Below are 144179 nucleotides of genomic sequence, written 5' to 3' on the forward strand. Positions count from 1 at the left end.
ACCTGGTAAAATAGGGGTAAAAAAATGATGTTCATAACAAATGACTAAAAGTGTTATTAAGAATGTTATATTATTTAGACTGTTAATGCAAGTACAGAGTACATTCATGCATATGCAAATAACGTGCGATAACGCCTACTATGTTTTTATTTTCTCCTTTAAATCGAAAACCTCAGCCCTTTATGCAAATCACTCATCCCGTCAGCGGAAGCTGGCTGTAAGCTTATTTCCGACAGATATTCCTTTAAAGCTGTGGCTTGACTGCAAGACGTCCCAGAGGATCCAGTCGATGCACCAATACAAAAATACCTTTCGAGTGGACGTAAACATTATATCACAACAGTAACGAACGAAGGAAAGAGATACAGATAACTGGGTAAGCATAGTGCATGTTTTAACAGATGACATTATTATAATTTACCAGATCAAGTTACTAAGCATCTCAGTTTGCTTGCTGCATCAGAAGGTTTCGCTCGACTAACCGTCAGCTATGTTATGCACTTGTGTAAAAAGCAACATCGAAATGCCTGCAAGTTCCGTGGTAGGCTATAATAAACGCGTTTCCATTTGTAGTAGTATTATTACTACACTGTACTAGAATGAACTGACGACCTCAAGTTTGTTGATAATATTGAATAGACAGCGGGTTTAACACAGTGATCCCACATTTGAGTGCTCGTGCAACTGTTGACGATGGATGCTCTTGACAGTAGCACTGGAGGGTAGGTTGCATAATTGGGCAGTTTCAATTACAAATTGTCATGTTAACCTTTTCATGTAATTATTTCAAAAGAACTTGTTCATTATTCCACGAGACCTGTTACTATTTTCTACCGTGGCATCTATTTCAACTGTACAGGTCCGGTGCGCCTGTGAAACGTAAAGGCAATGTTTTTCATTTGCAAAAGTTTTTTTTCATACATTAAGAATATAATTTGAAATGGAGAGTAATGTTTTGGCATGGAATTAATACAAAGATGCACCAGAAAAAATGGTTTGCTGGCCATTATTTTGGTTGAAATTATGTTATGCAATCAATCAATTAATTTAGCATGATGCATGTGTCAGGAGGTTTGAAGCAATCTATTAGCAAAGAACATAGCCATTTTCATAGTTAATAATACAGTAATAGCAACCAAGTGTGTTTGTCGAAATACAGTGGTATCGCTAGCTTTTACTCTTCAGCGTAACTGAATGTGAGTCGATATCATGTGTCTCTGTATTTACTGCAGAGACCAGGTTCATGTCAGGGAAGTGGTTGATATTCAAATCTGATGTAAATCGCTCTTTGCTGCGTGAGATGCAAACCAGAAGGGTAGAGAGGGCCTGTGGTATGTTTATCTCTTATGAGGATTACCCAAGTGCCCCAAGGGTGGTGGTGCACCAGGTGCTCTTTGCTTTTCACTTTGCTTTCCTGAAATGTGTGTTAGCTAACCTTGCCACTGTGGATAATTTGTCTTTTGCAGGTGCCAAGAAGACAGCTGCTCCTCTTTTCCAAAAGGACGAGGCGCACAACGTCTTTGGAACAACTGCTGTTGCATGCAGTCATCTGCAGAGGTTACTGTATGAAGCTTTTAAGGCCTTTTTGGTGAGTCTGTCTGGATGTTTTTATAACTCATTCATTTTTAGATGATTTAGGGTAGATACAAGATGTAGACCATGTAGATACACACACACCTACACACCTACACACACACACACACAAGAGACACACCTACACACCTACAAACACCCTTTCAGACCCTCTCCTGAGCGCTAATCTGGTCCGACCTGGTTTCAGCTCGTGACTGTGTGTGGACGCTAGTCATGAAGAGAACACCTTTACTTCCCATTAATGGTATTGATCACTAAACACTCCCACTGGCTCAGCAGTCTGTCTCAAAACGCAGCAGAGAGACAGGGAACCACAGACCCTTGTTCTTATTAGTTGCAGACTGTCTATGTTGCGTCAACACCCCTGAATAAAGCAAACTACGACACAAAACAGAAAGGTTACATTGGAACATAGGCTACTAAAGTTGAAATGTTCTTCCTTTCATAACCCCAAAGATCACTGGACTGCACTCACACACACAACTTGTTCCTCCGGCTCTGTGTTTCTTATTGCAGCTTACAACTGCTGATTAAAACTTTCTGGCTGACTGCTCCATGCTGAGGCTTGTGAAATCACCTTAAATGGGTGAAACACAGCTCTTAAAAACAATTCTACATTTCAGTTTTGGCTATCTTATGTTGTCTTTGGTAGTTTGCTTCAGACAAGGCCTAATTCCTTTGATTTAAGGGTGTGACTATATCATTTGATCAGATTCATACATTGACAGTGAGTTTTGGAAAAGTAGCCCTAGGCCTATATTTGGAATATTTGAATACTTGTTTGATGTGGAACGACATCAGATATTACAGGCATGTCGTGATTACAATATTCTAATTATTATAAGAATCATAATTATGACAGTATCAGGTCAGTGTTGTTGTGCGTATCATCCTGACATCATAACACACACCTCAGTGTGAATCCCAGCTTTGTCATTAACAAAGATATGGTGGTGCACCACAGATAACCCCACCCTCCTCACTGAGATCCCGACAGAGCTTCCAAGTACAGGACACTGTGTGTCTTGAATTACACAGTCTATTTGTGCAGTGTGGTCTGAGTTCTTCTCAACAGTCTTCTTTTATCCTTGTCGGCTTTCTCTTGTGAAGTTGTGTGACGTCATTCTAGTCCACTCTAGGCTCAGTAGGCCTTATATGGGATGTTGTTCAACCACAATAGAATATTGGATTAAAGTCAGACAACAGCAAAAAAATGATTTTGTTTACTGTTCATGTCACGGTGACGGCTGAGCGAGAGCAGATCTGACTCCGGCCAGGCAGCCACGTTGTTGGAGCTCGAGCACATTCAATATCTAAATCGATATCAGATAACATGCATGCAGTATGATGCCACTGAGGTTTAATAATAGCCCTGGTTCTAATGCAGAGGGCAGCTACACTATGCTCCTGCTCTGTCCTGTCTGCCATGGCAACTGCTTCATTGAGTGTCATGCTTTGTACTGTTTGCAAGTGGTATTGTCACACAGTAGTTATAGACCTTGGTCTGTAATAGTTATTATAAAACTAGGTATATAGTTATTATAGACCATGTTATAGGCCAGGGGTATTCAAATCTTACCCTACGATGTCCAGACTACTGCTGGTTTTCTGTTCTACCTGATGAAAATGCATAATTGCACCCACCTGGTCTCCCAGGTCTAAATCACTCCCTGATTAGAGGGAGATAATGATAAAAAGCAGTGGAACTGGCTTCGAGGTCCAGATAAACATTTGAGGTTTATACACCATAGTCAGTTTTGATGAGTTTGACAGATGAACAAGTATTCAAATTCAACATGAGTTGAGGCATTGCCACAGAGATCAAATCACATTTTATTGGTCACAGGCACCAAAACATTTTTTTAAATTGAGCATTTATTTAACTAGGCAAGTCAGTTAAGAACAAATTCTTATTTACAATGACGGCCTACACCGGCCAAACCCGGACGACGCTGGGCCAATTGTGCGCCGCCCTATGGGACTCCCAATCACGGCCGGTTGTGATACAGCCTGGAATCAAACCAGGTAAGAAAATAGTTACATACCAAAATAACAATAACGAGGCTATATATAGGCTATATACAAGGAGTACCAGTTAGTTGGGGTGAGGTAGTTGGGGTGATTGATTGAGGTAATATGTACATGTAGGTTTGGTTAGGTGATTGAAGTGCTATGTACATGTAGCTAGGGGATGAAAAGCAGAAGATACAGGTAGCCATTTGATGAACTGTTTAGCAGTCTTATGGTTTTGGGGTAGAAGCTGTTCGGGAGCCTCTTGGTCCCAGACTTGGTTCTCCGCCACCACTTGCCCTTTTGGTAGCAGAGAGAACAGTCTATGACTGGGGTGGCTGGATTCTTTGACAATTTTTAGGGCCTTCCTCTGACACCGCGTGGTGTTGAAGTCCTGGATGACAGGGAGCTTAGCCCCAGTGATGTACTGGGCCGTACGCACTACCCAGATGCCGAGCAGTTGCCATACCAAGCCTTGATTCAGTCAGTCTACATGCTCTCTATGGTGCAGCTGTAGAACTTTTTGAGGATCTGAGGGCCCATGCCAAATATTTTTTTTGGGGGGGGCGTTGCTGTGCCCTCTTCACAATTGTGTTGGTGTGTTTTATTTATTCCACATTGTGTGCACGTGATAAATGACATTGCTTTCTCCTTTCCTCTGCATATGACAAGTTAGCAGGCGTCTCTACAGGGCAGAGGCTCTGCCTGATCCCTGGGCTGCCTTCCTGGCTGGGTGCTCCTCTAATGATATTTAAAGGACCTCTCAATAATGCACAACGAATGCTAATAATAGACTAGGTCACAGTGAAGGAGCCCTTTCAGGACGAGCCTCAGTTTCACCATCTTTTCTCCTTTCTCTCTCTCTCTCTCGATGTGCTCGCTTTTCCCTCTCTCCACCCCTTCACACTGCTGCTGCCTGCTCATAAGATGGCCAAAGCTGTAGTTATGTTACTGCATCACAACACAAACTCAGCCAGTCCAGCTCCTTCTATGGAGCCTGTCCTGCAGCAGGAGGATTCTGCCTCAACTGAGTGTGAAAGTCTGAGAGGAGAGAGTGCATTTTGCATTGTTCCTATCTGAGCTCAACCTTGATTCATGTTCTCTGGTACTCAGGGCTGTGATGTTTTTCAGCTATTTCACTCATGTTTGAGCCGTCCGTCTACCTGTACCACAGGAGGCTGCTGAGGGGAAGGAGGCTCATAATACTGTTTGGAATGGACTGGTGTCAAACACATGGGAAACAATGTGTTTGAAACCATTTAATTCCATCCATTACTGTGAGGCTGGCCTCCCCAAGTATGATGCCACCTGTGCTGTGTACTACAGAACTGTACAATAGGTATAGGTCCTCTCTTCACACTGAGTAGCTAGGGAGGCCCCTCCAAACAAGAAACTATTGACAGGGCCCAGTTGGTTTTCTTTGTTGTGTCTGGTGATACCTGAGTATTGTTGACGATAAACCATTCAGATACTGGCAGCTTTTCTTCTCTCATGCCCCTTTTGTAATGAGAGAAGTGGGAGGTTTTGCCCCCTCCTCTCCTGTATCCCCTCCTTTCCATTCCCTCCCTCCCATAAACAGTTTCCCCAACCCAGGTAGCTCTCTCAGAAGCTTGGGTGACAGGACTTGGCAGTAATAGGACAACATTAAGGCAGCAGCCAGCTAGGGACTGAGGACGGACTTCTCCTCTCAGACAACACACATGCACTGTGGCTGGTTTGGTTGGCAGAAAGGCTCCCTTGTAGTGTTTGGAAATGACTGAGCCAGATCTGTTTGGATGCGGTTGAGATGAGACGTGCCGTCACCATCTTTCCACACAGGTGGGTCACTGTTCATTTAGTGATGAATGGATGATTTTCGAGATATTGGTTTTGCTTTGTAATTCAGTTGAATGTACAATTGTTAGTGAGATGGGATAACCATAATTATTGTTGTGTTGAGCATTGTCAACTGTCCATGGTTTAGAGGAATATATAGGATGTGAAGATGACAGTTTTCACACAGACATCTGAGCATGGAGATATAATCTTCATGCACCGGAGTGTGATGTCTGCCAGGTTTGACATGGATCTGTCACGGAACATTGTCACGGGGAGCACCAGGGCAGCATACTCTGAGGACTGATTTTAAGAAATTAAATATGGATTTTACTAATCTCTTTCCTGCCTTACTACTCACAGCTTCGCCAGCTGTCTCCTGCTATGTCAACTGAGGATGGAAGTCAACATTTGTGTTTATTTAGTGATCCGTGGGCTTGGTTTTCTAATAACCTGACCTCGGTTGCATTTCTCTTCTGGTATTAAGATTTACTCTAACTCAGTTGGTAGAGCATTAGATTTACTGTAACTCAGTTGGTAGAGCATTAGATTTACTGTAACTCAGTTGGAAGAGCATTAGATTTACTGTAACTCAGTTGGAAGAGCATTAGATTTACTGTAACTCAGTTGGAAGAGCATTAGATTTACTGTAACTCAGTTGGAAGAGCATTAGATTTACTGTCACTCAGTTGGTAGAGCATTAGATTTACTGTAACTCAGTTAGGAGAGCATGTATTGTATACAGTTTCTTGTGGTGTGGTTATCCTATAAGCACATGGGCTTCCAACCACACCTGCACACCGTTTTTGGTTTTTATTTGTTTTTATCTCTATTGTTGCCGATCACTTGTTCTTAAATAATAAAATAAATGCCAGGATAGTGGGTTCAATTCCCAGGACCACCCATACGACTTTAGGTTGCTTTATATAGGGGTGTCTAATTGCCATATATACATGTATTTTATATAAGGGAAAGAGGATACCTAGTCAGTTGTCCAACTGAATGTATTCAACTGAAATGTGTCTTCCGCATTTAACCCAACCCCTCTGAATCAGAGAGGTGCGGGGGGCGGCCTTAATCGACATCCACGTCTTCGGCGCCCGGGGAACAGTGGGTTAACTGCCTTATTCAGGGGCAGAATGACAGATTTTTACCTTGTCAGCTCGGGGATTCAATCCAGCAACCTTCCGGTTACTGACCCAAAGCTCTAACCACTAACCACCTGTCGCCATATATATTAGCTGCATGATATTTTTTTAAACATATTCTTGTTCAGAGGGAGTTTATAAAAAAATATGATATTGGTTTAAATATGCTGTTATTTCAACCTCCTCAGACAAATAGTCACAATCTATGAATCTAACTTCTAGAGCTCTATCTATCTTGTTTCCTGGTTGCACCTACTGTACTTATTACAGTGTACCTAGTCTGTTTGTCAGCCATTATGTAACACTCTGGACTTCAACAGGCTAGAATTGGATAGGTGTTGTCCTGTGTAGAGCATGTCTGGACAACTGGGATTAAGTAGCGCAGAGGGTATTAGCATAGGGGAAAAGGGTTATCTGTAGCTGAAGTTCCTGAAGTTGTTGTCAGCACCAGGCTCTGGGAAAACCAGTTAAGGTACCTTTCACCATACCAAATAGCCAGCATGAGGAAGTTGCATGCAGTAACACCACTTTAGTGTTAATCTTTATAGTCTTACTCTACGCTGAGAATATAAAACTTTAGGAACACCTGCTCTTTCCATGACATAGACTAACCAGGTGACTCCAGGTGAAAGCTATGATCCCTTATTGATGTAACCTGGCAAATACACTTCACATCAGTGTAGATGAGTGGGAGGAGACAGTTTAAAGAAGCATATTTAAGCCTTGAGACATGGATTGTGTATGTGTGCCATACAGATGGTGAATGGGCAAGACAAAATATTTAAGTGCCTTTCAACGGGATATGGTAGTAGGTGCCAGGCGCACTGGTTTGTGCCAAGAACTGCAACGATGCTGGTTTTTTCACACTCAACAGTTTCCCATGTGTATCAGGAATGGTCTATCACTCAAAGGACATCCAGCCAACTTGACACAACTGTGTGAAGTATTGGAGTCAAAATGGGCCAGAATACCTATGGAACGCTTTCCACACCTTGTAGTGTCCACGGCACGACAAATTGAGGTTGTTCTGAGGGCAAAAGGTGGGGTGCAACTAAATATTAGGAAGGTGTTCCTGATGTTTGGTAGACTTTTATATACTGTGGATATAAAATATTTTGATTTGAAGAATCTATAGTCCCACTATGTCAATGACATGTTGATTTTGAAGGCATGCTATGTGAGACTCCTGCCGGGCCGTTGTATTTGTTGTAAGTAGCTAGTAGCTGTTTCAATACACAGGCTGCAGTTGATTCCCACGTCTGTGTATTTAGCTAGGATGGGGAAACGGGGCTTGTTACTTCTCCGGTATCGAAGTGCATCTTCATTCCTGGTAGGTTCTGTCAGGTATCCTAGGATCTGCAAATAAGGGCTGGGGGGATACAACATTTTGCGTTATTCTTGCATTCCAAATGATCATTAGGCATAGATCAACATTGGCAAATGTTGGCCGATGTAGTAACAGAAAATTAAAAATACAACTCTTCTCTCTCTCTCACACACACACACACACAGACCAAAAATGTATTTTGTTGGCATTTATGTATGGCCCCATTACCAGTAAAACATAATCAAAACCTATTTATTTCACTTACTTACTTGCTGTGCTGTTTCGTTGTTCAGTTGTTTCATTCTCAACCAGGATTTCATCATACATGTCAAGTGTTTCAGCCCTGTCTGTCTGTGGCCTCTCTTCCCCGGTGCGCACTGTCACTGTGTCCGTTTCCATCTTGTCCAGCTGTGTCTAACATTTAACGTAAATCCTGTTTCTTGTCTACATCGAAGAAGCGGTCCTTCTACCTAGCGTCTGCAGCAGACATGATACCCTCTCTCATGGCATTGAAACGCCTGCTCAACAAGACTGCCGACACAGACCATGGGGTTAACTTGCAAAGTACTTTACGAGACACTGTGAACAAGCGATTCGGTGGAATTCTCTCTAGTGTACTTTTGTAAGTTTTAACCCCACGGCCTGTGTGGGCAGTTTTGTTGAGCAGGCATTTCAATACCATGACAGAGGGTATCACGTCTGCTGCAGACGCAGTTGAAGAGCTTATTTCTCCAGTTGTTCAATAGTGTGCTCATGTTTTCAATGAGAATCCACTGGTTTGTACTGGTTGTTGCAGGTAACTCCTAGTCGGCTGCATACACGCCAAGCACTCGTTTTTGTTCCAGCAGGATCTCCATCATTTAAAGTACTGTTCCATCTGGTGGAAACGTCTTTCTTAAGCCTTTTCCTTTTCACTCCAAGCTGTTCCTGTATTGCTTGCAGGTGGCTGTATGTTAGCCTGCAAGCAATACAAATAATTTATTCGTTCGACATGGTGGCATCTTTTTGGTCGGTAAAATGAGTTATGTGGGAAATGGCGGTGGAAACGCCTTTATGCGCAAATATTTATATAATAAACAACATTTCAGAGTAAATTTGGAGTCATGCGATATAGTATGTGGTCCTCCCACTACGACTCGGGGGAAACAATGAAGTTTATTAGGCTACAGATGAAATAAGTTATGATGAACTTTGCAGGGTGGTGAAAGTGCACGGTGATGAGCTTCATGCTCCTTTCCAATAAATATTGAGGGTCTTATTCTGGTGATGATGATGATAGATGCTTGACAAATTAAAAAAATATTCTCACTCTTATCCATAATAATCTCATCATGTAGATTAGACCAGGGGATCCCAAACTTTTTCACTCAGGGCCCCCCTTCCACTTTGTACGAGTGCACACACACCACGTCTATTTCTATGGGCACAAGCACTGTTCTTGACACAAACTGTTCCCACCCCTCTTGTCTAATTCTACAGGTTTTAAAGCTCATTTCCTGCAATTCTACACATTTTGTCATGGTGTGCAAAGAACATTTAGCAGTTTTAAAGCTCATTTTATACATTTTGCCATGTCTAATTTGTATTCATGTGATATTTGAGTGACAAAAAAATCTATGGGCTAAAAAAACTTATGCTGTGTTTGAATACCCATATTGACTACTACATACTTATGAGTGTATATACTACATACTATTAGCTCATTTTAGTATACTGTAAACGAATGGTAACCTTTCAGTTGAGCATACTAGAGCTTCTCCTGTCTACTGGATGTTGATGCTGTTGCTATGCAACCTCTTGCTAGTTTGTTAGCATAACAAATTACTAGCTAAACATTTTCTAATTTCAGGTGTTTGTAAATTCAATCTGGAGTGCCAGAGTGCAATATGGGCGTTTGTAAATCCAGAGCGTTGTCAGATTGTCCATTCGTAAATCCAGAGCGTTGTCAGATTGTCCATTCGTAAATCCAGAGCGTTGTCAGATTGTCCATTCGTAAATCCAGAGCGTTGTCAGATTGTCCATTCGTAAATCCAGAGCGTTGTCAGATTGTCCATTCGTAAATCCAGAGCATTTCGCTCTCGGAGCATTCAGAGCGCACACTGGACGCTCTGGCAGAGGAGTAGGGTTGAGCCGAGCGTTCAACGGCAGTCGAGCACCCAAGCTAACTGACTAACGTTGGCTAGCTACTTCCGGACACAAATTATAGAACACTTAACTCTGACCATTTTACTCATGCTGTTTTCATGTTATCCAGAGTGTTGGTATCTGTCCTGCTGGCAACTATTTATATCACACTTTAAAAAAAGAATTCGCTAACGTTTACTGACACTGGCCATATTCAACGGGTGCTTTGAAATCTGAGTAGATACATAATTAACCATGTCCATTTGAAACGCACAACAACTATACCACTTAGCTAAGAAGGATGTGAATAATCAAGTCAATAAATGTTGGGTAGTTAGCAGATAGTTAATATCTTGCCTGGCAAGTTCGATGCATAGGTAACTAGCTAACGTATCAGTAAAGTACATACTGCTGTAAAGCTATGTGGTTTGTAAGGATAGCGTAGCTAACAAATTGTCAGCCAACATAACGTGGAACGTAACTTATTTGAAAAGGTATTACTTTAATACTTTGCTCAGCATTTTCTTAACATTTATCATAGTTAAAGCAATGAATTTGTATCTGCTCTCGTCGGACTTCGGCTGCATATTTTCTTCAAATCTGAAAAGTCACGAAGCCACGCCCATTTTCTGAAGAATTGCATTATGGGCCATAAAAGCAGGGAAATAGTGTCCACTGCATGTGTACTTTGTATTTTGGCGAATTTAGTATGACATCTGGGAACTTTTGGCATACTAACTATATCCATACTATGACCAATAAGCATACTACATACTCAATTCACATCACAAATAGTACGGTTATGAGTATTCGAACACAGGTCTGCAATGACTAACATGACAAGAGGAACTGATGCACCACCCAATGTCGAAGTTGCACCTTGTGCATTCTACTATTACAACTTTCAAGAGTAAGTTCAAAGCTGGGCTACCGCCCCACAGTTTGGGAACCACTGGACTAGACAACCCGCACAGCCTACCCGCACTGTATCTTTGAGCGGTTAGCTTGAGCGCAGGTGCCAAGGCCACAGGAGGCACATTTAGCTATTTAACGCAACAGTTTTTATGACAAAACTATCGGTAGAGTTGAAAATGTGATGGAAACACATTAAACTTAAATCTTTATTTGGTTCTTGAAAGCTTAAGTGGAAAGTTGTATTTTGTGTGCACAACTTCATTACGCAATGATTTTTATCTGGAACAAGTCCATTTGGTGGAAACATACCACGGGTGGGAAAATGCGCATATTTCTAGAATATTCACATATATTCTGTCACCAATTGGATGGAAACCTAGCTACAGGCTCTTTCCATTTCCCCTCAACCAAAACATCTGGTCAATGGGGACTCGGCAGATGCTAGTGTGTGTTCATGCATGTGTGTCCGTTAGGTCAAGCCAATGCTGAGCTGGAGGTTTTGGTTTGACCTTTATCAGAAGTGCAGGTGTGTGTACCAATAGCTATCAGAGCAGACCATGGGGTGCTGTTCATGCACGCTGTCCGGAATATTCTGTCCTCGTTAGGCTTAGGCCTCGCCCAGCCTAACTCGTGGTGTTTTTTTGGGGACGTGGTTGTTACGTTGTCATGGAAAGACTGCTGCATCTCCTTGAATGAGCCTGGCACGCCTGCTTGTTTTTACGTTTCAGTGCAATTGATCACTGCATGTATGTGTAACGTGAAGGTCAGGGCTGGTTCCTTTCTGAACCAAAAGACTGCCGGTTTGCCGTTGGATTGTTTTGAGTTAATTGTTGCGGTGGTGTGAGAATCTACTGTGGTCTTAATCAAGATAACTGACATTGCACCAATGAGAGGGATCTATGAAAAGTATTTTCTTGGATGTTTTCCCACTTGTTATTTCTGTGGTCTTTGAATATCCCTCTCATTTTGCTTCAGGGCCTTTCTTTCAGCTGTGGTTGATCACACTTAGGTACACACCCCTAAGGGTATCAAATACCCTGACCAGGCCTCAATTCCTCTTTTCCTTCAATTGATTTGTGCATTACAAGATGTAGGCTGACATTGCAAGACTAATGTTTATTACATTTACATTTAAGTCATTTAGCAGACGCTCTTATCCAGAGCGACTTACAAATACATATGAACTAGTGCAGGTCAGCTTTTGTTCACCCGCAATTACTAATAAACCCTCCTTCGAGGGGAAACTGAGAATAAGGCTAGAGGATGATTTGTGAACCATTTTGATGAGGGACTTAACGAGCTGCCCTGACCAACACCCCAGGGAGGCATTCAGCAATGCTGTATCATCCACTGAAAGAATGTAGTCTTCCCTCTTAAAGTAAGACTCGGAAATACATGGTAACACCACCTATTTTCCAAAGACGAAAGGCCTTCTAGGAAAGGCCACTATATGACCCTCATGATTTTATAGGCCTAGCTAGCTGTGCTTAGTGAGGTGCTGACAAGCTAGAAGAAGGACGGGCAGGCAGAGGAGGCCCACATGGAATTAGGGTGGCCAGCGTCCGTCTGCTAAATATAAAGCTAGGGATGATAGCCTTATAATAGTTGTCCTGTAAGCTGCCTCGTACCTTGCCACAACAAGAGAATAGGTAATTGACTTGGCAGTCAGGCTCCATGCCGTCTCAGCCATGTTGTTGGCTACATAGGCCTACAACACAGAGTGGAACAGTATGGTTAGTATCCAAGATAGGTCATAGGTCCACTCTAATCCTTACAGCTGATGACTTTGCATATCATGACCTCACACATTTGACATTGAACAGCCAAAATGCCCTAGAGCATGTGTTGTTTACCTGCTGTAACCATAGTTTTGTAAGTTTTGACATTTCATCCTGTCACCACCTCCCTATCTAGAAAACCATGCTCTGTTACGCAAGTTACTCAAAATATGCCACTCAAAGCAGCGAATGTTGTGTTTACCAAAAACATTTGGAGAAGGACAACAAGTCCCAAGAATGGACCTCTGACAAATATCATAGTTGCAGTCCATTATTGGGTGTTGCTGACTTCTGCCCTATTTTTCAAGACTTCAGTAGCCTGTCCATTTACTCAGACAAGCACTCCATTCCCACAGCGCTCTTTGGTAGCACCGGCATACCTGCATAAATTACACTTGACATGGAAATGTGCTTCATTTTTTTTTGTTGTCTTACAAATGAACTGGCCTCCCTTGTTTACAACTAAAAATGTCTGGATTGTTGACGCAGCAGTTTCTTCCACTGCTTTCTGTAAGGTAATGCCACCGTTATACATCACAAGGCAGGGTTGTTGCTGTGGTCAGACCTCAAGCTGGTAAACCTGCTGATGTGGTGATCTACATAGCACATTGTGGCTGTGTGCGTGCAGAGTCTCCGCACATGGGTGTGTGTATGGCCATATATGTGGGATTGAGAGAAAGTGTGTTCAGGTGAGTGTGTGTGTGTGGGGATTTGTCATACACCCTGTTCACATATGCCTTCTGTCCCGGTCTTACACACTCTCCCTCTGCTGCAGAAGTGTTATGCGCACACACACACACAATATGACTTCCGGCGCCGACAGAGATGGCCGCCTCGCTTCGCGTTCCTAGGAAACTATGCAGTTTTTTGTTTTTTTCCGTGTTATTTCTTACATTAGTACCCCAGGTCATCTTAGGTTTCATTACATACAGTCGAGAAGAACTACTGAATATAAGATCAGCGTCAACTCACCATCAGTACGACCAATAATATGATTTTGGCGACATGGATCCTGTGTTCTGCCTTTCAACCAGGACAACGGAAAACAACAACTCCGTAAAAGAGGGAAACGTAGCGGTCTTCTGGTCAGACTCCGGAGACGGGCACATCGTGCACCACTCCCTAGCATTCTTCTCGCCAATGTCCAGTCTCTTGACAACAAGGTTGATGAAATCCGAGCAAGGGTAGCATTCCAGAGGGACATCAGACTGTAATGTTCCTTGCTTCACGGAAACATGGCTCACTGGAGAGACGCTATCGGAGGCGGTGCAGCCTGCAGGTTTCTCCACGCATCGCGCCGACAGAAACAAACATCTTTCTGGTAAGAAAAGTGGCGGGGGCGTATGCCTTATGGCTAACGAGACGTGGTGTGATCAAAGAAACATACAGGAACTCAAATCCTTCTGTTCACCTGATTTAGAATTCCTCACAATCAAATGTCGACCGCATTATCTACCAAGAGAATTCTCTTCGATTATAATCACAGCCGTATATATTCCCCCCCAAGCAGACACATCGATGGCTCTGAACGAACTTTATTTGACTCTTTGCAAACTGGAATCCATACATCCTGAGGCTGCATTCATTGTAGCTGGGGATTTTAACAAGGCTAATCTGAAAACAAGACTCCCTAAATTTATCAGCATATCGATTGCGCAACCAGGGCTGGAAAAACCTTGGATCATTGTTACTCTAACTTCCGCGACGCATATAAGGCCCTGCCCCGCCCTCCTTTCGGAAAAGCTGACCACGACGCCATTTTGTTGATCCCTGCCTACAGACAGAAACTAAAACAAGAAGCTCCCACGCTGAGGTCTGTCCAACGCTGGTCCGAACAAGCTGATTCCACACTCCAAGACTGCTTCCATCACGTGGACTGGGATATGTTTCGTATTGCGTCAGATAACAACAATGACGAATACGCTGATTCGGTGTGCGAGTTCATTAGAACGTGCGTTGAAGATGTCGTTCCCATAGCAACGATTAAAACATTCCCTAACCAGAAACCGTGTATTGATGGCAGCATTCGAGTGAAACTGAAAGCGCGAACCACTGCTTTTAATCAGGGCAAGGTGACTGGTAACATGACCGAATACAAACAGTGCAGCTATTCCCTCCGCAAGGCTATCAAACAAGCTAAGCGTCAGTATAGAGACAAAGTAGAATCTCAATTCAACGGCTCAGACACAAGAGGTATGTGGCAGGGTCTACAGTCAATCACGGACTACAAGAAAACCAGCCCAGTCACGGACCAGGATGTCTTGCTCCCAGGCAGACTAAATAACTTTTTTGCCCGCTTTGAGGACAATACAGTACCACTGACACTGCCTGCAAGGAAAACATGCAGACTCTCCTTCACTGCAGCCGAGGTGTGTAAAACATTTAAACATGTTAACCCTCGCAAGGCTGCAGGCCCAGACTGCATCCCCAGCCGCGCCCTCAGAGCATGCGCAGACCAGCTGGCCGGTGTGTTTACGGACATATTCAATCAATCCCTATACCAGTCTGCTGTTCCCACATGCTTCAAGAGGGCCACCATTGTTCCTGTTCCCAAGAAAGCTAAGGTAACTGAGCTAAACGACTACCGCCCCGTAGCACTCACTTCCGTCATCATGAAGTGCTTTGAGAGACTAGTCAAGGACCATATCACCTCCACCCTACCTGACACCCTAGACCCACTCCAATTTGCTTAACACCCAAATAGGTCCACAGACGATGCAATCTCAACCACACTGCACACTGCCCTAACCCATCTGGACAAGAGGAATATCTATGTGAGAATGCTGTTCATCGACTACAGCTCGGCATTCAACACCATAGTACCCTCCAAGCTCGTCCCTGGGTCTCGACCCCGCCCTGTGCAACTGGGTACTGGACTTCCTGACGGGCCGCCCCCAGGTGGTGAGGGTAGGCAACAACATCTCCACCCCGCTGATCCTCAACACTGGGGCCCCACAAGGGTGCGTTCTGAGCCCTCTCCAGTACTCCCTGTTCACCCACGACTGCGTGGCCACGCACGCCTCCAACTCAATCATCAAGTTTGCGGACCACACAACAGTGGTAGGCTTGATTACCAACAACGACGAGACGGCCTACAGGGAGGAGGTGAGGGCCCTCGGAGTGTGGTGTCAGGAAAATAACCTCACACTCAACGTCAACAAAACTAAGGAGATGATTGTGGACTTCAGGAAACAGCAGAGGGAACACCCCCTATCCACATCGATGGAACAGTAGTGGAGAGGGTAGTAAGTTTTAAGTTCCTCGACATACACATCACAGACAAACTGAATTGGTCCACTCACACAGACAGCATCGTGAAGAAGGCGCAGCAGCGCCTCTTCAACCTCAGGAGGCTGAAGAAATTCGGCTTGTCACCAAAAGCACTCACAAACTTCTACAGATGCACTATCGAGAGCATCCTGGCGGGCTGTATCACCGCCTGGTACGGCAACTGCTCTGCCCACAAACGTAAGGTTCTCCAGAGGGTAGTGAGGTCTGCACAACGCATCACCGGGGGCAAACTACCTGCCCTCCAGGATACCTACACCAACAGATGTTACAGGAAGGCCATAAAGATCATCAAGGACAACAACCACCCGAGCCACTGCCTGTTCACCCCGCTATCATCCAGAAGGCGAGGTCAGTACAGGTGCATCAAAGCTGGGGCCGAGAGACTGAAAAACAGCTTCTATCTCAAGGCCATCAGACTGTTAAACAGCCACCACTAACATTGAGTGGCTGCTGCCAACACACTGTCATTGACACTGACCCAACTCCAGCCACTTTAATAATGGGAATTGATGGGAAATGATGTAAAATATATCACTAGCCACTTTAAACAATGCTACCTAATATAATGTTACATACCCTACATTATTCATCTCATATGCATACGTATATACTGTACTCTATATCATCGACTGCATCCTTATGTAATACATGTATCACTAGCCACTTTAACTATGCCACTTTGTTTACATACTCATCTCATATGTATATAATGTACTCGATACCATCTACTGTATCTTGCCTATGCTGCTCTGTACCATCACTCATTCATATATCTTTATGTACATATTCTTTATCCCCTTACACTGTGTATAAGACAGTAGTTTTGGAATTGTTAGTTAGATTACTTGTTGGTTATTACTGCATTGTTGGAACTAGAAGCACAAGCATTTCGCTACACTCGCATTAACATCTGCTAACCATGTGTATGTGACAAATAAAATTTGATTTGAATCCTCATCCCTGCCACTTTGTCCTATTGTATTATCAGGCTGCAGTGGGGCAATGAGTCTCAACAAATCCATACATTTTTCTTCTGATCTGCCACTTCTCTTAGCAGGGCGGGATCTGATCTGTCTGTCTGAGCTCGAAATGAAATGGATACTGTTATGAATGATGGAATACTGTACACACACACAGCTACACACTGCCCTGGGATTCTCCCTTCTCAGGGCTTTGAGATACCTAGCAGTCGAGGGAATAGGACGAGGAAATCATTTAATGATTTAAAAAATAATATACAGTGTATTCGGAAAGTATTCAGACCCCTTGACTTGTTCCACATTTTGTTACATTACAGCCTTATTCTAAAATGGATTAAATACAATTTTTTACCTCATCAATCTACACACAATACACCAAAATGACAAAGCAAAAACGGGTAGATTTTTGCTAATTTATTCAGACCCTTTATACAGTACTTTGTTGCAGCACCTTTGCTAGCGATTACAGCCTGAAGTTGATATTCAACTGTGATATTTCACAACTTTTTAAAAACCATGACTAGAGAGACTACAGAAAATAGCTGGGTTTTTTTACGAGTTCATGTTTAGGATTTTATTCAGCACTGTCAACACTTTATTCAACTGTTTTATAATCCTTAACTCCCTCTCGCTAATCACTTGCGCTACAAAGTGTATTGATATGCTTGCATTGTTGTTATGGCTTGTCTTTCTAATATCGAGGAGTATTTAACGTTCTGGTCATAGGAGTAACAACATGAATTGGTGCATGAGTCAGAAACAATGAAGTGCGGCTTGTGTTTTGCCATCAGCTGGAAGACAGTGTTCCCTTTTTGGTCAGTCTGCAGAGGGAGGAAGAGCTGAGGGATAGTGAGAGGCAACCTCTCTCTCGCTCGCCCTCTCCCTCCCTCCATCTGCAGACTGACCATCAGATGCAGTCACCATCAGCCCAGTAAACAAAAGCTAATGATTTAAATCTGTGACCCACCAGCAATACTATGTATTACCAATGTTATCATATAACTCTAATTTTTAAATATAATTTTAAAATGCTCTGAGAAGAACAACCATTGGTGGGGCAATTTAAGAATACCCAATATGCAGTGATAATGTATTGAGATTAATGTGTTTTTTTTTTCCTGTAGTAATATTTTTTTAAAGAAAAAAAGTGATCTCGGCTCAGAAAAGGTTGGTGACCACTGGCTTAAGGCGTCACCGTGCACACAGCCCAGCTCTCCCAGGGTGTTGTCGGTAGCGGTTGTTTATGTGCCTGCATGGTTGGCACAAATTTAAACCTGATAGCCTGTCGCCCTCACTCAGTCAGCTGGCCTCCCAACACCACCAATGTAATCCATATCTGGGCCTCTATTTCGGTTAGCCAAGCAGTACACAGTGTATACACATTGACATATACACACACTCACATATAGCCTACATACTCACAAAAAACCTCCAGAGAGGGTGGAGTTGCGGTTAGGTCAGTTAGGCCAACAGTTGGAAGTTTACATACACTTAGGTCGGGATCATTAAAACTCATTATTCAACCACTCCACAAATTTCTTGTTAACAAACTAAGTCGTTAGGACATCTACTTTGTGCATGACACAAGTCATTTTTCCAACAATTGTTTACAAACAGATTATTTCACTTATAATTCACTGTATCACAATTCCAGTGGGTCAGAAGTTTACATACACTAAGTTGAATGTGCCTTTTAAACAGCTTGGAAAATTCCAGAAAATGGTGTGATGGCTTTAGAAGCTTCTGATAGGCTAATTTACATAATTTGATTCAATTGGAGGTGTACCTGTGGATGTATTTCAAGGCCTACCTTCAAACTCTGCTTGACATAATGTGAAAATCAAAAGAAATCACCCAAGACCTCAGAAAAGAAATTGTAGACCTCCAGAAGTCTGGTTCATCCTTGGGAGCAATTTCCAAATGCCTGAAGGTACCACGTTCATCTGTACAAACAATAGTACGCAAGTATAAACACCATGGGACCACGCAGCCGTCATAACGCTCAGGAAGGAGACTCGTTCTGTTTCCTAGAGATGAACGTACTTTGGTGCGAAAAATGCAAATAAATCCCAGAACAACAGCAAATGACCTTGTGAAGATGCTGGAAGAAACAGCTACAAAAGTATCTATATCCACCGTTAAATGAGTTCTATATCGACATGACCTGAAAGGCCGCTCAGCAAGGAAGAAGCCACTGCTCCAAAACTGCCATAAAAAAAGTCAGACTACGGTTTGCAACTGCACATGGGGACAAAGATCATACTTTTTGGAGAAATGTCCTCTGGTCTGATGAAACAAAAATATAACATTTAGGCCATAATTAACATTGTTATGTTTGGCGGGAAAAGGGGGATGCTTGCAAGATGAAGAACACCATCCCAACTGTGAAGCACAGCTTCATGTTGTGGGGGTGCTTTGCTGCAGGAGGGACTGGTGCACTTCACAAAATAGATGGCATCACGAGTAAGGAAAATGATGTGGATATATTGAAGCAACATCTCAAGACATCAGTCAGGAAGTTAAAGCTTGGTCGCAAATGGGTCTTCCAAATGGACAATGACCCCAAGCATACTTCCAAAGTTGTGGCAAAATGGCTTAAGGACAACAAAGTCAAGGTATTAGAGTGGCCATCACAAAGCCCTGACCTCAATCTTATAGAAAAATTGTGGGCAGAACTGAAAATGTGTTTGCGAGCAAGGAGGCCTACAAACCTGACTCAGTTACACCAGCTCTGTCAGGAGGAATGGAACAGAATTCACCCAACTTATTGTGGGAAACTTGAGGAAGGCTACCCGAAACGTTTGACCAAAGTTAAACAATTTAAAGGTAATGCCACCAAATGCTAATTGAGTGTATGTAAACTTCTGACCCGCTGAGAATGTGATGAAAGAAATTAAAGCTGAAATAAATCATTCTCTCTACTATTATTCTGACATTTCACATCCTTAAAATGGGGATCCTAGCTGACCTAAGACAGGGATTTTTACTATAATTAAATGTCAGGAATTGTGGAAAAACTGAGTTTAAATGTACAAGACTAAGGTGTCTAAACTTCTGACTTCAACTGTATATAGTGTTTGTTCTAAAGACATTATCATCACACTGATCTTATTTCCCTTCCTGAGAGAACATGTAACAACTTCTGTTTTTTACAGTTTATCCTTAGACTTGTTGTTATGAGTTGGGTAACATAGACGGTTACATGGTTATAATATTAGAACTCTGTCGTTCTGCCCCTGAACAGGCAGTTAACCCACTGTTCCTAGGCCGTCATTGAAAATAAGAATTTCTTAACTGACTTGCCTAGTAAAATAGAGGGTAACATTTAAAAAATAAAAATAACATAAGCACATTTAGCATCTCCTGGCTTCCACACGCCACTAATGCAGACCTTTTGGAACATCTACACTACTGTTCAAAAGTTGGGGGTCACTTAGAAATGTCTTTGTTTTTGAAAGAAAAGCATTTTGTTTTGTGGCCATTAAAATAACATCAAATTGATCAGAAATACAGTGTAGACTTTGTTAATGTTGTAAATGACTATTGTAGCTGGAAACGACAGATTTTTTAAATGGAATATCTACATAGTGTCACGAACCGTCTCGAAGCCCGCAACAGAAGGGAGACAACGTTGAGATAAGGAATAACAAAATTATATTCATTAAGGTAACCTAAATGCAATTAACAATGGTGTGTGTAAATGAGTGTTTTGCATGCATAAATGTGATAATGCAGGGTGTTGAAAGGTGCCAAAGCAAACAACCAAAAGGCCACAAAATACCACAACAAAATCTATGAAGGTGTCTGCATGGAGAGAGTCTCCCCAATGAATCTGGAAGAGGTCTATTTATCCTGGGACAAACCCGGGCCCAGGTGTTTCCCCATGTAGCTGACGACCCTTCCAACTCCGCCCACCAGCATCCTAATAAGGAAACAAGAGAATATGGGAGGGTCGTCACAATGGTCGTACAGAGGCCCACTATCAGCAACCATCACTCCTGTGTTCCAATGACATGGTGTGTTAGCTAATCCAAATTTATAATTTTAAAAGGCTAATTGATCATTAGAAAACCCTTTTGCAGTTATGTTAGCACAGCTGAAATCTCTTTTCCTGATTAAATAAGCAATATTAGCCTTCTTTAGACTAGTTTAGTATCTGGAGCATCAGCATTTGTGGGTCAGAAGGCTCAAAATGGTCAGAAGACCTTTCTTCTGAAACTCGTCAGTCTATTCTTGTTCTGAGAAATTAAGGCCATTCCATTCGAGAAATTGCCAAGAAACTGTCACCACCTCCTCCGAAGTCGGCTCCTCTCCTTGTTCGGGCGGCGTTCGTCGGTCGACGTCACCGGTCTTCTAGCCATGGCCGCACCACTTGTCATTGTTCCATTTAATTTGTCTTGTTTCCCCGCACACCTGGTTTACATTCCCTAATCACACTACATATATATTCCCTCTGTTTCCCCCATGTCTTTGTGTGGAATTGTTTTGTTACATGTTTCGTGTTACGCGCCAGGCTGGTTTTTTCCCTGGGTGCCGTGTTGAACCTGAGTGTGTTTAATTGTTTATCTTATGCATTATTGTGACTGTTGTCGCGCTTTGCACTTTTGCCATTTGGCTGGAGGTTTTTGATGCAGTTGCGTCCGTCTGTTACTTCTGCCAATTAAAGTGTGCGCCTGATCACAACTCTCCGCTCTCCAGCACCTGACGTCTTACCAGTAGCGCCCAACCTGACAGAAACTGAAGATCTCGTACAATGCTGTTTGCTACTCCCTTCACAGAACAGTGCAAACTGGCACTGACCAGAATACAAAGAGTAGTGGTGCACAACTGAGCAAGAGGACAAGTACATTAGTGTCTAGTTTGAGAAACAGACGCCTCACAAGTCCTCAACTGGCAGATTCATTAATATGGTCAATGTAAAAGCCCTAGTCACAATGTAGTTTTGTCTTGGCCCTTTGTCACTAGACCTAGGCTATATAACCAAAAGATTTCTCATGAGCTTTTGTCTTACACAACCAAACGCTTCAGTTTTGACCTAGATGACTCTGACCTTTCACAACTGTGAACATTGATTTGATTGGAAGCATAGTCACATTGAGTCATAATGAATAGATTTTTTTGAGTATCATAATTGATATTGATGTACAGACAATGAATCTCTTTTCAGAACGGTACAGATTATACAGATTTTCTATCCATGTTTGGGATGAGTGGAGTTGCATAGGTAATCCAATTTCAGCCATGTACTGTAAATAAACAACCATCAAAATGGTCCCCCTAGCTGCCCTATACGTTGAGCATGTGTGGAGGGCTAAAGCGAGTCACAGGAGGCGACAGACTGCAACATCATCATTTGTTCCCAACCTTGAACTTTACAGGCATCTACATATCTCTTTCCTTCCCTTTGTACCACTCATTTTCTCATACTCTCACTCACTTGTTCTCTCAATCCCTTTTTTGACAGACTCTCACGTGAGTATACAAAAATAATGGTCTATTTTCTTTGCGAGTGTCACCTGGGTAGATAAATATGTAATTTGGTAAGGAGCAGAGGCATTCGGTGGTCAGGTTACCACAGAACGGGGCGGTTGTGGGCTAATGCTAAATGTTTCTATTGACACTCATCTGATACACTCTTAGAAGAAAAGGCTTCAAAAGGGTTCTTTGACTGTCCCCATAGGAGAACCCTTTTTGTGTCCATGTAGAACCCTCTGTGGAAAAGGTTCTTCAAAGGGTTCTCCCTTTTAGGGTTAACCCTTTTAGGTTCTAGATATAATTAAAAGGTTCTAAGAGTGTGTATTTTTATTCTAATTTTTTTTTTCCATTCCAAATAAAATTTCTATTTGTATATTATATTTGTCACATGCGCCGAATACAACAGGTGTAGGTAGACCTTACCGTGAACAAGCCCTTTAACCAACAAAAAAATGTATAAGAATAACAAATAAAAGTAACATATAATTAAAGAGCAGCAGTAAAATAACAATAGCAGGGCTATATACAGGGGTACCAGTAGAGTCAAAGTGGGGGGGGCACTGGTTAGTCGAAGTAATTGAGGTAATATGTATATGTATGTAGGGTTATTAAAGTGACTATGCATAGATTAGAACAGAGTAGCAGAAGTATAAAGGGGGAGGGGGCAATGCAAATAGTCTGGGTAGCCATTTGATTAGATGTTCAAGATTCTTATGGCTTGGTGGTAGAAGCTGTTTAGAAGCCTCTTGGACCTAGACTTGGTGCTCTGGTACCGCTTGCCATGCGGTAGCAGAGAGAACAGTCTATGAGGTGGCTAGAGTCTTTGACAATTTTTAGGGCCTTCCTCTGACACCGCCTACTATATAGGTCCTGGGTGGCAGGAAGCTTGGCCCCAGTGACGCCCTAGGCCGTACGCACTATCCTCTGTAGTGCCTTGTGGTCAGAGGCCGAGCAGTTGCCATATGAGGCAGTGATGCAACCAGTCAGGATGCTCTCGATGGTGCAGCTGTAAAACCTTTTGAGGATCTGAGGACCCATGCCAAATGGAAGGGGAATAGGTTTTGTTGTGCCCTCTTCACGGCTGTGTTGGTGTGTTTGGACCATGTTAGTTTGTTGTTGATGTGGACACTAAAGAACTTGAAGCTCTCAACCTGCTCCACTACAGCCCCATCGACGGTGCTTTAGAGAGAGAGAGAGAGAGAGAGAGAGAGAGGACTCATTCCTACCCTGAATGATTAATCGGAGAGCCGTAGCCTGCCTGTGTGGTTCACCGAAACCAGCCCTCCCCTGACCACACGGGTCAAATTCACAACACACTTCTGCTCACTGCCGATTGGACAGGACACAAGGAGGGGGGAGTAACAGCCCTGATCCTGCTTAGTGCAGCAAAGAAACTAAACTGTTAAACTGAACTAACCCACCCCTTCATCTCAACCACCTCCCCCAACCACACACAGACAGTCCCCTAGCCTCTCCTTCCCCAGCTCCCCTCCTGGTGTGGATGCAGGCAGGGTGGAGGGTGTAGTACGATGGGACTTTGTTATGTAACCGTCCTGTGTCAGGCAGTAGGCACACAGCAGGCAGGCTGGGAGGGCAGGTAGTAACAGGGTCTTTTTAACCTCACTGATAACACACCGACTGATCCCCTCTGTCCTGCTCTGTCCAGCAGAATGTTTATGCTGAGGCCTTTTTCTCTCATACATATACTGTTAAGCCGAGAAGAGACTAGGTTGTTATACTGCCTGGCAACAGCTGTATTGAAAAGGACTAAAAGCCTATTTCTCACATCTGCTGTTCTTCTTTGCCATTGCAGCATAGGCACTAGTGGAAATGCTACAGTGGTTGGAATGTTACAGTGGGAAACTATTGGATTGCCTTACCTTTTCATGTGACTAGGTTAGCTAAATGGATACGGTATAAGTTCCTTTTTATATGTGTTATACATCTGCGTTGAAGTACTGTTAGTGGTTAACCCACTCACAAAGCAGACCACTCACATAGCAGACCACTCACATAGCAGACCACTCACATAGCAGACCACTCACAAGCAGACCACTCACATAGCAGACCACTCACAAAGCAGACCACTCACAAAGCAGACCACTCACAAAGCAGACCACTCACAAAGCAGACCACTCACAAAAGCAGACCACTCACAAGCAGACCAGAGACCACTCACATAGCAGACCACTCACATAGCAGACCACTCACATAGCAGACCACTCACAAAGCAGACCACTCACAAAGCAGACCACTCACAAAGCAGACCACTCACAAAGCAGACCACTCACATAGCAGACCACTCACATAGCAGACCACTCACATAGCAGACCACTCACATAGCAGACCACTCACATAGCAGACCACTCACATAGCAGACCACTCACATAGCAGACCACTCACATAGCAGACCACTCACATAGCAGACCACTCACATAGCAGACCACTCACAAAGCAGACCACTCACAAAGCAGACCACTCACAAAGCAGACCACTCACAAAGCAGACCACTCACAAAGCAGACCACTCACATAGCAGACATCATTCAGAGAATAAAGGCAACACCAATTGCGCAAAGCTAAATACCCTTCTAACAAACTCTCTTCCTCCCAGCTTGTGTTTTCTTATTGCATCAAGTGAGGAAACTCCTCCAAAGACTCATAATATGAAAGCCTATAATGCACTACAATCTCTCACCGGGCTCCTTCTCAGGTCTCCTCTGTATATAAATGAAAAGCACCAGAGAGAGAGACTGTTTAATGTTAGTGTGGGAATTGACTAGTGGATTCTCAGATGGCGCATGCATTAAACGAGCAGTTCCAAGACTCAATCATTCATATGTAGCCTATAGATGTGTCCTTATGAAACCATGACCCCTCCTGTAGTCACGCCTCTCAGCCTCTCGTCAGCATGTCCTCTCTCCTCTCTCTCTCTCTCAAAACTACTGACTGACAGGCAGTATGAGCGCTAGGCCTAACCCAGAGAGAGCCTCTCCTCTCAACAGACCAACTCCTGTCCTCCAGTACCCCCAACAGACCATCTCCAGTCCTCCATTACCCCCAACAGACCAACTCCAGTATCCCCAACAGATCAACTCCTGTCCTCCAGTATCCCCAACAGATCAACTCCAGTCCTCCAGTACCCCCAACAGACCAACTCCTGTCCTCCAGTATCCCCAACAGACCAACTCCAGTCCTCCAGTACCCCCAACAGACCAACTCCTGTCCTCCAGTATCCCCAACAGACCAACTCCTGTCCTCCAGTATCCCCAACAGACCAACTCCTGTCCTCCAGTATCCCCAACAGACCAACTCCTGTCCTCCAGTATCCCCAACAGACCAACTCCTGTCCTCCAGTATCCCCAACAGACCAACTCCAGTCCTCCAGTACCCCCAACAGACCAACTCCTGTCCTCCAGTACCCCCAACAGACCAACTCCTGTCCTCCAGTACCCCCAACAGACCAACTCCTGTCCTCCAGTACCCCCAACAGACCAACTCCTGTCCTCCAGTATCCCCAACAGACCAACTCCTGTCCTCCAGTACCCCCAACAGACCAACTCCTGTCCTCCAGTATCCCCAACAGCACACATTTATGTAGCCCTGGACAAAAACACCTGATTCAACTTGTCAAGAGCTTGATGATTAGTTGACAAGTAGAATGAGGTGAGTTTGTCTGGGGCCACAACAAAAATATGTATTGTTGGCGGTACTGGAGGACAGGAGTTTGAAAATCACTGCAGTAGAGGATGCCAGAGAGGGTATAAGGAGACGAGGAAAACAGCCAGGGTAGCATGAGGTGTCCGAGGGAATCACTGTAGGGTTGAATAGCAAGGCTCACTTGTATAGCAGTGGTACTGTAACCCCCAAGGCAGCTGTAACCCTATAACAGTAAAAATGTCCTGAAGCATGTAATCAATGTTCTGAATGGTTCTGAGGAATGGATGACAATGTGATAAATTAGCTGATTGATTTATCGTCTGGGGGAGCTTGTTTGAGGAGCATGGGAATGTTGGTGTCAGAGTCAGTGCCTTACTGGATCGATTAGGCCTAGCTCCTGGCTACTTCAGTGAGCTGAGTGAGACGGACTAATGTTGATAATTGCATTTTGAAGGGATTCCTTCTCATCATTCAGCAGAAAAAAAGGAAAGCTAAAGCATAACACATAAAGACTAACACATCTCTCATTACCATACAGCATCGCGTTAATTGAAAGTTAATCAGAGTTCTTTCTTTCTCTTTTGCCTCAGGAATCTCAATATCGGCTCTCATCAGCCCCCTGCCACCCCAACCCATGTGGTCTGTTTTCTGTCTGTCAATTACTTCTAAGAGTCTCACAAAAGAGCTTTACCTGTAATAGTAGGCCTATTGTTTGTGTGGTATTATAAAGTTTCACGTGTCCAGTCTTTACAGGGTGTTGTAGACCTGCCTCTGTAGCCTGCTGTTTCCCCGTCTTAATCTCTCCAGGGGTCCCAGCCCCAATCCTCTGAGTCATGCTAATGCCTAGCTGTTTGTTCATAGCAGAAGAGCACATGTGGACACACATACACACACGAGGGGTTGTTTTTTCCTGTTCTGTTTCAGTTGTCACATGTCACAAGTACAGTGAAATGCTAAACTTGCAAGCCCTACCCAACTGTGCAGTAATGGCCCCTCAGGTGCTTTATTCATGCCTTGACTTAGAGGATAAAGGAGAGGAATGGAATGCCTCCGGGAGGTGTGTGAGTGAAACGTGGGCCCTCTCCCTTTACATAGGCCTAATTTACCCTGTATGCACACGTCTCTGGCCTGGGGTTGAAGCATTCCTAAGAGCCAGATTGGCCTATACATGGTCCATTTTCAAATATTTTATTCACCTCAGAGTTGTAAAAATATTGAGAATCTGTTTGCACCTTTTCCACAATCAGCCCAAGCTGACCCATATTCAACCTGTATTAGGCTAGTGTGGTTCAGTTTTCCGCTGCCTAGTGGAAGTTTTAAAAGTATTACTGTCCACACACTCTGCCGGCCGCCATTTTAATAACTGTCTCTCTGTCCCCATCTCTCTCTGTATCTTTCACTCTCTCGTTCTCTCTCTCTCTCTCTCTCTCTCTCTCTCTCTCTCTCTCTCTCTCTCTCTCTCTCTCTCTCTCTCTCTCTCTCTCTCTCTCTCTCTCATTGTCTCTCTCTCTCTCTCTCTCTCATTGTCTCTCTCTCTCTCTCTCTCTCTTGCTGGATGGCCCTGGCTTCCCTGGGTACTGCAGAATGATCAGCCACTCGATGGGGATTTACCGAGGAGCTCTCACCTGTGTCGCCTCCTGCCCTCCGCCCCGCCGCCTGCCCTCCCTCTTCTGCACCTCCTCCACACACATCATGAAACTGGTATTAACTGAATGGCAATTGATATGGATTTTTACTGATTCCAGTAGACTGTGAAGCAACAAAAACACAAAAAGGGAGGAAAAGCCATATCTCATTTTCACACGTCCTTCTTTACACCAAATAAACCTGCATGTGGGGTGCTGTTCTAGGCTGCCTGCACAGGCCCTCCCTGAAAACAACACCTCTCTGCAAAACACGAGGAATGTATGGTACGCTTTGAGAGATTCTTCTTCCTACCTGATTACCTCGTTTGAGGACATCCACGGCAGACGGAGCTATACTTTGAGGACCAGCTCTGACACCAGGCGCCACCAAGCCACCAGTGTGAACATACAGATTATTTTTTACATTTAAATAAATATATATATATATTGTTTTTCTCTGGAGCCTGAAGTGCTGTGCGTTTGGCTGTGTGCATGCCGAAGAAGAAGAAAATGGCTCCCCAGAACTCTGAGGCGGATGCTATGCAAGTGCAGGGGGTGATGGTGGTCCCTACTGCTAAGAAAACCACCACAGACTCTGCTGCCACAGGGGATAGAGGAGGAGGAGGAGGAGGTGTGGTGCTGGAGTCATGCCAGGAGGAGTCGGTGAGCGAGGGGTCTATAGACCGGATCCCCCTACAGCAGTGGGTGATGCACGGAGCCGTCATGTTCGGACGAGAGTTCTGCTACGCCATGGAAACGGCCTTGGTTACGCCTGTACTGCTGCAAATAGGTGAGAGAGATATGAGACGGCACTGTGCAGAAGCATGAACATTGTAAACACATGGAAAAACATGCACACACACACACACAGAATCATAAATTATAGGGACGACCCGCGTGACAGGTAGGTGAATTCCCATACTGTACACATGTTGTTGAAGCTGTAAAGACAGCACATCCCAACCATCGTAAACACTGGATAACAATTCAAGGCATGTCGTCATCATTCCTGCTCCCTTCCTGTGTCCTGTCACATCCACAGCCCTAATAACAGGCCTGCCTAGGACCTAGAAGGCTGAGGTTAGGGCTGTGGAGAACATGACATTTTGTCAGCCGGTTATTGTCATGCAAAAGACTGCCGGTCTTGCAGTAATTGACCGTTAATTAACATAAACACATTTAGCATCTGATGCTCCCCTTTGGAACATCTACATTTTAAAAAAGTCTAATAAATCAATTGAATATAAACCATCACAATACATCCATGATTTATTTTAGTCAGATCTAAAGAAACATTATGATATGAAGAAAATGTATTTCAGATGAACAGAATATGAGTTGGTCTACTGTATGTTACCTGGCTAGGCTCCATGCATAGGCTGTAGGCTTTTTCATTTTAGCAGACAGGATAAGTCCCATGACATTATTTAACATTATGATTTTATAGTAACAATAATATAATTGTACTTAGCTGAATAAAATAGAATGGATAGTTTTCCCATTGAGGTACGGGTACAAATATGAAGTGGTTATATTGAGCATAAGTGTTCATTTGAAACATGTCCTATATGCTAGATTGAGTTGTTTGGCAACATTAGTTGTGAATGATACAAACCTTAGAATGTCTTAGAAATCAACACATATTTGGGCTGCATGATGCGACTATAGGCTGTAATGATTTGAGAAAGTTGCAAAGCTCGCACTCTGTTCCTTGCCTCAGGCTGCACAGCTGCTCTCTCATCAAGTCGTCATATTTTCAGCCATCGTAGTATTCTCAATTTTATCTTGTCTTTAGTAATATGTCAAATTTGTTTCGATTTAGAATGGCCTATTATCAAATGGGCAGTGGGAAAAGGACATCTGTTTTCACTCGAATAGCGAATGGAGGCTGCGCGCTTTCCCGCCGGTCCGTTTTTCAACGATGCCTGGTAGGATACTTCGGTTTTACAGCGGAGCTGTGCTTAATATGAGCTGCTGAGAAATAAATATAAGAACACTCATTTCGGTCTATGTATTGTGTAACGGCACAATACATTTTAATTCAGGGTATTTTTGGGTTTGGGCTCATAAATCTATACATATTCATTAGCTCTAATATGAGTATGGGTGTTTTTGATTAATCATCCCCTTAGAATCCTCTGTCCGTTTCATTGTTAGGCTTTGAAATAACATCCACAACGACCATGTTTAACAACCTGCTGTCTTCAAATTGATCACCAGAGTGAGGTGTTAAAAGAAAAAAAGCACTATACTGTTTTGATGTGATTTTTGATTGTACATTTACATTTACATTTAAGTCATTTAGCAGACGCTCTTATCCAGAGCGATTTACAAATTGTATTTGCATTGCTGTCAGTGGTTAGAGGGACAATAGATGCCTGAGTACCAGGCCATCAGGACCTGATGGTCGTTAGCAGTTAGGTACTACCAAAGCATGTCCAGAGTGCATAAAAGGACATTACAGTGACTCACCGGTCACGTGGCATTTTACTGCGGCCATGACTCATGACTGCTGGTGTGGAGGTAAGATGGTCACTGCAACAGCCCTAGCTGAGGTCCTTTTACAGCTGAGTAGACTTTCAGATTAGATGCTATCAGTGCTGTAAACAGTAAATCATACTGTTTGACTGGCCAAGGGGCATCTGTTTGGGCAGCAGTGTATAGACAATGGATGTGTGATTTAGCAGAGGATTAGAATAACCACGCGGGGGGATGCAGTGATACACCAGCAATGTTCTTGAGTAATGACAGTGAGCTACAGCTGTAGATAAACGAGATCTCCAAATGATAAATACTTTTTCTGATCTAGTGAGGGGGAGGGGCTGTGTTTCCATTCCTCTAGCTTCCATTCTCTGTTATTAATGCCATTGAGTCTATACAGATCAAATAAATAATCTGTGATTGATGCCACTCAGTTGACGAAACAAGCCTACTTCTTGGGGCCTAACCGTGTCAGTGTGTTAGTTGTTGTGGTGTTTTTAAGTATTGTGCATTCTACTTAATTCAATATTTTCAATTGCAAGCATGAAGTAAAGGAAATCATACCGTGCTATTATCAAGTGTTAGAAGATCAGGTAAGTGGGGAGAAGGCAGAGGACCCCTCTGAGCCCCCTCTTACAGTAGGCCGAGCTGTATTCCATCATGGCTGACGTCAGTGTTGATGCCATTGATGCCAGTGTTTTGAAGGTGTAACTAGCTGGCTGTTCTGTCCTCTCCTCTGAGCTCGCTGTTACGTCTGCTTGGGGATTACAGCTCTCTGCAACACCACAATCCTTCCTGTCCGTAGCCTCAGAAAGACGCCCTACCTACCTCGCGGGAGGGGTGTGAAGGAAGAGATGAAGAGAGATATATATATATATATATAAGGGTGAGGTGGAAAGAGGGAGAGCGAGAGGGCTCAGCATTCTCTGGCCAAAGCTCTGACTGGGCGCTAACCTTGTTTACAACTCTAACAAAGTCACATCTTCAGCAATCCTGGAGCCGTATGTGTTCCCTGGCAGCCGCTCTCACGCTACGTCTCAAATGGCACCCTATTTCCTATATAAGGCACTACCTTTTACCAGACATCCTCACTCAGACATACTGCGTTTCAATGATTGTGTGGAGAAGTGACATATTATTCTGGGTTACGTAAGTCGGCCATGGTACTGGAGCTGAGTCCAGTCCAGGGAAACACCCCTGTCTAAGTGAATTAGTGTTTGACTTGAGTAATGTCTGGTAGTGTTCATCATAGGGTGAGACGATGCCTTGTCATCCGTCATTACGATTTGTTAAAATGTCCCTTCATTCTCTCTTGTAGAATATGCAGTCAGACAATATCACACTGATTTATGTGTTTTGTTTTTGTTTGGTTGGCCACATGACAACCCAATATCCTACCCTTGTTTAAATTCAATAAATACCATTGTACATTATCAGGTGCATCTCAAATGGCACCCTATTCCCTATATAGTACACTACTTTTGATCAGACCCCTATGGGTGCCGTTTAAGATGCAGACTCAGTTACTCTTCTCCATAGCAATATGCAGACATAGGCACTTGTCCAACTAGATGGGGCCCCCCCAGGGAATAACCTAGGTGCCCGACTACCCTGTCCCCTTCATTCTGACTATCAGTTTCCTCACATTGTTTTGAGAAACACAGAGGAGTTGTATTGTTGTTGATGTGGAGGTCAGGATGGCCTCCTGATGTAACTCCTGTGTAACTGCACCTCGGCTGTTCAGCCATCAACAGGCAGGTCTCATAGGTGATGTTGACACAACCCACTGTAGTGAAGGGAAATGGGATGTTCCACTACTCCTGTGTAACTGCGCCTCGGCTGTTCAGCCATCAACAGGCAGGTCTTATAGGTGATGTTGACACAACCCACTGTAGTGAAGGGAAATGGGATGTTCCACTACTCCTGTGTAACTGCACCTCGTCTGTTCAGCCATCAACAGGCAGGTCTCATAGGTGATGTTGACACAACCCACTGTAGTGAAGGGAAATGGGATGTTCCACTACTCCTGTGTAACTGCACCTCGGCTGTTCAGCCATCAACAGGCAGGTCTTATAGGTGATGTTGACATAACCCACTGTAGTGAAGGGAAATGGGATGTTCCACTATGACGGTTCAAATACACTTATTCATTTGTCAACAAACATCACTGTAGGATGGTGAGTTAGATTCAATTGAACTGATACAATTTAAGACACCGCAACCTGTTGAAGTATGGGTCGCAGACCTGTTGAAGTATGGGTCGCAGACCTGTTGAAGTATGGGTCGCAGACCTGTTGAAGTATGGGTCGCAGACCTGTTGAAGTATGGGTCGCAGACCTGTTGAAGTATGGGTCGCAGACCTGTTGAAGTATGGGTCGCAGACCTGTTGAAGTATGGGTCGCAGACCTGTTGAAGTATGGGTCGCAGACCTGTTGAAGTATGGGTCGCAGACCTGTTGAAGTATGGGTCGCAGACCTGTTGAAGTATGGGTCGCAGACCTGTTGAAGTATGGGTCGCAGACCTGTTGAAGTATGGGTCGCAGACCTGTTGAAGTATGGGTCGCAGACCTGTTGAAGTATGGGTCGCAGACCTGTTAATGGTGGTTCGCAACGTGTCAGAGTAAATGTATACTTATTTAATTGATTACTGTAATAGATTTGGCTAAGTGCAACTGCTCTCACTGTTCAGTTGGCTCTCTTCGCAGTGTGCTTCGCAGTTTACCGGATCTTTTTCCCTCCGTCAGTTTTCTTGAAGTTCATTCCGCGACCCACACGATGCAGCGCTGTCGTTCAGCAGCAGATGATGCGCTGTCAGCCACTGACTTGTCATTCCCACTCGCCATCACTCCCCACTGTCATCAAATGGACTCAAGCTAGCCACAGTTCTGACTGAGCTCAATCGTCATGAAACGCAAATACAGCGATGCGTTTCTCTGACTTGGTTTCATACAAACTTTGAGAAATAACAAGGAGCGCCCACAATGTGTTTTGTGCGGGGAAGTGCTTAGTAATGAGTCTCTCAAAACGAACAAATTAATATAACGACAGGTCCTGACCAAAAATTCCCAGCATGACGGTAAACCCAGGGAGTTCTTTCAGAACATGGCAGAATGCTTCAGGAAACAGTGTTTCGACAGTGGAAAAGTCAGCTAGCAAGGCATTGTCATTTTATAACAAGCAGAAATAAGGGAGTACTATCTCTCATAGTAGTAGTAGTTTCTCTTTCAAACAATCCCCTGGCCTTGTACACAGCTAATAGCCAATGTTAGCCAAAGCTAGCTAGCTACTGATAGTGTAACAGTAAATACAGATGAAGATTAAAAATGATCAGACCTACTGTGCATCTTACTGTATAAATTATTGTTGATTGGAACTGTTGCTGTTAAAATACAAGTAATCATTGTTTATTCTCAACTGGAATAAGCTGATTGAAGCAAGATGCTTTTTGAGGCAAACACACTCACACAATTCTGGGTTGTTCATCTACAGCAGGAAGTGGTCTCCTGACTGACTGAGAAAGCAGTAGATGTTCTGGTCCAGTTTGGCAACCACATATCTATGCAAGTCAGGGTTCTCAACTCTGACATACTTAAAAAACAAGTACAGAAACAGTTGCAATGCTGAGTATGACCTCAGTGTTGCAGTGTTAAAAACAGAGTCCAGAATAGACATGCTTGTTGAAAAATTCAACCTGTGTGATTTGATCAATCAGTTTATTTCAGGTCAGAATAAACCAATTAATTATGCACATATGTATTTTAACAGCAACAGTTCCAACCTAGACTTGTTTTTAACAATACTTTATACAGTAAGATGTACAGTAGGCCTGAATTTATCATCAGGGGACTTTCCCTGTCAGGACCTTCATGCCATTTCAGAGACATTATAGCACTCAGAGTAAGGGAAGGAGGAATGCAAGGGAGAGAGGGAGGGGGAAAGAAGAGAATGGGAATAGTGATAACAAGAGGTAGGAAGAAGGGGAGAGGGAGGGTAGGACACACGCAAGGTTTATGGAACAAATCAACATTTTTTAAATGTATGCCCAGGCTGTTGATTCCCTCAGTACACAAAGGTGTGTGTTTGTGTGTGTGCCCCTTTCCCACAGTCCCCCACCCTTTGTAGCCTCTTAACACAGGGAACTACCTCAGCAAAGATGTGTCACGTTCTGACCTTTATTTCTTTTGTTTTGTCTTTATTTAGTGTGGTCAGGGCGTGAGTTGGGGTGGGCAGTCTGTTTGTTTTTCTATGTTTAGTTTCTGTTTTGGTGAAACCCAGGCTACCTAAGTATGGTTCTCAATCAGAGGCAGGTGTCATTAGTTGTCTCTGATTGAGAATCATACTTAGGTAGCCTGGGTTTCACTGTTGGTTTGTGGGTGTTTGTTTTCCGAGTCAGTGTTTGTCACCACACGGAACTGTTTAGTTGATTCACGTTATTTTTGTTTTGTTCGAGTGTTAAGTTGTTTTCGTAATAAATCATTATGGACACTTACCACGCTGCATCTTGGTCCGATCCTTACTCCTCTTCAGACAAAGATGTTGGGATGTTGGAATAATACTCTAACATTGTTGGGAATTTAGTTTTTTTAGCTTCTAAAAGGTACAGAATTCAAAAGGAAAATGGCAGTTCCACTGCTTCGTAATGTTGGTAATACCGTTGATAAGTGTTTGTGGTCTGAGTCTCCTGTGAATGTTTGGCTGGCAACTCAACAGAGCTGCGGCTTTTCCCAACAGGAACCTACTCATGGCTCCTAAACGTGGGAACAGGACATTCACAGGAGAATAATAACCCTGTTTCAGGGCTTTTCACTAGTTGTCATTTTTATTTTTGACCACATTCATTGTTATTTTCTTCACAGAAGGTTAATGACCACAATGTGACATTTGTTTATATGAATAAGCCTAGCTCACAACTGAACCAGACAATATATGAGAACTACACAGTACATGAGAATATAGCTAGTATTACAGTCTACCTAAATAAGCCCTTGAGCTAATAACATGTTCCAGCACCAGACAATGTTTGGAAATAGAAGTATTAACATTAGTCTATAAATGTAATCTTCATAATCTACATACATACATACACCAAGTGTACCAAACATTAAGAACACTGCTGTTTCCATGACAATAGACTGACCAGGTGAAGCTCTGATTCCTTATTGACGTTACTTGTTAAATCCACTTCAATCAGTGTAGATGAAAGGGGGGAGACAGGTTCAAAAATGATTAAGTCTTGACAATTGAGACATGGATTGTCTGTGTGCCATTCAGAGGGTGAATGGGCAAGACAAAATATTTAGGTGCCTTTGAACAGGGTATGGTAGTAGGTCTCAGGCACACTGGTTTGGGTCATAAACTGCAACGCTGCTGGGGTTTTCATGCTCAACAGTTTCCCTTGTGTATCAAGAAATGTCCACCACCAAAAGACATCCAGCCAACTTGACACAACTATGAGAATCATTGGAGTCAATATGGAGCCCATCATCCCTGTGGAAGGCTTTTGACTCCTTGCAGAGTCCATGCCCTGACAAATAGAGGCTGTTCTGAGGATTATATGGGGTGCAACACAATATTAGAAAGGTGTTCCTAATGTTTTGTCCACTCAATGTGTATTAATAATACCAGTATACATGACATCCGTCCTCAATTTAATCTTGTTCTGTTATATAAAAGAATGGCTTAAGGTTGTGGATTTGTGCTCTAATCTGCATGAAGCCAGGCTTGCTTGACAGTATGTTGGGATGCTGAGTGTTAGTTTAGATGGATCAAGATTATGTAACTTAAAGATGCACTATGCCAAAATGACTCTGCAATTTCCTGGTTGCTAAAATATTAATTTCCTAATTTCAGTTTGTGACAAAACAAGCAAGTATAGTGTAGTTAATCATTGTACCATCTAAACCACTGTGACATATATATTATCCATAAGCAAAAATATTGTGTTTTCAGCTCTTTGAAACTGGTGTACAAAAACGGAAGTAAAAGACACAACTAAACTTAAGAACAGGAAGCTTAGAAATTGTGCACATAGAACAGATCTACCTACCACTTAGATGTGCCTTCAATGAGAATGACAGATCTACAGTATAACACACATTTCTATGTGAATTTGGTTGGGTTGCCTAAAAAGTTACGCCTAGTTTCCTGAATCGGGTCACATATGTATGTTGCAAGTCATGACTTCACAGGAGAGCCATTTGAAGGTAAAAAAAAATGTTGGGATCAAAATGCGATTTTTGGCAGAAATGCCTTCTCAAACATGTGAACTTTCATGTGCCTTAATGGCAAACTTGTATGCCATCTGTAAATACGAATAAAAAAAATGTTAAGTTACGAACCTTGTTGGTTAAGCCACAGGAAAAAGTCAGCAACCTTCCCACTAGCCATGATTGGCTGAGATAATGACTGGGCTGGACATGCCGAGAGATGAGTTCAGGTCTGCTATATAGAAGGTGTCTGTCTATTTGAGCTCATCAATCTGTGTTGGTTATCCTGTCGAGCGCGGCTTTAAAAAATATGTATTGTGTAGTGGAGCTGCAAAATGGTTGCTCTCCACTTTCTGGAGGATCAGTGGAATTAGAGTATGATAGCTAAAGAGATGGAGAAAACACCTGTCTCCGGATTATATCGTCAAAGGGCAAACGTGGTATGGCATTCCTGACAGGGCGCGTTCATGATGATAGTTTAGCGTTGACTAGCTACATTTTCAGATATTTCACGTTCCTAATTTTGACAAAGTGGTTTAATTTCAAGCTAAAGTGTACTGTTAGCTAGCTAGCTAACGTTAGCTGCCTGGCTCCCTCGCTGATGTTGTTATTCGTATCCCAGAGCCGTTTGCTTTCCTAGTTAGATCCTAATGTTAGCTAGATAACATTGAACCTGATTGGTTAGCTCCCAGTGCTGTGGCACTGTTCATTGTTGTTTGACTAGCTAACGTTAGTTGACTGGCTCGTTAGCTAACGTGATGTGTGTACAGCACCCATTGAATATAGCTGGTGTCAGTAAACGTCTGTAAAAGAGCGTAATGAAATTGTTGCAGCAGAGCAGGTTAGGCTGTTTTCTTGTTATCTATAGGTAAACAAATCATCGCTCAGAGAGCGAAACGAGATGGGTGGGGCTAAAGTTTAAGAGGGTGTGAACGATGTTGAATGGGTGTAGACAAAGAAGAGCTCTTCACTAGATACCAAAACTTTCAAAGAACATTTTATCGAAAGTGAGTTTACAAGTTGATCAACTTTCAAAGAATAATTACTTTCCCATTATTCCTCAAATGTACTGAATGATATACCATTTTGTAGCTCTGAGTCTCTATTTTTATCCAATGTAAAAAACACAATTTCAAATGTTGCTACATAAGACCGAATCCAGGTGGTGAGGCACAAATTGCAGCTTTCAGTGTTAACACAGGGAGGAAGCGTCTCTTAGTTCAAAACAGATGACGAGGACTGTGTCCTAAATGTCACTCTATTCCCTTTATAGTGCAATACATTTGACAAGGGCAAAACAAATAAAATATTGTGCATTACAGGGAATAGGGTGACATTTGGGATGCATCCTGGGTTGTCCAGACGAAATCCAATACAACTTTCTTCCTTTTCCAATCCCAGTTTTTCCTGCAGGCAAAGTCGGATTGAGATGATGACATTACAACCAATTTTGCCTTGTGCCTCGGGTTAAGACTGTTGTATGTTTTCGTTTCAATCATTCAAACGTACATTTTCAGCACATGGAGTGTTTCAAACGTATCCGGAAAAACGGTCCATTGTTTTTTGTCTAGACCTAATATGAAGTATACAGTCCATATCAATGAATTATTCAGGATCTCTGTTATCTGATAGAATGTGTTTTAATTCATCAGTGTTCTCTGTCTCAGTTTGTACTATGTCATAACGAGTGGTGGGCCATCTGTCGTGTTGCTACGTTGTTGGACAGGTGTTTGTTGCCTAAGAGGCATCCAGACTAGCTATTTATAATGGGTGCTTCAATATCTGCTATATGTCCATGCACCTCTCTATGGAACCCAGCACTAGAAAATTGCTCTGTTTACGTCTGAACTCTCCCTCCGCAGTGCAGTGCCATGGAATGGTGTCGGTGTGAGTGTGTGAGCAGTCCATAAAACAGCAGGCATTTTAGATTGCCAGCATGAACTCTGTGGACAGTCAAACGTGCCTATTTATAGGTTTTTATTATTGCGTAATAGCTGCAGCAGAACTTGTGATTTATTAATACATCCATCATGCTGCATAGTATGCAAAAAGTCACCTAGTGTATACTTCAATTGAGGCAGAATATTTGATATACCAACAACAACAAAAACTAGCACATTTGTGTGTCTGTGATATTGTCCACATCCAGTGTGAAATGAGTGCCTCGTCTGCCCCTTGAATGAACAGTAGGCATATCGTATGATCGGTTATAACACCACGCCATTGGCTCATCTCTGGTATCCCTGCCCTATGGCATGTTGTCCAGAAATGCCAACTATTTGCAATGGCAGCAAGGAGGCTTCTATGTTTCCATCCGTGTTTACCTCCCTATGCTGAATAAGAAGAATCACAACAAAGAGATGGAGACAGGGAGGTTTGCTAGGTATGGTGGGAATGTGTGAGCTGGCACATTTTTTTTTTCACCCCCTCCCCTGTTTTTCTCTGCAGAAGAATTTTTGGGGGTGAGGTTACTGACAAACCCCAAACTCTCAGCTGATGATGGGAGGGGGGGTGGGGGGACAGGTGCTGTTTCTAATGAGGCTGGAATTTGTGGAATTGCAAGGCTATGTTGTGGTTCTATGTCAATATAGTTTCCACCAGTTTTCTTTCCACAATCCCCATCCAACATTCCTGCATACCATGCAGATCGTATTCTGGGAAAGTATTAGGCAGTGGTGTAAAGTACTTTTAAAGTATTTTTACTTAAGTCATTTTTTGGGGTATCTGTACTTTACTATTTATATTTTTTACTAATTTTGCTTCACTACAATGCCAATGAAAAGTATGTACTTTGTACTCCATACATTTTCCCTGACACCCAAAGTACTTCGTTACATTCCCTGGTCATCCCTACTACCTCTGATTTGGCAGACTCACTGAACACATATGCTTAATTTGTAATGGTATTTGAGTGTTGGCGTTTGCCCCTGGCTATCCGTAAATAAAAAAAACAAGAAAATGGTGCCAGTCAGGTTTGCTTAATATAAGGATGTAATGAATTTCCTCCTCTTCTTCCGAAGAGGAGAGGCGAAACGGATCAGAGGACCAATATGCGGCGTGGTAAGTGTCCATGGTTCTTTTTAATACGTTAAGGTACACATGAAAAACTGACTACAAAAAACAAGAACTGTGAAAACTCAAAACAGTCCTATCTGGTGCAATCACAGAGACAGGAACAATCACCCACAAACACACAGTGAAACCCAGGCTACCTAAGTATGATTCTCAATCAGAGACAACTAATGACACCTGCCTCTGATTGAGAACCATACTAGGCCGAAACATAGAAATACCCAAATCATAGAAAAACAAACATAGACTGCCCACCCAACTCACGCCCTGACCATACTAAATACAAAACACAGGAAATAAAGGTCAGAACGTGACAAAGGAATTTGAAATGATTCATCTTTTGATACTTAAGTATATTTTAGCAATTACATTTACTTTTGATACTTAAGTATATTTAACACCCAATACTTTTAGACTTTTACTCAAGTAGAATTTTACTGGGTGACTTCTATTTGAGTCATTTTCTATGAAGGTATCTTCACTTTTACTCAAGTATGACAATTGGGTACTTTTTCCACCACTGGAATTAGGTTCGTAGGACATAGTTAGTTGGACATTGAATTCTAGGAAAAATAATTTGTTGGACACAGTGTTGGGGAGTAGTGAACTACGTGTAGTGCAACTAGTAATTAAACTACATTTTGGAGTAGCTTGGTCATAGTTGAACTCAATTCAAATCTAGGTAGTGTTTCCACTAGTTAATTACTTTTTTGCCATGTGGTGGTGTATCTAACTACTGGAACTACACTCTATGGCAGGTAGCCTAGTGGTTAGACCATTGGGCCAGTAACCGAAGGGTTGCTGGATTGAATCCCCGAGCTGACAAGGTACAAATCTGTCTTTCTGCCCCTGAGCAAGGCAGTTAACCCACTGTTCCCCGGGCACCGAAGACGTGGATGTCGATTAAGGCAGCCCCCCCGCACCTCTCTGATTCAGAGGGGTTGGGTTAAATGCCGAGACACATTTCAGTTGAATACATTCAGTTGGACAACTGACTAGGTCTCCCATTTACTACTTTTTTAGAAAAAATATTTTTAAAATATAGGTGAAATAGACTAATTTCCTTTCTTTTTCAGGATCAGATGAGCCTTGTCTTTATTAATAGGCTAAAACACACATTTTAATAACATTTTATTGGTCACATACACATGGTTAGCAGATGTTAATGCGAGTGTAGCGGAATGCTTGTGCTTCTAGTAATGCCTGACCCCAGAGTGATCTTGCAATGTGTAGTCTATGATATTTCACATTTTTGATTTGACAAGAAACATAACTTCTTCTCGTGTGAAGTGTTTGGTAAACTATGATTTCAGAGTAGCTTCCACGACACTGGTTGGACATTGTACCAGTGAGTGTAGTATAGCCTAGATAGCCAATGTGTTTTTAGATGATCTCGCTGAACAATACATACATACCTTATGTACAATCTCAGCAAAGTCATGGTAGCCACAGACCAAAGAAACCGCATGTAATGGCAATACATTTCAGGAATCTATACTGCTATGCTTCACTCACTCACTCACTCACTCACTCACTCACTCACTCACTCACTCACTCACTCACAACACATACAGCCCCCTGAGGGCATCCATTACTGCCAGCTCTCTGCCCCCCTCTGTCAATACATGCAGTGTCTAGAAGGTTAAGATCCTTTTCCATTAGGGTACTCTGTGGATAAATGAAATGAGGTAATGGTATCTATGGCATCTATCTATGGGTAGACTAGATAGTGGGCCTTTTGTCTGCTTGCCTTTCCCTCTCCCAGTTAGTTAGACAGCAAGGAGAGATTGTGTCATTTCTCTAACTGGTGTTTTCTCTCTGTGCAGCTCAGGTAAAGTGAGGGAGGGTGTGCGCTAGACTCATCTCATCACCTTCAGATCAGTTCTGTCACTTGCTTTAGTTCATATTAAGCTGGGTGGTTCTCCTTTCTTTAACGTGTGTGTGTGTGTGTGTGTGTGTGTGTGTGTGTGTGCACTAACTAATAGAGGCTTTGAGAGACTGCTCCAACGCAGCTCACAGCCTGCTGCCAGCCCCCAGCCATCAATCACTGTGTCTTGGGTACGTCAGATCTCACACATTAGATGACGCTGAGACATACACACACACTGTCTTTCATAATAGCTTTAATGATTGGCATTGTGAGTAGCAACAGTTATTCAAATTGTTAAATGGTTTTAAAAACATTTCTAATGAATGCAATAGTCTACCTGTACAATGGATAAAGATACTCCAAACTTGTTTTCTTTTAAAAAATCCATCAGATATTGATTGAATTATAGTGCACAACATTTTACGGGCACAAACAAATAATTAATGGAGTTCAGGGATGTTGGTGGGAATTCAGGTATTAAATGTATCGTCAAATGTTTACAAATAATAATGAAAAAAATCTTAGAATGCACTCATACACTTTCTAATGGTAACAGGTACAGTTTTAAAAGTTTGTGTTAAAATAAAGAATTGTAAGTGTAATATTTGCATAAATACACTGGGTTAGTTTGCATATATGAATAAATTAACATGAATGGTTGGAACATGGCTGCAACCACAAAAAACTTGCTCTGTCTAGGTCTACCTGTACTCACCTGCTCTGTCTAGGTCTACCTGTACTCACCTGCTCTGTCTAGGTCTACCTGTACTCACCTGCTCTGTCTAGGTCTACCTGTACTCACCTGCTCTCACCTGCTCTGTCTGTCTAGGTCTACCTGTACTCACCTGCTCTGTCTAGGTCTACCTGTACTCACCTGCTCTGTCTAGGTCTACCTGTACTCACCTGCTCTGTCTAGGTCTACCTGTACTCACCTGCTCTGTCTAGGTCTACCTGTACTCACCTGCTCTGTCTAGGTCTACCTGTACTCACCTGCTCTGTCTAGGTCTACCTGTACTCACCTGCTCTGTCTAGGTCTACCTGTACTCACCTGCTCTGTCTAGGCCTACCTGTACTCACCTGCTCTGTCTACTACCTGCACTCACCTGCTCTGTCTAGGTCTACCTGTACTCACCTGCTCTGTCTAGGTCTACCTGTACTCACCTGCTCTGTCTAGGTCTACCTGTACTCACCTGCTCTGTCTAGGTCTACCTGTACTCACCTGCTCTGTCTAGGTCTACCTGTACTCACCTGCTCTGTCTAGGTCTACCTGTACTCACCTGCTCTGTCTAGGTCTACCTGTACTCACCTGCTCTGTCTAGGTCTACCTGTACTCACCTGCTCTGTCTAGGTCTACCTGTACTCACCTGCTTTGTCTAGGTCTACCTGTACTCACTCACTCTGTCTAGGTCTACCTGTACTCACTCGCTCTGTCTAGGTCTACCTGTACTCACCTGCTCTGTCTAGGTCTACCTGTACTCACTCGCTCTGTCTAGGTCTACCTGTACTCACTCGCTCTGTCTAGGTCTACCTGTACTCACCTGCTCTGTCTAGGTCTACCTGTACTCACCTGCTCTGTCTAGGTCTACCTGTACTCACCTGCTCTGTCTAGGTCTACCTGTGCTCTGTCTAGGTCTACCTGTACTCACCTGCTCTGTCTAGGTCTACCTGTACTCACCTGCTCTGTCTAGGTCTACCTGTACTCACCTGCTCTGTCTAGGTCTACCTGTACTCACCTGCTCTGTCTAGGTCTACCTGTACTCACCTGCTCTGTCTAGGTCTACCTGTACTCACCTGCTCTGTCTAGGTCTACCTGTACTCACCTGCTCTGTCTAGGTCTACCTGTACTCACCTGCTCTGTCTAGGTCTACCTGTACTCACCTGCTCTGTCTAGACTGCCTCATTAATTAATTACTGTTGTTGTCACGTTCTGTTGCATAATTCAACAAGTGTGCCAATAGCAGGATCCTCTCAGATTAAAAATCAACAGGCTTTACAGTGTTTGTGAGATCCGACATAATATCACTATAATCTGAGTGTTCATTTTTGAAAGTTGCTTTCATATCAGAGCATCTCATTTGTAAACATTTCAACTTTATTGAATTATAATTTTTTTAAAGTCCACAAAAGTGAACACCCATCAAAGTAAAGTTATCTTACTTCTCTTTCTTGTGATGTAAGTGTCTAGATGATGCATTAAATCCCAGATGGAGTGTTCTTATAGATGCAACAGAAAGACAATGTATTCCATTGAGCCTATTTCAGCCATTACCAGGGTGTGTTTGACAGATTACAAACATTTCCACGGTCGTAACGTTAATGTCAAGAAACGACAGGCACAAGCAAGAGTACGAAGGAGTTGCAGGAGTAAAATTACAGCAATTAATCCAGCGAGATTTAAGTGACGTGGATTTTTCACCCTTCAAACACAGGAAACAGATGGCTGGAAAGACACAGCCTCAGGTGAGCGGGGCATGTGTGTTGTTAATGTGAGCTTCACTCTATACTTACGTCTTGTTCCTAGAAGTTAAATAGATGAACTATAACTGTCCAAGTAGAAATGAAACAAGGGATGGGAACTGTTATGTGGTACATGGTCCATGTTGGCCTCTTTTTGTTTTTAATATCATAAACATTACCATGCTCTTTACAATCAACCTTTTTTCTCCCTCTGCTTATCCCCCAGTGCGTTTAGCATTGTTTCATGGTCTGTGAGGCTTTTCTTCAGTTTCCCCAAAACAATCGGTGCCGGGTGAACCCAGACCCTTTGGCTAGAGAGAGACCTATTCATTTTGTGTTTGTATTATTTCAGTATAGCCATCGTCATCTCTCTCCAAACCTTGAACCATCTGTGTCTACAAAAGCAGGAAACCCCCACACTGTGACCCATTTCGTTCCAGGAGCCCGTTGAGAACAGCTCGTTGGGTTCAGCCCGTTGGGATCCTAAATTGTCTGAATGGGATTTAATAGACAATGGGTAATGAGGTGTAGTGTCTCGACGATCACGGCTCTGTGCAGGGTTGTTGTGTTGGCGCAGAACATTGCTACTGTTGTGGTTTACTGCCATTTGTATAAAAAAAAATGACACTACTATAGGAAATGTATCATTTTTATTTAAATCTTCAGATTTGATTTTTAACTATGTTAATAAGCTGACTTTGTGTTAAAGTCACCCATGTCTTTGTGCTGTGTGGTTGGAGGTAGAATCCTGCACTGTCCCAGGACTAGGTGGCTGGTTACTGACTACTGCAGTGTTATGTAACACTGCCGACTAGCAGGTGGGTGTGTGTGAGATTCATGCAGTTTTAATTGTCCCCTTCAGGAGGTGGAAAATTAGCCGGGTGGATGCCACGTAAAAAAATGATCCTGTTATATTAGACGTCAGCTCAGAATCCAACAATCAGAGCTGAGGACTGCCCCCTCTCTCCTCGGCGCACACACTGCTAACACACCGTACTGCATCTTAGCTGGCACAGAGCAAATGACCTGGACAGCACTACTGTTCTACGTGTGTTCTGAGAAAGGGAACCGACGGCTGTGTGTGTATTTGTTTTCTGCACGCACTGCGGTACTGCGGAGCTAACTCTTGTTCTGGCTGTATTCTATCCTGGGCAGTACCCACCTGTCCTGAATCCTGAACACCTCCTCTACCACGCAAATCATAAACCCAACCCCCATATTACTTTTTCTCTCTCTATTTCTCTCTCTCTCCCACACACACACACACACACACACACACACACACACACACACACACACACACACACACACACACACACACACACACACACACACACACACACACAGAGAGAGACATGCACATACACTTAGCGTGGCAAACAAACGAGCTGCCGTGTGGGTGCTCTGTCCGTCTGACTCTGGTCCTCTTCATTGAGAGTCAGATCCTCCGCTCAGTCGGCGGAGCCTGACAAAGCTCTTAATCACGGGGTGCACTTTAAAACGTCCTAAGTAATGAAATCATGTAATGCTGAGTCCAGGCAGGCAGATGTGCCACTGATGGCTTTATTGGCAGGAGCAGTCTTCTCCGCCTGTCGTCATATTTCACCGTTTCACTCCTTAACCAAATCAAATTTAGTTGATACAGTTTGTTTATATTCTTCCATTTTCATTTTCTGTAGAGTTATTTGGGAGGACAGGATATGTGTCTGTTGCTGATAGTGATCTAGCTAAGCTACAGCATAAGTTACGTTTTCTCTCCTCGGGGAAGCTGAGGTTGGTAACGTTCTAATTGTTTGTCAGAAGAGGTGGCTCTAACCACTGCTGCATACCGCTCTGCAGTCTGAGAAACGAGTGCTCTGTTGCCACCATCCATCAAATGTTGTGTTGTAGTGGGAACCCATCTCTTTTCGGCTGAGAAGGCATTTTCATAAAATAGTTTCCTCACTCACACCTCCCCTCACACTGCTGGGAAGCAGCAAACACTATGACTCACATCCCACGACCCTGTAGGCCACTCTCCTCCCCCTCCGCCACTCCTCTCTTCCACTGCTCTCACCTCTCAGGGACTCTGCTAGAGAATTGTCATCTCTCGCTTTTAGTAGTTCTCTCTCTCTCTCTCTCTCTCTCTCTCTCTCTCTCTCTCTCTCTCTCTCTCTCTCTCTCTCTCTCTCTCTCTCTCTCTCTCTCTCTCTCTCTCTCTCTCTCTGCCTCTCTCTCTCTCTCTGCTTCTCTCTCTCTGCCTCTCTCTCTCTCTCTGCTTCTCTCTCTCTGCTCTCTCTCTGCTCTCTCTCTCTGCTTCTCTCTCTCTCTCTCTCTCTCTGCTCTCTCTCTCTCTCTGCTTCTCTCTCTCTGCTTCTCTCTCTCTCTCTCTCTCTGCTTCTCTCTCTCTCTCTCTCTCTCTCTCCTCTCTCTCTGCTTCTCTCTCTCTCTCTCTGCTTCTCTCTCTCTCTCTCTCTCTCTCTCTCTCTCTCTCTCTCTCTCTCTCTCTCTGCTTCTCTCTCTCTCTCTCTCTCTCTCTCTTCTCTCTCTCTCTCTCTCTCTCTTCTCTCTCTCTGCTCTCTCTCTCTCTCTCTCTTCTCTCTCTCTCTCTCTCTCTCTCTCTCTCTCTCTCTCTCTCTCTCTCTGCTTCTCTCTCTCTCTCTCTCTCTCTCTCTGCTTCTCTCTCTCTCTCTCTCTCTCTCTCTCTCTCTCTCTCTCTCTCTCTCTCTGCTTCTCTCTCTCTCTCTCTCTCTCTCTCTCTCTCTCTCTCTCTGCTTCTCTCTCTCTCTCTCTCTCTGCTTCTCTCTCTCTCTCTCTCTCTCTGCTTCTCTCTCTGCTTCTCTCTCTCTGCTCTCTCTCTCTCTCTCTCTCTCTCTGCTCTCTCTCTCTCTCTCTCTCTCTCTCTCTCTCTCTCTCTCTCTGCTTCTCTCTCTCTCTCTCTCTCTCTCTCTCTCTGCTTCTCTCTCTCTCTCTCTCTCTCTCTCTCTGCTTCTCTCTCTCTCTCTCTCTCTCTCTCTCTGCTTCTCTCTTTCTCTCTCTCTCTCTCTCTGCTTCTCTCTCTCTCTCTCTCTCTCTCTCTGCTTCTCTCTTTCTCTCTCTCTCTCTGCTTCTCTCTTTCTCTCTCTCTCTCTCTGCTTCTCTCTTTCTCTCTCTCTCTCTCTCTCTCTCTGCTTCTCTCCCTCTCTGCTCTCTCTCTCTCTCTCCCTCTCTGCTTCTCTCTCTCCCTCTCTGCTCTCTCTCTCTCTCTCTTCTCTCTCTCTCTCTCTCTCCCTCTCTGCTTCTCTCTCTCTTTCTCTCTCTCCCTCTCTGCTTCTCTCTCTCTCCCTCTCTGCTTCTCTGCTCTCTCTCTCTCTCTCCCTCTCTGCTTCTCTCTCTCTCTCTCTCTCCCCTCTCTGCTTCTCTCTCTCTCCCTCTCTGCTTCTCTCTCTCTCCCTCTCTGCTTCTCTCTCTCTCCCTCTCTCCTTCTCTCTCTCTCCCTCTCTGCTTCTCTCTCTCTCCCTCTCTGCTTCTCTCTCTCTCTCTCTCTCTCTGCTTCTACATCTTCACTCAATATTTTTCTTTGTTGAGCATCACTGAATTATTCATTGGCTCAGACCACTGCTTGCAGAGCAGCTGTCCCTATTGTTGGAGACACAGTGAATGTTGTGAAATGATCATGAACATTTTTCATCCAGAACATTCATCTGCTAGCCAAGATCGACCCTTCTCTCTGTCCCTGTTGCAAAGGATTTTAAACTGCCATCCCAACTAGGCTATACATTGCTTGTTGTCAAGGTGTTTTTCTTGAGGGCTTTGTTAGCAGTTGTTAATGGTTCATCCCAAATGACAACCTATACCCTATACAGTGCCCTACTATATAGGGAATAGGGTGCCATTTGGGTTGTGGCCAATGATTTGTATTGTAAACCTAGTCTGAGGCCAGTCTCGCCGTGTTGAGGCCAGGCACACTGTTATGCACCTGACCAAGTCTGTCTGGCAGCAGCACAGCCCCAGAAAGCACCTGTTTCCTGTGGTTCCTCTATCATCCAGCCTGCAGCCTGTGGCTACTTCACTTAACCCCAAAGCCCTTCCCCTCCCCTCTCCCTCTTTCCTACACTCCCTGACCTGCTTTCACTTTTCACACCAACCATCAGGACCGGAACACAGTTTCTTGGCAGTTTAATTTTCACATGAAAGCCCTGAAGTTAAATTGGTTGGATGGGAGCGGTGAGGAGCGGATGACATTGTTTTATGCGAAATGGAAGGAGGGAGAAATGAGTCAGGCAGAAAGCTGAGTCATGGGATCCTAAAGTTATGTATAGGTAGTTCGATTGGCCTGCGTGAGTCATTTTGTGTGTGCATGCATGCGTGCGTGTGTCTGTTTTTGTTTTGTGTGTTTTATTTTTTGAATTTTTTAATGTGTGTTCATGCTTAGGCCTTGACACTCGTTTTGATTGCCAGGTGCATTCAATGTGCATTTCAGTACATACCTGAACAGCTAACGCAGCCCATTGCATTTTTATATAAAGTGTTATGACACCAGACGTGCTAGCCTCTAGACACTTAAGCACTCCATTCCTCAGAACATCTTCGAAGAAGTTATAAAAACCTTTGTTTCTTCTTCATGTCCCATCAACTTCCAGACATGAACCATAGTTAAATCACCTCCAAGTGTCTCAGCCAGGTGTAAATGTCATTATTATTGACTGGAGCCTAATGGTTACTTTACTGGGTTGAGGAGGGTAAACTGACCAGGCACATTGCTTACCCAAGATGCAATGAAAGCACTTATGTCTAATGACTCCATTGTGGAACAGTGCCTTCAGAAAATATTCACACTCCTTGACTTTTTCCAATGTTTTTCCATGTTGTTGTATTAAAAGGTGGGAATAAACTTCTTGTCGACGATTGACACCAAATACTAAAATGTTACAGTGGAAGAAAAAGATTGAACATTTGTAAAAAAAAAATATATATATATATAATAATTAAATAACACCTTGATTACGTAAGTATTTAATCCCCTGAGTCAATACATGCTAGAATCACATTTGGCAGCGGTTTACAGTTATTAGTCTTTCTCTAAGAGCTTTCCACACCTGGATTGTACAATATTTGCACATTATTGTTTTACAAATTCTTCCATCTTTGTCAAATTGGTTGTTGATCATTGCAAGACAGCCATTTTCAAGACTTACTATAGATGTTCAAGCTGATTTAAGTCAAAACTGTAGCTAGGCCACTCAGGGACATTTCAATGTCGTCTTGGTTTGCAACTCCAGTGTAGATTTGACCTTGTGTTTTAGGTTATTGACCTGCTGAAAGGGGAATTTGTCTCCCAGTGTCTGGTATGGACCCAGTGGGTCCTGTGTGGCTCAGTTGGTAGAGCATGGCGCTTGCCATGCCAGAGTTGTGGGTTCAATTCTCACGGGGTGACCAGTTTGAAAAAATATTAAAAATATGTCTGCACTCACTACTGTAAGTCGCTCTGGATAAGAGCATCTGCTAAATGACCTAAATGTAAATGTTGGAAAGCAGACTGAACCAGGTTTTCCTCCACATTTTTTGCAGTTTTACTTTAGTTCCTTAATGCAAACAGGATGCATGTTTTGGAATATTTTATTCTGTACAGGCTTCCTTCTTGTCACTGTCATTTAGATTAGTATTGTGGAGTTATTACAATGGTGTTTTCTCCCATCACAGCCATTAAACTCTTAACTGTTTTAAAGTCGCCATTGGCCTCATGGTGAAATCCCTGAGCTGTTTCCTTCCTCTCCGGCAACTGAGTTAGAATGGACACCTGTATGTTTGTAGTAACTGGGCGTATTGATACACTATCTAAAGTCTAGTTAACTTCAATAACTTTTTTATTTGTACCTTTTTGGAAGATTCCCGGAATCAGGAGGGAATAGACAGGAAATTGACCAACTGGGATTTTAGGAATGTTGCAACCATAACCTAGACTGACTAAACGCACAGTAAGGCCTGGACTGGTTAGTGCTGTCCGGGATCCGCTATATATGGTTTGTGCTATCCGGAACCTCACAACGGTCCCTAACCTTAACCCTTACCGTAACCCGTACCTTGACCATTTTAAATGTCAACTTCAATGGATGGATGTCCCAAATATTCCAGATAGCAAGGACTACGGCTGTCCCCATTTAGTTGACTGGTCGATTGTTTGGTCGATAGGCTGCTTGTCGACCAATATTTTTTGTTGTTGTCAAGCAGTGGCATATATATGAAGATTTATGGCACACGAGACACCTGTCTTGATTCACGCCTGTCTCAGTGGACTCATCCATTACAGAGGCTGCAGGGATGGCACACCAGTATCACCAGTGGTACATTTACTGTTCATTCCCATCATTTCTAATCTAGAATGTTTGGTCATTTCTGTTGATGCATTCAATATATTATTATTATTATTATTATTATTATTATTATTATTATTATTAGAGTTGTCATTGTAGGAGTGGACACTTTGTTTGCAGAGCTACCTATGCTACACTCACCTACCTACTTGGGAAAAGGTTTTGGTTTATTTCATTCCATTTACACATTGTCAATGTATTCATTGACAGGAGCGCTCCAAACAAAAGACAATCTTAAGTAAGGACATGCACCTGATTATGCATAGAGGTAGGCCTCTAGTCTACCTGGTCTGTGTGCAAATGTAGGCTTATAAATGTGCACATTTGGGGATCGGATAGTATTTCTGATTGCCTTTAACACACCATCACTGTGTAGCTCCTCAAAGTCATTTTTTTCTAAGCATCAAACAGCAAGTTAACTAAGTCTGTTTTTACATCCATTGAGAATGACAATAGTTCCTCAATGTAGCCTATTTGAAAAGTCTTTCCAGCGCGCTCCCTTGTGATAACCACGAGGGTTGCGCATTTTAGAGAATATTCAGAGGTGGAAACTTGCCTTGGGAATATATGGGAATGAATGGAAATATATGCAAATTAATATTAATACTGTTTAAATGTAGATGTTTTTTAAATATTTACCATATCATATGGAGACAAACATAAACCTCTTACCGTATCGTAAGTAGACATAATTGCAAATGATTAAATCCTTCCAATAGAAATAAATCAAATTTGCCCGGATGGCCACCAATTTTTCAACCCTTACCTTGGCCAGCCTGTTGCTTTGGTGTGTGTGTTCCCAAACAAGGACCAGTTGTGTGCTGAGGCGGCTGATGTTGGTGGGATTTGGAGGATGATGGAGGCAACAGGGGACAGTACCTTGGATCTACATCGTCCCTTCCACCAGGTGGCTGATGCGATATGTTGGCACAACTGTCATATTGCATCACCAACCCAAAGCCCTTGATTGGAAGTGTACTTCGCCAGACTGCCAAGAACCTTGCCCTCATCCAGGCCGAGGTGACGAGACACAGTAGTGATGACACCATAGGCCTTGTTGATCTCTGCACCAGACAGGATGCTCTTGCCAGCAGACTTGGGGTCCAACATGTACGCTGCGGTGTGTATGGGCTTCAGGCAGAAGTCTTCATGCTTTTTGATGTATTTTGAACTGCAGTTTCCTCTGCTTGGAGCAACAGTGAAGCGGATAGGGTGGTACGGATTTCTTCTCTTACATCTACAAGCAGAGTCTGAACATCAGACAGGATGGCATTGTCTCCCTCAATCCGTGCAATGGCGACTGCTATAGGTTTCAGGAGTTTCAGGCTGCTTACCACTCTCTCCCAAAATATATCATCCAGGAGGATCCTCTTGATGGGGCTGTCCATATCGGTAGACTGTGATATGCCCATTTCTTGGAGAGACTCCTTCCCCTCCAGGAGACTGTCAAACATGATTGACAACACCACCCCAACGGGTGTTGCTGGGCAGCTTCAATGTGGTGCTCTTATTCTTCTCACTTTCCTTGGTGAGATTGCTGCTATAACTTTATGACCCTTCACATACTTAACCATTTCCTTGGCTATCTTGTAGAGTGTATCCATTGTTTTCAGTGCCATGTTGTCCTTGAGGAGCCGATTCAATGCATGAGCAGCACAGCCAATGGGTGTGATGTGAGGGTAGGACTCCTCCACTTTAGACCAAGCAGCCTTCATGTTCACAGCATTGTCTGTCACCAGTGCAAATACCTTCTGTGGTCCAAGGTCATTGATGACTGCCTTCAGCTCATCTGCAATGTAGAGACTGGTGTGTCTGGTGTACCTTGTTTCTGTGCTCTTGTAGAATACTGCTTGCTTTCTCTAAGATTTTCTTGAACTCTGTTGAACTCTGCATCCAGCAAATGAGTAGATAAAGCATGTCTGGTTGGAGGGGTGTATGCTGGGCGAAGAACATTCAGAAATCTCTTCTAATACACATTGCCTGTGAGCATCAAAGGTGAACCAGTTGCATACACAGCTTGAGCAAGAAATTCATCAGCATTTCTCTGACTATGTTTCTCCTGTAACGGCGTTCTTCGTTTGTAGAAAGAGAGTCGGACCGAAATGCAGCGTGGTGGTTACTCATGTCTTTAATGAAGAAAAACAGAACGATACATGAAATAACTAATAAATACAAAAACAACAAACGGAACGTGAAACCTATTACAGCCTATCTGGTAAACACTACACAGAGACAGGAACAATCACCCACGAAATACACAGTGAAACCCCGGCTACCTAAATACGGTTCCCAATCAGAGACAACGAGAATCACCTGACTCTGATTGTAATCCGCCTCAGGCAGCCAACCTATTCTACACCCCTACTCAGCCGCAATCCCAATACCTACAAAAAACCCAATACGAAACACAACATTAAACCCATGTCACACCCTGGCCTGACCAAATATATAACGAAAACACAAAACACTATGACCAAGGCGTGACAGAACCCCCCCCCCCCCCCAAGGTGCGGACTCCCAGACGCACCTCAAAACCATAGAGAGGGTCCGGGTGGGCGTCTGTCCATGGTGGCGGTTCCGGCTCAGGATGTGGCCCCATTCCATTAGTCATATTTCCTCCCCTTCGCGTCCTGGGATAATCCACCCTCGCCGCCGACCATGGCCTAATAGTCCTCACCCAGAACCCCACTGAACTGAGGGGCAGCCCGGGACTGAGGGGCAGCCCGGGACTGAGGGGCAGCCCGGGACTGAGGGGCAGCCCGGGACTGAGGGGCAGCCCGGGACTGAGGGGCAGCCCGGGACTGAGGGGCAGCCCGGGACTGAGGGGCAGCCCGGGACTGAGGGGCAGCCCGGGACTGAGAGGAAGCCCAGTACTGAGATGAAGCTCAGGCAGGTAGTAGGCTCCGGTAGATCCTGGCTGGCTGGCGGATCTGGAAGATTCTGGTTGACTGGCAGATCTGGAAGAGACTGGTTGACTGGCAGATTTGGAAGAGACTGGTTGACTGGCAGATTTGGAAGAGACTGGTTGACTGGCAGATTTGGAAGAGACTGGTTGACTGGCAGATTTGGAAGAGACTGGTTGACTGGCAGATTTGGAAGATCATGGCTGACTGGTTGACTGGATCTAAGAGACTGGCTGCTCTATGCAGACTGACAGCTCCTTGCAGACTGACAGCTCTGGCTGCTTCATGCAGATTGACAGCTCTGGCTGCTTCATGCAGATTGACAGCTCTGGCTGCTTCATGCAGACTGACAGCTCTGGCTGCTTCATGCAGACTGACAGCTCTGGCTGCTTCATGCAGACTGACAGCTCTGGCTGCTTCATGCAGACTGACAGCTCTGGCTGCTTCATGCAGACTGACAGCTCTGGCTGCTCCATCATGCAGACCCTGACAGCTCTGCAGACTGACAGCTTCAGACTGACAGCTCCTTGCAGACTGACAGCTCTGGACTGGCAGCTTCAGACTGCAGACTGACATCTCTGGCTGCTTCATGCAGACTGGCTGCTTCATGCAGACATGACAGCTCTGGCTGCTTCATGCAGACTGACAGATGCAGATTGACAGCTCTGGCTGCTTCATGCAGACTGACAGCTCTGGCTGCTTCATGCAGACTGACAGCTCTGGCTGCATCATGCAGACTGACAGCTCAGGCAGGAGGCTCTGATAGCGCTGAACAGGCGGGAGACTCCAGCAGCGCTGTAGAGGAGGAAGGCTCTGATAGCGCTGAACAGGCGAGACTCCGACAGCACAGCAGAGGCGAGGCGCACTGTAGGCCTGATGCGTGGTGCTGGCACTGGTGATACTGGAGCGAGAACACGCACAGGAAGCCTGGTGCGGGGAGCTGCTACCGGAGGACTGGTGTGTGGAGGTGGCTCTGGATAGACCGGACCGTGCAGGTGCACTGGAGCTCTTGAGCACCGAGCCTGCCCAACCTTACCTGGCTCGATGCCCACTCTAGCCCGGCCAATACGAAGGGCTGGTATGAACCGCACCGGGCTATGCACCCGCACTGGAAACTCCGTGCGCTCCATAGCATAACACGGTGCCTGCCCGGTCTCTCTAGCCCCCCGGTAAGCACAGGGAGTTTGCGCAGGTCTCCTACCTGGCATAGCCATACTCCCTGTAAGCCCCCCCCCCCCAATAATTTTTTGGGGCTGCTTTTTGGGCTTCCTTGCCAACCGTGTTCCCTCGTATCGTCAGCTCCTATCTCCGGCTGCCTCTGCTCTCCTAAGTGCCTCCACCTGTTCCCATGGGAGGCGATCTCTTCCGGCCAGTATCTCCTCCCAAGTGTAACAACCTTTACCATCCAACACGACTTCCCATGTCCATTCTCCGAATAATTCATCCTCCTTTCGCTGCTCATGCTGTCGTTGCAGTCTCTTTCTCTTCGACTCCATTCTCCTATAGCCCTCTTCGCACTGCACCCGCGAACCCCAGGCGGGCGCCGGCACTCTCTCTGGGTCGACCGCCCACCTGTCTATTTCTTCCCACGTAGTATACTCCATACTTCTGCTGTCCATAACGTCCTCCCTTCGCTGCTCATGCTGTCGCTGCCTGTTAACACGCTGCTCGGTCCGTGTGTGGTGGGTGATTCTGTAACGGCGTTCTTCGTTTGTAGAAAGAGAGTCGGACCGAAATGCAGCGTGGTGGTTACTCATGTCTTTAATGAAGAAAAACAGAACGATACATGAAATAACTAATAAATACAAAAACAACAAACGGAACGTGAAACCTATTACAGCCTATCTGGTGAACACTACACAGAGACAGGAACAATCACCCACGAAATACACAGTGAAACCCCGGCTACCTAAATACGGTTCCCAATCAGAGACAACGAGAATCACCTGACTCTGATTGAGAACCGCCTCAGGCAGCCAACCTATTCTACACCCCTACTCAGCCGCAATCCCAATACCTACAAAAAAAACTATACGAAACACAACATTAAACCCATGTCACACCCTGGCCTGACCAAATAATATATAACGAAAACACAAAACACTATGACCAAGGCGTGACACCTCCATTGAGTCAAAAAAACTACTGATTCCAGGAGGACCATGAGTTGTTGCAATCGATAAGGTGTCTGATTCATAATTTTCACCTTAAATAGAAGTAGAGGGACTCTTGTCAGGTTGCTTGTTGTGAGCGCTGAGGGAACTTTATGCACTTGGCCAGATGATTCTGCATCTTTGTTGCATTCTTCACATATGATTTGGCATAGTATTTGCAAATGTACACAGCTTTTCCTTCTACATTCTGCAGTGGCATTTTCCTGTAAAGATCAGAAAAAAATGAGTAAACATACATACAATTCCATGGAAAGATAAATAGTTAAGCAGTTAGATTAAACAACTCCTTTGTAAGATACATGTTTTAAAATGAAACATATATGGAAACAGGTGAATTAATACTCCTCCATTAGCAGGCTCAAGCAAGCTAAAACCCAAATGTTAGCAAAAACTAACTAGCAGAAATTGTTAACAAGTCAGAGATGATTTAAACACACTTTGCTGTATACTATTTACTAGTTAACAAAAAAATAATGTATGTCATATACAATATATTCACCCCACTCAGTATTGTCATCAAAACTTACCAGAAAGCATGTAGTCCTTGGCTCAGACAGTATAGTAGTGTGGCTCAATAACATCTCATTAGTGTGTAAGATCTTGAGAATCAGCTGTGCATGTGATGGAAGAATGCACTGTGCATGCAATTCCATTGAATTGGGGATAGTGTAACCAAAATATGCCACAATATCTAGAATTACCTTGTGTATCACACAAAAAAAGTTCACTGTTATAAACTAACTTTGTTAATCAATTAAAGTTAAAGATCCCAAATTCCCAGGCTTAACTTCCCATGGAAAATATCTGGGAAGGTTTCTGACCCTTTGCAACCCTAATAACCACTCGGCATGAAAGGGGGAAAAAATGTCATGCTCTGATCCAGTGGAAACGTCATAAAATAGACCTACCTGATTTACCTCTTATCCCTTATCTACAGCTGTGTCTGTCTGTCTGGAGCTCACTGGTGTGGGAAACTCTGAGGGCCCAGAATATTTTATACAATGTTACAAGTTTCTTGCAGACAGGCCATGCGATGCCAATGTGATTCATAGGATATTTATTATTATCAGGATATTTTCTACATGCAGGCTACAATGTTTTTATTCGTTGGTTTATGTAGGCTATGTTTACATATTGGCAATGGCAATAGAAGTTACTTTTAGATTTGCATAATTTTTCATTTAGATAAAGTTTTGATTAACCCGATGACATTGATTTTGAGATGATGACTTTATATAAATGAAATGAAGCTGTTCCACGACAATGTGCATCTGAAAATCATAACTGGCACACAAATCTTGGCACTCCAAATGGAAAAGGTTGCCGACCACTGGTGTAGCCTATTACCAGCAACCTCAGGAGCATAATGTCAGAATCTGTGAAGACCAGCGGGAGGAGCGGTGTTGGGAACATGGTTTTTCTTCTGGTTAGGCTATGTTGATATCTGGTTCCCTCTTTGGTCATTTGAGTGTCTTCATTTTTAATCACAGTGCTTAATGCATCAGACAAGCTCAGTAGCCTACTTATGTTTGATTTTATTCAAACATAGGATGTGTCTATATATGGAAAATACATGTTAACATTTCAACCAATCGGTTGGTCAAAAGAACAGACGACTCGGCTGACTAAGATGTTTTTGTTGTTGGTTACAGCCCTAGCAAGGACTATATGTATACAGAATAGACTAATGAGACATCTGCACTCTTACACATGGGAAGCCATTGTGTGTCAAACAGTAATGGTGTGTATAAATCAACCTCGTTGATTGTGAGTTGCCCCCTTGCCACATCGTTATTACCCACTGTGGGTTGTCTTCAGTCTCTCTCTAGCTCTCTCTCCCGCTTGCTCTCTCTCCCTCTTTCTTTCTTGCTCTCTCTCTGTCTGTGTCTCTCTATTCCTCTTCCCTCTGTTTAGTTTTGCAACTCACTCGTTTTGTGAGTGCTCTTTCTGACCTGGTGTAAACCCCTCTTCTCAATCTCGCTATACCACGGTAACTATTTCCTGAAGTGGCACGAGTCACTTTGCTCTCAGTGGGCCTATTGTTTGCCATTTTTCAACCGGTGAAGAAAAAAACGGGTCTTTATTTACTATAATCTGACGTCCTGTTTGGATGATTACCCCGACCACTTTCCCAAAGAAACAAACTGCTTACCGACAGATTTAAATCTGTTTGCGACATTTTGTGTTTGTGTCTGACAGAATGCAGGTCGCGAACAGAACAACCAGTGATAGATAAATGAACAAAAACACTTTTTGGGGGCCCTGTGAGTAACCTCAACAAAAACGTGCAGGAAGAAGTTGACTCATTGATTGGTCATTGAGTGGTCATTTGGACATGTCTACAGGAAGACAGTCTACAGGCAACAGGAAGTAGTTGGGTTTGGGTCAATGTGGAGCTCTGGGTTCCCAAGCCACCCGGGTGTTGGCCATCAGCAATGATCAGGTTCATGTGAACCAGAATGTGACCAGGGCTTCAGTCACTGTGTGATCCTGTCTAGTGTACACTCTAGGACTGATAAGACCATGGAACCACTGGGGTCTTCTCACACCTCCCACACACACCTCCCACGCTGGTTGGACTGAGCAGTTACATCTCCATACCGGAGAGATGTTTTTCTAAACAAGGTTATACCATTTATGTTCTTAGCTGGTATAAGTGTACTATTTTATTGATTTAACCTGGTTCCAGAGTTTTTAGAATAGAATGTGAGACGGGTCACTCGTTCCCACTGGCAAAGCAACATTTTATACAGTGCCTTGCAAAAGTACTCAGACCCCATGGATTTCTTCGCGTTTTATTGTGTTACAAAGTGGGATTCAAATGGATTTAATTGTAATTTTTTGTCAACAAAATACTCTTTCAATGTGGAAGAAAAATAACATTCTCTAAAGGTGAATAAAAATGTGATAACTAGGGTTTGAAATAATAGGGTTTGACATGATCTTTGTAGGACTGACCCTTCCTCTGTCCCCCATACATTCAACATATGGAAGGTCCCTCAGTAAATAATAGGGTTTGACATGATCTTTGTAGGACTGACCCTTCCTCTGTCCCCCATACATTCAACATATGGAAGGTCCCTCAGTAGATAATAGGGTTTGACATGATCTTTGTAGGACTGACCCTTCCTCTGTCCCCCATACATTCAACATATGGAAGGTCCCTCAGTAAATAATAGGGTTTGACATGATCTTTGTAGGACTGACCCTTCCTCTGTCCCCCATACATTCAACATATGGAAGGTCCCTCAGTAAATAATAGGGTTTGACATGATCTTTGTAGGACTGACCCTTCCTCTGTCCCCCATACATTCAACATATGGAAGGTCCCTCAGTAAATAATAGGGTTTGACATGATCTTTGTAGGACTGACCCTTCCTCTGTCCCCCATACATTCAACATATGGAAGGTCCCTCAGTAAATAATAGGGTTTGACATGATCTTTGTAGGACTGACCCTTCCTCTGTCCCCCATACATTCAACATATGGAAGGTCCCTCAGTCAAGTATTGTATTTCAAGCACAGATTCAAAGACCAATGAGCTTTTCAAAAGCCTCATGAAGAAGGACAGTTTGTTAGATGGGTAACAATAACAAATCAGACATTGAATATGTTAAGCATGGCCAAGTTAATAATTATGCTGTGGATTATGTATTAAACCACCAGACACATCAAATATAGTTGTCCTGAGCTGCAGGACAGGAAGGAAACAGGTCAGGGATGTTACTATGAGGCCATTGGGGATTTTAAAACAGCTACAGAGTTCAATGGCTGTGAGAACTGAGGCTGGATCAAAACATTGTAGTGACTCTACAATAATGACCTAAATGACAGAGTGAAAATAATACAAATATACAGAATATTCCAAAACATGCATCTTGTATGCAACAAGTCATTAAAGTAATACTGCAACAACAACAAAACAAGGCAAAGGAATATAACGTTTGGCCTAAATGCAAAGCATTATATTTCGGGCAAATCCAACAAAATGTATCACTGAGTAACTTCCTCCTTATTTTCAAGCATGGTGGTGGCTGCATCATGGTATTGGTATGCTTGACATCTGCAAATATTGGGTAGTTTTTCAGGATTAAAAAAAACGGGATGAGTTAAGCACAGGCAAAATCCCAGAGGAGATCCTGTTTCAGTCTGCTTTACAAACGACACTGGAAGAGGAATTTACCTTTCAGCAGGACAATAACCTACAATACAAGGCCAAATCTACACTGGAGTTTCATACCAAGAAGACAGTGAATGTTCCTGAGAGGCCAAGTTACAGTTTTGACTTAAATCTGCTTTAAAATCTATGACAAGACTTGAAAATTGCTGTTTAGCCATGACCCCAACATTTAGACAGAGCTTGAAGATGTTTTTTAAAGACTAATGGGCAAATATTGCACTTTGCCAGGTGTGCCAGGTGTGCAAAGTGAGCTTTTCGAGACTTACCCAAGAAGACTCTGCCAAAGTTGTTTCTAACATGTATTCACCAGGGAGCTGAAAACTTATGCAACAACTATATTTTAGTTATTTAATTTGTATTTATATTTTTTTTGTGTATTTTGTGTAGATTGTTGACAAACCATGACAATTAAATTAATTTGAATCCCACTTTGTAACACAAAATGTGAAGAAATCCAAGGGGTCTGAATACTTTTGCAAGTATTATAAATGCTCCCTTTGTCAATTCGTTGGTAATTTTCTATTAAACATTGCCAGTGTTATTTTTTTTTACACTTGAAGCGTTTCACTCCGTTCACTCCATAGAGTGACTGTCGGTTTGTAAGTGCACCCTGCAGCCGGACTCTCTAACCCACATAGCAAAGCAGGGCAGATGAATGGAAAAGTACTGCCTAGCCTTGAGCCTTGCACAGACTTGGCTAGCTGGTTCTCCCTCTGTGGGCCTGTGGCGCAGGGCAGGCCTGCACCATGGTGAGGTTAAAGCCTTTACGAGCCTGTCCCTGAGGTTTTGGGACAGGGTTGCCTGCGACTTAGCCTCACGACCTTGTCGTGAGAGAACATGAGCACTTTGCATAACTGGCGTTGTTGCAGGTCTGGTTCATGTTAATACTGCACATTCAGAGCCAAGGTGCGAATCTGGAATCTCTCTTTTCTCTATCAATCTCTCTTTTTCTCTCTCTTTCTGCGTAGTCTTTCAGGAGGGCCAATCTCAGTCCTCTTTAAAGTGAACTCTGGGGTAAAAAAAAAAGAGCTAAATACCTTCTCTTTTTATTCACACTGCCCTTGCCTTTGAGTGAAGACTCAACTCTTTTGTCAGTTCACCTCACCCATTCACATTGCTATATTTAGAAAGGAACCAAGATCTTTTTCTAACATTCAATGCATTCTGGGACTAGCCATTTCATCATAACTTGTTATTGGACAGCTAGATATACCTACTTGCATTTTGTTAAAATATTAGACATAATAATTGTAATCAGAAGATTCTATTAACATGAAAATATTATTAGTAGCAGAAGAATAACTGAAGATTAAATAATACTCTAATTGAAAATTGTACACCCAATGTAGGCTACTGCCTAGAATAGCTAGAATAGATTTCTCAACTAATAGGTTGTCCTCTCACACTATTCAAACCCTTCAATCGAATATACAGTTCATTAAGCTATCTTAGCCTATAGACCAGATGTTGCAAACAAATAATCTGAAGTAAAATCACAAATTTTGTCATTTCTGTGTGTCCTTGACAATCGCTAATCAACATCCAAAAAGTTATTTTTATGCAAACCTGCACATCATCTCTCTTGTGGCACAAATGTGAGAGGTTATGTCAGGGGGAACGGTGTTGCAGTAGAGTATGGTGCGGGAATAATGTCAAGCGAACCTAGGTAGCTTGGTTTTCACATTGCCCTAAAAAAGGGAACCGGATCCTGGAATTCAAGCGAACCGAACTCCGACCACATCTAGAGATGGTCTCAGTTCGGTTCACTTTGGGGGCTCTTTTAAGGGGTCCAAGTTCCTGTGGAGTGTTCACCAAACATTAAGCGCACCGCACTGAGTTTCCAAACATTAAGCGCACCGCACTGAGTTTCCAAACATTAAGCGCACAGCACTGAGTACCGCACTGAGTTTCCAAACATTAAGCGCACAGCACTGAGTACCGCACTGAGTTTCCAAACATTAAGCGCACCGCACTGAGTTTCCAAACATTAAGCGCACCGCACTGAGTTTCCAAACATTAAGCGCACCGCACTGAGTTTCCAAACATTAAGCGCACCGCACTGAGTTTCCAAACATTAAGCGCACAGCACTGAGTTTCCAAACATTAAGCGCACAGCACTGAGTTTCCAAACATTAAGCACACCGCACTGCAGCACTGAGTAAACCGCACTGAGTTTCCAAACATTGAGTTTCCAAACGCACAGCAAACATGAAGCGCACCGCACTGAGTTTCCAAACATTAAGCGCACCGCACTGAGTTTCCAAACATGAAGCGCACCGCACTGAGTTTCCAAACATGAAGCGCACCGCACTGAGTTTCCAAACATGAAGCGCACCGCACTGAGTTTCCAAACATTAAGCGCACAGCACTGAGTACCGCACTGAGTTTCCAAACATTAAGCGCACCACACTGAGTTTCCAAACATTAAGCGCACCGCACTGAGTTTCCAAACATTAAGCGCACCGCACTGCGCTGAGTTTCCAAACATTAAGCGCACCGCACTGCGCTGAGTTTCCAAACATTAAGCGCACAGCACTGCGCTGAGTTTCCAAACATTAAGCGCACAGCACTGCGCTGAGTTTCCAAACATTAAGCACACCGCACTGCGCTGAGTTTCCAAACATGAAGCGCACCGCGCTGAGTTTCCAAACATGAAGCGCACCGCGCTGAGTTTCCAAACATGAAGCGCACCGCGCTGAGTTTCCAAACATGAAGCGCACCGCGCTGAGTTTCCAAACATGAAGCGCACCGCGCTGAGTTTCCAAACATGAAGCGCACCGCACTGAGTTTCCAAACATGAAGCGCACCGCACTGAGTTTCCAAACATGAAGCGCACCGCACTGAGTTTCCAAACATGAAGCGCACCGCACTGAGTTTCCAAACATGAAGCGCACCGCACTGAGTTTCCAAACATGAAGCGCACCGCACTGAGTTTCCAAACATGAAGCGCACCGCACTGAGTTTCCAAACATGAAGCGCACCGCACTGAGTTTCCAAACATGAAGCGCACCGCACTGCGCTGAGTTTCCAAACATGAAGCGCACCGCACTGCGCTGAGTTTCCAAACATGAAGCGCACCGCACTGCGCTGAGTTTCCAAACATGAAGCGCACCGCGCTGAGTTTCCAAACATGAAGCGCACCGCACTGAGTTTCCAAACATGAAGCGCACCGCACTGAGTTTCCAAACCGCACTGAGTTTCCAAACATTAAGCGCACCGCACTGAGTTTCCAAACATGAAGCGCACCGCACTGAGTTTCCAAACATTAAGCGCACCGCACTGAGTTTCCAAACATGAAGCGCACCGCACTGAGTTTCCAAACATTAAGCGCACAGCACTGAGTACCGCACTGAGTTTCCAAACATTAAGCGCACCGCACTGAGTTTCCAAACATTAAGCGCACCGCACTGAGTTTCCAAACATTAAGCGCACCGCACTGCGCTGAGTTTCCAAACATTAAGCGCACCGCACTGCGCTGAGTTTCCAAACATTAAGCGCACAGCACTGCGCTGAGTTTCCAAACATTAAGCGCACAGCACTGCGCTGAGTTTCCAAACATTAAGCGCACCGCACTGCGCTGAGTTTCCAAACATGAAGCGCACCGCGCTGAGTTTCCAAACATGAAGCGCACCGCGCTGAGTTTCCAAACATGAAGCGCACCGCGCTGAGTTTCCAAACATGAAGCGCACCGCGCTGAGTTTCCAAACATGAAGCGCACCGCGCTGAGTTTCCAAACATGCACTGCATGAAGCGCACCGCACTGAGTTTCCAAACATGAAGCGCACCGCACTGAGTTTCCAAACATGAAGCGCACCGCACTGAGTTTCCAAACATGAAGCGCACCGCACTGAGTTTCCAAACATGAAGCGCACCGCACTGAGTTTCCAAACATTACTGCGTTTCCAAACATGCACTGAGTTTCCAAACATGAAGCGCACCGCACTGAGTTTCCAAACATGAAGCGCACCGCACTGAGTTTCCAAACATGAAGCGCACCGCACTGAGTTTCCAAACATGAAGCGCACCGCACTGAGTTTCCAAACATGAAGCACCGCACTGAGTTTCCAAACATGAAGCGCACTGAGTTTCCAAACATGAAGCGCACCGCACTGAGTTTCCAAACATGAAGCGCACTGAGTTTCCAAACATGAAGCGCACCGCACTGAGTTTCCAAACATGAAGCGCACCGCACTGAGTTTCCAAACATGAAGCGCACCGCACTGAGTTTCCAAACATTAAGCGCACCGCACTTTCCAAACATTAAGCGCACCGCACTGCGCTGAGTTTCCAAACATGAAGCGCACTGCACTGCGCTGAGTTTCCAAACATTAAGCGCACCGCACTGCGCTGAGTTTCCAAACATGAAGCGCACCGCACTGCGCTGAGTTTCCAAACATGAAGCGCACCGCACTGAGTTTCCAAACATGAAGCGCACCGCACTGAGTTTCTGAGTTTCCAAACATGAAGCGCACCGCACTGAGTTTCCAAACATGAAGCGCAAAAACATGAAGCGCACCGCACTGAGTTTCCAAACATGAAGCGCACCGCACTGAGTTTCCAAACATGAAGCGCACACTGAGTTTCCAAACATGAGTTCCAAACATGAAGCGCACCGCACTGAGTTTCCAAACATGAAGCGCACCGCGCTGAGTTTCCAAACATGAAGCGCACCGCGCTGAGTTTCCAAACATGAAGCGCACCGCACTGAGTTTCCAAACATGAAGCGCACCGCACTGAGTTTCCAAACATGAAGCGCACCGCACTGAGTTTCCAAACATGAAGCGCACCGCACTGAGTTTCCAAACATGAAGCGCACCGCACTGAGTTTCCAAACATGAAGCGCACCGCACTGAGTTTCCAAACATGAAGCGCACCGCACTGAGTTTCCAAACATGAAGCGCACCGCACTGAGTTTCCAAACATGAAGCACCGCACTGAGTTTCCAAACATGAAGCGCACCGCACTGAGTTTCCAAACATGAAGCGCACCGCACTGAGTTTCCAAACATGAAGCGCACCGCACTGAGTTTCCAAACATGAAGCGCACCGCACTGAGTTTCCAAACATGAAGCGCACCGCACTGAGTTTCCAAACATGAAGCGCACCGCACTGAGTTTCCAAACATGAAGCACTGAGTTTCCAAACATGAAGCGCACCGCACTGAGTTTCCAAACATGAAGCGCACCGCACTGAGTTTCAAACATGAAGCACTGAGTTTCCAAACATGAAGCGCACCGCACTGAGTTTCCAAACATGAAGCGCACCGCACTGAGTTTCCAAACATGAAGCGCACCGCACTGAGTTTCCAAACAAACATGAAGTTTCGCAAACATTAACTGCACCGCACTGCGCTGAGTTTCCAAACATGAAGCGCACCGCACTGCGCTGAGTTTCCAAACATGAAGCGCACCGCACTGAGTTTCCAAACATGAAGCGCACCGCACTGAGTTTCCAAACATGAAGCGCACCGCACTGAGTTTCCAAACATGAAGCGCACCGCACTGAGTTTCCAAACATGAAGCGCACCGCACTGAGTTTCCAAACATGAAGCGCACCGCACTGAGTTTCCAAACATGAAGCGCACCGCACTGAGTTTCCAAACATGAAGCATGACTGAGTTTCCAAACATGAAGCGACCGCACTGAGTTTCCAAACATGAAGCGCACCGCACTTTTCCAAACATGAAGCGCACCGCACTGAGTTTCCAAACATGAAGCGCACCGCACTGAGTTTCCAAACATGAGTTTCCAAACATGCGCACCGCACTGCGCTGAGTTTCCAAACATGAAGCGCACCGCACTGAGTTTCCAAACATGAAGCGCACCGCACTGAGTTTCCAAACATGAAGCGCACCGCGCTGAGTTTCCAAACATGAAGCGCACCGCGCTGAGTTTCCAAACATGAAGCGCACCGCGCTGAGTTTCCAAACATGAAGCGCACCGCGCTGAGTTTCCAAACATGAAGCGCACCGCGCAAACATGAAGCGCACCGCTGAGTTTCCAAACATGAAGCGCACCGCGCTGAGTTTCCAAACATGAAGCGCACCGCGCTGAGTTTCCAAACATGAAGCGCACCGCACTGAGTTTCCAAACATGAAGCGCACCGCACTGCGCTGAGTATCCAAACAATTGCTGAATGGGTCTGTCATCTGTCATTAGAATGATCAGAACATTGAACACTTTAGACAATAGGGTAGTTAATCTGCTATTGTAGCATTCCAGTGCCCAAAACATGGGTCACTGCACAGGAATACACACTTGCAAAACAACCTATCTGTGGAGAGGGCATGATGAGGGCTTGTGGCCTCGTCTAACTTTGTTTACGTTGTTTTGCGGAACCTAAACTAAGAATGGATAGCTGGTATAATTCAGTGTGACAAAATGTTTCCAAATATATACATTTGTTGGATAAGATGATGGATGAATGAAAATCATGCCGTGGCCATCAACATATGTTATTGCATGCATATTACTAGCATATTACTAGCATATTACTAGCATATTACTAGCATATTACTAGCATACTACGATTTGTATACACCAGGACTCCATTCTGTGCCTGGCCAGTAACTAATGATTTGGCCCACATCACCAAAGCTGCCTTGTCATTCAGCAATCACACTACGTAACAGGGATACTTTGGCCAATGTCAGTCAGTGAGATGACAGTTAGCCTTTAATAGCCCAGAGAAGATGAGAGAGAGAGAGAGTGTGTGTGTGTGCGTGTGCGTGTGCATGCGTTCGTGCCATCCCTGTCCTGTCCCGATGGGAGGATTAAAGAGCAACGTGGCTCTGTGTCATCCAGCCTGTGGACTGATTCTCTGGCCAGGCTCCCTGTCCCTGTCCTTCCTCTCAACAACCTCCACCCTGGTCCCTCCCCCCTGAGCCTAATCAGCATCTATATATAGAGGGTGTTGATCTCATGTCTTACACCCTCAACAGTCAGTGCACTACACACCTCTGGATGGCCCCTCCATTCAGTTCATTGGTTTCCTATGGAAATATGGCCTGAGGCTAGGCTTTTTTCTGTCTTCATTGATTTACATGTTGTTTTATTGGATAATTACAATGGTGCGACCAATGAAAAAAGTATGTGAAGCAAATTGACGATGAGTATGGCATGCATAGCCTGACTAGGGGTGTGTGAATTGTGCAAAAAGATGCCTACAAGACTGAAGGTGAAAGGTGTCTGAAAGGTGTCTATACATATGACAGTGTTTAATGGGTATAATTGGCTTTGCTGAGGTTTAGTCCGTTCAGATTCAGTGTTAGTGACAGTGTGTTTGAATGTGGATCTCAGCTTCTTGGGTTGTGTCCATCAGTCTGACTTTACCTCCTTTAAGACGCCCCCAATCTCTTCCCCTTTTACATAACCTTAATCACCAGCTACGTGCTGTTTAAGGGTTACGTAATATGTGTTTGTGTGTCTGGACTGAGGTGACAGGACTTGAGGAATTTCGAAGTGTGGAATCATTTGGAGCTATAACCTGCAATCCCCTGTATTTGTATTTGATTTGTTTATTTGTAAGGGACCATTTACACAATGCCATTGCACCAGCTTTTTATCTGTAGTCCCTGGGCTAGTTGTGAAAAGAGAGGGTAATATTGGGTATCTTAAAGTGATACATCAGGATTTTGTCAATGAAGCCCTTTATCTACTTCCCCAGAGTCGGATGAACTCATGGATACCATTTGTATGTCTCTACGTGCAGTTTGAAAGGAAGTTTTTAACCTTTTGCGACGAGCAAACCCATATCCGGGAGCGTAATCATAGCCTCAAATGCATTAGCATAACGCAACGGACATAAATACCCCTATAAACTTTTCCTATTCATGAAAATCGCAAATGAAGTGAAATAAATATATTCAAACACAAGCTTAGCCTTTTGTTAACAACACTGTCATCTCAGATTTTCAAAATATGCGTTACAGCCAACGCTAGACAAGCATTTGTGTAAGTTTATCATGGCATAATGCTATGCTAGGCTCTGCTGGCAGCAGGCAACATTTTCACGAAAATAAGAAAAGCAACCAAATTAAATTATTTACCTTTGAAGAACTTCAGATGCTTTCACTCAGGAGACTCCCAGTTAGATAGCAAATGTTCCTTTTTTCCAAAAAGATTATTTTTTGTAGGCGAAATAGCTCCCGTTTGTTCATCATGCTTGGCTGAGAAATCGACCCTAAAATGCTACAACTATAACGCCAAACTTTTCTCAAAATTTGCTCCATAATATCGACAGAAACACGGCAAATGTTGTTTAGGCTCCATCCTCAAGGTGTTTTTAACAAATATATTCGATAATATATCCATCGAGGCAGTTTGTTTCTCATAAGAAGCGATTGGAAAAATGGCTACCTCAGTATTTTACGCAAGGTTTTCTCCGGGAGACACCATGTGACCACATGCCATATATGGTCCCTTACAGCCATTCTTCAAGGGAAATGCCTAAAAAGACGTCACAATGCTGTAGACACCTTGGGGAAAACGTAGAAAATGTAAGCTCATTCGTAGCTCATTCACAGCCATATAAGGAGTCATTGGCATGAGGCGGTTTCAAAAAATGTGGCACTTCCTGGTTGGATTTTTATCTGGGTTTCGCCTGTAACATCAGTTCTGTGGCACTCAGACTATCTTTGCAGTTTTGGAAACGTCAGAGTGTCTTCTTTCCAAAGCTGTCAATTATATGCATAGTCGAGCATCTTTTCGTGACAAAATATCTTGTTTAAAACGGGAACGTTTTTCATCCAAAAATTAAAATAGTGCCCCCTAAATCCAACTGGTTAACCAGCGTTAGTACAATGACTGGAAGTCTATTATAACTGCTAGCATGCTAGTTCTGCAAACGCAAGTTAGCATTGGCTTGTGGAACTACCTCTAACTTCCTTAATACTGGATGCAGAGACATACAGATGGTATCCATGAGTTCATCTGATTCATTTCCTAAATCCTGAAGTATTCCTTTTAGGTATCTTGAGGATAATGTTAAAAAGCCTATTTCCTTATTTGATCATTTGCCTGTGGTTGTATTAATTTATTATTATGTTATTGTCTTTTACAATCGTGATATTATCATTAGGCCTATACTGTGTGTGCGTGCCTGTGTGTATGTGTATTTAACATGCGTGTATAATCGAGGGATGAGAGCTTCACAGCCCTGATGATCCTTATTATCATATGACCTCTACCTCATTTCACCTAGAGATAGCCTCTCACCAGTATCTATGTTTGTGTGGATTTATTCTCATGACCTGAGCTCCATATAAGGCTAATGACTGGGTTCATAAGTATACACACTGCTGTGATCGAAGACACACACACAACACTTATTTCACACACACATTCATGTAAAACTGCTGATCTCATTCCGCCATGTTTCTCTCACAACCCTGCTCAGCTGATTCTATCAGTTTACTGTATAGTACTGTACTGTGTATTGGCTGCTTCCCAGAGCCAGACGTGGGCACATGTCAGAGGCCTGCCCTCTCTCCTATATAGGTCACCTCTCTCAGAGCAGCAGGAAACAAACACACACTGTTCCCTCCCTAACAATGAAAGGTGTATTGTGGCTGGGTTGGTCAGAGCCAGCCGGAGGGAAGTCTGCCAGCATAGCCAGCCACACAGAGAGGATCAGGATTACTACAAGTACAACTGGGCTGCACTGGTCTGTGTACCAAATAGCTTTATTTACTGTTAGCTTCTTATTGGAGCCTATTGGAATTCAGAAAAGGGAATAAAATCAGTCTGGGTATAAAGGCCAATCTTGCTTCAATCCTTCCTGGTCTGAGGTAAGGCTATACCAGCCTGATGTTGTCCCCACTCATGTGTGTCCACACAGTGCCAAATATTACACCTGTTTGGGTTTCTCCTTCTCTCTTCTGGCTAGACCATAGCCTAGATCACCTAGTCTAGGTCAATATGGTCACAAAAAGTTAATCTAGGGCCTGTTTCCCAACACCGACTGAGCCTAGTCCTGGACTAAAAAATACACTACATGACCAAATGTGGACACCTACTCATTGAACATCTCATTAATATGGAGTTGGTCCCCCATTTGCTGCTAGAACCGCCTCCACTTTTCTGGGAATGCTTTCCACTAGATCACTGGTTCTCAATCCTGGTCCTGGCAACCCAAAGGGGTGCACGTTTTTTGTTTTTGCCCTAATACTACACAGTTGATTAAAATGATCAACTCATCAAAAGGCTTTGATGATTTGAATCAGGTGTGTAGTACTAGGGCAAAAACAAAAATGTGCACCCCTTTGGGTCCCCAGGACCAGGATTGAGAACCACTGCACTAGATGATGGAACATTGCCGTGGCGACTTGCTTCCATTCAGCAACAAGAGCATTAGTGAGGTTGGGTACTGATGTTGGGCGATTAGGCCTGGCTCGCAGTCTGAGTTCCAATTCATCCCAAAGGTGTTAGATGGGGTTGAGGTCAGGGCTCAGTGCAGGCCAGTCAAGTTCTTTCACAACCATCTTGAAAAAACATTTCTTTATGGACCTTGCTTTGTGCATGGGGGCATTGTCATGCTGAAACATGAAAGGGCCTTCCCCAAACTGTTGCCACAAAATTGGAAGCACAGAATCGAATTGTATGCTGTAGCATTAAGATTTCCCTTAATTGGTCGGACTGCTAGATTGTGAAGCGTGATTCATCACTCCAGAGAACGCATTTCCACTGCTCCAGATTCCAATGGCGGCAAGCTTTACACCACTCCAGCCTATGCTTGGCATTGTGCATGGTGATCTTAAGCTTGTGTGCAGCTGCTTGGCCATGGAAACCCATTTCATGAAGCTCCCGAAGAAACCATTTTTGTACTGACTTTGCTTCCAGAAGCAGTTTGGAATTTGGTTGCAACCAAGACCAGATAATTTTTACGTGCTACGTGCTTTAAGCACTCGGCGGTCCCGTTCTGTGAGATTGTGTGGCCTACCACTTCGGGGCTGAGCCGTTGTTGCTCCTAGACATTTCCACTTCACAATAACAGCACTTACAGTTGACCGGGGCTGCTCTACTAGGGCAGAAATTTGACGAAGTGACTTATTGGAAAGGTGGCATCTTATGACGGTGCCACGTTGAAAGTCACTGAGTTCTTCAGTAAGGCCATTTTTTGCCAATTTTTGTCTATGGAGATTGCATGGCTGTGTGCTCGATTTTATACACCTGTCAGCAACGGGTGTGGGTGCAATAGCCAAATCCACTATTTTGAAGGGGTGTCCACATACTTTCATGTGTATATAGTGTACGTGCAGTCCAATCTCCATCGGGTGTGGTTTTAGTCTGGGATACTAGCCCGTAAAGTACATGTTCTATTTTTTTAATCCTGTATACTACACGTCTCCAGAACAGTGATCCTATATGTGTCTATGCTCCACACAGTTCCAAAGTGCTGCCTGTTTGGATGATGATGATTATGATAAACCATAACCTTATACCCCTTGTTTCCTTCCTGTCTATCTCCAGGTCTTCCAGAACAGTATTACAGTTTGACGTGGTTCCTGAGCCCCATTCTGGGTCTGATCTTCACACCTCTGATTGGCTCAGCCAGCGATCGCTGCACCCTGAAATGGGGCCGGCGACGCCCTTTCATCCTGGCCCTGTGTGTGGGGGTGTTGTTTGGAGTAGCACTCTTCCTCAACGGGTCACTCATAGGTGAGACTGGGAGTTGGGGGGCGGCAGGAGAAAGGTGAGACGAGGCCTGTAGAAAGAGCTGCTGTGTACTCCACCAGGAATTCAATAACCGACATTGTTACTACATTGTTACATTGTCACTATAGGTTAAGGTCAAAAGTTTAACAAATTGATCGTTAAAACATAAATGATTGATCAAATCTATTCAGTTGGGCAGCTTGCCAGTTTAGAGAAGTTAGGTTATTAGATTCAACCATCCTCAGCTGCATTTGCTGTTTTTACCCAATTGTGTTGAGAGGAAAGGCCTCACTTTACAGGAGCCCTGGCAGTCACCTGCTGGAGCAGAGGACGCGACGTCATCTGAGACCCCGCTACAGAGCCACATCCTCTATTCGGGACAGGAATTCACACTAACCCTATAGACTTCGGGAGTTGAAAAACATGACAGGCACACACCCACCCACACATACACACCAACTGAGATACAATACCTTCTAAACCCATCACAAATTAACCGTCAAGTCCTATCTGTCAGTTTAAACCCTTGTTGCCTGTGTGTGTGACAGGAAAGTGATTGAGTTCACAGAATAGGCTAATGACATCCTCTGTTGTTATCCATGATGTCATCTAGTCAGCCGGCCAGACGGCCAGCCAGCCAGCCAGCCGGTCAATCAGTCAATCAATCTTTTAGCCTCACCTAATAAGCAGTCTTCTGAAGTGCGAGTTGTGATATGAAGCATATTGAATTGAAAATGATCTCTGGCTGTGTCTCACTAATGTGGTTCTCCTGAGTAGAAACCAGAGTAAAAAGAGAGCCTGCTTCTATAACGTCAAGTGTTCTAATGCAACACACACACATCAAGTTCCACTTCCATCAGGAGTTTCATGTCCTACATTAACCTACTGGCTCCTCATTGTCATTATCAGTGGAAGTGATCCTAAGTGCCACTATCTGTGCAGGCGGAAGAGGGAGAGAGAAGGGTTCCAGTTTGCTCCGTGCTTGAAAGGCACAGCAGAGGGGAAGATCAATAGATATCCCGTAGAGTTGATTTGCTGCCGGCTTCAGGATAGTCAACCAATTAGTCCTGAAGAGTCTGGTAGTCGTGGAAGGGAGCAGTGCCCTCACTATAGCCCTACCAGAGCGGCTATTTATGCATCATCACCCCCAGCTCAGGTCTCAGTGCTGTGGGTCATAGGCTACAGACTCCGGTGTACGCTGACCTGCTGGGCCGAACGGTGTGTGTGAACCCTGTCAGTCTCTGTGACATGGGAAAGGACTAGGAACCAGTTCACAGGGAAACGTTTCCTGTTGTGCCCCCTTTCTTACCTTTCATTGCCTATCTGGAGCCGCTTCCTGTCTCCAGCACTAGCACGCTGCTCGTCGGTCCGTCAGCCACTCCATTGTCAGGAAGAAAGTCTTTGCTTACTACATACACACGGACTGACTACACACAGACTCCGACAGTACAGACTTCAGTACTACACCTCTTTTTTCCCTTCAACTTTTACACTTCTCTTCCTCTGTGGTCGTTGTTAATTGGCTAAATATTTTCCAAAGAGCGTTGTCCCTTTAATGAGAAAGTTGGAATAATGACTTGTTTGTTGTTGTGTCCTGGCAATGGGGAGTTCCTCTGGGCTCAATGTTATGATGGAAGTAGTAAATGGGAGTTTACAACTAAGGGTTTAGATTCCCAGTGAAATAATGACACTCACTAATGACACTTACATTACAGGGACGATGTTTTACACCAGTGAAGCAAAACGTTTCTGGCTAGTGTTCATTTTTAGAGGATATTTTGATAAATTAGATTCACGCGTGCCGCTTGTACTGATAACTCTGCATTAGAGTGAACCAGGGTAGGAGTCTCTTTTAAATAGTATACACTGACGAGGTATCCTATTGTCGCTGTTGGATGAAAACCTCTTATTTACAAAACAGAAACTTTTCAGGGAAATTAAGAAAAAACACTTGCCATATTTGACCATTAACGAACATACCATTTTCAAAAGTTCAGAAGCTATTTTGAAAAAGAAATATTGGTTCTAGTCATGACATTTTGAGGGGGTTACTGCTTTCAATACAGCTGTGTTCTCATAGTTGTAGAGCTGCAAAGTAACTAGGATGGATATAGCTTATCAATATGTATACTGGATTGGCAGGATGTGGTGGTCTCTGTGGCGAACTTTCTGTCTGTGAATTAGGCCTATGGTTTTGTTTTGTACCAGCTAGGATACTAACTCTGTCTCTGGTTGTGTTCCAGGACTTGCCGTTGGCGACGTGCCAAATAACCAGCCCATAGGGATTGTTCTGACGGTGCTCGGTGTAGTAGTGCTGGACTTCAGTGCAGACGCAACAGAGGGTCCCATAAGGGCCTACCTACTAGATGTGGCAGACACTGAAGAACAAGACATGGCCCTCAACATCCACGCCTTCTCCTCTGGTACAGCACACGTCTTAGTAGCACTCACCTTGTATTTTAGGATGTTTCCATGCCCATACCTTTGTCTGCGATGTCTGTGAAAGTTTTAAGAAATTGAATATTCTCAAACAGGAAATTCAGCTGAAATGGAGATCCATGCTATGTTGTGTTATTAGAGATGCTAATTGTGTGTTTGTGTATTTTGCATGTGTGTGCCTGGGCCAGGTTGTGGGGGAGCGGTGGGCTACGCGCTAGGCGGTCTGGACTGGACCCACACATTCCTGGGCTCAATCTTCAAGTCCCAGGAGCAGATCCTCTTCTTCTTTGCCGCCATCTTGTTCACCATCTCTGTGGCGCTGCATCTGTTCAGCATCGAGGAGCAGCGGTACAGCCCCCAGCAGGACCGGCTGGATGGGGAGGCCGACGCCGCTTCTTCCACGGCCCACAAGGACAACTGCTCCCCAGGGAAGCTTCATGGCCACAACACCCCCCACATGGAGCTCATCGGAGAGGACGACATCTACGACCCTTGTGATCGTTACGACCGTTATGAGTTCTACAGGGATGGTGATGGGGAAGAGGATGGGCGCTCATTGCACGACATGGACATGGACTTCCTGGATGTGGAGATGGTGAGGTCCAAGTCGGACTCAGTGCTGCAAATGGCCGACGCCACACTGGATCACCTGGACCACGACGCTCTGTCCCTGCTTCACATCGAGCCCTCCATCTTTGCTGACCGCCTGTCGTCCTACCAAGGCTCTCCACCACGCCGCAGGAGCAGCACAGGCAGCCAGGACCTCCTCAAAACCTCCAAAAAGATCTGCCGGCTGTCCCAGTTCCTGCAGGAGCAGGACCGCGACGGGGAAGAGGCGCTTCTCAACAACCAGCTCAACGAGCAGAAGACGCCAAACGGCCGGGCGCATGCCAACGGCTTGGGCCAGGGCGCCAACGGGCATGCCCACATGGTCATGAAGAACTCGGCCAGCACAAACGCTTCCATGCGGCACCGCCGACACATCTTCTACCGCCAGCCGTCCTGCACCTTCTCCTACTACGGCCGCGTGGGCTCCCACCGCTACCGCTACCGGCGAGCCAACGCCGCGCTGCTCATCAAGCCCTCGCGCAGCTTGAACGACATCTACGAGGTGCAGCGGAGACAGAAGAGGAGACAGCAGAACCCCAGAGCGCGACACCAGTCAGGCAACACCAACTCCAGCGGGGACACAGAGAGTGAGGAGGGGGAGACTGAGACCACGGTCAGGCTGCTGTGGCTGTCCATGCTGAAGATGCCTCCAGAGCTGATGAGGCTCTGTGTCTGTCATCTCCTCACCTGGTTCTCCATCATCGCTGAGGCCGTCTTCTACACTGACTTCATGGGCCAGGTCATCTATCACGGCGACCCCACGGTAAGGCTACTGGGACGCCAAGGACCAATATGCCACGTTATTATATAGCCTGTTGTATTTATGTGGGCAAAGTATTTATTTGGACATAAATGTACATGTATTTTTTTGATGTCTTCTGCAAATAAAAAACTATTAATCACACAAACTCAATCTCCGGTTGCCAGTTCACTCCCCACCAGATTTTTGTTGCCGACCTGGGATTTGAACCGGATACCCTCTGGTTGCTGGCCAGGCCTCTCTCTAACCTCTGGGATACCGGCCTCCCATTCTCTATCCCTAACTAAAGCTGTTGTTTTCCCTCCTCTCTCCAGGCTCTCGCTAACTCCACGGAACTGCAGAACTACCACAAAGGAGTTCAGATGGGCTGCTGGGGGCTGGTCATCTATGCCTTGACCGCTGCCTCCTGCTCAGGTCACTGACCAGTCATTGAGTAGAATAAATGGATGGATGAATGGAAGGATGGACGAATGAACTAACTAACTAATAAACTAACAAATTAATTAAGTGACCAATGACTGAGTGCACCAACCTGGTCTCAGAACATTTCGTTTTTATTCTGTATGTAAATCTGAGACACTCCATTTACTATGATATGTTACATTTCGTATGGTAAGCGTTACAAATTTGCAAAATGTACAATATGTTACAAATTTGCAAAAACGACAGTATGTTAGGAATTTGAGCTAGGTGGGTAACATTAGCTAGCTGGTTAACGTTAGCTAGGCTAGGGTTAAGGTTAGGGTTAAGTTTAGGAGTTAGGTTGAAGGGTTAAGGTTAGGGGAAGGGTTAGCTAAAACACGGTAAGTAGTTGCAAAGTAGCTAAAAAGTAGCTAATTAGCGCAAATGCTAAAGTTGTCCGTGATGAGATTCGAACTTGCTACCTTTGGGTTGCTAGACGTTTGCGTTATACGCCCACCCACGCTACTGTTTTTTGCCTTTAAGTAACCATCTGTCTTATGTAACCATACCAAACGTAACATATCATACTATGTTGAGTGTCCTGGATTAACTTTTACTATGTTGCGTCTAGTCTGTGAGACCAGGCTGAGCGCACAGGGCCCAGACACAGGCTTGCGCAGGTCTGTGTGCTCTGAGGCAGCCATAAGGTCCTTTCTCAACAATGTGCTCAGTCTGCAGTCGATGTGCTATCTGTCGCTCTGTTCGTATGCTGGACTGTTAGACTATGACAAGCCAGTGAGCTGAGATGTTCTGTGCAAGTGATACAGTCACTCAATTAGTCAAAAGAAATTGTAGTGCTTTTTATAATTGGAATATTCACAAAGAACTGTACTGCAACCCAGCACCTAAAAACCCAGCGTAAGTCACGAGGAAATCTTGACCAATTACTGGTCACTTAATCATGGTGAATGTCGTCTAGTTGAACCACAGTGTGGATAAGACTTACAGGAGTCGCCTCTCTTGTAACTAAAGCAACTTTTATACGAGGCCATATGAAATCTAGGTGTCTTTGTAGGTTCAGGCCTTGGCCACTGTGCTTCTGATCTGCATTGCTTGCTCTTTGTGGGTTTAGGCTAAGTATCTTTAAAGCACTTTGTGACACCTGCTGATGTAAAAAGGGCTTTATAAAATGATTTGGCCTCCCCTTGTTTATAAAGTATTATGTTGTATTATTTCAGCCTTACTGCAGAAGTACCTGGACAACTTTGACCTGAGCATCAAGGTTATCTACGTCCTGGGTACGCTGGGCTTCTCCATCGGTACGGCCGTCATGGCCATCTTCCCCAATGTCTATGTCTCCATGGTGATGATCAGCAGCATGGGCATCATCTCCATGAGCATCTCCTACTGCCCTTATGCCCTACTGGGACAATACCATGAGATGAAAGAGGTAAGGATCTATACTAGTTAGTACTCCTGGGACAATACCATGAGATGAAAGTGACACACTGATATAACAGGTTAGTTAGTTGCACACTGATATAACTAGTTAGTTAGTTACACACTGATATAACAGGTTAGTTAGTTAGTAACACACTGAGATAACAGGTTAGCTAGTTACACACTGGTATAACAGGTTAATTACACACTGATATAACAATGTAGTTAGTTAGTTAGTTAGTTACACACTGATAACAGGTTAGTTAGTTGCACACTGATATAACTAGTTAGTTACACACTGATATAACAGGTTAGTTAGTTAGTAACACACTGCGATAACAGGTTAGTTAGTTAGTGACACACTGATATAACAGTTTAGTTACTTGCACACTGATATAACAGGTTAGTTACTTGCACACTGATATAACAGGTTAGTTAGTTAGTGACACACTGATATAACAGTTTAGTTACTTGCACACTGATATAACAGGTTAGTTAGTTGCACACTGATATAACAGGTTAGTTAGTTGCACACTGATATAACAGGTTAGTTAGTTAGTAACACACTGATATAACAGGTTAGTTAGTTGCACACTGATATAACTAGTTAGTTACACACTGATATAACAGGTTAGTTACTTGCACACTGATATAACAGGTTAGTTAGTTGCACACTGATATAACAGGTTAGTTCATTAGTAACACATTGAGATAACAGGTTAGTTAATTAGTTAGTAACACACTGATATAACAGGTTAATTACACACTGATATAACAGGTTAGTTAGTTAGTTACACACTGATATAACAGGTTAGTTAGTTAGTTACACACTGATGTAACAGGTTTGTTAATTAGTTAGTTACACACTGATATAACAGGTTAGTTAGTTAGTTGCACACTGATATAACAGGTTAGTTAGTTAGTTACACACTGATGTAACAGATTAGTTAGTTATAACTAGTTAGTTAGTTAGTTAGTTAGTTAGTTAGTTAGTTACACACTGAAATATCAGGTTAGTTAGTTACACACTGAGATATCAGGTTAGTTAGTTACACACTAAGATATCAGGTTAGTTAGTTACACACTAAGATAACAACATGTTAGTTATTTGCACGCTGATATAACAGGTTAGCTAGTTACACACTGATATAACAGGTTAGTTAATTAGTTAGTTAGTTAGTAACACACTGATATAACAGGTTAGCTAGTTACACACTGATATAACAGGTTAGTTAATTAGTTAGTTAGTTAGTAACAAACTGATATAACAGGTTAGTTAGTTAGTAACACACTGATATAACAGGTTAGTTAGTTAGTAACACACTGATATAACAGGTTAGTTAGTTAGTTACACACTGATATAACAGGTTAGTTAGTAACACGCTGATAACAGGTTAGTTAGGAACACACTGCTATAACAGGTTAGTTAGTTAGGAACACACTGATATAACAGGTTACTTAGTTATTTACACACTATAACAGGTTAGTTAGTAACATGCTGATAACAGGTTAGTTAGTAGACTGGATCAATTATATAACAGATGATGTTCAGAAGAAATGCTATTCACTTTGCACACAGTGTGAATTAAAATCAGGTTAATCAAATCATTGGCAGCAATCCATACAACATTTGGCGTCAATTTTTTTTTAAACCACATGTTCCAAGATGTTGTTTAGTATACATAGGGTACGTAGTTGGTGTCTCATTAGATACACTTTAAATCACATACACTAGACATTGGAGGTAACATCTGCTGAAGGACGTTATTGCAGGCCCATATCCAAGAGGACAGATTTGAAGATGCCAACAGACAGTGGTAATGTTTCATCTGCTGACTGTTATGATAACCTCCAGGCTGTATGCTGTGGTGTCAAGCCATAAAAAGATCCAGAAACATAAACCTTTTATGTCACTATGCCAAGACTAATAGAGCATTTAAAGGCCAGATTCCATCAGAACATGCCGGAACAGGTTATACAGGTTAATATCATAGCTCCATTATATACAAATCTCTGAAGAAAGTTTTATAATTTATTTAACCAGGTACAAGTCAGTCAGTTAAAAAAAAACTTGTATTTTACAATGACAACTTGGCAATTATTTGATACCATGTCTTCTCTACTGCTCTCTTCCCCCTTTCCCCTCTCTCTTCCCTCCTTTGCCCTCTCTCTTCCCCCTTTTCCCCTCTCTCTTCCCCCTTTTCCCCTCTCTCTTCCCTCCTTTCCCCTCTCTCTTCCCTCCTTTCCCCTCTCTCTTCCCCCTTTTCCCTTCTCTCTTCCCCCTTTCCCCTCTCTCTTCCCCCTTTCCCCTCTCTCTTCCCCCTTCCCCTCTCTCTTCCCCCCCTTTCCCCTCTCTCCCCCTTTCCCCCTCTCTCTTCCCCCTTTCCCCCTCTCTCTTCCCCCCCCTCCCCCTCTCTCTTCCCCCCTTTCCCCCTCTCTCTTCCCCCTTTCCAACCTCTCTCTTCCCCCTTTCCAACCTCTCTCTTCCCTCCTTTCCCCTCTCTCTTCCCTCCTTTCCCCTCTCTCTTCCCCCTTTTCCCTTCTCTCTTCCCCCCTTTCCCCTCTCTCTTCCCCCTTTCCCCTCTCTCTTCCCCCTCTCTCTTCCCCCTTTCCCCCTCTCTCTTCCCCCTTTCCCCCTCTCTCTTCCCCCTTTCCCCCTCTCTCTTCCCCCTTTCCCCCTCTCTCTTCCCCCTTTCCCCCTCTCTCTTCCCCCTTTCTCCCCTCTCTCTTCCCCCTTTCCCCCTCTCTCTTCCCCCTTTCCCCCTCTCTCTTCCCCCCCCTTTCCCCCTCTCTCTTCCCCCTTTCCCCCTCTCTCTTCCCCCTTTCCCCCTCTCTCTTCCCCCTTTCTCCCCTCTCTTCCCCCTTTCTCCCTCTCTCTTCCCCCTTTCTCCCCTCTCTTCCCCCTTTCTCCCCTCTCTTCCCCCTTTCCCCTCTCTCTTCCCCCTTTCCCCTCTCTCTTCCCCCTTTCCCCTCTCTCTTCCCTCCTTTCTCCCTCTCTCTTCCCTCCTTTCCCCTCTCTCTTCCCTCCTTTCTCCCCTCTCTCTTCCCTCCTTTCTCCCCTCTCTTTCCCCCCTTTCTTCCCTCCTTTCCCCTCTCTCTTCCCCCCTTTCCTCCTCTCCCAGTACATCCACCACAGCCCAGGGAACTCCAAGCGGGGCTTCGGCATCGACTGTGCCATCCTGTCATGCCAGGTGTACATCTCCCAGATCCTAGTGGCATCGGCACTGGGCGCGGCGGTGGACGCCACAGGTAGCGTGCGGGTCATCCCTATGGTGGCGTCCGGCGGCTCCTTCCTGGGTTTCCTCACCGCCTGGTTCTTAGTCATCTACCCGAGCCACGGCGATGCGGAGGCCAAGGGTGAGCAGAAAGCTTTAACAGGGCCCTCCTCTGATAACAGCGGCACAGAGAAACCCAGTGTTCTAAAACTGACCAAGAAAGGCGCCGCCAGCACTACGTGTAAAGTGGAGTGCGAATCCACTCTGTGATGGAGGGGGATACTGTTACCATAGCAATGCAAACGACATCAACAAAAAATATAAATAAAAACTAACATTCCCTTTTTCCGCCACCGAAGACTGTGCTGCATGGCATGGGCTTGACCGACCTGTTCTTTCTCTGAGACACATGGGCCAGGATGTTTTACAGTTTCATTTAATGTGTCGCGGTCTCAGGACTGTGGTGTGGCGAGGAGAGGACAATCATCTCTCCCTCTCAGGGCCACCAGGAGCCGCCATCAAGGCGGTCCGACTGGATAGGACAGATCAGGGGACAATGGATACACGCGACCGACCGTCGTTCACACGCTGAACTGGGATCTCTCGAAAAGACATGCACTTCACTCTTGCACTTCCATTCATGGGTCAAGACAAAAATAGTTTAAGAGATATTTTATTCTTCTAATAAGTGAATCATTTGAAAATACTGAAAATTGCTCTTCCTTTTGATTGAAAATTTTATTTAGTTTATTTTACTCTATATATTTTTGACATGATATTGCAGAAGGACATTGTAATCACCAAATGTGGCCAGGCCCGGTATAATTTACAGGGTTGATGTTTTACTTTTTGGACTTTAAAGGTTTTTTGTGGCTTTAAGAGAACTGCACAGGAATAAGGAGGAGATTTCTCCTTTAGGAGAGCATCTCCAAAGTGAGGAGCGAAAGAAGGCATTGTTTGATGAATAGTTCTCTTATTTATTTTATTTTAGCACATACTAAGACCAGTTACACTATATCTACACATAGATATCTTTATCCTCTTTAGTAATTTATACTAAGGATCCTATTTTCCACCTTTCAGTATAAATCCTTCGGAGATCACGTCCTCAAGGGCATTACCATTGACGGAGAACAGAAACACTTTAAGAAAATGCTCAAGAGAAAGAATCTCAGTGCTGTGTTGGAGTTACAAAGGACTGCATACCAAACAAAGGAGAGAAGCTGAGGAGCGCTTTTCTGTCTCGGCGAGAAGAAACAGATTTTGCGCTTAATTTCCCTTACTACTACTTATTTGTTTTTCTCTTGTTTCAAAAGCAATGTTAATGGATTGTGTCACTCGCTGCACAATTTCAGCTGTTGTCCTTTTTTTGAGGATGTTACTAAAACTAGCTAGATGTTTGTCAAATGTGGGAGTGCGGTTAGATGGAGGGTTGGGGGAGGAGCCCCTAGGCAGAACTTAAACTGTGCAGGAATTGAAGTTGGTTCTTTTCCTACCACATAGGTCTTCTATTTTCAGTTTCTAACTGATTGAAAACGAAGTAATGGGTCTTAAAAGAAGAGTAATATCCTCTCACTTTTGTAGTCTGTTTACATTTTAGAAACCTGGTTGCTGCATGGTTTGGGCCATGTGGCGAGTTGTGCTGTGCTCGGGAAGCAGCCCTAGCTAAATGCTAACCCGCCATGTTGGCTCTGCATGGCCTACATACAGTGCATTGGTTAAGTATTCAGACCCCTTCAATTTTTCCACATTTTGTTACGTTACAGCCTTATTCTAAAATTGATTAAATTGAATTTTTTCCTTATCAATCTAAATAAAATACCCCATAATGACAAAGGACGAAAACAGGTTTAGACATTTTTGAAAATTTATTAAAAATAAAAACACAAATACCTTATTTACATAAGTATTCAGACCCTTTGCCATGAAACTCAAAATTGAGCTCCGGTGCATCCTGTTTCCATTGATCATCCTTGAGATGTTTCTACAACTTGATTGGAGTCCACCTGTGGTAAATTCAATTGATTGGACATAATTTGAAAGGCACACACTTGTCTATATAAGGTCTTACAGTTGACAGTGCATGTCAGAGCAAAAACCAAGCCATGAGGTTGAACGAATTGTCTGTAGAGCTCCGAGACAGGATTGTGTCGAGTCACTTATCTGGGGAAGGGTACCAAAGTATGTCTGCAGCATTGAAGGTCCCCAAGAACACAGTGGCCTCCATCACTCTTAAAATGGAAGGAGTCTGTAACCACCAAGACTCTTCCCAGAGCTGGTCGCCCAGACAAACTTAGGAATTGGGTGAGAAGGGCAGTGACCCTATGGTCATTCTGACAGAGTTCCTCTGTGGAGATGGGAGAACCTTCCAGAAGGACAACCATCTCTGCAGCACTCCACCAATCAGGCCTTTATGGTAGAGTGGCCAGATGGAAGCCACTCCTCACTAAAAGGCACATGACAGCCTGCTTGGAGTTTGCTAAAAGGCACTTAAAGGATTCTCAGGCCATGAGAAACAAGATTCTCTGGTCTGATGAAACCAAGATTGACTTCTTTGGCCTGAATGCCAAATCTCACGCCTGGTGGAAGCCTGGCACCATCCCTACAGTGAAGAATTATGGTTGTAGCATTATGCTGTGGGGATGTTTTTTAGAGGCAGGGACTGCGAGAATAGTCAGGATCGAGGGAAAGATGAGCGGAGCAAAGTACAGAGATACTTAATGAAAACCTGCTCCAGAGTGCTCAGGACCTCAGACTGGGGTGAAGCTTCACCTTCCAACAGGACAACGACCCTAAGCACACAGCCAAGACAATGCAGGGGTGGCTTTGGGACAAGTCTCTGAATGTCCTTAAGTAGCCAGAGCCCGGACTTGAACCCGATTGAACATCCCCGGAGAGACCTGAAAATAGCTGTGCAGCGACGCTTCCAATCCAACCTGACAGAGCTTGAGAGGATCTGCAGAGAAGAATGGGAGAAACTCCCCAAATACAGGTGTGCCAAGCTTGTAGCGTCATACCCAAGAAGACTTGAGGCTGTAATCGATATCAAAGGTGCTTCAACATAGTACTGAGTAAAAGTTCTGAATACTTATGTAAACGTGATATTTCCGGGGGGGGTTTATACATTTGCAAAAATGCTTTGTCATTGTTGGGTATTGTGTGTAGATTGATGAGTGTAACAACAAAATGTAGAAAAAGGGGTCAGAATACTTTCCAAATGCACTGTATACCCTGAGCTGGAATGGGGCCTCAGTTTCATTCTTGTATAGAAGACATGGTGGGCTGAGGGTGGAAGCAAGTGGAGGAAGTAGAGCTCCACTGTAAAACTCATTGTGGTTAAATGTCCAGCTGGTGTGTCTGTTGCGTTGAGCGTATATGCTGGTTATGGCTTTACAGGTCCATGTGTCTCTGCTGTGACAGGTCCCAGGAGGTTTAACCAGAGCCGCCTTAGGGCTCTCTAGAGCTGGGACGACCCAGAAACTATCCAGGTGAGCTGTGTTTCTACAGGAATACTTACCGTATACGAGATATGGCTTCCCTCTACTACGTGTTTATTATATTAGACAGTTAGAGTACATCGCTCTGTCGTCTCTTATTTAGGATACATGTTAATCCATAGAGGTAGATTTGTGCAAGTGTAATTTAACCTTTATTAATAAGTGTAAAACTGAAAAACAATAAGCTGACATCTTTTCAGTGTCGAGGAGATTTATACCAAACTTGAAGTGAAAACAAACGGAGCATCAAGTTTTTTGACAAATCTGTCAATCGTTGCAATAATGTTTTCTGCCTCAGTAAGCAAGGGTGGAAGTGTTAAGACTGGGGTCAGGTGAACCTTTAGACTGCCTGGGTGGATGTAGCCTATGTGTATCATAGTTATATGAAAAAGAAAAACAACAACCATGTACTCGTAGCTAAAGAAGCATAGTATTGGTTTGGTTTTTAAGAGAACCACACCTTGTTGAATACTTGAAGTGCAACTTGAGTGTTTCTAAGATACAAGGAAGTGAATGAAAGTTTTCCTGAACCTCTTGCCGTTGACTCTGGAATGTTAAGATAGTGGCCTACGTTGAAAGGCCTGCTGGGAGTTGGAGTTTCCTTGATTCCATCAGGTGACAATGAAAAAGTAATGAATGTAAAAATCTTTGTTGTTTTGTGATGGGTAGAGGGTCTGACATTGCACAGAACTTGCACATACAAAGTTTGAAAAAAAAGAATAATCTTGCAAAAGAAAAAAAATCTAAACTGTGGATATTTATTTTTAGATATTTTCTCGTTAAATGGACACTTTCACTTTATTTAAAGATATACAAATAAAGAGATATTTACAGTTGTAACAAATGCAAGAAAGGCATGTTACAGTAATCAGAGGACTGGAATGTGTTTGAAACACATGAGTGTGTGCGAATGAGTGTGTGTGTGCGTGTTAGATTTCAATCTCACCTCAGTTTTTCCTGTTCCTACGTTTCCACAATCATCTGGTTTACAATTCACTTTACTTTCAAAGCTTGAGGTCGCGCTGCATTACCAACATTTAATTGTACATATTTTTACACAGAAATATCTTTGAATACGTATAGGCCTAGTTCTTAAGATCAATTTCCCTGTGGTTGCTTTTGATTGGAATATGCTATTATTCATCTCTCATTATGTTAAAGATACCTTTTATAAGATCATCTGATTTTAGGACAATGAGTTGCATATACGTATTTTCTTCTGTTAATGAAATTAATCATGGATGTTACTTTAGATTTAGTAATGGGGAAAACAGAGTATTTGCAGTGTACTATATACCTTGTCATGAAAGTTGTAAATATTATTTTAGTTGATTTTGCTGCTATAAAAAAGCTGATTATTTGTATTAGTTTTTAAAAAAGTACTATATACGTTGTGTAAATATGCTTGAGCCTTCATATGTAGAAGTATGGAAGAACACTGTATTGAATGCACCTTTAAAAAAACTCTTAATAACCAAAGAGCTTCTGTCTCTTTATTATTAAACTACACTTTCATACATGGCATTTTGAAGACTAACTATTAGATATGTATCTACACACATACTGATAAACTGCATCACCAGCATCTCTGAAAAACTGTACAAGCGTAATATAAAGTCATGTTAACGTTAGAGGGCGGTTTGTTTTTAGGTCAACATGAGTAAGTCCAAAGGTCTTGTAGAGGAAGAAGCGGACACAACAGCTATCAGTGCAGTAGACGGACAAATGAAGCGACTCAACAACCTCATTTATCAGGGGATATCAAATGAATACAAAATGGAAGAGGGAATAGTGACACCACCACACCATATTCCAGTCCCACAATACTAAAGTCTTAGTCACTTAAGGGCCCATCACTGAGGTCAAACCACAGGTCAATCCCACTGATAGATAGGCAAAGTGAGCTAACCACAGCTTCCTCTTTCAATTAAAGCCACGCTCTGTAAGAGCATGTTTGCTTCTGATAAGGTGAAACAGTTGTTGTCATAGGCTACATTAGTTGTATATAATGTCCGATATGCCACTGCTGTCAGTCAATCAGCATTCAGATCTTGAACCACCCAATTTATAATACTTATTGAACCAATGGGTATATTTGCTAAACATTTTTTACTGGAAATCTACCAGACTGCAATACTATGACTTGGACATAAAATCATATCTACCATACACAATGTACACGACACCTTGAGGACAAGAATGTCCACTTGTCTGTGAATGTTGTCAACAGTCCCTTATACAAGGCTGCCACCTTGTGGTGATGTACGGTTACATTTCTCACCACTGGATACTATTCTGTATTTCATTAGTTTTTCTTGCCGCTGGATGGTCGAGTTGAACTGCATAGCAACCAGCAGTCCTATACATTCTTATTATAGTCATCTTAATTGTAACATATGATTGTAGTTGTAGCCTACAATAGAACTCAATTGAATAGCAATACATCTTTAACACGTTTGATTTCAATTAGTTGTCTGTCAGCATACATAGGCTATTACTCCTGAATCAAATTTAAATCTGTGTAGGCTATTAGCTGCCTTTTACCAGGAAGTTGTATGGAGCCAGCAACCGATAGTGGTCATAGAGAAGCAGGCGTTTACATTCCTCAATTTGATATGGAGATATGTCAAAGACTAACAGATGAACTCTCAGTATACTCTGTTGAACTGTTGCCAATAGTAGCTGCCTGTGTAGTAGTGTGATTCTGTTTGGTTCTTTATTAATTTTGTCTGTGAACTGTGATTAACACACTCCAGTACGGTAGGTGGCGGCATGCAGCCTGTACGTTTGTTTGCGGACTGCCAAATTATCGAAGAAGAGGAACCAGCACCAGCAAGCGGTGGTACTTTTGCTTCACTTGAGCTAGCGATGGGAAGTTCGGGTCTTTTTACTGACTCAGATCTTTTCGACTTGTTCAGTAAAAATAACGAATCATTAGACTCATTTTGTTAATTTGAGCCAGTAATGCCCAGAGCACACATGGCGCCACCTACCGTCGAACAAGGAACTGAAAACTCGAAAGAGTCATGAGATTATTGGAGCTGTTGTAACGGCGTTCTTCGTTTGTAGAAAGAGAGTCGGACCGAAATGCAGCGTGGTGGTTACTCATGTCTTTAATGAAGAAAAACGGAACGATACATGAAATAACTATTAAATACAAAAACAACAAACGGAACGTGAAACCTATTACAGCCTATCTGGTGAACACTACACAGAGACAGGAACAGGAACAATCACCCACGAAATACAAAGTGAAACCCAGGCTACCTAAATATAGTTTAAAGTGACTAGTGATACATTTATTACATCCAATTTTTTATTATTGAAGTGGCTAGAGATTTGAGTCAGTATGTTGGCAGCAGCCACTCAATGTTAGTGATGGCTGTTTAACAGTCTGATGGCCTTGAGATGGAAGCTGTTTTTCAGTCTCTCTGTCCCAGCTTTGATGCATCTGTACTGACCTCACCTTCTGGGCGGCACTAGATAGCCTAGTGGTTAGAGCGTTGGGCTAGTAAATCAAATCAAATTTTATTTGTCACATACACATGGTTAGCAGATGTTAATGTGAGTGTTGCGAAATGCTTGTGCTTCTAGTTCCGACAATGCAGTAATAACCAACAAGTAATCTAACTAACAATTCCAAAACTACTGTCTTATACACAGTGTAAGGGGATAAAGAATATTTACATAAGGATATATGAATGAGTGATGGTACAGAGCAGCATAGGCAAGATACAGTAGATGGTATCGAGTACATTATATACATATGAGATGAGTATGTAAACAAAGTGGCATAGTTAAAGTGGCTAGTGATACATGTATTACATAAGGATGCAGTCGATGATATAGAGTACAGTATATACGTATGCATATGAGATGAATAATGTAGGGTAAGTAACATTATATAAGGTAGCATTGTTTAAAGTGGCTAGTGATATATTTACATAATTTCCCATCAATTCCCATTATTAAAGTGGCTGGAGTTGAGTCAGTGTCAGTGTGTTGGCAGCAGCCACTCAATGTTAGTGGAGGCTGTTTAACAGTCTGATGGCCTTGAGATAGAAGCTGTTTTTCAGTCTCTCGGTCCCAGCTTTGATGCACCTGTACTGACCTCGCCTTCTGGATGATAGCGGGGTGAACAGGCAGTGGCTTGGGTGGTTGATGTCCTTGATGATCTTTATGGCCTTCCTGTAGCATCGGGTGGTGTAGGTGTCCTGGAGGGCAGGTAGTTTGCCCCCGGTGATGTGTTGTGCAGACCTCACTACCCTCTGGAGAGCCTTCACTACCCTCTGGAGAGCCTTACGGTTGAGGGCGGAGCAGTTGCCGTACCAGGCGGTGATACAGCCCGCCAGGATGCTCTCGATTGTGCATCTGTAGAAGTTTGTGAGTGCTTTTGGTGACAAGCCTAATTTCTTCAGCCTCCTGAGGTTGAAGAGGCGCTGCTGCGCCTTCTTCACGATGCTGTCTGTGTGAGTGGACCAATTCAGTTTGTCTGTGATGTGTATGCCGAGGAACTTAAAACTTGCTACCCTCTCCACTACTGTTCCATTGATGTGGATAGGGGGTGTTCCCTCTGCTGTTTCCTGAAGTCCACAATCATCTCCTTAGTTTTGTTGACATTGAGTGTGAGGTTATTTTCCTGACACCAGACTCCGCGGGCCCTCATCTCCTCCGTGTAGGCCGTCTCGTCGTTGTTGGTAATCAAGCCTACTATTGTTGTGTCGTCCGCAAACTTGATGATTGAGTTGGAGGTGTGCGTGGCCACGCAGTCGTGGGTAAACAGGGAGTACAGGAGAGGGCTCAGAACGCACCCTTGTGGGGCCCCAGTGTTGAGGATCAGCGGGGAGGAGATGTTGTTGCCAACCCTCACCACCTGGGGGCGGCCCGTCAGGAAATCCAGTACCCAGTTGCACAGGGCGGGGTCGAGACCCAGGGTCTCGAGCTTGATGACGAGCTTGGAGGGTACTATAGTGGTGAATGCCGAGCTGTAGTCGATGAACAGCATTCTCACATAGGTATTCCTCTTGTCCAGATGGGTTAGGACAGTGTGCAGTGTGGTTGAGATTGCATCGTCTGTGGACCTATTTGGGTGGTAAGCAAATTGGAGTGGGTCTAGGTTGTCAGGTAGGGTGGAGGTGATATGGTCCTTGACTAGTCTCTCAAAGCACTTCATGATGACGGAAGTGAGTGCTACGGGGCGGTAGTCGTTTAGCTCAGTTACCTTAGCTTTCTTGGGAACAGGAACAATGGTGGCCCTCTTGAAGCATGTGGGAACAGCAGACTGGTATAGGGATTGATTGAATATGTCCGTAAACACACCGGCCAGCTGGTCTGCGCATGCTCTGAGGGTGCGGCTGGGGATGCCGTCTGGGCCTGCAGCCTTGCGAGGGTTAACACGTTTAAATGTCTTACTCACCTCGGCTGCAGTGAAGGAGAGACTGCATGTTTCCGTTGCAGGCCGTGTCAGTGGCACTGTATTGTCCTCAAAGCGGGCAAAAAAGTTATTTAGTCTGCCTGGGAGCAAGACATCCTGGTCCGTGACTGGGCTGGATTTCTTCCTGTAGTCCGTGATTGACTGTAGACCCTGCCACATGCCTCTTGTGTCTGAGCCGTTGAATTGAGATTCTACTTTGTCTCTGTACTGACGCTTGGCTTGTTTGATAGCCTTGCGGAGGGAATAGCTGCACTGTTTGTATTCGGTCATGTTATCAGACACCTTGCCCTGATTAAAAGCAGTGGTTCGCGCTTTCAGTTTCACGCAAATTTTTTACATGTTTTAAATATTTTTTTATTTCACCTTTATTTAACCAGGTTGGCTAGTTGAGAACAAGTTCTCATTTGCAACTGCGACCTGGCCAAGATAAAGCATAGCAGTGTGAGCAGACAACACAGAGTTACACATGGAGTAAACAATTAACAAGTCAATAACACAGTAGAAAAAAAGGGGGAGTCTATATACAATGTGTGCAAAAGGCATGAGGAGGTAGGCAAATAATTACAATTTTGCAGATTAACACTGGAGTGATAAATGATCAGATGGTCATGTACAGGTAGAGATATTGGTGTGCAAAAGAGCAGAAAAGTAAATAAATAAAAACTGTATGGGCATGAGGTAGGTGAAAATGGGTGGGCTATTTACCAATAGACTATGTACAGCTGCAGCGATCGGTTAGCTGCTCAGATAGCTGATGTTTGAAGTTGGTGAGGGAGATAACATTTACATTACATTTAAGTCATTTAGCAGACGCTCTTATCCAGAGCGACTTACAGTCTCCAGCTTCAGCGATTTTTGCAGTTCGTTCCAGTCACAGGCAGCAGAGTACTGGAACGAAAGGCGGCCAAATGAGGTGTTGGCTTTAGGGATGATCAGTGATATATGGTTTCCAGTTTGCATAAAGTCCAGTGAGGTTCCTTGATGGCCATCTTGGTATCTTCTTGTGGGGGGATATACACGGCTGTGTCAATAACCGAGGAGATGGGCATTTGATTGTGAGGAATTCTTGGTCAGGTTATCAAAATACCTTGAGTTCTTGTATGTTGTTACAATTACACCATGAGTCGTTAATCATGAAACATGCACCCCTGCCGTTCTTCTTACCAGAGAGATGTTTGTTCCTGTCCGTGCGATGCACTGAAAATCCTGTTGGCTGTCTGGACTCTGACTGCATGTCCCCAGCTAGCCATGTCTCTGTGAAACAGAGTATGTTACAATCCCGGATATCTCTTTGGAAAGCAACTCTTGTCCTAATTTTGTTGACTTTGTAAACTAGGGCCTGGACATTAGCGAGTAATATACTCGGTAAGGGTGGGTGGTGTGCGCGCATCCAAAGCCTCACTAGAAGACCGATCTGGCATCCTCTCCTCCGACGGCATTGTTTTGGGTTGACATCTGGAATCAGTTCAAATGCCCTGGGAGGTACAGACAAAGGATCCGCTTTGGAAAAGTTGTATTCTTGGTCGTAGTGCTGGTTGTGCTGGTGACGTCCCTCTGATATCCAATAGTTCTTCCCGGCTGTATGAATTAACACTTAAGATTTTCTGGCCTAACAATGTAAGAAATAATACATAAAAAAATACTGCACACCCAGCTAGCAATGAGGAATCGGTCCAGAAGCGGCCCTCATTAGGGGGACCGAAACTGATTGATTCGGCTCAGAATCGGGTGTCGGACTCGGCCCTTAATCAAAATGAATGACAGCACAGAATCGGCCCAAGTATATTGGGTCATTTCCGTCTACCAAAATTCAGCCTACTTTGCCGGCATCTTACCAGAATCCGCCCAGAAGCGGCCCAATGCAAATTTAAATAAATGTATACAAAATTACCCGATTTTAGAAATTTTTAATATTACTATTACACATTTTATACATACAAATTATATCTATCCACAAAAAAAAAACATTTTATTTCGGAGGAAACACCATACACCTGGTGACCATGTCAGCGTGCATGCCTCTAGCCCGCCACAGGAGTCGCTACAGCGCTGGGGGAGAAGGACATCCTGGTCGGCCAAACCCTACCCTAACGACGCTGGACGCTGGGCCAATTGTGCGGGTCTCGAACCACCATCTGTAGAAATTCTGCACCACTCAGGAACTTCCATCCACAACGTTTTGAATGCTTATCAATTGCCTTGCACAAAGTATCAACATTCTAAAATACTACACAGGACTCTTAAATAATTTCATTTAAATGTTAATAGTATTTTTTGATCACCTAAACAGGCGCAGGTTATTTGGGTCTCTATGTGTTCTATCTTTGATACTTCTCGCAGAAAAGAAACTAACGTCCGTGAGCGTGGTGTAGCGTTTGGGAAATAGGACTTTGTGTTGCCAGGCAATACGATAAGCAGTTGTTCACGAACTGCAGTCCCCCAAACAATTCGCTCTAGACTCGAGTTTATTGAGCAGAGGCTGTGTATGTTTTGGTTCTACAAAGCTGTGTCCATCAGTAAATTAAATAATCAATTCATTGCAGTCATTCGTGCATCATGCCATCAATGATCAGTTCTAAACATGTATTGTTCTTCTCTATGCTCATTATGTATTTTCCTGCGAGCATCCGCTGAGCAAGAGGAGCGTAAATGAATCCTGCTTATAGGAGTCAATGCAGTTCAGCCGGCTCCGCTCACGTAAAAGAGCCGGCTCATTTGGCTCCCAAACGGCTTTTGGTTCAAAACGCTTAAAAATCTACCGAGATCCACAGATCACCGGATGTTTAAATGTGAAGCATCCGGTTGGCATTTCCACTCACTACCAAATATGGTGATGAGAGGAAGCACAGTTGCCGGCAGTGAGAGAAGACGGTGCGAGATAGATTTTGGCTGACATTCTGCACATTTTCTCATCGATTAAACATTTGATCTCCATACAGCTGTCTGTTTACAAATATAGACTCTGCAACAAATAGGGGACTGCGTTTTTTTAGACTTTATCCTTTGACAAAGTAAAAATAAAATTGCGTTGTTTAGAAGGAGTGCAAGGGGAATTTAGTTATTGCACATGTGCACTTCACAGAGTAGGCGTTCCATAACTGAAATATGAAAATAAATGCTAGAACACGCCAATAGGATCTCACTAGCTCGTGGTTGAGTCTGCCCTATGATTACTTTTCTCCCATTGGAAACTACAGGCTCCGGTCTATCTTGGCTTAGTTATACAAATCTTTGCTGGAACGAAGAAAAATGAGCAAATCTCAAATGTAAAGCCCAAACGGTAGGATAGCATTATGTCAGATAGTGAAATGCTTGCTCAAATAAAATGTTAATTCACCTGGCCAAAATATTATATGGCCTGCAAAAAAAACAAGTACATATTTTTTACGCACTGAAACAAATTAGCGGGGACCTGATTGGACTATTTATTGTTTCTGCAGTGAGGATTCACTATTTTTAGATCATTATGTTGTAACTTATCTGCAGAAAAACGTTTTGAGCTCATAAAGCAGTATTAGCAGTATGCACATCAGGGAGTCAAATACACGGCTCTTTCGCCAATGCGATTCGCTTCGAGACATTCACCACAAAAGAGCCACTCAAGAATAGCCGTTCGCGAACGACCATTCACTGGTGGAATCGTCAGCGAGCTGTGTAGAGCTACGTGTGCAGGTTATCCCCAATTAAGCAGGATTTGACGCCTTCGTTATTTCTCCAACAAAGACACCGATGAAAAATAACCGATTGAATAGAGGTTGGTGATGTCTTGTTTTCTACACGTGTCATAAAAGCGCTAGCTTTTGTTCGCTGAGTATGTTCGCTGATTAAACTCAACTCCTGTTTCCTTCACTATGGAGTTGATTTTATTCAGCTAGCTAACTATATGTTATATTTGATATATAAACCCTATTGCAGGGATGGGCAACTGGTGGTTGCCCCTTTCTCTCGTTTTTTAGGAACTCAATTGGGCTCTCAACTTACTGTTGCGAGTTAGAATAACGTAATTATGATACAGAATGTGGCATTTCGAAATTTGGTTGTGCATTAGCAGTTTTTCTGTCAGTCACTGATAGTCCAGCCTGGTCTCAGACGAGACGTAAACATAGTAAAAGTACATCTGGAATAACAAAATTAGTATGATGTGTTATGTTTGGGATGGTTACATAAGAGGGGTTACTTAAAGCAAAAACCACGGACATTTTACATTTTTTTTAGCTCATTAGTAACTTTTCAACTACTTGCTACTTTGCAACTACTGAATTACATGTTAGCTAATCTTTCCCTTAACCCTGCTGAGCGACTAGTGCTTTTTGTGGCCTTTCCGTTGAGAAAAAATAACTGCAGATTTTTGTTTCGATCATTTGGATGGAATGCTGCTGTAACACAGGATAAAACTTCCTACAAGTCCCATGATGGTAGTGACTAGAGGTTGACCGATTATGATTTTTCAACGCCGATACTGATCATTGGAGGACCAAAAAGAGCCGATACCGATTAATCGGACGATTTTTATTTATTTGTAATAATGACAATTACAACAATACTGAATTAGCACTTATTTTAACTTAATATAATACATCAATAAAATCAATTTAGCCTCAAATAAATAATGAAACATGTTTAAATAATGCAAAAACAAAGTGTCGGAGAAGAAAGTAAAAGTGCAATATGTGCCATGTAAGAAAGCTAACGTTTAAGTTTCTTGCTCAGAACATGAGAACATATGAAAGCTGGTGCTTCCTTTTAACAGGAGTCTTAAATATTCCCGGGTAAGAAGTTTTAGGTTGTAGTTATTATAAGAATTAAAGGACTATTTCTCTCTATACCATTTGTATTTCATTAACCTTTGACTATTGGATGTTCTTATAGGCACTTTAGTATTGCCAGTGTAACAGTATAGCTTCCGTCCCTCTCCTCGCTCCTTCCTGGGCATGACCCAGGAACACAACGACAACAGCCACCCTCGAAGCAGCGTTACCCATGCAGAGCAAGGGGAATAACTGCTCCAAGTCTCAGAGCGAGTGACCTTTGAAACGCTATTAGCACGCACCCCGCTAACTAGCTAGCCATTTCACATCGCTTACACGAGCCTAATCTCGGGAGTGAAGTCATAAACTGCTGCTGGCAAACGCACGAAAGTGCTGTTTGAATGAATGCTTACGAGCCTGCTGCTGCCTACCATCGCTCAGTCAGACTGTTCTATCAAATCATAGACTTAGTCATAACATGATAACACACAGAAATACGAGCCTTAGGTCATTAATATGGTCGAATCCAGAAACCATCATCTCGAAAACAAGATGTTTATTCTTTCAGTGAAATACAGAACTGTATTTTATCTAACGGGTGGCATCCATAAGTCTAAATATTCCTGTTACATTGCACAGCCTTCAATGTTATGTCATAATTACGTAAAATTCTAGCAAATTAGGGGGCCCAAACTGTTGCATATACACTGACTCTGCGTGCAATGAATGCAAGAGAAGTGACACAATTTCACCTGGTTAATATTGCCTGCTAACCTGGATTTCTTTTAGCTAAATATGCAGGTTTAAAAATATATACTTCTGTGTATTGATTTTAAGAAAGGCATTGATGTTTATGGTTAGGTACACATTGGAGCAACTATACCCACCGCACCGATTATATACAATGAAGGACACGCTAGGTAAACTAGTAATTTCATCAACCATGTGTAGTTAACTAGTGATTATGATTGATTGTTTTTCATAAAATAAGTTTAATGCTAGCTAGCAACTTACCGTGGCTTACTACATTCGCGTAACAGGCAGTCTCCTCGTGGAGTGCAATGTAATCAGGTGGTTAGAGCGTTGGACTAGTTAACTGTAAGGTCGCAAGATTGAATCCCCGAGCTGACACGGTGAAAATCTGTCGTTCTGCCCCTGAACAAGGCAATTAACCCACCATTCCTAGGCCGTCATTGAAAATAAGAATGTGTTCTTAACTGACTTGCCTCGTTAAATAAAGATTAAATAAAGATGTAAAAAAATAAATAATAATCTGCCCAAATCGGCTTCCAAAATACCGATTTCCGATTGTTATGAAAACAGCCTTAATTAATTGGCCATTCCGATTTAATTGGTCAACCTCTAGTAGTGACTGCCCATTGCTGCTTAAAACCTCTTGGAACTACCCATCCGGGAGAATTGTCATCAACTACACTAATTAGCATAGCGCAACGGTCAAAAAATATTACTAGAAAATATTCATATTCATGAAATCACGAGTGAAATATAGTGAAACACAGTTTGGCCTTTTGTTAATCACCCTGTCATCTCAGGTTTTGAAATTATGCTTTACTGCCAAAGAAAGACAAGTGTTTGTGTAAGTTTATCGATAGCCTAGCATAGCATTATGTCCAGCTAGCAGCAGGAACCTTGGTCACGAAAATCGGAAAAGCAATCAAATTAATCAAATACCTTTTGATATTCAGATGTTTTCACTCATGAGGCTCCCAGTTAGACAGCAAATGTTCCTTTTGTTCCATAAAGATTATTTTTATACCCAAAATACCTCCGTTTGTTGGTCACGTTATGTTGAGAAATCCACCGGAAATAGAGGTCACGACGACAAAATTACATCCTTAATATCGACAGAAACATGGCAAACGTTTTTTATAATCAATCCTCAAGGTGTTTTTCAAATATCTATTCGATAATATATCAACCGGGACAATTGGCTTTTCAGTAGGAGCTAGAGGAAAAATGACTACCTCTGTCTTTTATGCAAGAATCACTCTGAGAGCCCTCAGCTGGCCATTTACGCAATGTAGTCGTTTACGCTCATTCTTCAACATAAAGGTGTGAAACTACGTCTAAAGGCTGTAGACACCTTAGGGAATATGTAGAAAAAGGAATCTGGTTGATATCCCTTTCAATGTCCAATAGGGATGCATAGGAACACAACGGTTTCAAAATAAGAGGCACTTCCTGATTTGATTTTCCTCAGGGTTTCGCTTGCAATAGCAGTTCTGTTATACTCACAGACAATATTTTGACAGAAACTTTAGAGTTTTTTTCTATCCTAAGCTGTCAATTATATGCATATTCTAGCATCTGGTCCTGAGAAATAGGCCGTTTTGTAGTTCTTCAAAGTACATAAGGCATACTTTTATGACTACTGATTAGCAACTATCAATCACTTAGATCATGTATTGTCAGGTAGAAATACCTTCTGAAGCAACAGCTGCTTTTATGCCCACACGATCGCGCTTTCTTCTCTCCATGTCTGCCCCACACTAACCTAATGTAGCAGGCGTAAAAGAAACACAGACCGGAGAAGTACACTATATATTTATATATATGTGGACACCCCTTCAAATTAGTGGATTCGGCTATTTCAGCCACACCCATTGCTGACAGGTGTATAAAATCAATCGAGCACACAGCCATGCAATCTCTATAGACAAACATTGGCAGTAGAATGGCTTTACTAAAGAGCACAGTGACTTTCAACGTGGTGCTGTCATAGGATGCCACCTTTCCAACAAGTCAGTTCATCAAATTTCTGCCCTGCTAGAGCTGGCCCGGTCAACTGTATTTGTTTGCTGTTATTGTGAAGTGGAAACATCTAGGAGCAACACCGGCTCAGCCGCAAAATGTTAGGCCACAGAAGTTCACAGAACGGGACCACTAAGTGCTGTAGCTCGTAAAAATCGTCCGTCCTCGATTGCAATACTCCGAATTTCAAACTGCTTCTGGAAGCAAGGGCAGTGCAAGAACTGTTAGTCAGGAGCTTCATGAAATGGGTTTCCATGGCCGAGCAGCCGCACCATAAGATCACCATGCAATGCCAAGCATGGGCTGGAGTGATGTAAAGCTCGCCGCCATTAGACTCTGGAGCAGTGGAAACGTGATGAATCACATCTGGCAGTTCGATGGGTAAATCTGGGTTTGTTGGATGGTAGGAGAACACTACCTGCCCCAATGCATAGTGCAACTGTAAAGTTTTATGGAGGAGGAATACTGGTCTGGGGCTGTATTTCATCGTTCCGGCTAGGCCCCTTAGTTCCAGTGAAGGAAAATCTTAACGCTACTGCATACAATGATATTCTGTGCTTCCAACTTTGGCAACAATTTGGGAAAGGCCATTTCCTGTTTCAGCATGAAAATTCCCCCATGCACAAAGCAATGTCCATACAGAACTGGTTTGTTGAAATTGGTGTGGAAGAACTTGACTGGCCTGCACAGAGCCCTGACCTCAAACCTTAAGAACACCTTTGGGATGAATTGGAACACTGACTGCTAATCACCCAACGTCAGTGCCCGACCTCACTAGTGATGTTGTGGCTGAATGGAAGCAAGTCCCTGCAGCAATTTTACAACATCTAGTGGAAAGGGTGGAGAAGGGTGGAGGCTGTTTTAGCAGCAAAGGGGGGACAAACTCCATGTTAATGCCCATGATTTTGGAATGGGATTTTTGACGAGCAGGTGTCTGGATACTTTTGGTCATGTAGTGTAGATGCACAATGGATTATGTTCATTGTAGGCAATTACCATGTGTTATGCTCTGAACGGTCAAATATTGGCCTAACTCCCTACTACATCTCACAGTTCAGACATAATTTACAAACAAACCATGTGTGTTTAGTGAGTCTGCCAGATCAGTAGGGATGACCAGGGATATTCTCTTGAAGTGTGTGAATTGGACCATGTTCCTGTCCTGCTAAGCATTCAAAATGTAATGAGTACTTTTAGGTGTCGTGGAAAATGTATGGAGTAAGAAGTACTTTCTTTTCTTTAAGAGTATAGTGGAGTAAAAGTTGTCAAATATAAACTGTAAAGAAAAGTATAGATACCCCTAAAACTATTTAAGTAGTTCTTTAAAGTATTTTTTACTTAAGTACTTTACAACACTGAGTATTGTCAAAGCTGAATGCAGCGTATGCTGTCGTATGTAATCACTTTTTCCCTTGTGTTCTTAAGTTTAAAATGACACGTCTTCAATGAGATGTCTACATGCGCTTATAGATTAGGACAATGATCTGTCTACCTGTCAGGAGACTATAAATATCCCCTTATCAGCAAGCTCTGAGGCACACCCCTACGACATACCTGAAAACTAGAATGACCAGTGTCACGCTGACTGTCACACTACCAAGGAGGAGGACTCAGAAAGAGCCGAGTTAATTAAAATACGCTTTACTCAAGCCACCGAGGGGCCTGATTGTACCGGGCTGTAAGTTTGGCACCCTGGACTATACTGTATGTACTGTATATTAGGGCTCCATAGCCAAGTTTATATTTGGAAAATCATATTTTAAGACTCATCTTTTGATGTCATGTAGTACAGTGCCAGGGTTTCCATAAGGCAGTAATAGTCAGATTTTGGCCAATACTAAAATAGGACAGCCGGTAAATAAAATGAGCATTTGGTATTACTGCTTTTTAGCCTATTCAATTGTGGAAATACCAGTCGATGTAAATACATTTGACGGGTCATGCTTATAGGTCAATTTGCGTAATTTAGTGGAATTAAATTGGTGCGTGTTTAGGCTACAGTATATTCATTATGTATCTTATTTATCACACCCATACAGTCTTGAGTGGAATATCTGCCAGACAGGCGAGAGCTGCTGCAGCTTCTCAAATGGCAACGGAAGGCAGGCTTCATGAGCGTGTCGCACACCACTTTGTAATGATCTGGAGGCAGTAGGCTATGCATTTTGAAAACATACTTTAATTTAAAAAAAAACCTGAACGTTTTAATACATATTATGAGGCATGTTGTACCTTGCTTTAAAGTACCCAATTAGATCTCCTCTCTTTCTACATTTCGAAGGGATATTTTCATCTGTCACATGAAACTGCTCACATCTGCAGTGCTCTTTTGACAATTGTGTTTTCCTGCTAATTGCATTATGGAACAAACATTTGCACAAAAGACTACTGCATTGCTGTGCTTATATGTGAAGAAATTATAGTTTATCAACATTTTAAGCTAACTGTTCTGATCTGTTGCATCAGACCAATTGCTTTATAAAATAATTGTATGTTTGTAGCCTAGGCCAACTGTTAGTATGAATTTGGACTCTTATCTTCCCACCACAGTCTGTTTTGGAATAGGCTATTTCTCAACAAGCTGACCAATAGTATATGCAAACTTTTCTATGGGGGATAGTAGATTGACAGGCTGATTTTGCTGTTTGTCACTCGTCTTGCTGGCTGAGGAAAAGTTAATGTGGACAGTTATTCTAACCTTTTCAAAGTGCACATCAGAAATCAGTAAGAAGGACAGCATACCATTGCATTTTCAACTTGCATGTTCTGTTAATATGAATTACCATAATTGAAATGTGATTCCTGATCAGGTTACGCATCCAATGCATATGGGTACAGGAGATTTCTCAAATGTCTGGTAAATTTAAATGTTGCAAATGTCCGGTGCCACTCACATTTTCCTAACGGAAACCCTGTAGCCTATGTCTTACTTGTCAACATTTGGATAGATCACTATTCTGAAACTGCACCTTCAACCCTTTCTAACGGGCAGAACTGCCAAGTTTTGTCAAGTTACATTTTTTCCTAGTGTGAATTCTGAGAGAGGTTAACATTACTACTAGGGTTTTTCATTACACAAGGTTAGGCTACACATTGTACACCAGATGAAGTAATATAACCAAAGCATTGCTGTTTTTAAGATGACAACTTTTTTTAATGAGCACAGTCTTATTTCTATTAGAGCATATTGGATGACTGTCATTCATATTCCATTCACCCAGTTCAATGTAACATAGATAGGTTAAGCTACTACATTATACTCAAATGTTCCCTATACCCATCATGAGGTTGTCGAGAGAGAAATTGGAGTAATCAAGGTGACAGATGGTGACATTCAATACCGCCTTGCACACTCTTGCCTGCATCTATCTAAGCTAGGGTGTAATCATTAGTCCAGCAGTTGCAAACTAAAGTTTCTTTTGGACAAATTCAGGTATGTTTACCCCCGTTCCGTTTGCGTCTGTTTTAAGAAATGTTTTTCAACCGACTCAGCAATGAAGACACCCCTGATCACCCACACACACATACAGTTCACTTTTATGGCAGCCACATACAAACAGCATGATCATTTGCTCATTGTATTATTCCTTCTCGCATCTACGCAATCTCCTCTCACCTTATCCCTTCACTTGTGGACCTAAGTGCATAGCACCTCAGCTGTCTGTGACCAGGCAAAAAAAACTTTCCAAGCCAAACCTTCATATCATAGCTGGTAACTACTCCACACAGCCTTACACTGTTGTCACCATATTAGCTAATGTTATAGTCAACATAGCTACTAGATCTAATGCGTTCGTAAACCCGCTACAATCATGCATTACAATCATGCATTACAATCAAAAAGCAGTTTAGCAGTTAAAGTGGTGGGCCCCGGTGGCAATAATTTAATAAAAACCAAAAGCTTACCTTGACTTGGAATAGTTCCAGTGTTGGATAGCCAGAACCAGCTAGCTAATATAGCATCCCTCTCTGTTTGAATAGGCTAAACTAGCTAGCTGCAACAAATAAAACTATATATCTCCCTTCTTAATTTGAGAAGGAATTAGTTTGTCAGTTTTGAACAAATTATCTTTCTCTCTCGTTGAGTCAACTACTCACCACATTTTATGCAGCGATAGCTAGCTGTAGTTTATGCTTTCGGTGCTAGATTAATTCTCAGATCCTTTGATTGGGTGGATAATGAAGGAGATATTAATATAATAATAATATATGCCATTTAGCAGACGCTTTTATCCAAAGCGACTTACAGTCATGTGTGCATACATTCTACGTATTGGTGGTCCCGGGGATCGAACCCACTACCCTGGCGTTACAAGCGCCATGCTCTACCAACTGAGCTGACTGGTATGATAATGATATATTCTGATATTCTTGAGTTCATCCGGGAAACGGTAACTCATTAAACAAACTTTTCCCGTGGTGCCCCAAGTTATTAATGAGTTAATTGTTACATGATTCATTTAATCCCGTAATAACTAAACATAGTTAGTTGATGTGATAAAATAGCTGTCATCACATGAATGACAAACACGTCACGACAACAAGAGGCTGGGTGTGTGTTTTCTACTCACTAATATTAGAGGTCGATCGATTTATTGGAGGACCAGAAAAAGCCGATACCGATTTAATCGGCCGTTTTTTAATTTTTTAAATTTTTTTAAAGTAATGACAATTACAACAATACTGAGTGAACACTTTTTAAAATTTTAACTTCACTAGGGTAGGGGGCAGCATTCAGAATTTTGGATGTAAAGTGTGCCCAAATTAAACTGCCTGCTACTCAGGTCCAGAAGATAGGATATGCATATAATTCATAGATTTGGATAGAAAACACTCTAAAAGTTTACAAAACTTAACATTATCTGTGAGTATAACATAATTGATATGGCAGGTGAAAACCCAAGGAAAATCCAACCGGGAAGTACTATTATTTTGAAAGGCTGTTTTTCCATTAGAAGCCTATCCACCATACAAAGACTTAGGACCCAGTTCACAGTCTCTATGGCTTCCTCTACATGTGGCCAGTCTTTAGGCGTTGTTTCAGGCTTTTACTCCTAAAAAACAAGGGAGATACAGCACTTTCAATCAGTGGCCAGTGAAAATGTACATTCATCAGCCATGGCCCTGACCGGGAATGCACCTTTCTTGTATCTCCTTTCCTATTGACAAAGCTTTTGTCCGGTTGAAATATTATTTATTATTTATGACAAAAACAACTGGAGGATTGATTTTAAACATCGTTTGGCATGTTTCTACTAACTTTCATTTGACTTTTAGTCTGGACTTAGTGCACGCGCCTTAAAACCTTTCTGAGATATGTGGGACGGTAGCGTCCCACCTCGCCAACAGCCAGTGAAATTGCAGGGCGCCAAATTCAAAACAACAGAAATCCCATAATCCAGCCAAAGAGAGGAGTCACAAAAAGCAAGAAATAGAGAACATTAATCACTAACCTTTGATCTTCATCTGAACTGAAAAAGTGTGCGAGCAAGGAGGCCTACAAACCTGACTCTGTCTGGAGGAATGGGCCAAAATTGACCCAACTTATTGTGTGAAGCTTGTGGGAGGCTACCCGAAATGTTTGACCCAAGTTAAACAATTTAAAGGCAATGCTACCAAATACTAATTGAGTGCATGTAAACTTCTGAACCACTGGGAATGTTTTGAAAGAAATAAAAGCTGAAATAAATCATTCTCTTCTACTATTCTGACATTTCACTCTTAAAATAGTGGTGATCCTAACTGACCTTGTAGTGGCCAATCAGTTCAAATACGACACGGCCAAGAACTTTGAATTCAATGATAGACTTATGAACCCATAAGTGTACCTTTCTCTCTTTTTTATCAAATCATGTATATAATCTCCCACAACCTAAAACAGACAGGAATACACTAAGGTGTATGTAAACTTCCCGATTTCAACTGTGTGAGGGAGAGAATATAAACGCAACATTTAAAGTGTAGGTGTCATGCTGGTAAAAGAGGACCCAAAAGCGACTTAACAGAAGCAGAGTTTAATAATGTTCAAAACGGAATAACTGACATCCTCTAGATTTGTAGAGGGGAAAACAACTGGAGAAGCGGCCACAGACTGCAGGTCGCTTCGGGTAGGCGCAGGCCGTAGTCGACTGAGACACCTGCTCACACGCAGCGTCTGATGAAGGCACAAAACACGACAGGACAGGGTGATACACAATCACGGCAAAAACACGACAGGACAGGGCGAAACGCAATCACAGCATGGTGAATACAATACGAGGAACCGACGGCACAGGAACGGAACACAAAGGAATACATAGGGACTCTAATCAGGGGAAAGGATCGGGAACAGGTGTGGGAAGACAAAATGATGATTAGGGGAATAGGAACAGCTGGGAGCAGGAACGGAACGATAGAGAGAAGAGAGAGCGAGAGAGTGAGAGAGGGAGGGGGAGAGAGAGGGCTAGAAGGAGGGAAAGAACCAAATAAGACCAGCAGAGGGAAACGAATAGCATGGGGAGCACAGGGACAAGACATGACAATAAATGACAAACATGACAGTACCCCCCCACTCACCGAGCGCCTCCTGGCGCACTCGAGGAGGAATCCTGGCGGCAACGGAGGAAATCATAGATCAAACGGTCCAGCACGTCCCGAGAAAGAACCCAACTCCTCTCCTCAGGACCGTAAAAAAAGGGAAACTATCTAAAAAAAAAAATGAGAACTAGGGACAGACTGAGACACAGCAAGGGCAGGGACAAGAACAGGAGAGATGCGATGGCAGGGAACAGACTGAGACCCAGCAAGACCAGGAGCAGAAGCAGAAAAAAACAGACGGGATACTGCGCGCAGTCTGAACACGCAGCCATTAAGTCGAAACGGATGTACTCAAGCTTATGTGTCCAAACGACAAAGGAACGGTCCTGAGTCGGCCACCAAACATCATAGCGCTGGCGAATAGAAAAATAAGCGCAAGAGTGCCTCGAACACCGGGATGACCAGCTAACTTGGCAGAGTGAGCCCACTGAAGAACAGCCAATGCTACCAAATACTAATGTGCGTGAGTGCAATTCCCCAGACTGTAACCCTGGCGAACTTCCCCCCTCGGGATCAGTAGAACTGACAGAAGAACTAAACACTAAGGGAATCAGGCTTGGTGTTCTTGCTAACGGTAAGAAATCACAAACTCGAAAAGCGAAAATACAACGCCCAACGATTCTTGACTGTACTATTCTTATGGTCTGTCCAAACGACAAAGGAACGGTCGCCCCCTCCAACCACTGTCGCCATTCGCCTAGGGCTAAGCATTTCACTCCCAATCATAAAATAGTGCGTGAACCTAACTGACCTTCAACCTCTGACAATAGTCTAGATGAAGGGACCTGAGTAGTAGGCTCACCGGTACCACTTAAATGGGCACGTCTTACTGGACAGAAGAACAAAATGTCCAGCAACTCCGCAATAGAGGCAAAGGCGAAATTGGTGATCGCTCCGTTCCCTCTCCTTAGTCGAATGCCAATCACTCCAGCTGGATGGGAATCCATCTGAATGCTCAAAGCCAGAGGAGGAATGGTTGCGAACGGAGGAAACACCGTTGAAGCCAAAAGTTCTGGAATTTGTTAGAGCAATCAGCCCTTGCCTCCCAGATAGCTGTGAGACCATTCTCGAGAGCCCGGCCAGTAAGTCTAGTGAAATGACGTAAGGTCCCTCGAAGGAGATCAATCTCTCTAGTTCAAATAGGTTCTGGACTCGGCAGGCCAGGAAGTAACAGGTGGCAAGAACTCTGGAACATGTCCAGAATGCCCCAGAGTCAATGATAGACTAGATGAAGGGACCTGAACCCATTCCTGGCCTCGTGTACCAGCAACTCCGAATAGAGGCACAGGCGGTGGCTCCTTCTCCTTAGGATCTCCCTCCCAGCTGCATGGGCTCAGTCTCAAAGCCAGAGCGGGAGATGGTTGCTGCGGAAGTTTTCAAAGAGTCCACATTCTGTCATGCTGGTCCCTCCAGAAAACGAGAGGAGCAAGAGTGCGAAACAATGGAATAATCCGTTAGGACCGACCTTGGCATACATGAAGCCTCCCCATTTAAAGTAATTTGTTCAAACAACCTAAAACTAGACAACAACTGGAGAACGGCCAAGGCCCTGTAGGCATGACTGAGACACCTGCTCACACGCATTCCTTGCGTTCTGATGAAAAGGCACAAACAGAAGCACGACAGGACAGGGACTGATACACAATCACGGCAAAAAAACACGACAGGACAGGGCACAATCACGAAAGGACGCAATCACAGCATGGTGAATACAATACGAGAACCGACGGCACAGGAACGGAACACAAAGGAATACATAGGGACTCTAATCAGGGGAAAGGATCGGGAACAGGTGTTGATTAGGGGAATAGGAACAACTGGGAGCAGGAACGGAACGATAGAGAGAAGAGAGAGCGAGAGAGTGAGAGAGGGAGGGGGAGAGAGAGGGCTAGAAGGAGGGAAAGAACCAAATAAGACCAGCAGAGGGAAACGAATAGCATGGGGAGCACAGGGACAAGACATGACAATAAATGACAAACATGACAGTAGGTCCTATGTTTCATGAGCTGAATTTTTCTTTCTGTCAAATTTTGTGCACAAATTTATTTACACCCCGTTTAGTGAGCATTTCTCCTTTGCTAATATAATCCATCCACCTGGATTATATTGATGTGACATATCAATGCCACCAGGTATATTGGTGTGGCATGCCACCAGGTGTGGCATATCAAGAAGCTGATTAAATGGCATTTAAAGTTAAATTCGTAAAATTTATTGAAGGATTTAATCATTTGCAATTATCTACATAAGGTAAAAGGTTTATGTGTCTGCCTCCATATGATCTGGTAAATATATCCAATGCAAAAACATCTGCATTTTAAGTGGTATTAATATTAATTTGCATATATTTCCGTTAATTCCCATGGAAAGTTTCCACCTCTGAATATTCCTCAAAATGTACAACCCTAGGTCCGACTCAATTGGCTTTAGGTTGGGTTATTTGTAGTCAAATAGCTGTCATACAGCCTGGAGGTTTGTTGGGTCATTGTCCTGTTAAAAAACAAATGATAGTCCCACTAAGTGCAAACCAGATGGGATGGAGTATCGCTGCAGAATGCTGTGGTAGCCATGCTGGTTAAGTGTGCCTTGAATTCTAAATACATCAGTGTCACTAGCAAAGCACCATCCCACCTCGTCCATGCTTCACAGTGGGAACCACACATACAGAGATCATCCGTTCACCTGGTCTGCGTCTCATAAAGACACAGCGGGTTGGAACCAAACATTTCAAATTTGGACTCATCAGACCAAAGGACCGATTTCCACCAGTCTAATGTCCATTACTCGTGTTTCTTGGCCCAAGCAAGTCTCTTCATATTGGTGTTCTATAGCAGTGGTTTCTTTGCAGCAATTCACACAGTCTCCTCTGAAAAGTTGATGTTGAGATGTGTCTGTTACTTGAACTCTGAAGCATTTATTTGGGCTGCGTTCTGATGCTGGTAACTCTAAGGAAATTATCCTCTGCAGCAGAGGTAGCTCTGGGTCTTCCTTTCCTGTGATGGAGCTCATGAGAGCCAAATTTCATCATAGCGCTTGCTGGATTTTGGGATTGAAATGCTTTACAGGTGACTACTTCATGAAGTTGGTTGAGAGTGTGCAACATCAAAGCAAAGGGTGGCTAATTTGAATAATCTAAAATATTTGATTTAACACTTTTTTTGGTCACTACATGATTCCATGTGTTATTTCATAGTTTTGATGTCTTCACTATTATGCTACAATGTAGAAAATAGTCAGAATAAAGAAACGTGTCCAAACTTTTGACTGGTTGTGTGTGTGTGGAGAGAGGCTCTTGGTGGTTCCAAATTTCTTCTGTTTAAGAATGATGGTGGCCACTCCTATCTACCCACACACTGTGCATTTGGAAAGTATTCAGACCCATTGTATTTTTTCCAAATTTTGTTGCTTTACAGCCTTATTCTAAAACTGATTTAATGTGTTTCATCAATCTACACACAATACTCCGTAATGTTATTTTACCTTTATTTAACTAGGCAAGTCAGTTAAGAACAACTTGTTATTTTCAATGACCGCCTAGGAACAGTGGGCCTGTTCAGGGGCAGAATGACAGATTTGTACCTTGTCAGCTCGGGGATTTGAACTTGAAACCTTCCGGTTGCTAGTCCAATGCTCTAACCACTAGGCAACCCAGCCCCCAGTATCTCTGCAAGTAGAGATACTGGGGTGCAAAGGAGAGAAATAAATAAATACAGTATGGGGATGAGGTAGTTGGATGGGCTATGTACAGGTGCAATGATCTGTGAGCTGCTCTGACAGCTGGTGTGTGAAGTTAGTGTGGGAGATATTTTTTTAACATTTAATTTTACCTTTATTTTACTAGGCAAGTCAGTTAAAAACAAATTCTTATTTTCAATGACTGCCTAGGAACAGTGGGCCTGTTCAGGGGCAGAAGGACAGATTTGTACCTTGTCAGCTCGGGGATTCGAACTTGCAACCTTTCGGTTACTAGTCCAACGCTCTAACCACTAGGCTACCCTGCCGCCCCAGACCCAAATATGGGTCTCCAGCTTTAGTTATTTTTGCAGTTCGTTCCAGTCATTGGCAGCAGAGAACTGGAAGGAAAGGCCCTAATAAAACTGACTATCCTACCGATCCTTGACTTCGGCGACGTCATTTACAAAATAGCCTCCAACACTCTACTCAGCAAATTGAATGCAGTCTATCAGTGCCATCCGTTTTGTCATCAAAGCCCCATATACTACCCACCACTGCCACCTGTACGCTCTCATTGGCTGGCCCTCGCTTCATATCCATCGCCAAACCCACTGGCTCCAGGTCATCTAGAAGTCGTTGCTAGGTAAAGCCCTGCCTTATCTCAGCTCACTGGTCACCATAGCAGCAACCACCCACAGCATGCGCTCCAGCAGGTATATTTCACTGCTCACCCCCAAATCCAATTCCTCCTTTGGTCGCCTTTCCTTTCAGTTCTCTGCTGCCAATGACTGGAACGAACTGCAAATATCTCCCTCACTAGTTTTAAGCACCAGCTATCAGAGCAACTCACAGATTACTGCACCTGTACATAGCCAATTTATAAATAGCCCATCCATCTTCCTCATCACCATATTGGTTATTTATTTTGCTTCTTTGCACCCCAGTGTTTAATTTGCCATACTGTAATAATTTTGCCACTATAGCCTATTTATTACCTCACCCCCCTTATCCTACCTCATTTGCACACACTGTATATAGACTTTCTCTATTGTATTATTGACTGTTTGTTTATTCCATGTGTAACTCTGGTTGTGTCACACTGCTTTTCTTTATCTTGGCCAGGTCGCAGTTGTAAATGAGAACTTGTTCTCAACTGGCCTACCTGGTTAAATAAAGGTAAAATAATTTGCTGTACACAAGTGGAACCCTGGGAATATCAACAGTCATGAGCATGTCATTCTGAAGAGTTGTTGATTTTCCTAATTGAGCCAACTTAAACTACTGTTAGTCATCAGTCTGTGTTGCTAATCCAGATAAAAATAAAAAAAGTATTGTGTAGTGGAGCTGCATACGTTTTGCTCTCCACTTTCTGTAGGATCAAGTCTTTAAGTCAGTGGAATTAGAGTATGATCGCTAAAGAGATGGAGAAAACACCTGTCTCCAGATTACATCTTCAAACTAAGTGCCACCGTGGTATGGCATCCTGACAGGGAGACGGGTCCATCATGCATGATGACGTATACAGGTAATATTGTCTAGCGTTAGCTAGCTACATTTTCAGATATTACACTCTCCAACTTGAAGGAGCTGGACCAGTTTTGTCTTGAAGAGTGGGCAAAATCCCAGAGGCTAGATGTGACAAGTTTATAGAGACATACCCCAAGAGACTTGCAGCTGTAATTGCTGCAAAAGGTGGCTCTACAAAGTATTGACTTTGGGGGGGTGAATAGTTATGCACGCTCAAGTTCTTTTGTTTGTTTTCTTGTCTTGTTTGTTTCACAATAAAACATATTTTGCATCTTCAAAGTGGTAGGCATGTTGTGTAAATCAAATGATACAAACCCCCAAAATATTTATTTTAATTCTAGGTTGTAAGGCACCAAAATTGGAAAAATGCAAAGGGGGTTGAATACTTTCGCAAGCCATTGTGTGTATATATATATATATATAGATCTCGTTTTTTTCCTTTACCTTGTCAGCTCCGGTATTTCGAAACAGCAAACATTTGGTTACTGGCCCAGCGCTCTAAACTCCAGGCTACCTGCTGCTTGTAATGTGAAAAAGCTCAACGGGTGAAATGGCTCATAATCGATGATTATGATTGACTGTGAGCTTTTTCACCGTTATAACACATGCCGGAAATATTGTCACAACGTAAAAATTACCACGTGCCAATCTTATTGGTCTGTTTCGCTAGCATTCCCGGAAGTCTCGTGATGTTGCACCTCTGGGTTTAGAAACTCTGTGGCAGAAGCGTGAGAATTCTCAAGCTGAGCCTTTTCAGTCTTTGACATCACAATCACAGCCAATTATAATCAATTGTGAGCTTTTTACATGACACCACCCCTATTTGTAGTGGTAGTAGCAGCAGCAGTAGTACTGACAGCAGTGTGTAAGTAAGATTTACTGAGAACTGATCTAGCTATGCTTATGCATCAATACTGATACAAGCCTATGACATGCACTGAGTGTACAAAGCATTATGAAAATCTGCCCTTTCCGTGACTGACCAGGTGAATCAAGTTTTAATGTCACATGCACAAGTACAGTGAAATGCCTTTCTTGCAAACTCAAAACCCAACAACACAATAATCAGTAAGTGTATTACTAGAAAAAAAAAACATGAAAAATAAGAGTGATAAATATGAAACACAAAGTAAGCATACTATATACAGGAAATATTTGTCAGTTCCAATACAATGATTACATGTGCAGAGATACTGGAGTGATGGTGGTAGATATGTTTAGGGGTAAGGGGACTAGGCAACAGGATAGTATCAAAAATGGTCCACCACCCAAAGGACATCCAGCAAACTTGACACAACTGTGGGAAGCATTGGAGTCAACATGGGCCAGTATTCCTGTGGAATGCTGTTTTTTACACTGTGTGAATAACTGATGTGAGCTATACATGTCTGACATCTTCATGTGGACAGAAGAATGCAGACAGATTGTAATTCACCATCTGAGGCTTCGAAACACAGTCCGCAGAGGAATGTGTAACGTCGGTTATTTGTTCTGAGGAAAAACTATACCTAGAAATCTTCACTCCTAGAATGGCTCCTTTGTGTAACCTACATCCGTGAGTCATCAGTGAAGGCCTCAGTGAAGGCCTATCTCTTCTCTACCATAGCCAACAGTAGAGGAAAATAGGTAGGCGAAGATATGAGGAAAACATGTCTTAGGTCAGCGTTTCCCAAACTCTGTCCTCAGGGCCCCAAGGGGTGCACGTTTTAGTTTTTTGCCCTAACATTACACAGCTGATTTAAATCATCAAGTTTGAATCTGTTCTGTAGTGCTTAGGGAAAAAAACAAAATGTGGTCCTGAGGACAGAGTTTGGGAAACACTTTCTTGGGTAGTTTGAGGTTAAACTCTAAACAGTTCTGGTTTGCATTTACGGGAACTATCAGGTTTAGACTTTCAGATGAATCTTTTGTCAAGTTACGGTAACAACTGTTTCTTGATTTTTCTCCCCTGAGCTTCAGATGCATTTTAAACATTTTAAGGATGTGTTTGTGGTTATCTGCCTGAGTGATCAGGCCCCAACATCTGGTGGGATGACAATGTGTTTGGTGGAGTGTAGCGACTGCCAGGCCGGCAGTCAAGCATCTCAGTGGCTTATAGAATGACTAACCTAACTGACTCATGTCTGTCTGTCATTTCCTAGACCTGAGGTCATCGTCTGGATGATTCTACTGAGATGGGCCTTTTCTCTAGGTGGTTCTGATCCAGATGGGTCCTGTGAAGGTGAAGAAAGAGGTGGAAGAAGCAGGACGCCTAGCATTCTGACTCTAGTCTGGATGTATGGACTGTAGACAGACACCATTGCTTCACGTCAGATGGTGTGACTCTGTCCACACTCGGTTGATCTTACGTTATATAGGAGGAGTGTTACGAAGGAGTGACGCCACCTGTTGGACTCCAAACAGAAGACAATGCTGTAACCAGACAGCTTGGTAGACACACACTCTGTGGTATCTGGCCGGCTCTGCTGTTGTTTAGGCTCTGCTGTTGTCTAGGCTCTGCTGTTGTCTAGGCTCTGCTGTTGTCTAGGCTCTGCTGTTGTCTAGGCTCTGCTGTTGTCTAGGCTTTATATGGCAGATATTCCCTCTGGACTGCTGGAGGCTTGTGTAGTGGTTGGAGCAGCCAACGATAAACTCAGGGAAGTCCATCAGGTAGGTACTGCTGACTCAATCAATGGACTGATACATAGTGGGGGCATACACTGTTGTTTTTGCAACACATTGGTTATTGTGGGCTTAGGCTACCACCACATCATATCAATAAGAACACTGTGGAATAGTGGTTAAGAGCATTGGGCCAGTAACCAGAAGGTTGCTGGTTTGAATCCCTGTGCCGACTAGGTGAAAAATCTGCCGGTGTCCTTGAGCAAGTCCCTTAAAGTAAATGTAAGAAACATACTTATACACATCATATGTAGGTCTATGTATGTTTTGTACAGCATGTTACATATTGAAAATGTTTCCACTTCCTGCCAGTCCCATCAACAGGGCAAAATCAAAGAGCTTCCCCTGTTGGGGGCAGAGGTACTACAGGTTCACGCCCCACCTTTTGTGACCAAGGAGAGTGTGAGTAGCGAGATCCATGGTCATGCCCCGGCCTTCAGCAGGGTCCAGAGGAGGCGCTCCTTCATCAAGAAGAAGAAGGAGAGGGCTGGAATAGCTAACGGAGAGACAGCCAAGGGTAGCGATGGAGGCAGCACCACCACAGAGGACATCAGTGTCCCCAAGGACCTGGACCTCATCGCCCTGCCTCAACTCTGCTTCCCAGGTGACACAGCGTGATGTCGAAGTCGCCGTTTTGATTCAAACTAGAATCATTATAGTGAAATAGCTAGACAAGGATGGATGAAAACTAGCTGTCTAGCTAAATCCCATATACCTTTAGTATTGAGATGTTGATTACTGTACGATATCCCTGTCTAGTAAATTAAATCCATCAAATTAGGACAAAACATGGCACATACACTATGAGCTGATTATCTATGTTCTGATTATCACACACAACTGTATATGAAGCAGTGATGTGATTCCTCTTGTCATGCTTAAGTGAGACCTTGTCGGTATTCTTCCATTGACCAGGTGGTCTTCAGATAGCCAGCGAGCAGAGAGAAGACTCGTACCATTACCTGGTGTTTACTGATGTCTTTGGGAACAGGACACATGCTGTAGTGGTGCAGTACTACAGGCCTATACAGGTGAGACGGCTCACCAGCTGAGCTTTATTCATGCCAATTGGAATGCTTTGGATTCTTGGAAAGAAAATGGTTTAAACAAGGGGGCTTACTGTTACATTCCCTGGGCATGTAACCTATATTAGCTAGGTTTAGATAATCAAAAGATGGATTGATTACAAACATGGACATCTGAAGCCTTTTATGGACAGGTTTCCTGTTCACTGCTGAGTTAGAAATCTACTTAAAATGCAGGTTGACATTTATTGGGATGAATCTTGTCCTGGAGGCAGAGCTGAGAGATTTCCACTTTGCCAGACAAAAATTCCAAATTATATCCATAATGTCCACAGAAACATGTCAGACTTTTTTTGTAATCAATCCTCGGGGGTGTTTTTCAAATATCTATTCGATAATATATCAACCGGGACAGTTGGCTTTTCACTAGGACCGGGAGTAACAATGGCCACCTTTCTCTTTTGCACACAATTCACACTGAGAGCCTCCACCTGTCCACTTACGCAATGTGGTCGTTCACGCTCATTCTTCAAAATAAAAGCCTGAAACTATGTCTGAAGACTGACACCTTGAGGAAGCGATAGGAAAAGGAATATGGTTGATATCCCTTTTAAATGGAGCAATGGGAGGCTATGGAACATGGAGTTTTCAAAATAGAAGCCACTTCCTGGTTAGATTTTTCTCAGGGTTTCGCCTGCAATATCAGTTCTGTTATACTCTCAGACAATATTTTGACAGTTTTGGAAACTTTAGAGTGTTTTCTATCCTAATCTGTCAATTATATACATATTCTAGCATCTGGTCCTAAGAAATAGGCCGTTTACTTTGGGAACGTTATTTTTCCAAACCTAAAATAGTGCCCCCTAGCTTCAAGAGGTTAATGCAACCGCTGTGTCAGATTTTAAAAAAAACTTTACGAAAAAGCATACCATGCAATAATCTGAGTACGGAGCTCAGAGCCCAAACCAGCCAAAAGAAATATCCTCCATGTTGCGCAGTCAACAGAAGTCAGAAATAGCATTATAAATATTCACTTACCTTCTATGATCTTCATCAGAATGCACTCCCAGGAATCCCAGTTCCACAATAAATGTTTGATTTGTTCGATAAAGTTAATAATTCATGACCAAATAGCTACTTTTGTTAGGGCGTTTGGTAAACAAATCCAAACGCACGTTCAGGTCCAGCCGAACATCGGACGAAAAGTTCAAAAAGTTATATTACTGGTCGTAGAAACGTATCAAACTTTGTATAGAATCAATCTTTCGGATGTTTTTATCATAAATGCTCAATGTGACAACCGGACAATTCCATTGTCTAGGAAAGCAATGAAACGAGAGCTACCTCATGTGAATGCGCGTGACTGAGATCGAGGCTGCTGCCAGACCTCTGACTCATTCCCCTCTCATTCGGCCCCCCTTCACAGGAGAAGCCTGAAACAACATTCTAAAGAGTGTTGACATCTAGTGGAAGCCTTAGGAAGTGCAAAATGACCTATTTCCCACTGTGTATTTGATAGGGGCTGAGTTCAAAAATGACAAACTTCATATTTCATACTTCCTGTTTGGATTTTTTTCTCAGGTTTTTGCCTGCCATATGAGTTCTGTTATACTCACAGACATCATTCAAACAGTTTTAGAAACTTCATAGTGTTTTCTATCCAATACTAATAATAATATGCATATATTAGCATCTGGGACTGAGTAGGAGGCAGTTCACTCTGGGCACGCTATTCATCCAAAAGTGAAAATGCTGCCCCCTATCCCAAAGAAGTTTTAAAATCCGATTTTAATGACTTTGTGGCTGTGCCAGCTAGTGACTACCCTGCAGAGCTGCCTCCAGTACATGAGTCATCCCAATAAATGCCATCCTGCACTAAAAATGCAGGTATGTGTATTACCTGTCTGTCTATTGTTTAGAACACATGTTAAACTCATTCCACGGAGGGCCGAGTGTCTGCGGGTTTTCACTCTTCCCTTGTACCTGATTGATGAAATAAGATCACTAATTAGTAAGGAACTCTCCTCACCTGGTTGTCTTGGTCTTAATTGAAAGGAAAAACCAAAGACCTGCAGACACTAGGCCTTCCATGGAATGAGTTTGACACCCCTGGTTTAGAAGGACACATGACATAGTAGACCTACAGTAATTTCACCATTCCAGAGATCCTCATCTGGTCATTGGTCACTGATTGGTTGTTTTCTTCTCAGTTTTTTCAGGATGTTGGGCACCAAAATGGCCACCTGTCGTCCTCCAAGTCGCCCAATCTCTACACGGCATACGGCATCTGTGTTATCTCTAAATATCCTTACTACAACGCTCTCCGGGACTGCCTGTCATGGTGAGAACAATTCACTGTTCTCCTACTCCTCTAGGTCTTTGTGTCTGTTCAAGTAAATACCGGAAGAGAATACCAAACGGTACATATCAAACTAAATCCAGCCAGACTTGGGCCATCATCATGTGTCAATGATCAGTTTACTCATCTTAGGCACCTATTGACCTTTTTATGTTAATATTTTTACTGAACGGCGTCCCTCCCAGTCTCTTGACCCAGCTCAAGCCCAGTTGGATGGGGGACTTTGAGGAGAGGGTGAAGGAGTTTTCAGCCAAGCTGGCGCTGGTGCCCATTCCCCCACCTGGGCAACTTCATGTGGTGAGCCAACTGTTTTTCTCTTCATCTCGCTTTGATATATGTGCATTATTAAACTGTACTATATGCCATTTAGCGCCATGCTCTACCAATTGAGCCATACAGGACCACATCATGTTTCTCTCTTCTATTGTCATGTGTTATGTTGGTAATGTTTCAGCAGGATAATATCTGTTGTTGGTGGTCTATGTTGTTCCTCTGTCCTGTCCCAGGTCTTTAACCTCAGGCCTCTCCAGATTGGGCTTCCCTCCCGGGAGGATAAGGACCGGCCGGCTGTTGACCTAGACCTCCATCTGCCTTTCCTGTGCTTTAGACCCCGACAGCTCCTCCAAGTGAGGACAGACAGTACATAGCTGTCCCACACAGCCTGATTGTACTTCTACTAAACTGCCTAACCCACTACACAATCTGTTCTTTCAATGCAGTTAAAGAAAGTCTACTGTGGAAGACTGAAAATGGGATTATGTGCAAATATACAGTATGTTTCTGTCAACCTGTTTTGATTGGTAAAAGACGTGTATATCTCTATATCAATGTAGCCGTGTGTGTGTGCCTGCGGGCATGTGCTCTTCAGATCATTACCAGCCTGTTGATAGAGCAGAGGGTAGTACTGTTGTCCTGTGACTGGGCCCGGCTCACCCTGCTGGCAGAGAGCCTGATGCTCTTCATCCACCCCCTGGTGTGGCAGCACCCTTTCGTGCCCATCCTCTCACGCCAGATGCTGGACTTCCTCATGGCGCCCACCGCCTACCTCATGGGCTGTCATCTGCACCACTATGAAGAGGTGGCTGCGGTAAGGATGGATTTTCACTACATGGCCATGCTAGAGTGGTGTAATCCGATAGTGATAGTTATAGAGATGGTTACTGTGACAGTTATCACTATAATGATGGTTAAGGTGGTGGTGGTTAACTTCTTATGGGCAGGTGGGACAGTAGCGCAGAGCGCGAAATTCAAACTACAGTATTATAAATATTTAACTTTAATTAAATTACATCAAAATAAAGCTTCACTTCTTGTTCGTCTAGCCGCTGTGTCAGATTTCAGAAAGGCTTTAAGGCGAAAGCAAACCATGCGATTATATGCGGACAGCGCCACGCATTCAAACTCATGAAAACCATATTTCAACCAGGCAGGTGCAACACAAAAGTCAGAAATGGCAATATAAAAAATGCCTTAAGTTTGATCTTCTTCTTCTGTTGGCACTCCAAAGGGTCCCAGTTATATCACAAATGGTCCTTTTGTTCGATAATGTCCTTCTTTATAGCCATAATAACTCAGTTTAGCTGACGCGCTTCAGTCAATAATCCACCCAGTTTCCCTACATCAAAATTCATAAAAAATTAATCCCAAACGTTACTAATAAACTTTTCCAAACAAGTCAAACGTTTATAATCAAACCTTAGGTACCCTGATCTGTAAATAAACTATAGAATTTACGACAGAGTATCGTTATTGTCTTTACCTGAGAAAAATACCAAAGAACGCTCTCTTCCACACGCTTGGAAACACTACAGCCAAAATGGGAGCCACCTAGAAAAACTACAGTTTCTGACTAATTTTTCAAAAAAATCAGCCTGAAACTCTTTCTAAAGACTGTTTACATCTAGTGGAAGCTCTAGGAACTGCAATCTGGGAGGACTTAGCCTTATAATAAAAGTGATAACCATTGAAAAGAGTGGTAGGCTGAATTTTTTTTTGGGGGGGGGGGTTTGTCCTCGGGGTTTCGCCTGCCATATCAGTTCTGTTATACTCGGACATAATTTTTTAACAGTTTTAGGAAACACTCTAAAGTTTCTATCTAAATCTACCAATTATATGCATATCCTAGCTTCTGGGCCTGAATAGCAGGTAGTTTACTTTGGGCACGCTTTTCCATCTGGATGTCAAAATACTGCCCCCTACCCCAGAGGCTAAAGTGGTGGTGTTTAAAGTGGTGGTGGATGTGACCTCTACCTGGAGCGGCAGGTAGCCTAGTGAGTAGAGAAGTGGGTCTTGAGCAAAGCACTTAACCACCTAGAACTGCTCCAGGGGCACTGCACTGTGGCTGACTCATTTTCCCAGCCCCTCATAGGTGTGTGTCTCTGGGGGTTGGGTTGAGCATAAAGACACATTTCTGTTCTCTGTAAGTTGATGGACAATAAAGTACATTTTCTTTTACCTTCCCTTACCTCATGGTCTGCCACCTGCACCACTACAAGGAGGTAGCTGCGGTAAGGAGCACTCGTACCATAGTGGAGAATGTTTACACTTCTCAGTCTGAATTTTTCTGGCATCAGTGATTTATTTCTTATTTAATACCCACATTTATCATGCTTTATTAAGATGTATAATTTATTTTCAGTTTCCACTTGCTTACACGGTATAGAGGATCATGTGGTTCAATGTCCTAACTAACATAAAATACAGGCGTTAAGAGTCAAGTTAATTTTAGCTTATCCACTTGACTTGTCCCTAATCCTTTGTTCTCCTCCGTCACACAGTATTCTCTAAGAGGGGCAGTGTTGTGTATTACTGTGTTGTGTTTATTTGTGTGTTTTCCCTACATGACAGGAAACGGATGATCTGATCCTGGTTAATATTGATGATGGGACCGTGTCGTCTTCCTGGTCTGATGGGATTGACCTGCCCGATGTCCCGCTGGCGGCCGCAGAGTGTTTTATAACACGGTAGGATAGGAGACCATCTGGGGAGTGTTCATTAGGGCTCACCGTTGCAAAACTTTTCTTATTGGACTGTTCGGCATGTCCCTCCCCGTTTCAGTCTGTTTTCTTTCGTTTGGTGCCTCATGAATTTTACCTAGAGGACAAGACTCACAGTTATTCTGCTGTCCTAAGATAAACTCGGCAAAAAAATAAACTCTCACTGTCAACTGCATTTATTTTCAGCAAATTTAACATGTGTAAATATTTATATGAGCATAAGATTCAACAAGTTCCACAGACATGTGACTAACAGAAATTGAATAATGTGTCCCTGACCAAAGGGCGTTTCAAAATCAAAAGTAACAGTCAGTATCTGGTGTGGCCACCAGCTGCATTAAGTACTGCAGTGCATCTCCTCCTCATGGACTGCACCAGATTTGCCAGTTCTTGTTGTGAGATGTTACCTCACTCTTCCACCAAGGTACCTGCAAGTTCCCAGACATTTCTGGGGAATGGCCCTAGCCCTCACCCTCCGATCCAACAGGTCCCAGACATGCTCAATGGGATTGATATCCGGGCTCTTCGCTGGGAATGGCAGAACACTGACATTCCTGTCTTGCAGAAAATCACGCACCGAACAAGCAGTATGGCTGGTGGCATTGTCATGCTGGAGGATCATGTTAGGATGAGCCTGCAGGAAGGGTACCACCTGAGGGAGGAGGATGTCTTCCCTGTAACGCACAGCGTTGAGATTGTCGGCTATGACAACAAGCTCAGTCCGATGATGCTGTGACCATGATGGATCCTCCACCTCCAAATTGATCCCGCTCCAGAGTACAGGCCACGGTGTAACGCTCTTTCCCTAGATGATAAACGTGAATCCGACCATCACCCCTGGTGAGACGAAACCACGACCCCTCAGAGAAGACCACCTATTGCCAGTCCTGTCTGGTCCAGCGATGGTAGGTTTGTGCCCATAGGCGACGTTGTTGCCGGTGTTGTCTGGTGAGGACCTGCCTTACAAAAGGCCTACAAGCCCTCAGTCCAGCCTCTCTGTCTATTGCGGACTGTCTGAGCGCTGATGGAGGGATTGTGCGTTCCTAGTGTAACTCGGGCAGTTGTTGTTGCCATCCTGTACCTGTCCCGCAGATGTGCTGTTCGGCTTTACCGATCCTGTGCAGGTGTTGTTACATGTGGTCTGCCACTGCGAGGATGATCAGCTGTCCGTCCTGTCTCCCTGTAGCGCTGTCTTAGTTGTCTCAGAGTATGGACATTGCAATTTATTGCCCTCGCCACATCTGCAGTCCTCATGCCTCCCTGCAGCATGCCTAAGGCACTTTCACGCAGATGAGCAGGGACCCTGGGCATCTTTCTTTTGGTGTTTTTCAGAGTCAGTAAAAAGACCTCTTTAGTGTCCTAAGTTTTCATAACTGAGACCTTAATTGCCTACCGTCTGTAAGCTGGTAGTGTCTTAACAACCGTTCCACAGTTGCATGTTCATTCATTGTTTATGGTTTATTGAGCATCAGAAACAGTGTTTAAACCCTTTACAATAAAGATGTGTGTAGTTATTTGGATTTTTATAAATTATCTTTAAAAGACGGGGTCCTGAAAAAGGGACGTTTCTTTTTTTGCTGAGTTTATTACAATGTGTATTGTAATGAATAGGGGAAGGGATGTTATGCAGATAAGTGTGCCACATGTTTTCAGAATATTTCACCAAGTCGAGTATTGGAATGGAAAATGTTTTGTTACCCCTCCCCATTAAGTGTGTCTGTGTGGGTGGGTGTGTGTGCAGGGTGGAGGGTCTCCAGGTGCACTATGACCTGGAGGTATGTCACCTGGGGGACAGTACAGAGGTGAATGCGAGGAGGGCCCAGAGGAAGCAGTGGCAGAGCAAACTCAACACACACATCCAGAACATCACTCTGGAACTCATCGTCAACATCTTCAGGTCAGAATCATTTATAAAATTGTATTTTACCTTTATTTTACCGGGCAGGTCAATTTAGAACAAATTCTTAAGTACAATGACTGCCTCGCAAGAGACAAAAGGCATCAAATATATACTGTTATTCACCGTCGTTCACTATGACTTAAAATATACTGTACATGATTATTATATTATTACATAGTTGTTACAATATTATAACCTAATTGACATGCTTTAATTATGTAAATTTGATAATTGAGACTCACATTGAGCATATCTAGTCATACATTTTGGGTTGGACCAAAGATGTCTATTTCTCTCACAAGCAAAGCCTTTTGATTATCAAATTAACTATTTAGAAAATAGTGACATTCTAACACTCTTAGTTATCCTATTAAATCTTGCTTTATTACAACCAATACAATTGCAATTCCCTGTGCAAAATCACAGCAATATCGTGTAAAATATCAGGACAGGAAATCTAATCTAGTGATTTTTACCCCCCCATACTCCACACCCCAACCACCACGACAGAGAAGTCCACGATCACCTCAACTATGAGCACAGAGTCTTCAACAGTGAAGAGTTCCTTAGGTCTAGAGAGCCAGCAGACCAGCCATTTTACAAGAAGGTATGATACAAATCCTGTTCTGTCTGTCCAGTGAGATGTCAATCTCTGTTGACTTCTAACCTACAATATTTGGGGCAATATTTTCTGTCCAGAATGTGATCCAATTAAAAGTGAATGCAGTCTATTTTGTCGTCTTTGCAGGTGTTGGACACACACATCTTCCACTCATTCCTACGGGATCGTCTGACCAGGAAGATGGACGCATTCACACGTATGGAGCTGAGTACTCGGACAGAAGCTTACAGGTGAGAGGGAAGATGAGAGAGTAGCATAAATATCTACCTTAAAACTAGTAAGAGTTTATTTTAACCTTGCAAATGGAATTGGATTCAATAGGATTTCAATTTGGTTAAAAAAATAACAAATATTCTAGCAGTAACAAATTTGATTCAACTCCTCATCACCCTTTAGAGGTGTGTTAGTGCTACGGCAAAGACAAACCCCATTGGGTCCCCAGGACCAGGATTGGGAAACACTGCAGTACTGTTATCTTCAAACGCACATCCCAAGTCCTTCCCTTCCTGGTATAAGCACAGCCTTTCACCTGATGTCTGTCCTCGCTCCGGGGTGACATTTCCCCTAGATGCAGATCTAGGATCAGCTACCCTCCCCCAACCCTAACCTTTACCATTAGTTGGGAAATGCTAAACTGACCCAAGATCAGCATCTAGAGGCAACTTCACCCTCCAACTCTGGCCTCTTCCCCAGGCTGAGGTCCATGACAGAGTCTCCGCGGCGGCCCACCATGCAGGAGTTGGCCCGTAAATACACCAGCCCAGAGAGCCGGCTCAGCAAGAGGCTGGGGGCCAGCCTGCCCAACCTGGGGGAGAGTGGGGGGTCTCTGGTGGGGCCCCTCAGGCAGACCTCCTTCAAGAACATACAGGTGGACAGCGGTAGGTTCAGGTGGACAGCTACACGTGTGAACAACAAGCCATAGAGAGAGAGCGAGAGGACTCATCTTTGTATCTGTGCCATTATAGCGTCTGTGATGGCATGGGCATTTTAACGTTGTCAATTTTATTAATTGGCTGATTTCTCCCAACTTCTAGGAATCCCCACCCAGTGTACTACTTGGTGGAATGGTGGTGGCCCTTAATGGCAATGACCAATCTAAAACAGTTATATCCATTATGAGTCCTCTATCTATCTCTGACAACAGGCACAACCTCAATATGTTGTTTTCCAAAGTTGGCGAAATGTCGTGCGTCAACTTTTATATTAGTGTATTTGTAACAACCTAACCAATGCGAAACTTCTATTCGTTCAGATAAGGCTCATGTAGCAAATTACTAATAATTTAACTCGGGGGTCACCGCAATCGTTCTTCAACGAGGTCCGGAGGGCCGCACTGAAAATGTATTATAAAAATAGTTTGCAATGCTCCCTGACTGTCTAGTGATTCATTAGCAAGCTGGAGTGTCAAGAAACCATTATCATTCTACACAGTTTGGATGTGGTAAAATGGTTTACTCAAACCACTTGAGGGCTGGATTCAACACCCCTGATATAACTTAGAAATGCCTCATGAGCTTTGTTTAACTGGTGTACCCCATCAGAACCCAAAATATCAGCTTGTTTTACTCCAATGTTTGTAAATAAGGTAAATGTAAATAAGCACTGCATAGCCTCAACATGGTTTACTTTAATTTGGATACCGTGGATTTTTAATTTTTTTATTTGGATGGTCGGTCCTTGCATTCATAGCTCCATCTATTTATCTATCTATCTAGCTTTTTACCGAAACTGTGGTCTGGACAATCCTTTGTTATTGTTCCAAGTGCTGATTGGCCCTTTTAAGGGTTCCTCTGTATGAATGGATTTAATCTAAGAAACGGTGACCTCAGTTCTTTGTGATGGAACCCCATAGGTATGAAGTCTCCCCAGAGGCCCGTGAGATTCTTCAAGCTTCCTGAGTTCCCCCCTCCGCTGGCCTACCACTACGTCCAGAATTACTACCAGGAGATGATCACCCTCCTGGGCAAGGCCATCAGCGGGGCGGCCTCCGGGGACTCCTCTCTCCTGGCTCGCTATCACTACCTCAGGGGCTTCGTCAACACCGTGGCTGGTAAACGCCTGGATGCTCTAGAAGACTTCCAGAACCTCTACAAGACAGACACAGACATCTTTCCTGGCGAGCTGGTCAACGCGCTGGTGGACTCTCTACAGGAGGGCGAACAGGCACTGGCTGACCGCCGACCCGAAATCAAACACCTGATTAGTCGAGTAAAGAGGGACCATGAGAGGGAGCGGGAGCGCCATGTCGACGAAGGTGTCAAGCGGTTCCAACTCCCGAAAAAGCACATGCAGTTGGAGGACTTTGTGAGGCACGTGCAGGAGTCTGGGATTGTCAAAGACCAGGGGACCATTCACCGGCTGTTTGAGGCTCTCACTGTGGGTAAGGAAGTCATACAGACTAGCGGTCGACTGATTATGATTTTTCAATGCCGATACCGATTTATTGGAGGACCCAAAAAGCCGATACCGGTTAATCGGACGATTTTATTATTTTTGTTGTTGTAATAATGACAATTACAACAATACTGAATGAACACTTATTTTAACTTAATATAATACATCAATAAAATCAATTTAGCCTCAAGTAAATAATCAAACCTGTTCAATTTGGTTTAAATAATGCAAAAACAAAGTGTTGGAGAAGAAAGTAAAAGTGCAATATGTGCCATGTAAGAAAGCTAACGTTTCAGTTCCTTGCTCAGAACATGAGAACCTATGAAAGTTGGTGGTTACTTTTAACATGAGTCTTCAATATTCCCAGGTAAGAAGTTTTAGGTTGTAGTTATTATAGGAATTATAGGACTATTTCCCTCTATACCATTTGTATTTCATTAACCTTTGACTATTGGATGTTCTTATAGGCACTTTAGTATTGCCAGTGTAACAGTATAGCTTCCGTCCCTCTCCTCACTCCTCCCTGGGCTCGAACCAGCAACACAACGACAACAGCCACCATCGAAGCAGCGTTACCCATGCAGAGCAAGGGGAACAACTACTAGAAGGCTCCGAGCGAGTGACCTTTGAAACGCTAATAGCACGTGCTAACTAGCTAACCATTTCACTTCGGTTTACACGAGCCTCATCTCGGGAGTTGATAGGCTTGAAGTCATAAACAGCGCAATGCTTGACGCACAACGAAGAGCTGCTGGCAAACCGCACAAAGTGCTGTTTGAATGAATGTTTACGCACCTGCTTCTGCCTACCACCGCTCAGTCAGATACTTGTATGCTCAGTCAGATTCTATGCAACGCAGGACACGCTAGTTAATATCTAGTAATATCATCAACCATGTGTAGTTAACTAGTGATTATGATTGATTGTTTTTTATAAGATAAGTTTAATGCTAGCTAGCAATTTACCTTGGCTTATTGCATTCGCATATCAGGCAGTCTCCGCAACGAGAGAGAGGCAGGTCGTTATTGCGTTGGACTAGTTAACTGTAAGGTTGCAAGATTGCATCCCCTGAGCTAACAAGGTGAAAATCTGTCATTCTGCCCCTGAAAGAGGCAGTTAACCCACGTTCATAGGCCGTCATTGAAAATAAGAATGTGTTCTTAACTGACTTGCCTAGTTATATAAAAGTATAAAAACAAAAAAAAACAATAAATAAAATCTGTAAATCGGCGCCCAAAAATACAGATTTTCGATTGTTATAAAAACTTGGAATTGACACTAATTAATCGGCCATTCCGATTAATCGGTCGACCTCAGACACCAAGCTTAGAAAGAGGGAAATAATGAGTGAGAGTGAAGGAGATAGGGTTGTCTCATTTGGTGGAGGTTTTCTTCTATGTTAGTTTTGCAGTGGCCCCTTGTTGTATGGGACTTATGAACATAATCCAATTGATAATACTTGGCCTATAATCCGTAATCACTCCAGTCCCTGTGATCGATGTGTTAATACCTTACTACATGTAGTGTGAATGGCCATGCTAATTCATCTGACTATTGAATCTGCTTAATTTCTTATCCTTTACCTGATCAGAATGTTGTAAGAACAGCTTGGGTTGGCATGGTGGTGGTGGTGGCTCTGCGGTGAAGGCTTCTTCCCAGTCTATCTTTTACCTTGATTCCAATCTGGAGGGTAAGCATAGCATTATACCCTGACTGCCTGCAGATTGTGCTGTGCCCAACTCCTATCTTGGTGTGTGTTGCTTTGGCCTGTGTGTGTTCTGCTTAATCAACTTTCCCCTCGGGTCTTAAATCTGAGAAGTGTTTGCTTTTAACATTAGTGTTGCTTCAAACACCTCACATAGCATTCATGGCTGACGTCTAGGTAATATTTTCTTTCTTTGTTTTGAAGGACGAATAGTGTTCAATTGACTGTTACAGGACTCTTATCTTACAATGGTCTATTGGACTGTGAGTAGCCTCATGGAAGTGTGTTAAAGTGCCTCACGTTTCACTTTACATAGGAGTCATACTGTGCACGTCCAGTAGGGCCAGGGACAATATCAGTATCAAAACAAAACATGAAGCGGATTTAACATCTTTAGAAAAACCGCTCTGTTGGAAAAAACATCATTATGTTGTCATCCAGAGTCACATTTATTTATTTTCCAAGCTATAGAATACAATATTTTACATACGGCAGGTTTTTAAAGAGTTTAGTCTGCTTCGTGTTTTCAATTTTGCCATGGAAAAAATATTGTTATACTGTTATGGTCCCGGCCCTAACGTCCAGTGAGCTTTGTGTGAATCTTTTTCTCCAGTAAACCCACACACCATGAACTTGCTCCACCAGCCAATCAAAAAAAGGCTGTTTAATGTGGTTCCTAATACTATAACTCCTTCCCCAACCCTGCTAGTCACCTTTCCATTCTAGCTCATTGATTATTGTTTTGAATGAGAAACCTAGTTGAATCATACCCAGTTTACAGTGAATGTAAACTGCCCCTATGGTTGCAAAACCCTGATTCTTGACTGCTCCCTGCAGGCCAGCAGAAACAGGTGGACCCGGAGATATTCCGCGTGTTCTACACCTTCTGGAAGGAGACTGAGGCCGAGGCTCAGGAAGTGGCCCTGCCGGCCTCAGCCCTGGAGCACTTGGAGGCTAATGAGTGTGTCTTCAAGCTGTCCTCTTCGGTCAAGACCAGCCACGGCGTGGGCAAGATCGCCATGACACAGAGACGGCTGTTCCTGCTGACCGAAGGACGACCCGGGTACATGGAGGTCACCAAGTTCAGAGACATTGAGGTGAGTTAGGACCTAATTGATCTACGATACTACTACACTTTGTGATATACTGTATATTATTCATGATACTATATATTTTTATAGATATTACTACAGTATGTGAATACATTGAAGGCTCTCGGATCAATAATGAAAAAAATGTTTTATTCACTCCGTCGGGGTATCAACTTAGTGTTGGAAGTTAGAATAGTAGAATACACAAGGTGCAAATTCGAAATTTGATTGTACATAAACAGTTTTTCTCTGTCAATCACTGCTAGTCATTCAATTAGCTCATGTCAGCTAACATTTTTTAGATTGGTAGAGGCCAGCTATCTAAACTTAGTAATCATGGTTGAATTACTGGCTGGGGGGTGGGGGCATTTTGATTTTGTTAGTCAGTCTCACTCGGTTATCATATTAAAAACTGCAAACATTTCTCTCCATCGTATGGAAAAATGTGTAGAATTGTAGGAAATGAGCTGTAAAACATGGTGTATGCATGCATGGGTACGCAGCTTAGATGTTTTGTGGCCCCCACCCCCATCAGTTGCCCATCCATGCATTAATCTATACAATAAAAGGAATGTGTTTGATGTGCTTGTAGATGTGTAATCAATGCTCTGCTATGCAGCTAATGTAGACAACTACATCGGTTTTAAAAAAAACACTCCATTTCATATACTGTCATATTGAGAAACAGGACATTTTCCTGGGTCTATCCATGTTATGATTGCTTATAGCAAGTGTTACAGTGCACTGTATGTATGTCATAAGGCACTATAAATACTCATAAGGCCTTATACATGTGTACTATCATACAAAGTCTTACCAAATATGACATTACAAATATGAATGTCAAAGATTGTGGTCTTTACAACCATAGGAGTTGGCTATACAGAACAAATGGATCTGGCATCAGGCTAGTGAATAACCAGTTGGCTTTTGTACCTCAGGAGGTGAAGATCTCCTCTGCTCCCTTCCTACTGCTGAGGATCCCGTCTTTGAAGATCAAGACCACCCTGAGGAAGGAGACATTCGAGGTCAACCTGAAGTCAGAGGTTGACCTCTGGCATCTCATGGTCAAGGAGATGTGGGCTGGAAGGAAGATGGCCGACGACCACAAGGTAGTATGTCAAAATGTGATTGGAAAATGTGTTGATCTGTCTCTGGGTGCGTGTCAATTTATATAATTTTTTTTACTGAATTGTGCACCTGTTCACTACTTCCCACAATTCTAGGAATTGGGTTGGTGAAGGCATGGGCCTTATTTCACCATATGTCTTTTACTGTACTAGATATTTCCTTTCAAATCCATAAATGGAAGTGAACAAGGACATCCTTTGGGTGGAAGGAGAGATAATTGGGACATAGCTTCTCTCTCTATCCCGCTCCGCATACGACTATGTATGGCCAGTATGTAGCTACACTATGAAGGGAGATTTTCTTTAGCAGCACAGATGGCCAACGTTAGCACTAAAACAATTCTGTCCTGATCCCACCCTGGGCCTCTCTGGCAGATTGGACTGTAGCTCAGTGGGTGTGGTTGACATTCCATGTAAGAGGGGGAGCTATGGAGTTTCATATGGGCTTGGCTCTATTGTTCAGCCAGTCCAAAGTCTGCACCACTCTCCAGCCTTCAGTTTCCCCTATTAAACTGCATGAAACAACATGGATGCTGCTGGCCCCCGGCCCATCTCACTTCATGTATTGTCGTCTTCTCTGTTATCACTGGAAAGAACGCATTTCCCAGGGTTAAGTTCTGTCTTTCTCTTTAATTAAGGCCTCATCCCCTGCTGCCTCCAGCTAGCCTAGCTCCAGATCTGTTTGTGCTGTCGTGGCATGACAGTAACTACACTAGACAAGGAGTTGGTAAGACCGCACCAACAGATCTGGCACCAGGCTAGCCTCCCCCAACACATGGGTCAGATGCCATGGAGTTACCGTAAGAGCCAGTTGGTCTGGTTACAAACTACTGGCCCTAGAGATATTTTGCTTTCTATTCCTCGTCTCTTTTTCATGTTGACGTCAGCATGATGTCATGGGAAACAGACTCTTGTACATCTGGAGCATAGAATGTGTGACGTTCATCATAATTCATATACATATGAATAGAATCTCAAATCTGCTTTGTTTCTCACTCTTCCTCTCCTACTCTCTCAGGACCCCCAGTATATGCAGCAGGCTCTGACCAACGCCCTGTTGATGGATGCAGTGGTTGGCTGTCTGCAGTCACAAAAGGCCATTTTTGCTGCAACCAAGCTGGCACACTTTGACAGAATGAAACTGGAAGGTATGGCAACTGAGATATTTGTGGAGCTAGGAATTAGGTTTAAGCAGCTTGTGTCTCCCAAAGTTGATATTTTTACATGACAAAAAGAAACTGGAATAACATCAGATCAAACCAAAAAATCCACAACATTTTATATCATTGAAATGAATAACTTTACAGAAAGCGCATGTTTACAAGTCTTGTTTCTCGGGAGATTTTTTTATTCATTTGAAACTTTGACCTCTGAGCTTTCTCTCCATCCTGAACAGTCCCGCTGATGGTCCCTAAATCCACGTCAGAGACCCTGAAACACAAGATCAACCCTTCTCTGGGCCTGACCAGCCCCCAGGCAGTGGACGTTCTGCTTTACACCCCAGGTAAACTCTCAGGCACACTTTCAGTCTCAAAGGAACGTGTCAGTCATGACATCAGACACCATTCCTGTTCAACAAACTGGTAACACTACATATCTATAGAATGATTTCCCAGTACTATAAACACCCTACAGGATGCTCAGTAAGTCACGTAGGTACTGCTGGTATTTCCCATTCAACCTAAACTCTCCTCCAGTCTAGGACATACCACGTACCCTCACACAGTACTCCTTAGATCATGACTGTCATGGTAGTACACCTCAAATCTGTGTTCTGTAGTTGAGGTATTGCATGATAACAACACCCGAGAGTCATGTTGTCTGTGTCCTAGTAACATATGTCACACTCCAGACCTGGTTTCAAATACTATTTAATAATCCTTCAAATACTTTGTGTGTTTGTTTTAATCTGCCTTGAGTGCCAGGTGCGTGGGGTTTGCACTTTTGTGACTATTCAATTGGTTCCATTACAACAGGCAAGCTCAATCAAACATAGCTTAAGTATTTTAAATGGTGTTTGAACCCAGGTCTGTCACACCCGCTACTGCTGTTTGGACAGTGACGGTGTCAGGTTACAGGAGGAGGCTTGACAGAAAGGGCCAGAAGCATTTTTATTTTATTTCACTGGCTCTTAAACAAATAATGAGGCACAGCTTTTCCCAACTCATCACCACCAACCACTTCCTGTTGTGTTCCTTAGTTTTATCCTTAGGTTCATGCAGTGCTTACTGATAGTAGACTCATATAATAGTCTAAATAGAATCACTGTGATTGTTCCTCCTACTCAAACCACAAATGTTTATATTACAGTTGAAGTCTGAAGTTTACATACACCTTAACCAAATACATTTAAACTCTGTTTTTCACCATTCCTGACATTTAATCCTAGTAAATATTCCCTGTCTTAGGTCAGTTAGGGTCACCACTTTATTTTAAGAATGTGAAATGTCAGAATAATAGTAGAGATTTATTTCAGCTTTTATTTCTTTCATCACATTCCCAGTGGGTCAGAAGTATACGTACACTCAACTAGTATTTGGTAGCATTGCCTTTAAATTGTTTAACTTGGGTCAAAGGTTTTCGGGTAGCCTTCCACAAGCTTCCCACAATAAGTTGGGTGAATTTTGGCCCATTCCTCCTGACAGCTGGTGTAACTGAGTCAGGTTTGTAGGCCTCCTTAATCGCACACGCTTTTTCAGTTCTGCCCACAAATTTTCTATAGGAATGAGGTCAGGGCTTTGTGATGGCCACTCTAATACCTTGACTTTGTTATCCTTAAGCCATTTTGCCACGACATTGGAAGTATGTTTGGGGTCATTGTCCATTTGGAAGACCGATTTGCAACCAAGCAATATATACACATCATTTTCCTGCCATCTATTTTGTGAAGTGCACCAGTCCCTCCTACAGCAAAGCACCCCCACAACATGATGCTGCCACCCCTGTGCTTCACAGTTGGGATGGTGTTCTTCGGCTTGCAAGCCTCCCCCTTTTTCTTCCAAACATAATGATGGTCATTATGGCCAAACCGTTCTATTTTTGTTTCATCAGACCAGAGGACATTTCTCCAAAAAGTACGATCTTTGTCTCCATGTGCAGTTGCAAACCGTAGTCTGGCTTTTTTTATGGAGGTTTTGGAGCAGTGGCTTCTTCTTTGCGGTATATATAGGACTCGTTTTACTGATACTTTTTTATAGATCATTTTGTAACCGTTTCCTCCAGCATCTTCACAAGGTCCATTTCTGTTGTTCTTGATTTGCACTTCTCGCACTAATATGTTCATCTCTAGGAGACAGAACGCGTACCATGGTCTCATGGTGTTTATACTTGCATACTATTCTTTGTACAGATAAACGTGTTCCCTTCAGGCGTTTTAAAATTGCTCCCAAGGATGAACCAGACTTGTGGAGGTCTACAATTATTTTTCTGAGGTCTTGGCTGATTACTTTTGATTTTCCCATGATGTCAAGCAAAGAGGCACAAAGTTTGAAGGTAGACCTTGAAATACATTCACAGGTACACCTCCAATTGACTCAAATTATGTCAATTAGCCTATCAGAAGCTCCTAAAGCCATGACACTTTTCCAAGCTGTTTAAAGGTACAGATTTACCCACTGGGTAATGTGATACAGTGAAATAATCTGTCTGTAAACAATTGTTGGAAAAAGTAACTCGTCATGCACAAAGTAGATGTATTACACTATCTGACACCGTGAGATGTTTGATTCTGACTCATTTGTACGGTTCGTGTTTTGACTAGGCACATCGTAAGAAACATGCTATTGTCTCCAAGGCTCCTCAGGCCCAGCTCTCTGTGTAAAGGAGCCTGTGTCTTTTTTATTTGATTTAGTTTACCTTTATTTAACTAGGCAAGTCAGTTGTGAACAAATTCTTATTTTCAATGACGGCCTCGGAACAGTGGGTTAACTGCCTGTTCAGGGGCAGAACGACAGATTTGTACCTTGTCAGCTCTAACCACTAGGCTACCCTAGTGACATCAAGGATCCAACAGCAGCTTCTTTGTTTAACACCGTGTCCCTTCTCCCTACTCCTTCCCCTGGTCCTCTCACAGACAGTGGTGTGTTTGTCTGAGCCTTCCCCCTGATTGGTCCATCTGTAACCAATTAGAAGGGGGCATGGTAGTGGCCATGGTACGGGGCCTGGACTTGACACTCTAGGCCTGTGGTTCACAAACCTCTTCTTGGAGACCCCCAAGACATTCCATATCTTTGAACAATTCCAGAGCTAGCACACCTGATTCAACTTGTCAACTAATCATCAAACCCTTGAATAGGTAAATCAGGGGAGCTAGTTCAGGGTGACAACAAACTTGTGAAATGTCTAGGTGGAGAGGTTTGAGAAGCATCGCTCTCTCTAGGCATTAGTAATAATGCTACATCAGCTCAGAGCACCGTTGAAGTCCCAGCTCTCTGGGACTAAATGTAGGTCACTTATGTACCCTTGGACAGATTCCCTCCTCCCCTCCTTTCTGTTCAGTTCATCACTCCTCCCCAAGAAAGGGAGGATGTGACACATCAAGTTCTTTTCTTTTTCCTATTATGATTTGAAAAATAAATGTTAGGCCGTAAGAGGAAATGGAACAGCTAGGCTGAAGGAGGACAGATTTAGGTTGTATTCCATAATATGGATTGATGTCTGAAAAGTTCCATATGTCTGCCATTGTGTAACTAAATGTTTACACTTCTTCTGTGTGTGTGTGTGTGAGAGAGAGATTCACCTTTGCACATAAGACACTAGATGTATTAGAATATACGTATTTATTATAAATGAAGAATATTCAATGCATTTCAGCCTCAGCCTTCATCAGGGATTTTTTATATTTTTAATTTAACTGTATACAGTGCATTCGGAAAGTATTCAGACCCCTTGACTTTTCCCACATTTTGTTAGGTTACACCCTTATTCTAAAATTGATTTAATAAAAAAAATATCTTGATCTACACACAATAGCCCATAATGACAAAGCGAAAACAAGTTTAGACATTTCTGCAAAAAAATTAAAAACATACCTTATTCAAGTATTCAGACCCTTTGCTATGAGACTATAAATTGAGCTCACGTGCATCTTGTTTGCATTGATCATCCTTGACATATTTCTACAACTTGATTGGAGTCCACCTGTGGTAAATTCAATTGATTGGACAAGATTTGGAAAGGCACATGCCTGTCTATATAAGGTCCCACAGTTGACAATGCATGTCAGAGCAAAAACCAAGTCATGAGGTCGACGGAATTGTCCTTAGAGCTTTGTTTTTGCTTTGTAATTATGGGCTATTGTATGCATGTTGAGGGGGGAGGGCAATTTAATCCATTTTAGAATAAGGCTGTAACATAACATTGTGGGAGAAGTCAAGGGGCCTGAATACTTTCCAAATGCACTGTAGTTACCATCTCTACTAGTCAAGCCATGAGCTACTTACTGTATTTGAATCAGACCTACAGTATATAGACTTTTTCAACATATGAGAAATATTCTGCCATGCTTGTAGGACAATAGAACTATATGCATAGAAAATGCAGATTCAGGGGTTCCTGAATTCAGCAATATTTTTGTTCACATTCTCAGGCCAGCTGGGTGTGTCGTCTGACTCTGAGGGTGATGGGAACCCCAAACTGTGGTGTGCCCTGAGTGACGGGAAGGTGGTGGTGTTTGATGCAGCCAGCTGGTCCATGCAGCAGAACCAAGTCCAAGTGGGAACTTCACGAGTGGTATGGCTGTGGATGTGGAATGGGGATGGGACCACTATTTTAAAGGAGTAGGCAAATTGAAGGGAGGAGGACAATTTATAGAATTATCAAAAAGCAGTAGTAAATCACTTACTACATTTAGTCGTCTTCTGCTTGGTCCCATTTGGCTATATTTAGTGTTTGTGTAGATGAAAAGCTCAAGGGATTCTGCTGACCCCTGGTGGGTACAGTATGTTATGACTGAAATTACCTGCTTGGACCTGCTTCTATGTTTTTGAAATGGTGTGTTATGTCTGAAATGTCTTGGTGCCATGGTTTGAAATAGGCAGGCCACCATGTTTGAAATAGGCAGGCCACCATGTTTGAAATAGGCAGGCCACCATGTTTGAAATAGGCAGGCCACCTGGTTTGAAATAGGCAGGCCAGCCTGTCTGGTAACATGGTCCTGAGATTCCATGTTTTGTCCAGAACTGCATGCTGGGAGTGGACCGGCAGCAAGTGTGGATTGGCTCCCAGGATTCAGTAATTTATATAATCAGCACCCGCAGCATGTCCTGTAACAAGCAACTGACAGACCACCGCAGTGAGGTCACAGGGCTGTCCCTAGGGGAACGCAGCGAGAAATACAGGTGAGGGGTGACGATGACATGCAGTTGAAAATTATCTGGCTGGCTTAAACTTACATTTACAGTAATGTTGATTAATGAGCACTGTCCTTGTAATATACTGAAGTTAAACATACAACTACTACTGGCATCATATCCACAGAGAGAGCTGTCTTTTTAGGACCGCATGATAACAGCATCAATGAGCAGTCCCAGCTCGAAGTAAAATTGTTTTAAGTATAACATCCTTTCTTTATGCCTGGGTCGTGTTCATTAGGCACCAAAAGGACAATGGACTTAAGCATAAAGCGACTATCTGAACGTGTCCAATATGAAATGCTCTTTACCGTTTTAAAAACATTTCGCTACGGTGTGCCACAATAAACACGACCCTGCTGATTTTCCCCTGTGGTTATGAATAACATGAATCTTTACCTGAACATGTATTCCCTGTTGCAGCCCCAAGCTGGCATACTCCTGCAGTGCGGAGGGTGCAGTGATAGTGTGGGACGTGTCCACGTTACAGGTCAGGAAACAGTTCCGGGTCTCCTGCGACCGTCTCCAGTCCGTTCAGCTCTGCAATGGAACCCTATGGTGCTGTAAGTACATGTACAAGCATAAAAATAGGGTACTTAAAATAACTTCTGGTTGTACTATACTGTGTATTTTTATTTAACCAGGTAGGCCAGTTGAGAACAAGTTCTCATTTACAACTGCGACCTGACCAAGATAAAGCAAAGCAGTGCGACACAAACAACAACACAGTTACACATGGAATAAACAAATATACAGTCAATAACACAATAGAACAAGTATATGTACAGTGTGTGCAAATGAGGCGAGGTAAGGCAATAAATAGGCCATAGTGGCGAAATAATTACAATTTAGCAATTAAACACTGGAGTGATAGATGTGCAGAAGATGAATGTGCAAGTAGAGATGCTGGGGTGCAAAGGAGCAAAAAAAATTAAGTAACAATATGGGGATGAGGTAGTTGGATGGGCTATTAACAGATGGGCTATGTACAGGTGCAGTGATCTGTGAGCTGCTCTGACAGCTGGTGCTTAAAGTTAGTGAGGGAGATATGGGTCTCCAGCTTCAGTGATTTTTGCAATTCGTTCCAGTCATTGGCAGCAGAGAACTGGAAGGAAAGGCGGCCAAAGGAGGAATTGCCGTTGGGGGAGACCAGTGAAATATACCTGCTGGAGTGGGTGCTACGGGTGGGTGCTGCTATGGTGACCAGTGAGCTGAGATAAGGCGGGGCTTTACCTAGCAAAGATTTATAGATGACCTGGAGCCAGTGGGTACGAATATGAAGCGAGTGCCAGCCAACGAGAACATAGGTCGCTGTGGTGGGTAGTATATGGGGCTTTGGTGACAAAACGGATGGCACTGTGATAGACTGCATCCACTTTGCTGAGGCTATTTTGTAAATGACATTGCCGAAGTCGAGGATCGGTTGGATAGTCAGTTTTACGAGGGTATGTTTGGCAGCATGAGTGAAGGATGCTTTGTTGCGAAATAGGAATCCGATTCTAGATTTCATTTTGGATTGGAGATGCTTAATGTGAGTCTGGAAGGAGAGTTTACAGTCTAACCAAACACCTAGGTATTTGTAGTTGTCCACATATTCTAAGTCAGAACCGTCCAGAGTAGTGATGCTGGACCGGCAGGCAGGTGTGGGCAGAGATCGGTTGAAGAGCGTGCATTTAGTTTTACTTGCATTTTAGAGCAGTTGGAGGCCACGGAAGGAGAGTTGGTGTCGTCTGCTTGGAGGTGGATCACAGATGACAGATGGATTATTATTGATTGTTTTATTTGTGATTTGGAAATGTTATTCCTCCTACATCATTCAGGTGCCAGAGACTGCATTATGGAGGTGTGGAAAAACGGAATGTTACATCGCAAGATCTCCCCTTCCTGAGCAGCTCTGTGGCTCCCCAACTGCCTTCAGCAGCCTTCTGCTCTACCATGAGGTGGGTAGTGTCTGTGGTCATATAGAGATATAAAGTATTCGGACCCCCCCCCCCCCCCCCCCCCCCCCCCATCAATCTTCACACAATACCCCATAATGACAAAGCAAAAACACATTTTTATAAATTTGAAAAGCTGAGATCACATTTACAGAAGTATCCAGACCCTTTACTCAGTACTTTGTTGAAGCGCCTTTGGCAGTGATTACAGCCTCGAGTCTTATTGGGTATGACGCTACAAACTTGGCACACCTGTATTTCGGGAGATTCTCTCATTCTTCTCTGCAGATCCTTGGGATCGGGTTCAAGTCCGTGCTCTTGCTGGGCCACTCAAGGACATTCAGACACTTGTCCAGAAGCCACTCCTGCGTTGTCTTGGCTGTGTGCTTATGGTTGTTGTCCTGTTGGAAGGTGAACCTTCAACCCAGTCTGAGGTCCTGAGCAGATTATCATCAAGGATCTCTCTGTACTTTGCTCCGTTCAGCTTTCCCTCAAACCTGACTAGTATCCCAGTCCCTGCCGCTGAAGAACATCCCCACAGCATGATGCTGCCACCACCATGCTTCACCGTAGGGATGGTGTCAGGTTTCCTCCAGACGTGACATTTAGCATTCAGGCCAAGGAGTTCAATTTTGGTTTCATCAGACCAGAGAATCTTGTTTCTCATGGTCTGAGACTCCTGTAGGTGCCTTTTGGCAAACTCCAAGCGGGCTGTCATGTGCCTTTTTACTGAGGAGTGGCTTCCGTCTGGACACTACAATAAAGGCCTGATTGGGGGAGTGCTGCAGAGATGGTTGTCCTTCTGGAACGTTCTCCCATCTCCACAGAGGAACTGTCAGTGACCATCAGGTACTTGGTCACCTCCCGGGCACAATTCCCTTCTCCCCCGATTGCTCAGTTTGGCTGGGCGGCCAGCTCTAGGACGAGTCTTGGTTCCAAACTTCTTCCATTTAAGAATGATGGCGGCCACTGTGTTCTCGGGGACCTTCAATGCTGCAGAAATGTTTTGGTACCTTTCCACAGATCTGTGCCTCGACACAATCCTGTCTCAGAGCTGTACAGACAATTCCTTTGACCTCATGGCTTGGTTTTTGCTCTGACATACACTGTCAACTGTGGGATCTTTATATAGACAGGTGAGCTTTTCCAAATAATGTCTAATCAATTGAATTGACCACAGGTGGACTCCAAGTTGTCGAAACATCTCAAGGATGATCAATGATGCACCTGAGCTCAAACATTTCTAAAAACCTGTTTTCGCTTTTTCATTGTGGTAGTATTATTGTTTGTAGATTGAGGGGGAAAAAATATGTAATCAATTTTAGAAGGCTGTAACAAAATGTGGAAAAAGTCAAAGTGTCTGAATACTCTAACTGTACTGTGTGTGTATATATCTCTATCCATCTATCTATACACACGTACTGAGTATATAAAATGTTAACACCTGCTCTTTCCATGACATAGACTGACCAGGTGAAGCTCTGATCCCTTATTGATGTCACTTGTTAACTCTACTTCAGTCAGTGTAGATGAAGGGGAGGAGACGGGTTAAAGAAGGATTTGAGACATGGATTGTGTGCCGTTGAGAGTGAATGGGAAATAGAAAATATTTAATTCCCTATGAACAGGGTATGGTAGTAGTAGGTGCCAGGCGCACCGGTTTGTGTCAAGAACTGCAACGCTGCTGGGTTTCTCATGCTAAATAGTTTCCCTTGTATATCAAGAATGGTCCACCACCCAAAGGACATCCAGCCAACTTGACACAACTTTAGGAAGCATTGGCGCCAACATGGGCCAAGCATCCCTGTGGAATGCTTTCGACACCTTGTAGTGTCTTTTCCCCTACGAATTGAGACTGTTCTGAGGGCAAAAGGGGGTGCAACTCAATATTAGGAAGGTGTACCTAATATTTGCTATACTCCGTGTACAGTCAAAAGGCAATTCAGTTGATATAAAACACTAACATTTCCCTCCTTTTTGAACAACCCCACGTGTGTGTGTGTGATGAGCTGAAATAAAATATCCTCGAAATTTTCCATACACACAAAGCTTATTTCTCTCAAATTTAGTGCTCAAATTTGTTTACATCCTTGTTAGTGAGCATTTCTCCAAGATAATCCATCCACCTGCCAGGTGTGGCATATCAAGAAGCTGATTAAAAAGCATGATCATTACACAGGTGCACCTTGTGCTGGAGAAAATAAAATGTCACTCTAAAATGTGCATTTTTGTCACGACACAATGCCACAGATGTCTCAAGTTGAGGGAGTGTGCAATTGGCATGCTGACTGCAGGATTGTCCACTAGAGCTGTTGCCAGATAATATAATGTCCGTTTCTCTACCATAAGCCGCCTCCAACGTTGTTTTAGAGAATTTGGCAGTACGTCCACCCGGCCTCACAAGCGCAGACCACGTGTTACCACGCCAACCCAGGAACTCCATCTGGTTTCTTCACTTGCGGGATTGTCTGAGATCAGCCACCCTGACAAGTGATGAAACTGAGAAGTTTTTCAGTCTGAAATAAAGCCCATCCTGATTGTCTGGGCCTGGCTCCTACGTGGGTGGGTATGGTAAAAGGCAGAGGTGGGACCAAGTCATTGTTTTACAAGTCATAAGTAAGTCTCGAGCCTTAGCACTCAAGTCCCAAGTCAAGTCCCAAGTGAAGACAGGCAAGTCTGAGTCAAGTCTCAAGTTCTAAACTTTGAGTTTCAAGTCCTAAACAAGTCATAATGTGCTCTTCACCAAATTTAATACCATTTCATATTTTTAACAAGAGTAATAGTTAGCATATTAAATTTACGCAATTCATGAATGCTTTTAAACATATTTATTGTTTTCCAAATAAACTTTATATTTCCATGGAAATAAATTAAATTACCTGCTTGTCAATATGACAACAAAAACAAAATATTGTAGTGCTCTCTCTAGATATACTCTAGACACCTAAAACAATACTGCCATAAAGTTACAATAATTTATTAAAAGGTACATCAAAACAACTGCTACTGAACTTCAAGTAGGCCGACAATTTGAACACTGGCCTGAATGTCTGTGGAAAAAAAATACAGATCCAAAAGATGGGAGATAAAACCTGCACTGCATCCCCCCATATAGCGATTGAGGATCGCTATGGGGAGCAATCGGGCGACGTAGGCTTGTACACAATCGCCCAACCTTAACACACACACACACACAACCTCTCTGTGTGTGGTGACAGTAGGCTAATGTATGTCAATGGTTTTAGGGACAGCAGTTGTAGCTCAATCTTAGGTGCGTCTTTCCAAGGGCTCCATTTGAATTCACTCGCTGACTTTCTTCTGCCACACGCAACTTTTTCTCCGTTGGCACAGTTTGATTGGTTGCTGTCCGATTCAAACTGTAATCCGTTAAATTAGAGTTGATTTACATTTACATTTAAGTCATTTAGCAGACGCTCTTATCCAGAGCGACTTACAAATTGGTGCATTCACCTTATGACATCCAGTGGAACAGTCACTTTACAATAGTGCATCTAAATCTTAAAGGGGGGGGGGGGTGAGAGGGATTACTTATCCTATCCTAGGTATTCCTTAAAGAGGTGGGGTTTCAGGTGTCTCCGGAAGGTGGTGATTGACTCCGCTGTCCTGGCGTCGTGAGGGAGTTTGTTCCACCATTGGGGGGCCAGAGCAGCGAACAGTTTTGACTGGGCTGAGCGGGAGCTGTACATCCTCAGTGGTAGGGAGGCGAGCAGGCCAGAGGTGGATGAACGCAGTGCCCTTGTTTGGGTGTAGGGCCTGATCAGAGCCTGGAGGTACTGAGGTGCCGTTCCCCTCACAGCTCCGTAGGCAAGCACCATGGTCTTGTAGCGGATGCGAGCTTCAACTGGAAGCCAGTGGAGAGAACGGAGGAGCGGGGTGACGTGAGAGAACTTGGGAAGGTTGAACACTAGACGGGCTGCAGCGTTCTGGATGAGTTGAAGGGGTTTAATGGCACAGGCAGGGAGTTGATGCGCGCACTTTTTTTAATAGCATAATTTTTTATATATTTGGGCTTGGGGAGGAGGGTATCATGTCATTGAGTCAAAAGGCTCAAATCCAAGTACTAGTCATTGGTGTCAAAGTCGAGTTGCTAGTCTTTTTTGATTTTGTTGAGTCTAAAATCATCATTTGTGACTCGAGTCCACACCTCTGGTAAAAGGTGCCAGGCGCACCGCTTTGAGCGTGTAAAACTGTGAAATGTGTGTATATATATTTTTCTTATTTTATTATCTCAAATGGAATAATGATGAGGATCAAAATCATACCCCCAAGACATGGTAACCTGTCACCATATCTGTAATCCTGGTAGCTTCCACATTAAAGTAGAAGTCTTCAGATACATCGACTATTCTTATTTACAATAAAAGTGACTCCAAAATGACACTATGCATTATTTACCATTCATTTCTATTGGGCACATAATAATCAAACAAACCAAATGAACTGTAAATGCATCCAACAAGTTTGTAGAGTCACAAGCTTGATTAAGTCATTGCATGCTAGGAATATGGGACCAAATACTACACTTTTTGACTACATTATCTATAATAATCTTTAGGGGGTGTCAATTTTTTTCCTACCTTTTTTTGAGAAAAAAAAATATTACCTGTTAAACAATATCTTTCTCTGAGCAATTACGGTAGTATAAAATAAAATTTCCTTTTTTTTGTTGCATACAATAACTCTATTTTATTTATTTTATACTCTATTTATTGCTCAACTTTTTTCAAGGGTGTCAATAATTTCAGACCCCACTGTATGTACATAGTATGTCATAGTTTACATACAGCCTACTACGAGGTCTGGGCTACTTTGACATGGTATGGGAGTGATGATTGGAGCCGTGTTGTGTACCGTACGTGTTTCAGAGGGAGCAGCTGTGGACGGCCTGTATAGACGTAGGGGAGCTGTGTGTGTGGCACCTCAGGGAGCCCACCAAGCCTTTCCAGAGGATCCAGCTGCCTGACTGTGCAGGCGTCACCTGCCTTATCAAGGTCAAAAACCAGGTGAGATTGTCTGTAGACTGCACTGTAGGAGGAAAATGAGTGTGCTTCTATTCTACTCTACTCTACTTTCTATAAGATGGCATTGCTTGGATACTCCACTGGATTAGTTACATTACTTAGTTCTGTATTAAGGTATTATGTGAAAGTTTAACCTAGGTTTAAAGTATTAACAGGCCCAAATCACCATGGGTTCCCTTTCCCGCTCCTTTCCCGCCTTTTTCATATTTTTTTCCCGCTTTAAAAAAATACTGACTAGATCATTCCTATCACAATGCACTCTGGCATGTCAATTCAGCATGTCTTAAAACCAGAAATGAGATGTGTCCTTTATGGTGATGAAATAATGTGTTAACCGGTCCTGTCAGATCTGGGTTGGGGGCCGAGGTTGGAGTTCGGGGAAGTCCAGAGGGAAGATCTACGTAGTGGATGCCCAGCGACACACGGTGGAGAAGGAGCTGGTAGCTCACACAGACTGTGTCCAGGCACTGTGCTCCGCAGAGGACCGCTATGTGCTGAGTGGGGCAGCCCGTGAGGACGGGAAGATAGCCATCTGGAAAGTGGAGTAACTTGAGTGAAAATTCAACACTGCCACCTGGTAGCTGGGGGTCGGAACAGGATCGTGTTCAGTAGGCACCAAACGGTAGAAAACGGACTGAAACAGGAACTTGTTCAATAAGAAACGCTCATTTTTGTTAACCATTGAAAATTGTTTTGCTAAGGTGTGCCCTAATAACCCAGGTGATTATGAACAGTTGGGAAATCAACTCTTGTCATGATTTGTGATTGCCTGTGGATGGATGACCAACCCAAAGTTCACCTGATTGCATAGGATGTCTTTTAATTGATGGGAATAAACTTTCCAACCTATAGTTTTAAACGCATATATCTTATTGTTTATGTTCAATGGAAACTATTTAGGTATTTGTTTCATTAGTCCATTGTTGATATAATCCCAACATGTTTTGAATATCAGAAATACATTTTTCAAGATATTTAATTTAAAAACTACAGAAATACTGCCGTTGTGATGCATTTTTGGACTATATCAACAATGGACTAATGAAACAAATACCAAAACAGTTTTGGGTGTCATTTTCCTTTTAAGCGGTACACTGCGTATTGTATTATTTACATCAAAGGAGGAACCTTAGATGTTTTTATATTGGGATGCTTCACAGGTTACTCACATCCAAATAAGTATTTCATATTTAATGTATGTGCTTTTTCTTCTAAATATGTTTTTGTATGTTTAATACACTCAACCCAAACTATGCATTTTAGTGTTGTTAAAATGTTTAATGTATTTGTCTCAGTCTTCATATAACATGACACAAGCTACTTCTTCTAACATTTTAAATGAACAAGTGAAATATTTTCCATTAATATTAGTGTTTCTTGTATATTCTTTATAGTAGAATATATTGTTTTGTAATATGCCTTTTGCCACCAGGGGACAGTACAGCCTCTATTACATTTTAATTCACATCCCAGAACTGTCTTCTGTAAACTGTTTGAGTAGGCTACATGTAATATATGCCATTTAGCAGACGCTTTTATCCAAAGCGACTTACAGTCATGTGTGCATACATTCTACGTATGGGTGGTCCCGGGGATCGAACCCACTACCCTGGCGTTAGAAGCGCCATGCTCTACCAACTGAGCTACACAGGATGAGATTGATATTGTAATGACAAACTAAATACTTTAATTTCTCTATATAGCGATTTGGTGGAACAAGCTTCCCCCTAACATCAGGACAGCCGAGTCCCTGCCCATCTTCTGAAAACTCCTGAAAACCTACAGTACCTTTTCAAAAAGTATTTTGATTCATCCCACAGCACAACAACAATATTAAGCTATACTACCATTTTTTTTATTCTTGAGGATTATAACATTTTAACCCTCTTGGCCCATATATAATCAGATGTAATAGTTTTGCTGCCTTCATGCAGTAATCTTTCTTCAGATTTGTATTAAATCCTGTTACGGTGGCGACAGGCAAGCCCGTATCTACATCATCTGAGAATCCTCTCATTAATCACACCAGCAGATGGCAAAATCATCAAAGTCATCATCCAAATGCCAGAGTATTCCAATTTTTATTATCTAACTGTTGCCAGCTCTACAAATATAAATCCCTCTCCTCTCTGTGTTCATACAATGCAACACATAAACAATCACAGACCACATTTTAAATCCAGCTGTAGATTAGAGACGAGGGATTTTTAAAAACAATGTTTTTTGCTCATAACTACAACTTTGCTATGAGTTGTAGTAATTGAATCCAGGGACGTCTAAGACCTTTTTGAGGTTGAATCTATAATACTAGGATTACATTACACAGGGGCCCCGTTGAATCAAGCTGAATCTATACATAAAGTCATTTAGCAGACACTCATATCCAAAGCGACTTAGTCACAATTAGGGTTAAGTGCCTTGCTCAAGGGCACAATTCAACAGATTTTTTTCTACCTAGTCAGCTCGGGGATTCGAACCAGAAACCTTTCGGTTACTGGCCCAGTGCAGGTAGCTTCTATGGGTAGGCTACCTGCTACCAACCCACAGACTGGGTGACCGCAACAAGATTAGTCCAACACACATCATGACATCATTTATACACACGTACAGTATATAACAGGAAGACTCCTCCCCTCACAGACATGTCAATTCCCAGAAGAAGTATTGTGTGTGTGGGCTGGTAATGGCTGGAGCAGAATAAGTGGTAAGTTATCAACAACATCAAACACATGGTTTCCATGCGTTTATTGCCATTCCATTCGCTCCGTTCCAGACATTATGAGCCGTCCTCCCCTCAGCAGCCTACACTGAGCCTACACTGTTCCCTACACAGTGCACTACTTTAGATCTGGGCCCTTGTCAAAAGTAATGCACTATATAGGGAATAGGATGCCATCTGGGACCTTGCTACGCAGAGTAAGGTCTGGTTGCTGGTCATATAGTGTTGCTTCATAATGGCTGATAGTGGGGGTGTTTTTTCACAGACTATTTGTATTTACAGTAAAAGGCCATGAAATATTGAAGATGAAAATTACCTAGAAAAACTGCATTACCAATTTACCAAACCATTATGTAAGATGGTCTTGGACACCATTGTCCTGACCTGGGTCTCTGTCATTTTTCTGTAAACCTGTTTTCTGTAAATCATGGGGATTGGATGATTCCCTATGCCAAGGGTTACTCCGTTTGGAAGCTTTTAATACTCATAGTGTGTGGGTGATTGTGCATAAGGAATAGGAATCTGCCTCTTTTTTTTATGAGTCCGCACAGAACACTGCTGAGTGAACAACCACTTGCTATCGGCAGAGAGGGATGGATGTATGCACAGTATGTGGCAGTTGAACCGAGAGGGGTCTTTATTCTGTGTTTGCCAAATGGATGGAACTCTACCATATCTACTATATACCGGTATCCCTTCTATTTGATAGGCAAAATGGTTGGCTACACATGTACATAGTGGCAAGAAAAAGTATGCGAACCCTTTGGAATTACCTGGATTTCTGCATAGATTTGTCATGAAATTTGATCTGATCTTCATTTAAGTCACAACAATCGACAGTCTGCTTAAACTAATAAAACAAACAACTATACGTTTTCATGTCTTTATTGAACAGACTGTAAACATTCACAGTGCAGTGTGAGAAAGGTATGTGAACCCTTGGTTTCTAACTGGTTGACCCTCCTTTTTGCAGCAAGAACCTCAAACATTTTCTGTAGTTGGGGATCAGACCTGCACAACGATCAGGAGGAATTTTGGACCATTCCTCTTTACAAAATGGTATCAGTTCAGCAATATTCTTGGGATGTCTGATGTGAACCACTCTCTTGAGGTCATGCCACCGCATCTCAATCAGGTTGAGGTCAGGACTCTGACTGGGCCAATCCAGAAGGAGTATTTTCTTCTGTTAACCATTCTGTTGATTTACTTCTGTGTTTTCGGTCGTTGTCCTGTCGCATCACCCAACTTCTGTTGAGCTTCAATGGTGGACAGATAGCCTTACATTCTCCTGCAAAATGTCTTGATAAACTTGGGAATTCATTTTTCCGTTGATAGCAAGCCATCCAGGCCCTGAGGCAGCAAAGCAGCCGCAAACCATGATGCTCCCTCCACCATACTTTATAGTGGGGATGAGGTTTTGATGTTGGTGTTCTGTGCCTTTTTTTTTCTCCACACATAGTGTTGTGTTCCTACCAAACAACTCAACTTTAATTTAATCTGTCCACAGAATATTTTGCCAGTAGCACTGTGGAACATCCAGGTGCTCTTTTGCGAACCTCAGACGTGCAGCAATGTTTATTTTGGACAGCAATGGCTTCTTCCGGGTTGTCCTCCCATGAACACCATTCTTGCTTACTGTTTTATGTATCATAGACTCACCAGAGATGTTAGCATGTCCCAGAGATTTATGTAAGTCTTTAGCTGACATTCTAGGATTCTTCTTAACCTCATTGAGCATTCTGCGCTGTGCTCTTGCAGTCATCTTTGCAGGACAGCCACTCCTAGGGAGAGTAGCAACAGTGCGGAACTTTCTCCATTTATAGACAATTTGTCTTACCGTGGACTGATGAAAATCGAGGCTTTTATAGATACTTTTGTAACCATTTCCTGCTTTATGCAAGTCAACAATTCTTGATCTTAGGTCTTTTGAGATCTATTTTCTTCAAGGCATGGTTCACATCAGGCAATGCTGCTTGTGAATAGCAAACTCAAATTGTGTTTTTTTTTATAGGTCACGGCAGCTCTAGCCAACATCTCCAATCTCGTCTCATTGATTGGATTCAAGGTTAGCTGACTCCTGACTCCAA

At 43.3% G+C, this 144179-nt stretch overlaps 2 protein-coding genes across 2 annotated transcripts; both read left to right on the forward strand.

Moving 5' to 3' along the window:
- The first annotated feature begins 239 nt into the window (after positions 1–239).
- Positions 240–81775, forward strand: LOC124043281 (solute carrier family 45 member 4-like). Its single transcript, XM_046361696.1, has 9 exons — positions 240–376; positions 1467–1588; positions 27699–28530; positions 70882–71070; positions 73311–73490; positions 73695–74878; positions 75190–75289; positions 76516–76727; positions 79840–81775. Exons 3-9 carry the CDS (start codon positions 28233–28235, stop codon positions 80200–80202), a joined length of 2526 nt encoding a protein of 841 aa, XP_046217652.1. The 5' UTR covers positions 240–376; positions 1467–1588; positions 27699–28232; the 3' UTR covers positions 80203–81775.
- Positions 81776–92418: 10643 nt separating this feature from the next.
- On the forward strand, positions 92419–141373 carry LOC124044335 (DENN domain-containing protein 3-like). Its single transcript, XM_046363993.1, has 25 exons — positions 92419–92617; positions 110303–110810; positions 111135–111426; positions 111738–111853; positions 114058–114188; positions 114392–114503; positions 114713–114832; positions 115075–115293; positions 117054–117169; positions 118944–119099; positions 119613–119709; positions 119851–119954; positions 120418–120602; positions 121577–122104; positions 123710–123808; positions 124661–124920; positions 125856–126026; positions 127063–127192; positions 127441–127548; positions 131632–131774; positions 132222–132382; positions 132818–132986; positions 134215–134334; positions 139218–139355; positions 139721–141373. The coding sequence occupies exons 2-25, from the start codon at positions 110730–110732 to the stop codon at positions 139919–139921; spliced, it is 3957 nt and encodes a 1318-aa protein (XP_046219949.1). The 5' UTR covers positions 92419–92617; positions 110303–110729; the 3' UTR covers positions 139922–141373.
- Positions 141374–144179: the final 2806 nt, after the last annotated feature.

This window comes from Oncorhynchus gorbuscha, linkage group LG09, assembly GCF_021184085.1.
Source record: "Oncorhynchus gorbuscha isolate QuinsamMale2020 ecotype Even-year linkage group LG09, OgorEven_v1.0, whole genome shotgun sequence".
In the NCBI taxonomy this organism is placed as follows: domain Eukaryota; kingdom Metazoa; phylum Chordata; class Actinopteri; order Salmoniformes; family Salmonidae; genus Oncorhynchus; species Oncorhynchus gorbuscha.

Bases quoted from the DNA above. Each gene is read 5' to 3' on its own strand.
- LOC124043281 (XM_046361696.1), top strand. From the start codon at position 28,233: ATGCCGAAGAAGAAGAAAATGGCTCCCCAGAACTCTGAGGCGGATGCT. The intron at 75,290-76,515 runs GTCACTGACCAG...GTATTATTTCAG, and splicing joins GACCGCTGCCTCCTGCTCAG to CCTTACTGCAGAAGTACCTG. The intron at 76,728-79,839 runs GTAAGGATCTAT...CTCCTCTCCCAG, and splicing joins AATACCATGAGATGAAAGAG to TACATCCACCACAGCCCAGG.
- LOC124044335 (XM_046363993.1), top strand. From the start codon at position 110,730: ATGGCAGATATTCCCTCTGGACTGCTGGAGGCTTGTGTAGTGGTTGGA. The intron at 119,710-119,850 runs GTATGATACAAA...TCGTCTTTGCAG, and splicing joins ACCAGCCATTTTACAAGAAG to GTGTTGGACACACACATCTT. The intron at 119,955-120,417 runs GTGAGAGGGAAG...CCTCTTCCCCAG, and splicing joins ACTCGGACAGAAGCTTACAG to GCTGAGGTCCATGACAGAGT.